Source organism: Coregonus lavaretus, assembly GCF_964263955.1.
Source record: "Coregonus lavaretus genome assembly, chromosome: 18".
Classification (NCBI taxonomy): domain Eukaryota; kingdom Metazoa; phylum Chordata; class Actinopteri; order Salmoniformes; family Salmonidae; genus Coregonus; species Coregonus lavaretus.
Window position 1 is genome coordinate 13,198,324 of NC_140005.1, and position 144,179 is coordinate 13,342,502.

The 144,179-nt window shown below is 43.2% G+C and overlaps 2 protein-coding genes across 2 annotated transcripts; both read left to right on the forward strand.

Annotated features, from left to right (window-relative positions):
• Window positions 1–34,695: 34,695 nt before the first annotated feature.
• On the forward strand, window positions 34,696–72,274 carry LOC311145420 (GTPase IMAP family member 8-like). Its single transcript, XM_084181656.1, has 4 exons — window positions 34,696–34,734; window positions 35,512–35,613; window positions 38,331–39,035; window positions 70,580–72,274. Exons 2-4 carry the CDS (start codon window positions 35,583–35,585, stop codon window positions 71,365–71,367), a joined length of 1,524 nt encoding a protein of 507 aa, XP_084037782.1. The 5' UTR covers window positions 34,696–34,734; window positions 35,512–35,582; the 3' UTR covers window positions 71,368–72,274.
• On the forward strand, window positions 71,592–96,937 carry LOC311145318 (uncharacterized protein; the record flags this gene model as incomplete). The annotated part of the gene is made up of 11 exons (XM_084181552.1): window positions 71,592–71,595; window positions 73,252–73,950; window positions 74,648–74,740; window positions 74,839–74,971; window positions 75,289–75,364; window positions 86,126–86,190; window positions 86,283–86,497; window positions 86,589–86,836; window positions 87,162–87,287; window positions 88,181–88,328; window positions 96,343–96,937. 11 exons carry the CDS (start codon window positions 71,592–71,594, stop codon window positions 96,657–96,659), a joined length of 2,124 nt encoding a protein of 707 aa, XP_084037678.1. The 3' UTR covers window positions 96,660–96,937.
• Between the last annotated feature and the right edge of the window lie 47,242 nt (window positions 96,938–144,179).

The following is a 144,179-nucleotide window of genomic DNA, read 5'->3' on the forward strand; positions in this document are numbered from 1 at the left end:
CTGTGATGCAGCCCGACAGTATGCTCTCGATGGTGCTCCTGTAGAACACTGTGAGGGCCCTCGTGGACAGGCCAAATTTCTTCAGCATCCTGAGGCGTGTAGCAGTGGTCAAGAGTAGAATTTCCGCGAGTTAGACAGTCAATATGTTGGTAATAATTCGGGAGCACGGTCCTCAAATTACTTTTGTTAAAATACCCCGCAACAATGAATGCTGCCTCCGTGAATGGGGTCTCCAGTTTGTTCAGGATCCAATTATTTTTGGTGTCGGCTTGGGGCGGGATGTACACAGCCATGGCGATAATCCCTGAGAACTCTCTCGGAATATAAAAAGGGCGACATTTGATGTCCCCCGTCGCGCCATATGTTGTTGGTCATAAAGCAGAGCCCACCACCTTTACTCTTGCCATAGAGAGCCCACATCCTATCCACTCGAAAAACTTTAAAACCAACTGGTTGTATATAATCCGTCTGGATCTCGGAGGAGAGCCAAATCTCAGAAAAACAGAGTATGTTGCAGGATCTTATGTCCCTCTGGAAGGAGATCCTCGCTCTGAGTTCACCAAGTTTGTTCAGAAACGATTGAACATTGGCGAGTAGTATGTTCAGTAATGGAGGACGGGTCGCCCGGCGTCTTCATCTCACTAAGACCCCGCCACATCTGCCTCGCCGTCGGCGGCTTTGCACATGGAAGGAAGGAGTGATGTTGATGCTTGACTTCCTGTCCACATATCCCATCTGTGTGTGTGTAAATCTCACTGCAGCTGCCCAACCCATACCAGCTGGGCTCAGGCACTGCTCCAGAGAGTGAGAGAAAGAGAGAGAGCTGTGTCTCAGCAGCCCAATGTCTGACAGCTAACCGCTGCCACCTCTCGCTCCCTGGCCGCAAGCCACAGTATGGCGCTTCGGCTGCACCCTGCCACACCCCTTCTCGCTTCTCTTCTCCTCCCACTTACAGGAATTGAGGAAAGCAAAGGGAAAGGATCCCTCGTAAATCACGATAGAGGCTTGTTCTAGCTAACCAAGCTGATTATTGAAATAGAAGGGGCTAAATTATAATGTAAGATCATACTGTAATGTAGCTTTGCTATGTGTGAATGCTTCCTCAGTGTAGTGCCCTTCAAACACCCAGATGAATCATAGCGCCCTGGGTGTTAGCATTCCCAATTAGCATGCTAACAGTGCCTCTGCTCAAATAAAATAAAATAAAATAAAACAAAATTGTATTGGCCACATGTGCCAAATACAACAGGTGCAGACATTACAGTGAAATGCTTACTTACAGCCCTTAACCAACAGTGCATTTATTTTTAATAAAAAAGTAAAATAAAACAACAACAAAAAAGTGTTGAGAAAAAAAGAGCAGAAGTAAAATAAAATAACAGCAGGGAGGCTATATATACAGGGGTGTACCGGTGCAGAGTCAATGTGCGGGGGCACCGGCTAGTTGAGGTAGTTGAAGTAATATGTACATGTGGGTAGAGTTAAAGTGACTATGCATAAATAATTAACAGAGTAGCAGCAGCGTAAAAAGATGGGGTGGGGGGGCAGTGCAAATAGTCCGGGTAGCCATGATTAGCTGTTCAGGAGTCTTATGGCTTGGGGGTAGAAGCTGTTGAGAAGTATTTTGGACCTAGACTTGGCACTCCGGTGCTGCTTGCCGTGCGGTAGCAGAGAGAACAGTCTATGACTAGGGTGGCTGGAGTCTTTGACAATTTTGAGGGCCTTCTTCTGACACCGCCTGGTATAGAGGTCCTGGATGGCAGGAAGCTTGGCCCCAGTGATGTACTGGGCCGTACGCACTACCCTCTGTAGTGCCTTGCGGTCGGAGGCCAAGCAGTTGCCATACCAGGCGGTGATGCAACCAGTCAGGATGCTCTCGATGGTGCAGCTGTATAATTTTTTGAGGAAGTGAGGACCCATGCCGAATCTTTTCAGTCTCCTGAGGGGGAATAGGCTTTGTCGTGCCCTCTTCACGACTGTCTTGGTGTGTTTGGACCATGATAGTTCGTTGGTGATGTGGACACCAAGGAACTTGAAGCTCTCAACCTGTTCCACTACAGCCCCGTCGATGAGAATGGGGGCGTGCTCAGTCCTCTTTGCTCTGTTTGTGGTTGTAAGTGCGATGAATCCAGATTTCTCCTGTGATCCGACCTGTGAAGATGTAAATAGATAAATATTCTCCTCCTTTCAAAATATGAAAGGCTGTGGAAGAGGGGGATGTTTGAAGAGAGTTAGCCCAGTCCGATCAGCAGCACATTAGCATTGAGCATGAGGCTAGCTGCAATAGGGGGGATGAAAAGAGTGCAATATCCATGAGTGTGTGTGCGTGTGCATGCGTGTGTGTGCACTTAGGTTGGTGTGTGTGTTTGTGTGTGTGTGTGTGTGTCAGTGTGTGTGTGTGTGGCCCCTCCAGAAAGGTTTGAAACTCACTATAAAACCATCCTCCTCTCAACAGTCCCTGTCTGTTCTCTGAGAAATTAAACTACAAATAAAAGCCACACTGAAATGCCCCGGCCGAACTAGAGGCCTCATTTCAAACAGTATGTATTTTACTGTATGAGGAATGGATGGTCAGTTACAGCTTGAAGAAGAAGAAGAGGCCTTACAGGATGACATTTGCATGACAATATGGGGTCAAACCAAGGCTAGTACATAAAGTTTCAGTTTCAAGTTTTAATGTCACATGCACAAGTACAGTGAAATGTCTTTCTTGCAAGCTCTAACCCCAACAATGCAGTGATCAACATCAATGTAATACTAAAAATAATAAGTTAGAACAAAAACACAATAGATATAAAAATAAGAAATAAGAACACGATAAAGTACAGTGGGGAAAAAAAGTATTTAGTCAGCCACCAATTGTGAGAGTTCTCCCACTTAAAAAGATGAGAGAGGCCTGTAATTTTCATCATAGGTACACGTCAACTATGACAGACAAAATTAGGAAAAGAAATCCAGAAAATCACATTGTAGGATTTTTAATGAATTTATTTGCAAATTATGGTGGAAAATAAGTATTTGGTCAATAACAAAAGTTTCTCAATACTTTGTTATATACCCTTTGTTGGCAATGACACAGGTCAAACGTTTTCTGTAAGCCTTAACAAGGTTTTCACACACTGTTGCTGGTATTTTGGCCCATTCCTCCATGCAGATCTCCTCTAGAGCAGTGATGTTTTGGGGCTGTCGCTGGGCAACACGGACTTTCAACTCCCTCCAAAGATTTTCTATGGGGTTGAGATCTGGAGACTGGCTAGGCCACTCCAGGACCTTGAAATGCTTCTTACGAAGCCACTCCTTCGTTGCCCGGGCAGTGTGTTTGGGATCATTGTCATGCTGAAAGACCCAGCCACGTTTCATCTTCAATGCCCTTGCTGATGGAAGGAGGTTTTCACTCAAAATCTCACGATACATGGCCCCATTCATTCTTTCCTTTACACGGATCAGTCGTCCTGGTCCCTTTGCAGAAAAACAGCCCCAAAGCATGATGTTTCCACCCCCATGCTTCACAGTAGGTATGGTGTTCTTTGGATGCAACTCAGCATTCTTTGTCCTCCAAACACGACGAGTTGAGTTTTTACCAAAAATTTATATTTTGGTTTCATCTGACCATATGACATTCTCCCAATCCTCTATTTGATCATCCAAATGCACTCTAGCAAACTTCAGACCTGGGCCTGGACATGTACTGGCTTAAGCAGGGGGACACGTCTGGCACTGCAGGATTTGAGTCCCTGGCGGCGTAGTGTGTTACTGATGGTAGGCTTTGTTACTTTGGTCCCAGCTCTCTGCAGGTCATTCACTAGGTCCCCCCGTGTGGTTCTGGGATTTTTGCTCACCGTTCTTGTATTCATTTTGACCCCACGGGGTGAGATCTTGCGTGGAGCCCCAGATCGAGGGAGATTATCAGTGGTCTTGTATGTCTTCCATTTCCTAATAATTGCTCCCACAGTTGATTTCTTCAAACCAAGCTGCTTACCTATTGCAGATTCAGTCTTCCCAGCTTGGTGCAGGTCTACAATTTTGTTTCTGGTGTCCTTTGACAGCTCTTTGGTCTTGGCCATAGTGGAGTTTGGAGTGTGACTGTTTGAGGTTGTGGACAGGTGTCTTTTATACTGATAACAAGTTCAAACAGGTGCCATTAATACAGGTAACGAGTGGAGGACAGAGGAGCCTCTTAAAGAAGAAGTTACAGGTCTGTGAGAGCCAGAAATCTTGCTTGTTTGTAGGTGACCAAATACTTATTTTCCACCATAATTTGAAAATAAATTCATTAAAAATCATACACTGTGATTTTCTGGATTTTTTTCCCTCAATTTGTCTGTCATAGTTGACGTGTACCTATGATGAAAATTACAAGCCTCTCTCATCTTTTTAAGTGGGAGAACTTGCACAATTGGTGGCTGACTAAATACTTTTTTTCCCCACTGTAAGTAAGCAGACTATATACATGGTCAGTTCCAGTACCATATTTACAATGTGTAGGGACACTGGATCGATAGAGGTAGATATGTACAAGGGTAAGGTGACTAGGATCCGGATATATGATAAACAGAGTAGCAGCAGCGAATATGATGATTGTACAGTTGAAGTCAGAAGTTTACATACACCTTAGTGTCAGTGTAGCTGTAGGTGGGTGTGGTGGTGGAATCAGGCGCAGGACGCAGAACGTTAGTCCAAAAGACTTTAGTAGATGCACAAAACACAGGCACGAATAAATGCCCTGAGGCGAGAACTCCGCACGTAGGCGAAAACAAACGGGCGCACTAACAGGTGCGACAAAACACTCCAAACACTATGGAGAATAGCTCAACCGAGCAAACAGTAGAATTACTAGCCAACCGCACGACAGTAAAACAATCACACACAACACTTGACAAACACAACGAGAACTTATAGGACACTAATGACACTAAACGATAACAGGTGTAACAACAATCAGACAAAAGCAAACGAACATAGAAACATGCAATGGTGGCAGCTAGTATTCCGGAGACGACGAACGCCGAAGCCTGCCCGAGCAAGGAAGAGAGGCAGCCTCGGCCGAAACCGTGACAGTACCCCCCCCTTGACGCGCGGCTCCAGACGTGCGCCGACTCCGGCCTCGGGGACGACCAGGAGGACGCGGAGCAGGGTGCGTCGGGTGCCCACGATGGAATTCCGTCAGGAGAGATGGGTCCAAAATGTCTCTCCTCGGCACCCAGCACCGTTCCTCCGGGCCGTACCCCTCCCACTCAACAGGTAGTTGTAATTTGTAACACACCTCGTTCAATCTTCTCAGGACTTTAAATGGCCCTACAAACCGCCGACCCAGTTTCCGACAGGGCAGGCGGAGGGGCAGGTTTCTGGTAGAGAGCCAGACTCGATCACCAGGTGCGTACACCGGTCCCTCACTGCGGTGGAGATCGGCGCTCGCCTTTTGACGACGGAGGGCCCGCTGCAGGTGGACGTGTGCAGCGTTCCATGTCTCCTCCGAGCGCCGACCTACTCATCCACCGCAGGAGCCTCGATCTGGCTCTGCTGCCAAGGTGCCAGAACCAGCTGGTAACCTAACACACATTGGAAAGGGGTTAGGTTAGTGGAGGAATGGCGTAGGGAATTCTGGGCCATTTCGGCCCAGGGAACGTACCTTGCCCACTCCTCCGGCCGGTCCTGGCAGTATGTTCTAAGAAACCTACCCACATCCTGGTTCACACGTTCCACCTGCCCATTACTCTCCGGGTGGTAACCCGAGGTGAGGCTCACCGAGACCCCCAACCGCTCCATAAAAGCTCTCCAGACTCTGGAGGTAAATTGGGGACCTCGATCAGACACAATATCCTCGGGTACCCCGTAGTGCCGGAACACATGGGTGAATAGTGCTTCGGCGGTTTGCAGGGCAGTAGGAAGGCCCGGCATAGGAAGCAAACGACAGGCCTTAGAAAACCGGTCCACAAAGACCAGTATAGTGGTATTCCCCTGTGAAGGAGGAAGGTCAGTGAGGAAATCCACCGAGAGGTGAGACCATGGTCGTTGTGGAACGGGCAGGGGTAGTAACTTACCCCTAGGCAGATGTCTAGGCGCCTTACACTGGGCGCACACCGAGCAGGAGGAAACATAAACCCTCACATCCCTAGCCAACGTGGGCCACCAGTACTTGGCACTAAGACAGTGCACTGTCCGGCCGATACCAGGGTGTCCAGAGGAGGGTGACGTGTGAGCCCAATAGATCAATCGATCCCGAACCTCGAGCGGAACGTACTTCCGACCCTCCGGGCATTGAGGTGGACTAGGGTCGGTGCGTAACGCCCGCTCGAGTTCAGCATCGACCTCCCACACTACCGGTGCCACAAGACAAGACTCCGGCAGTATGGGAGTGGGCTCCACGGACCTCTCCTCCGTGTCATACCGCCGAGACAGTGCGTCTGCCTTACCGTTCTGTGACCCAGGGATGTACGTGATCTTAAATGTGAACCGGGTCAAAAACATATTCCACCTCGCCTGGCGAGGGTTCAGTCTCCTCGCTGCCCGGATGTACTCCAGGTTACGGTGGTCCGTCAAAATGAGGAAAGGGTGTTGAGCCCCCTCAAGCCAGTGCCTCCACACCTTTAGGGCCTGTACCACGGCTAACAGCTCCCTGTCCCCTACGTCATAATTTCGCTCCGCCGGACTGAGCTTCTCGGAATAAAAAGCACAGGGGCGGAGTTTAGGTGGCGCGCCGGACCGTTGCGAAAGCACGGCTCCTATACCGGCCTCTGACGCGTCCACCTCTACCTGAAATGGTAAAGAGGGATCCGGATGCGCCAGCACCGGGGTCGAGGTAAACAGGTCCTTCAGCCTCCCAAACGCCCTGTCCGCCTCGGCTGACCACTGCAGACGCACCGGACCCCCCTTCAAAAGAGACGTTATGGGAGCTGCCACCTGTCCAAAACCCCGGATAAACCTCCGGTAGTAATTCGCAAACCCCAAAAACTGCTGCACCTCCTTCACAGTGGTTGGCGTTTGCCAATTACGCACGGCTGACACCCGGTCTACCTCCATCTTCACCCTTGACGCAGACAACTGATAACCCAAAAAGGAGACCGACTCCTGGAAAAACAGACACTTCTCTGCCTTGACATACAGGTCGTGCTCCAACAGCCTCCGCAACACTCGGCGCACCAGGGCCACATGCTCGACTCGGGTAGGCGAGTACACGAGAATGTCATCTATGTACACGACCACCCCCTGCCCCTGCATGTCCCTGAAGATCTCATCCACGAATGATTGGAAAACTGAAGGAGCGTTCATCAACCCGTATGGCATGACAAGATACTCGTAATGGCCCGAGGTGGTACTAAAGGCTGTCTTCCATTCATCGCCCTCCCTAATGCGCACCAAGTTGTACGCGCTCCTGAGATCTAATTTAGTGAAGAAACGCGCCCCGTGCAATGACTCCGTCATGGTCGCAATCAGCGGGAGTGGATAACTGTACTTCACCGTGATCTGATTGAGACCACGGTAATCAATGCACGGGCGTAACCCTCCATCCTTTTTCTTCACAAAAAAGAAACTCGAGGACGCAGGGGAAGTGGAGGGCCGTATGTATCCTTGTCTCAGAGATTCGTCTATGTAAGTCTCCATAGCTCTCTTCTCCTCCTGAGACAGAGGATACACATGGCTCCATGGGAGCGCAGCTCCTGCCTGGAGGTCTATCGCACAATCTCCCTGCCTATGGGGAGGCAACTGCGTCGCCCTCGACTTACTGAACACAATAGCCAAATCCCCATACTCAGGGGGAACGTGCAATGCGGGCACCTGGTTTGGACTCTCCACCGAGGTAGCCCCTACGGAAACGCCTAAACATCGACCCACACACTGGGCAGACCACTCCATCAGAGCCCTCTCCTGCCACGAAATAGACGGGTTATGGGTACTCAACCAGGGCATGCCCAGCACCACCGGATACGCAGGCGAGTCGATCAGAAATAGCTGGATCATCTCCTGATGACCTCCCTGCGTACACATCCTAAGTGGCGCCGTGACCTCCCTGATCAAGCCCGCACCCAACGGACGGCTATCTAGGGCATGAACGGGGAAAGGGACTTCGACAGGGAGAAGGGGAATCCCTAAGGCTAAACAAAATCTCTTATCAACAAAATTCCCAGCCGCGCCTGAATCTACCAGCGCCTTATGCTGGGAATGAGGTGCGACCTGTGGAAAACGCACAGGTATACAGAAGTGTGCAACAGAGAGCTCTGGGTGAGTGGGGCGCCTACTCACCTGGAAGGGCTCCCCAGTGCGGGGCCTGTCGTCTTCTCCCCGAGGAGGCCATCCCCAGCACCTAGCCGCGGTGTGTCCTCCCCGACCACAGTTGGTGCAGGAGATGGACCCCCTCGTACTCCGACCCCTCCTCTCTCTAGCGCCAGCGCCCCCGAGCTCCATGGGGCACGGCTCGGAGGCGCTGGAGGGTGAAATGGACGGACCCCCCTCGGGACGTCCGCGGGTAGCTAGCAGGGTATCCAGCCTAATGGACATGTCGACTAACTGGTCGAACGAAAGGCTGGTGTCCCGACAGGCCAGCTCCCTACGGACGTCCTCACGTAGACTACAGCGGTAGTGATCAATGAGGGCCCGCTCATTCCACCCTGCATCCGCCGCTAGAGTCCGGAATTCCAACGCGAACTCCTGGGCACTCCTCCTCCCCTGCCGGAGGCAGAACAGACGCTCCCCCGCCGCTTTCCCCTCCGGGGGATGGTCAAACACCGCCCTGAAGCGGCGGGAGAACTCGGCGTACGTGATGGTAGTAGCGTCTATTCTCCTCCACTCAGCGTTGGCCCACTCTAACGCTTTGCCGGAAAGGCAGGAGATCAGGGCGGACACGCTCTCGTGTCCCGAGGGCGCCGGGTGCATGGTGGCCAGGTAAAGCTCCACCTGGAGAAGGAAGCCCTGACACCCGGCAGCGGTCCCATCGTAGGCCCTCGGGAGCGAGAGTCGAACTCCTCTGGGTTCCGGAGCGGGAAGGGGCTGACTCGCCGATGGTGAGGGCAGGGAAGATGGCGTTGGGGGTGTCCCTCGGGTCTCCCAGCGTTGGAGGGTGGTGATCACCTCCTGCAGGGCGGACCCCATCCGCAGGATCTGGTCATTCTGCTCCCGGACTCTGTCCTCCAACGTCTCCTGTGCGGCTGCGGCTCCTGCTGATTCCATTCGAGCAGGTGTGTGATTCTGTCAGTGTAGCTGTAGGTGGGTGTGGTGGTGGAATCAGGCGCAGGACGCAGAACGTTAGTCCAAAAGACTTTAGTAGATGCACAAAACACAGGCACGAATAAATGCCCTGAGGCGAGAACTCCGCACGTAGGCGAAAACAAACGGGCGCACTAACAGGTGCGACAAAACACTCCAAACACTATGGAGAATAGCTCAACCGAGCAAACAGTAGAATTACTAGCCAACCGCACGACAGTAAAACAATCACACACAACACTTGACAAACACAACGAGAACTTATAGGACACTAATGACACTAAACGATAACAGGTGTAACAACAATCAGACAAAAGCAAACGAACATAGAAACATGCAACGGTGGCAGCTAGTATTCCGGAGACGACGAACGCCGAAGCCTGCCCGAGCAAGGAAGAGAGGCAGCCTCGGCCGAAACCGTGACACTTAGCCAAATACATTTAAACTCAGTTTTTCACAATTCCTGACATTTAATCCTAGTAAAAATTCCCTGATTTAGGTCAGTTAGGATCACCACTTTTATTTTAAGAATGTGAAATGTCAGAATAATAGTAGAGAGAATGATTTATTTCAGGTTTTATTTCTTTCATCACATTCCCAGTGGGTCAGAAGTTTACATACAATCAATTACTATTTGGTAGCATTGCCTTTAAATTGTTTAACTTGGGTCAAATGTTTCGGGTAGCCTTCCCACAATAAGTTGGGTGAATTTTGGCCCATTCCTCCTGACAGAGCTTGTGTAACTGAGGCAGTTTTGAAGGCCTCCTTGCTCGCAAACGCTTTTTCAATTCTGCCCACACATTGTCTATAGGATTGAGGTCAGGGCTTTGTGATGGCCACCAATACATTGACTTTGTTGTCATTAAGCCATTTTGCCACAACTTTGGAAGTATGCTTGGGGTCATTGTCCATTTGCAAGACCCATTTGCGACCAAGCTTTAACTTCCTGACTGATGTCTTGAGATGTTGCTTCAATATATCAGCATAATTTTCCTTCCTCATGATGCCATCTGTTTTGTGAAGTGCACCAGTCCCTCCTGCAGCAAAGCATCCCCACAGCATGATGCTGCCACCCCCGTGCTTCATGGTTGGGATGGTGTTCTTCGGCTTGCAAGCATCCCCCTTTTTCCTCCAAACATAATGATGGTCATTATGGCCAAACATTTCTATTTTTGTTTCATCAGACCAGAGGACATTTCTCCAAATAGTACGATCTTTGTCCCCATGTGCAGTTGCAAACCGTAGTCTGGCATTTTTATGGCAGTTTTGGAGCAGTGGCTTCTTCCTTGCTGAGCGGCCTTTCAGGTTATGTCGATAAAGGACTCGTTTTACTGTGGATATAGATACTTTTCTACCTGTTTCCACCAGCATCTTCACAAGGTCCTTTGCTGTTGTTCTGGGATTGATTTGCACTTTTCGCACCAAAGTATGTTCATCTCTAGGAGACAGAACGCGTCTCCTTCCTGAGCGGTATGACGGCTGCTTGGTCCCATGGTGTATATACTTGTGTACTATTGTTTGTACAGATGAACGTGGTACCTTCAGGCGTTTGGAATCTTGGCAGATTTCTTTTGATTTTTCCATGATGTCAAGCAAAGAGGCACTGAGTTTGAAGGTAGACCTTGAAATACATCCACAGGTACACCTCCAATTGACACAAATGATGTCAATTAGCCTATCAGAAGCTTCTAAAGCCATGACATCATTTTCTGGAATTTTCCAAGCTGTTTAAAGGCACAGTCAACTTAGTGTATGTAAACTTCTGACCCACTGGAATTGTGATACAGTGAATTATATGTGAAATAATCTGTCTGTAAACAATTGTTGGAAAGATTACTTGTGTCATGCACAAAGTAGATGTCCTAACCGACTTCCCAAAACTATAGTTTGTTAACAAGACATTTGTGGAGTGGTTGAAAAATGAGTTTTAATGACTCCAACCTAAGTGTATGTAAACTTCCGACTTCAACTGTATGTGAGTGGGTGTGCATGTGTAGAGTTAGCATAAATGTATGTGCATATTATGTGTGTGTAAGCAAAGGATGGAGTGAGTGTTTGTGTGTGTGTTGGGGTGTCAGTGTGAATAATGTGTAGGGCCCTGTGAGTGTACAGAGAGAATAAAATACAAGGGTCCACTCAGATTTTTAGCAGTCTTATGGCATGGGGATAGGATCTGTTCAGGAGCCTGTTCGTATCAGACTTGATGCACTGGTACTGCTTGCAGTGCGGAAGCAGAGAGAACAGTCTATGGCTTGGGTGGTTGGAGTCTTTAAAAATGTTCCGGCCCTTCCTTTCACACTGCATGATATAGATGTCCTGGATGGCAGTGATGTACTGAGCTGTCCGCACCACTCTCTGTAGCTCCATGCGATCGAGGGCGGTGCTATTGCCATACCAAGCAATGCACTGACATCTGATATTTCAAATTAGCTCTTGAACACAGTAGTGTATTAGAAATAGTCTGTATGTTAAATGCTGTTAAATGCACTGTTATGAAATGAAATAAAATTAGATGAAAGCAGATATAAGATAAAACTACAGGTTGGATTCGAACCAGCGACATTGTGTCCTTAAATGGCCTTTAGGGCTTTCAAAAGACAGACACTCCTACACAAACACGCACAGATGCACACAGGCTATAGTTGTCTGTTCTCAACTCTATCAAATATATTTTTTAAACTTTGGCGTGGCTTGTGAGACAGTGGGCCATGGGCCGCCGATTTCACCTTAATGAAAGTGAGAGATTGATGGTATGACCATTTAAACCAATAGGATAGCTGCTCACATTGATGCTTCACAGGTGCAAAGTTAGCTTTGTTTTTATGCCTCTTAGAAGTCATGTGTGAGGATGTCCATCACAGAGCACAATCAACGTTGACACATTCAGAGGGGAGCCAGGAGTAAAGCTTAACCGTAACATGAAAGTACTGTGTGTGTGTTTGACATCTTACAATATTTTTCCTTTTACATTTCCTCTATCTTATATAGAGACATGATTGAGATAATAAGGAATACTGGCACAATCTGGCAATACCAATACTGGGCTCTGTACTATACAACCTTTTACTGCAGTGGGCTAAATCAGGGTCACACAGAGGGACTCTTGGTGGTCTTAAACTAGCGTAGATTGAAGCACTGGTGCGTCAATCTAAATTACATAACAAAGAAAATCCCCATAAAAATCTGTCAGTTTAAACTAGAGAAATTATTTATTTTGCATTGGATGCATCTCAATCCACCGCATCCGCCAGTGTCGCACTTCCGCATCAACGGTGAAAGGTGGCTAGAGCGGTGTTTGTCAGACCATGAGGCATCCAGAAAATCTGTCTTCTCACGAAAACGTCTCTAGTGTCCGAACAGTTTGACCTACAAACACGTGTCACGGGACTCGTCTGAAGGTAACCCGTACCAGTTTTAAAAAAGGAATGGAAGTATAAAGGTAGTTTTGTGCCTACCCCCAAAAAGGGGTTAAATATGTGTAAAAAATACATATATACTGTATATATTTCCAGAGTTTTTTTTATATCTCCTAGATAAAGGACAAACACTTCCAAACCTTGTTTCTTATGATTTCTTTTTTTACTGTCCTTTTTGCCATTCATGAATGTGTAATTATATGCGTTTCTATGGGCTTTAGTAGTAAAGGCCAAAATCAATACATGTTTTTATATACAGTACCAGTCAAAAGTTTGGACACACCTACTCATTCAAGGGTTTTTCTTTATTTTTACTATTTTCTACATTGTAGAATAATAGTGAAGACATCAAAACAATGAAATAACACATATGGAATCATGTTGTAAGCAAAAAAGTGTTAAACAAATCCAAATATATTTTAGATTTGAGATTCTTCAAAGTAGCCACCCTTTACCTTGATGACATCTTTGCACACTCTTGGCATTCTCTCAACCAGCTTCATGAGGTAGTCACCTGGAATGCATTTCAATTAACAGCTGTGCCTTGTTAAAAGTTAATTTGTGGAATTTCTTTCCTTCTTAATGCGTTTGAGCCAATCAGTTGTGTTGTGACAAGGTGGGGGGGGGGGGGGGGTATACAGAAGATAGCAAAGATATAAGCAAAGACAAACGACAGTCATTACTTTAAGACATGAAGGTCAGTCAATCCGGAACATTTCAAGAACTTTGAAAGTTTCTTCAAGTGCAGTCGCAAAAACCATTAAGCGCTATGATGAAACTGACTCTAATGACGACCGCCACAGGAAAGGAAGACCCAGAGTTACCTCTGCTGCAGAGGATAAGTTCATTAGAGTTACCAGCCTCAGAAATTGCATCCCAAATAGATGCTTCACAGGGTTCAAGTAACAGACACATCTCAACATCAACTGTTCAGAGGAGACTGCGTGAATCAGGCCTTCATGGTCGAATTGCCGCAAAGAAACCACTACTAAAGGACACCAATAAGAAGAAGAGACTTGCTTGGGCCAAGAAACATGAGCAATGGACATTAGACCGGTGGAAATCTGTCCTTTGGTCTGATGAGTCCAAATTTGAGATTTTTGGTTCCAACCGCTGTGTCTTTGTGAGACGCAGAGTAGGTGAACGGATGATCTCCGCATGTGTGGTTCCCACCGTGACACATGGAGGAGGAAGTGTGATGGTGTGGGGGTGCTTTGCTGGTGACACTGTCAGTGATTTATTTAGAATTCAAGGCACACTTAACCAGCATGGCTACCACAGCATTCTGCAGCGATATGCCATCCCATCTGGTTTGCGCTTAGTGGGACTATAATTTGTTTTTCAACAGGACAGTGACCCAACACACCTCCAGGCTGTGTAAGGGCTATTTGACCAAGAAGGAGAGTGATGGAGTGCTGCATCAGATGACCTGGTCTCCACAATCCCCCGACCTCAATCATTGTTCTTCCTCTGTTAACCATGGTTACCTACAAGGAAACACGTGCCGTCATTATTGCTTTGCACAAAAAGGGCTTCACAGGCAAGGATATTGCTGCTAGTAAGATTGCACCTAAATCAACCATTTATCGGATCATCAAGAACTTCAAGGAGGGATGTTCAATTGTTGTGAAGAAGGCTTCAAGGCGCCCAAGAAAGTCCAGCAAGCGCCAGGACCGTCTCCTAAAGTTGATTCAACTGCGGGATCAGGGCACCACCAGTGTAGAGCTTGCTCAGGAATGGCAGCAGGCAGGTGTGAGTGCATCTGCACGCACAGTGAGGCGAAGACTTTTGGAGGATGGCCTGGTGTCAAGAAGGGCAGCGAGGAAGCCGCTTCTCTCCAGGAAAAACATCAGGGACAGACTGATATTCTGAAAAAGGTACAGGGATTGGACTGCTGAGGACAGGGGTAAAGTCATTTTCTCTGATGAATCCCCTTTCCGATTGTTTGGGGCATCCGGAAAACACCTTGTCCGGAGAAGACAAGGTGAGCGCTACCATCAGTTCTGTGTCATGCCAACAGTAAAGCATCCTGAGACCATTCATGTGTGGGGTTGCTTCTCAGCCAAGGGAGTGGGCTCACTCACAATTTTGCCTAAGAACACAGCCATGAATAAAGAATGGTACCAACACATCCTCCGAGAGCAACTTCTCCCAACCATCCAAGAACAGTTTGGTGACGAACAATGCCATAAGGCAAAAGTGATAACTAAGTGGCTCGGGGAACAAAACATCGACATTGTGGGTCCATTGCCAGGAAACTCCCCAGACCTTAATCCCATTGAGAACTTGTGGTCGATCCTCAAGCATTAATTATGCAAGAATCGGCTGCCATCAGTCAGGATGTGGCCCAGAAGTTAATTGACAGCATGCCAGGGCGGTGTCACGGTTTCGGCCGAGGCTGCTCCTCCTCCTGGTTCGGGCAGGCTTCGGCGGTCGTCGTCCCCGGAGTACTAGCTGCCACCGATCTATGTTTCATGTTCGTTTGGTTTTGTCTTGATGTTGTACACCTGTGTCTTGTTAGTCCTCGTTAGTGTCCTATTTAGTTCTCGTTGGTTTTGTTTGTCTTTGTGTGTGATTGCTCTTCTGTTTTCGTGTTGGAGCTACGTACTTCCCTCCAGTGTTTTGGAGAGGTTTTTTGCACATGTTAGTGCGCCGTTTATTTGACGCCTGTGTGCGCCGTGATTTCGCCTTCGGGCTTATTGTGCTTATTTCTCTACGTGAATATTGCACTAAAGTATTTTGGACTGAGCCTCTGCGTCCTGCGCTTGATTCATGCACCACACCCACCTTCAGCACCCCTGACAGAATCACACACCAGAATGGAATCAGCAGGATCTGCAGTTACGCCTGAGTCGCTCGAGGAGCATGTCCGTGGGCAAGATGACCAGATACGACAACTGGGGACCGCTCTATAGGACGTCATCAACACCTTGCACCGATGGGAGGCCAGCGGGGTACCCACACCTCCACCTACCCTGCCAACCCCATCGGCCGGTCCACCAGTCCCAGGTCCGGAACCCAGGAGGATTCGGCTCTCGCTCCCGAGGGCGTATGACGGAACAGCTGCCGGGTGTCAGGGGTTCCTCCTGCAGGTGGAGCTCTACCTGGCCACTGTACACCCGGTGCCCTCGGGACACGAGAGCGTTTCCGCCCTCATCTCCTGTCTCACGGGCAAGGCGTTGGAGTGGGCTAACGCTGAGTGGAGGAAGATGGACGCCAATACCATCTCCTACGCCGAGTTCTCCCGTCGCTTCAAGGCCGTGTTCAACCATCCACCTGAGGGCAAAGCGGCGGGGGAGCGTCTAGTCCACCTGAGACAGGGGAGGAGGAGCGCACAGGCGTTTGCTCTAGAGTTCCGGACTCTAGCGGCGGACGCAGGGTGGAATGAACGGGCCCTCATCGACCATTTTCGATGTAGCCTACGGGAGGACGTTCAACGTGAGTTGGCCTGCAGGGATACCCATCTTACCTTCGACCAGTTGGTCGATATGTCCATCCGTCTGGACACCCTGCTGGCCACCCGTGGACGTCCCGAGGGGGGTCCGTCCATTCCGCCCTCCGGCACCTCCGAGCCGAGCCCTATGGAGCTCGGGGGTGCCGGCGCTAGAGAAAGGAGGAGGAGGAGGAGCCCGAGGGGGCCTGTCTCCTGCACCAAGTGCGGTCGTGGAGGGCACACTGCGGCCAGGTGCTGGGGAGGGTTCTCCGGGGGAGAAGACAACAGGCCACGCACTGGGGGGACCTCCCAGGTGAGTAGACGTCCCACTTACCCAGAGCTTTCTGTTGCGCACTTTTGCATACCTGTTTGTTTTCCACAGGTTGCACCTCATTCCCAGCATAAGGCGCTAGTAGATTCAGGCGCAGCTGGGAATTTTGTTGATCGGAAGTTTTGTTTAGATTTAGGGATCCCTCTCCTACCTGTTGACAAACCTTTTCCCGTTCATGCCTTAGATAGCCGCCCGTTGGGGTCGGGGTTGATTAGGGAGATCACAGCGCCACTTAGGATGTGTGCGCAGGGGGGTCATGAAGAGACTATACAGCTGTATCTGATCGACTCTCCTGCGTACCCAGTGGTGCTGGGAATTCCCTGGTTAAGCACCCATAACCCTGCTATTTCGTGGCAACATTCGGCCCTCCACTTCTCCCGCCTCCTCAAGCTTCTTTTTTGTGAAGAAGAAAGATGGAGGGTTGCGCCCGTGCATTGATTACCGTGGTCTCAATCAGATTACTGTGAAGTACAGTTATCCACTCCCTCTGATTGCGACCATGACGGAGTCATTGCATGGAGCGCGGTTTTTCACAAAATTGGATCTCAGGAGCGCGTATAACTTGGTGCGCATTAGGGAGGGCGATGAATGGAAGACAGCGTTTAGTACCACGTCAGGTCATTTCGAGTATCTTGTCATGCCATATGGGTTGATGAATGCTCCATCAGTCTTCCAATCCTTCGTAGATGACATTTTCCGGGATATGCAGGGACAAGGGGTGGTCGTGTACATTGATGATATTCTGGTGTACTCGTCTACCCATTTTTACATTTACATTTTAGTCATTTAGCAGACGCTCTTAACCAGAGCGACTTACAGGAGCAATTAGGGTTAAGTGCCTTGCTCAAGGGCACATTAACGTCATTTAGCAGACGCTCTTAGCCAGAGCGACTCACAAATTGGTGCGTTCACCCTATAGCCAGTGGGATAACCACTTTACAATTTGGGGGGGGGGGGGGGGGGTTAGAAGGAATACTTTATCCTATCCCAGGTATTCCTTAAAGAGGTGGGGTTTCAAATGTCTCCGGAAGGTGGTGAGTGACTCCGCTGTCCTGGCGTCGTGAGGGAGCTTGTTCCACCATTGGGGTGCCAGAGCAGCGAACAGTTTTGACTGGGCTGAGCGGGAGCTATGCTTCCGCAGAGGAAGGGGAGCCAGCAGGCCAGAGGTGGATGAACGCAATGTCCTCGTTTGGGTGTAGGGACTGATCAGAGCCTGAAGGTACAGAGGTGCCGTTCCCCTCACTGCTCCATAGGCAAGCACCATGGTCTTGTAGCGGATGCGAGCTTCAACTGGAAGCCAGTGGAGTGTGCGGAGGAGGGGGGTGACGTGAGAGAACTTGGGAAGGTTGAACACCAGACGGGCTGCGGCATTCTGGATGAGTTGTAGGGGTTTAATGGCACAGGCAGGGAGCCCAGCCAACAGCGAGTTGCAGTAGTCCAGACGGGAGATGACAAGTGCCTGGACCAGGACCTGCGCCGCTTCCTGTGTAAGGCAGGGTCGCACTCTCCGAATGTTGTAGAGCATGAACCTGCAGGAGCGGGTCACCGCCTTGATGTTGGCGGAGAACGACAGGGTGTTGTCCAGGGTCACGCCTAGGCTCTTCGCACTCTGGGAGGAGGACACAGCGGAGTTGTCAACCGTGATGGCGAGATCATGGAACGGGCAGTCCTTCCCCGGGAGGAAGAGCAGCTCCGTCTTGCCAGGGTTCAGCTTGAGGTGGTGATCCGTCGTCCATACTGATATGTCTGCCAGACATGCAGAGATGCGATTCGCCACCTGGTTATCAGAAGGGGGAAAGGAGAAGATTAGTTGTGTATCGTCAGCGTAGCAATGATAGGAAAGGCCATGTGAGGATATGACAGAGCCAAGTGACTTGGTGTATAGGGAGAAAAGGAGAGGGCCCAGAACCGATCCCTGGGGGACACCAGTGGTGAGAGCACGTGGTGCGGAGACAGCTTCCCGCCACGCCACTTGGTAGGAGCGACCGGTCAGGTAGGACGCAATCCAGGAGTGAGCCGCGCCGGAGATGCCCATCTCGGAGAGGGTGGAGAGGAGGATCTGATGGTTCACAGTATCAAAGGCAGCAGACAGGTCTAGAAGGACAAGAGCAGAGGAGAGAGAGTTAGCTTTAGCAGTGCGGAGAGTCTCCGTGACACAGAGAAGAGCAGTCTCAGTTGAATGACCAGTCCTGAAACCTGATTGGTTTGGATCAAGAAGGTCATTCTGAGAGAGATAGCAAGAGAGTTGGCTAAAGACGGCACGCTCAATAGTTTTGGAAAGAAAAGAAAGAAGGGATACTGGTCTGTAGTTGTTGACATCAGTGGGGTCGAGTGTTGGTTTTTTGAGAAGGGGAGTAACTCTCGCTCTCTTGAAGACGGAAGGGACATGGCCAGCGGTCAAGGATGAGTTGATCAGCGAGGTGAGGTAGGGGAGAAGGTCACCGGAGATGGTCTGGAGAAGGGAGGAGGGGATGGGGTCAAGCGGGCAGGTTGTTGGGCGGCCTGCAGTCACAAGTCGCAGGATTTTATCTGGAGAGAGAGGGGAGAAAGAAGTCAAAGCATAGGGTAGGGCAGTGTGAGCAGGACCAGCAGTGTCATTAGACTTAACAAACGAGGATCGGATGTCGTCAACCTTCTTTTCAAAGTGGTTGACGAAGTCATCCACAGAGAGGGGGGGGGATTCAGGAGGGAGGAAAATGTGGCAAAGAGCTTCCTAGGGTTAGAGGCAGATGCTTGGAATTTAGAGTGGTAGAAGGTGGCCTTAGCAGCAGAAACAGATGAAGAAAATGTAGAGAGGAGGGAGTGAAAAGATGCCAGGTCGGCAGGGAGTTTAGTTTTCTTCCATTTCCGCTCCGCTGCCCGGAGCTCTGTTCTGTGAGCTCGCAATGAGTCATCAAGCCACGGAGCTGGAGGGGAGGACCGAGCCGGCCGGGAGGATAGGGGACACAGAGAGTCAAAGGATGCAGAAAGGGAGGAGAGGAGGGTTGAGGAGGCAGAATCAGGAGATTGGAGGGAGAAGGATTGAGCAGAGGGAAGAGATGATAGGATGGAAGAGGAGAGAGTAGTGGGAGAGAGAGAGCGAAGGTTGCGGCGGCGCATTACCATCTGTGTAGGGGCAGAGTGAGTAGTGTGGGAGGAGAGTGAGAGAGAAAAGGAAACAAAGTAGTGGTCGGAGACATGGAGGGGAGTTGCAGTGAGATTAGTAGAGGAGCAGCATCTAGTGAAGATGAGGTCAAGCGTATTGCCTGCCTTGTGAGTAGGGGGGGACGGTGAGAGGGTGAGGTCAAAAGAGGAGAGGAGTGGAAAGAAGGAGGCAGAGAGAAATGAGTCAAATGTGGACATAGGGAGGTTGAAATCCCCCAAAACTGTGAGGGGTGAGCCATCCTCAGGGAAGGAACTTATCAAGGCGTCAAGCTCATTGATGAACTCTCCAAGGGAACCTGGAGGGCGATAGATGACAAGGATATTAAGCTTAAATGGGCTAGTGACTGTGACAGCATGGAATTCAAATGAGGAGATAGACAGATGGGTTAGGGGAAAAATTGAGAATGTCCACTTGGGAGAGATGAGGATTCCTGTACCACCACCCCTCTGACCAGATGCTCTCGGGGTATGCGAGAACACATGGTCAGACGAGGAGAGAGCAGTAGGAGTAGCGGTGTTTTCAGTGGTGATCCATGTTTCCGTCAGCGCCAGGAAGTCGAGGGACTGGAGGTTGGCATAGGCTGGGATGAAGTCAGCTTTGTTGGCAGCAGAACGGCAGTTCCAGAGGCTGCCTGCGACCTGGAACTCCACGTGGGTGGTGCGTGCAGGGACCACCAGGTTGGAGAGGCAGCAGCCACGCGGTGTGGTGCGTTTGTGTAGCCTGTGCAGAGAGGAGAGAACAGGGATAGGCAGAGGCATAGTTGACAGGCTGTAGCAAATGGCTACAAAAATGCAGAGGAGATCGGAATGAAATGGACTAAGCATCTGGGAGCGGAGAGAGCAGGGCCTCCCTCACCAAAAACTTCTACCTCAGAAACTAAAATTGTTTCACTGAACCACCCGAACAAAAAACTCTCCCAACTTCCGCCTTTGGAAATCAGAATTGTTGTGAACCACAGCGGTTCAATGTTTAAAGGAATAGACTCAACCCACTTTGTTCAGCTAGCCAACTATGACACCATAGCCAACTAGCAGACTAGCATCCAATAACAATAACACACCGTTTAGCACCAACACTTGGTCACAACAAACCACCAATAATGTGATAACACACTAAACAGATCATTCGTGTCTGTGTCAAGTTCCTTTCATGACGCAGCAATGATTAGACGTTGGCTAGCTAGGACAAGTATATTGTGGTTAGCTACTACAGTACAGCCAGCTGGTCATGTTGGGTAGCTAGCAATGGCCACTGTGTTGACTCTGTTTGAAGAACGGCTAGCTAGCTAGCTTCGTGCTACAGCCAGCACGGCCGAGGACACTGCCAAGACACAGTAACTACCCACAACAACCCACGAAGCCTAGCTATGACGCCGTAGCCAACCTGCAAGCTAGCATCCATTAACACACAACTTAGCATCAACACCTGGCCACAACAAACTGCCAAGAGTGTGTCAGCACACCAAACAGACAATTCAAGTCCGTGTCGAGTTCCCTTCACAACGCAGCAAAAAATAAAATAAAAAATTAAACGTTGGAACCAGCTCTCCAGCGTTGCTAATCGTTACCAGTAGCTACCCGCTAGCTAGCTAGCCTCGTGCCTCGATACTAACCTACAACTACCCAAGGAAACCTACAATAACAACAACACCAACCTACAATAAATACAATACCTAACTACAGCTAACTACCTACCTACGATCTAATACATGGTTAAGCAAAAGTTAAACGTTGGCTAGGACTACATTACCATTGGAACCAGCTCTCCAGCGTTGCTAATCGTTACCTGTAGCTACCCGCTAGCTAGCTAGCCTCGTGCCTCGATACCAACCCACAATTACCCACGGAAACCTACAATAACAACAATACTAACCTACAGTAAATACAATACCTAACTACAGCTAACTACCTACCTACGATCTAATACATGGTTAAGCAAAAGTTAAACGTTGGCTAGGACTACATTACCATTGGAACCAGCTCTCCAGCGTTGCTAATCGTTACCAGTAGCTACCCGCTAGCTAGCTAGCCTCGTGCCTCGATACTAACCCACAATACCTATAGTAAATACAATACCTAACTACAGCTAACTACCTACCTACGATCTAATACATGGTTAAGCAAAAGTTAAACGTTGGCTAGGACTACATTACCATTGGAACCAGCTCTCCAGCGTTGCTAATCGTTACCAGTAGCTACCCGCTAGCTAGCTAGCCTCGTGCCTCGATACTAACCCACAATTACCCACGGAAACCTACAATAACAACAATACTAACCTACAATAAATACAATACTTAACTACAGCTAACTACCTACCTACGATCTAACACATGGTTAAGCTTTACTCAACACTACATGTAGCTTACCTCCTGCTTACCTCCAGCCAGAGAAAAACACCAGCCGAGCCGAGCATGTAACCCTGGTGCGTCGTGTATTGAGGAGGCTGTTGGAGCACGACCTATATGTCAAGGCAGAGAAATGTCTGTTTTTCCAGGAGTCGGTCTCCTTTTTGGGTTATCGGTTGTCCGCGTCAGGGGTGAGAATGGAGGTGGATCGTGTGTCCGCTGTGCGTAATTGGCAAACCCCAACCACTGTAAAAGAGGTGCAGCAGTTCTTGGGCTTTGCGAATTACTACCGGAGGTTTATCCGGGGTTTTGGACAGGTGGCAGCTCCCATCACGTCCCTTCTGAAAGGGGGTCCGGTGCGCCTGCAGTGGTCAGCTGAGGCGGACAGGGCCTTTGGGAGACTGAAGGACCTGTTTACGTCGGCTCCGGTGCTGGCGCATCCGGATCCCGCATTACCCTTTCAGGTCGAGGTGGACGCGTCTGAGGCAGGTATAGGGGCCGTTCTCTCTCAACGGTCCGGCACGCCACCTAAACTCCGCCCCTGTGCTTTTTACTCTAAAAAGCTCAGCCCGGCGGAGCGTAACTATGACGTTGGGGACAGGGAGCTGTTAGCTGTAGTTCAAGCCCTTAAGGTGTGGAGGCATTGGCTTGAGGGGGCTCAACACCCTTTCCTCATTTTGACTGACCATCGGAACCTGGAGTACATCCGGGCAGCGAGGAGACTGAACCCTCGCCAGGCTCGATGGAGTATGTTTCTCACCAGGTTCGTATATAAAATCACGTACATCCCTGGGTCCCAGAATGGTAAGGCAGATGCGCTGTCCCGGCGGTATGACACGGAGGAGAGGTCCGTTGAGCCTACTCCCATACTACCGGAGTCTTGCCTTGTGGCACCGGTGGTGTGGGAGGTCGATGCCGAAATCGAGCGAGCGTTGCGTACCGACCCCAGCCCTCCACAGTGTCCTGAGGGTCGGAAGTACGTTCCGCTCGAGATTCGGGATCGACTCATTTACTGGGCTCACACGTCACCCTCCTCTGGACATCCGGGTATTGGCCGGACAGTGCATTGCCTTAGCACTAAATACTGGTGGCCTACTTTGGCTAGGGATGTGAGGGTTTATGTCTCCTCCTGCTCGGTGTGCGCCCAGTGTAAGGCGCCCCGCCATCTGCCCAGGGGTAAGTTACAACCCCTGCCCGTTCCACAACGACCATGGTCCCACCTCTCGGTGGATTTTCTGACAGACCTTCCCCTCTCTCAGGGGAATACCACCATCCTGGTCATTGTGGACCGGTTCTCTAAGGCCTGTCGTCTTCTCCCTATGTCGGGTCTTCCTACTGCCCTACAGACCGCTGAGGCCCTATTTACCCACGTCTTCCGGCATTACGGGGTGCCCGAGGATATAGTGTCTGATCGAGGCCCCCAGTTTACCTCCCGTGTTTGGAGAGCGTTCATGGAGCGTTTGGGGGTCTCGGTTAGCCTTACCTCAGGGTACCACCCGGAGAGTAACGGGCAGGTAGAACGTGTCAACCAGGATGTGGGTAGGTTTCTGAGGTCGTATTGCCAGGACCGGCCTGAGGAGTGGGCACGGTACATTCCCTGGGCCGAGATGGCCCAGAACTCTCTCCGCCACTCCTCTACCAACCTAACCCCCTTCCAATGTGTATTAGGTTACCAGCCGGTTCTGGCACCGTGGCAGCAGAGCCAGATCGAGGCCCCTGCGGTGGATGATTGGATGAGGCGCTCGGAAGAGACGTGGAACGCTGCCCACGTCCACCTGCAGCGGGCCGTCCTTCGTCACAAGGCGAGCGCCGATCTCCACCGCAGTGAGGGGCCGGTGTACGCACCCGGAGATCGAGTCTGGCTCTCTACCAGACACCTACCCCTCCGCCTGCCCTGCCGGAAGCTGGGTCGGCGGTTTGTGGGGCCCTTTAAAGTCCTGAGAAGATTGAACGAGGTGTGTTATAGGTTACATCTACCTGTTGAGTATAAGAATATTAACCCCTCGTTCCATGTGTCTCTTCTCAGGCCGGTGGTAGCTGGTCCACTCCAGGACAATGAGATAGGAGAGACTCCTCCGCCCCCACTGGACATCGAGGGGGCTCCGGCGTACACCGTTCGGTCCATCTTGGACTCCAGACGCCGGATGGGGGGTCTCCAGTATCTCGTGGAGTGGGAGGGGTACGGCCCGGAGGAGCGGTGCTGGGTGCCGCGGAGGGACATCCTAGACCCATCTCTCCTGTCGGAGTTCCACCGGGACCATCCCGCGCGCCCTGCTCCGCGTCCTCCTGGTCGTCCCCGAGGCCGGGGTCGGCGCACGGCTGGAGCCGCGCGTCAAGGGGGGGGTACTGTCACGGTTTCGGCCGAGGCTGCTCCTCCTCCTGGTTCGGGCAGGCTTCGGCGGTCGTCGTCCCCGGAGTACTAGCTGCCACCGATCTATGTTTCATGTTCGTTTGGTTTTGTCTTGATGTTGTACACCTGTGTCTTGTTAGTCCTCGTTAGTGTCCTATTTAGTTCTCGTTGGTTGTGTTTGTCTTTGTGTGTGATTGCTCTTCTGTTTTCGTGTTGGAGCTACGTACTTCCCTCCAGTGTTTTGGAGAGGTTTTTCGCACATGTTAGTGCGCCGTTTATTTGACGCCTGTGTGCGCCGTGATTTCGCCTTCGGGCTTATTGTGCTTATTTCTCTACGTGAATATTGCACTAAAGTCTTTTGGACTGAGCCTCTGCGTCCTGCGCTTGATTCATGCACCACACCCACCTTCAGCACCCCTGACAGGCGGATTGCAGAGGTCTTGAAAAAGAAGGGTCAACACTGCAAATATTGACTCTTTGCATAAACTTAATGTAATTGTCAATAAAAGCCTTTGACACTTATGGAATGCTTGTAATTATACTTCAGTATACCATAGTAATCTGACAAAAATATCTAAAAATACTGAAGCATCAAACTTTGAAGACCATTACTTGTCATTCTCAAAACTTTTGACCACGACTGTACATCTGTCATACCCTATCATAACCCATCTATCATGTCGATCTCATGGGTTGTAAGTCTGTGCATCTGAAGGTCTGTCTATGAGAGTGGTTACATTTCCTGACAATGTTGTTCCAAGCCAAGTGGCAGGGCTGCCGTAGGACTGAAACACACTAGTGATTGTAGCTTTAATATTTGTGGAAATTATCCAAAATTGGTGGACAATGAAAGCATGACATAAACAGTGACGTGTATTCATGGATGCCAAGGGAAGCCAGGCTTCCCCAAATAAAATAAAATAATGTATCTTTCGTCTCTCTCTCTCTGTGTTTTCACAATCTTCCGTCAAGGCCCGGAAAATATTTGAAGGCCCGGAAGTAAAGTTTACCTTAAATGGCTAACAACATTTTGTACTGACAGACTAGTGTCCTCTGAAGCAAAGAAATTGAGGAGTTCTTCTCAGTAAAAATACAATATTCTCCTGAATTCGAGAATGTATTACTTAGATATAAAGAATGCTGATGTTCCTTGTAATTTTAGCAATTACAATGCCCAACAACCTTGACAATTCTAAACCTCCTCAAAGGATTAAAAGCACAAAGCACTAACAACACAGTCAGTCAGTCCATCAGCCAGTCCATCATTCCATCCTTTCTCTGTTGTTATCAGAGGAGGTGGTAGTATGTTTATAGGAGTGGCAGCCATGTAATGTGTATCTAATGTGTTTATGGTGAAATTGCCAATGTTATCCTGTATGTAGTATGGATGAGTGCAACACCTTTATTTATTACTTGCATTACCTGCATTGTCTTCCAACAGGTGACGTCATTCTAACGTTGGGCTGGTTAAAATAAAAAGCAGGTGCTCCAGATGTACCATATTGATTACTTTCAATACGTTTGAATTTATTGGCTAGATTTCTTTGAATGAGCTGGATGAATCATCACAGCTGAGGTTTCATGGGTGAGTTTTCATGTGTGAGGTTTCATGGGTTAGGTTTCTAGTAGAGTATTGCAACACAGCGACTAATTTTAGACATTCACAATCAATCTAAGAGGTGCGTTGGTATCTGGTGGAGGATAACGGATGGATGGATGGGTGAAAGGAGGCATGTGATATCACTGTTGTGATGTGTTCACTTGTCTTGTCCTGTGTGTCATTGTCCTCTTGTCCCACTGGAGTAACGCAGTTTCTCTGGACCACCGCAAGGTAGCAGACTGTATTGCCACCCTTATTTGCTTTATCTTTAACCAAAGCCTAAAGGAGTGTGTGTGTCCACATGCATGGAAGGAAGCTAAAGTAATTCCACTGCCTAAAAAAAGCAAATCACCCATTGCTGGCTCTAACAGCCGCCCAATCAGTTTGCTGCCTGCTCTTAGTAAACTGATGGAGAGAATTGTGTTTGACCAAATGCAATGCTATTTTTCAGAGACCAAGTTAACTACTGACTTTCAGCATGCATATAGAGAAGGGCACTCAACTTGTACTGCACTGACTCAGATGACAGAGGATTTGGTTAAATAAATGGATAATGAGATGATAGTTGGAGCTGTATTGCTAGATTTCAGTGCAGCCTTTGATGTTATTGATCATAACATGTTATTGAAGAAACTCACTTGCTATGGCTTTACATCACCTGCCATCACATGGTTGGAGAGTTATTTATCCAGTAGAACCCAGAAAGTGTTCTTCAATGGAATCTTCTCTAACATCAGATATGGACAATGCGGTGTCCCTCAGGGCAATTGCCTTAGGCTGTGCCTCTTCTCTATTTTTACAAATGTTTTGCCACTGGTCTGACACAAAGCTAGAAAGAAATATGTTTTATTTTTTATGTGGATTATTCCACACTACATGTCAGCACCCAAAGCCAGTGAGCTCACTGAAATTCTAAATAAGGAGTTACAGTCAGTATCAGAATGGCTGATTAATAATAAACTGGTCTTAAATACATCTAAAACTAAAAGCATTGTAACCCTAACCTCAACTGGAGTTGTGTATAAAAGTTGTGACCATTGAGCAAGTCGAGGAAGCTAAACTCTTAGGTATAACATTGCATATTCAATTATCACGGTCAAGTCATATTGACAAAGTTGTTGTGAAGATGAGGAGGGGTACTGTCACGCTCTGACCTATAGAACTCTAGTTAGTTTGGTCAGGGTGTGAATATCATGTGTGTGTTTTCTATGGGGACATTCTATGTTTCTATTTCTATGTTCGGCCGGGTGTGATTCCCAATCAGAGGCAGCTGTCGCTCGTTGTCTCTGATTAGGGATCATACTTAGGCAGCCAGTTTTCCTGCTTGTGTTGTGGGATCTTGTTTGTGTCCGGTGAGTTTGGCTTGTTAGTGTATAGCCTTCCGACGTCACGTTTCGTTGCCTTTTGTATGTTTATTCAGTTTAATAAACATGTATGCATTTCACGCTGCGCCTTGGTCTGACCCGTCTCTCAACACCGTGACAATCATTGTATCAGTGTTTTGTAACTTTGTTTTTTGTGGACCCCAGGAAGAGTAGCTGCTGCTTCTGCAAAAGCTAATGGGGATCCAAATAAATACAAATATAGAACAAGGTCGGAGTTTGCCCCCTCCACCCTTCCTAAAATAAAAAATACAAATCGAATGTGTCAGCCAGATAGCCACTCACAAAGTATAGACTACCAATCGTTGTCCATGGTGCTGAAATTGCAACATGTCTTTGCGGCTGCGTATTAAATCGATAATAGGCTTTCTGGAGTGCCAGGGCATGTACTGTAGCCTACATTTTATCATGTTAAGCCTGACATTTCACTAAGCTTTACGGTGTTGTAATGCTGACTTTTAGACTGCGGCTGGCAGCAATTTAATTCCTTGTTCAGTAATTATCAAACAATGCAGATTGTAAAATAAATGTTCAATGCAACAGCATACTAATCAGCTACCAAAACATAAATAATTACACATCAAATAGCCTAACAATTCTCCTGAAGTATTCCTTGTGACTGTATCTGTCTCTTTTTTTTTAGTGTTGCTGTGGACACTGGATAATCTGACACACACCTGTTTAACCTCGCTGTGATACTGTAGGCCTACTTATGTTACTTTTCTGAGTCAATTCAGGTAGCATTCAATGTCCTGCTTTTGTGTTAAGCATGGCAGCCAGCATTGTAAATAAAGAGATGTGCAGAAAGATAATCAGCCTCTGGATCCTTTCGATTTAATGTATATTTCATGTCAGCAAGGCCTATCTTTTCAAAGAAATACCATTTAATTAAATTGTTTTGTTTTCACTTATTGTTACCTGCTAAATAACCAACAACCATGGATAACCATGAGGAGAATAAGGTGAGGAAACGGTGCATGTCAGCCAGGCCCATCTTTTTAAAGAAACACAATTTTTGTCAATGCTTTATCCCGTTATTCCAGGATTGAGTTAGCTCACCACACCGGCAATTAAGGAGAATGAGGGCAGTGGCGGTTCTAGACACATTTTACTAGGGGGGCCAAGGAGGGGCCAGTGTTTAATCAGGGGGGCACACATAAAAAAACTGGCAACACATGATATTCAAAGATTATAAACTTTATTTTACTTTAAAATCATATGACATTTATTATAACACGTATTTTGTACAAGAGTGCAGATGCAAGAGAGATAGTGCCATAAAAATGAAAAAAAAAAAAAAAAAAAAAAAAAAAATCAAAAGTACAGGGTACAAATACAGGGTTCATATTCAATGTGAACAAAACTCCAGGATACAACAAAGGGTACAACAATGTGCCATTTCCTATTTATGGAAGCCCCACTACTGTGGACAGTTGATTCCACATTTTGTTTTAAGAAAGAAAACTTTCTGAGTGATTTATAAACAAAACACACTACCCTGTATCCATTTAGGTAAAATAAACCAAATCAGAAAAGAAATTCAATTCAAAGAGGCTTTACTAGCATGACCATATTGACATACAGTATTGCTAAAGCACATAAACAGGGAAACGTGTTACACATTAACATCCAGTAGTCCAATAGGATGCAGACAATAAACATTAAGTTAACATTCGTTTAAAAGCAACAATCATGTCAACACAATGTAGCAATATGAACAACACTGATGGATATCAGCAACAACATGAAAACAAGAATATTACAGGTGTCTGTGTGTGTGTGTGTGTGTGTGTCTGTGTCTTTGTGTACTTCACTGTCAGTTGATGAGCAGGTGTACAAAAAAAGGCTTCACAACATATATGGGCAAGTCCATTTAGGACAGCACATTTCCACCATAGTTCACATTAGGAAAAAATGACAGCATGAATGCTCACTAAACAAACATATACTACATATACCTTTTTATACACATTTTTTTTCAGTAATTTTTTAAGAGTGAAAGGGAAGTAAGCAATCGCTCATCATAGGATCATACATATTTCAGTTACAATATTAGTTACAATATTAGTGTTAGTTAGATCATCATGTCAAAGCTGGACCTGCAAAGTCTGAACGACACAAGTGTGCAATGATTGGAGTGATTTTGTTTCTTTTTTTTCTTGCTTTGCTTGTTTTCAAAAGGAAAAATCATAGTTGGTAAAAAATAAAATAAACTTTCGTTGAAAGGTATCACACTGTATAATTTACAAATATCTAAAGAGGTTTAGTGGATGCCATAAAACATCTGTGGAGCTTGAAGATTTGTAGTACATAGATGTTTGGCAGAGATAATTCAAAAGAATAAAATCATAAACTCTATCTAACTTTTTTGTTTGCTGGGGCAAAAAATGACTTTATGTCCCTTCCTCGTTTCATGATAACTATTAGAAGAAGAAAAAACGTATGGGTATGCATTACATTTTGTTACCTAACCATCCCTCCCTACTTAACACTGGCAGATAACCTGTTGATTACTTTACTAAAAATGTATTTGTTATCGCGATGCAACAGCCAAGACGGATGAAGTTACGTGGTTAACATCACAACATTGTGTAGACCTAGCAAGGATAGCCTACTAACATTTGGATATTTGCTTCTGCTTCGATGAGTTTGCTTAGATATGATTACATTTCTAAACAAATCGAGACCAGACATTTAAAAACTTGATTTGATTTATGTGTGAGGAACAAAAGGAACATGTAGGCTATGTGCAAGAACAACAAGTCACTTATGATATTAAATCGTTTTGCTTACCTTCGACCTTCGGGTGCGCCACTCTAATTTACCCGTGTAGAACGTTGCCGTGTAGAGCGTTGCATTAGTTCCGCTTTTGGCGCTCGCGTGTAAAATAGTTATAAATTCATAATTTTTTATTTGGTCAGCACGGGGGGGCCACAGGGGTGGCCAGGGACATTTCCAGGGAGGCACGGGCCTCCCCCGGCCTCCGTGTAAAACCGCCACTGAATGAGGGGCTCAATTAAAGATGTTGCAGAACTGCTTAGTCTATTTGAAGCACCACTCCCTTCTGCCCAGTTCCCCTGATATTGCTACGGCAATCAAACTGTTTTTAATAATCCCTGTAACGGTCGGTTCTGCTGAGAGATCGTTTTCTAAACTAAAACTAATAAAGAACTATAGGAAGCATTAGGCTCTCGGTCTGATATAATCCACTCATTGCACTGGCGCCGTCGTAGCCTTGACAACGTCACTTTTATTGTAAATAAGAATAGAATATGTTCAGGGCCTAAAATTAACAGCCGCCCCCTGCCAAATGCGGGTAGATTTCGGCATTGGCAGGTAAGATGTCTATTTCACTAGGGTAAGATGTCTATTTCACTAGCCACGTTGCGGGTGGTCAGGGCTACACAGGGCAAGCATTTCATTCGCGTTTGTGAATAAAAATGGTCAAGTATGAACACATTTATAGTAATTTAAATGCTGCTGTAGCTGTTTCAAAGTATTTCTGCCGTTTTGTTTCATAGCTGGTAAATAATCTCACAATGTCAAAGAACTACGAATCCGATATAGCCTATCCCACTTCGCGCTGCAACACTGCCTTGCTGGGGGCTGTGTGCATGTGAAGATCTGAGTGAAAGATTCATTTTAAGAAGCGCTGTGCACAGGCATAAAAGTTGTTCCAATTTACTTGAAACTAAAGTCTACTTTAGTGAGAGTTTGTCCTTGTGTTTTTTTTTTGCTATTACACATTGTTTTGTTCACAAGCTAGGTTGTTTTTCAATGTTTGAGTTTCAACTGATAGGGAAGTGCAGACAACGCTGCTACTAGTCAGACCACGGTTGCCAGGTCTAGCATACATTTCTAGCCCAATGACAAGTCAAAACCCGCGCACAAGGCCTGAAAACTAGCCCAAAATGTGTTTTACGCAGGAAGAGAGGAGTTGCCACATATAGCCAATAAACGCTCTTTCCATAACGTTATTGAGCGAATTAAAAAGGAATCTCGACTTAATTTCTAACGACCTAAGAAGCAAAATTCGGTTTTCCATCAAAATTATTATTATTGCGAGCTAATGTGACTAATAAAGGAATTTGAATATGTCGCAAGAGAAAACGTAATTCTCCCTTATTAAACTTCAAAAAACGAATAATAATATGCCATTTAGCAAACGCTTTTATCCAAAGCGATTTACAGTCATGTGTGCATACATTTTTACGTATGGGTGGTCCCGGGGATCGAACCCCACTACCCTGGCGTTACAAGCGCCTTGCTATACCAATTGAGCTACAGAGGACCACATGTTAGGCTCTTTCTGGCAATTGTGCCATTATTATGTGCCAGATGTTAAGACTACAACCCGTTATAGATGGCCTATTTGGGAGTTTGACTTGTCATTTCAATAGGTATTGGCTAGGCCTACTGACTCAAACCTGGGTTTATGATTGTAAATCAACTTTGCCATGGTTTGGTTAGCTAGATCCAGGTAGCCTATAGCCCCTGATAGGCCTACATCTCATTTCAGATAGCCTACACAGTAGCCTAGGCAAAATGTAAAATGAAGGATTTAGCAGCTTGCTTAGTTATTTCAAATTGACAGACTAATTTATTCAACATGAATAGTGAGGCGATTTCGTGGTAAGAAGTGCTTGTGTTGCCCAATAGCCTGCTGGAATAGGCTACTGAGTATGGGGTCGTAATCATTTTTTAAAACCTGTAGCCTAATCTGACTGACTGTTACCTTCAATCTAATGCATTCTAACAACAGCTGATCTGCAATTGCGATAGAACTGTGACCATGATCACAACTGATAACTTCCAATTTCATTAACTAAACATGCCCATTAATAATTGCATAATAACACAAGGCTACAACAACAATAAATTGAAGTTATAGGCTATTTATTAAATCCGTTTGCCAACTCCAGCTAGGCAACACAAGTGACAAATTGATTTGCAATGACTCCAGTGATATCTTCATTTCAACATATTTATTGTATACAATTGTGGAAATTCGCAAGAGAAGAGTTCCATAACTTTCATTTCAAATTTCCACTCGTGCAGCGCTGGACCAAAGAACTGAGCATGCGTAAAACCATTCGCTTGATATGGTTTTCCATAAGCAAAGTCGACATTAGAATGCAGTTTAAACCACCTCCGAGTGAATTTATCTAATGGGCTCTAGAGCGCCTAAAGTCGTTTTCCTGCGCTTTGTCACCGTTATTTCTTGATGCGCATCAGTTCTAGCGCGTTAATATGTTTTATGGAAAAAGGGTTGGAAATAGGTGTCTCCATAATTACAATCTAAATTGCCTAACTACAAGTGACTCAGCTGGCTGCTGCAGCGCTCAGTCTCAACACATACACACGCCTCCGGACCTCCCCCTCCCCACAACTCAATCTGTCACTCACTCACTCAGAAACAGGCTGCCTCACTGCCTGATAGTCAGCAGCAGGTCACAGTGAAATATATATTTTTAAGAAATTGCCATGGCAGCCGCTGTGTAATTTAGAAATAGCCCAAAATCCCGCAACCCGCGACCAATACATTTTCACCCACGACATCGTTTTCAGAGTAACCCAATATTCCGTAAATTGCTAACATGGCAACCCTGAGTCAGACTCAATCTCACAGGCACAAACATGACTCGAGTCACGTTACCACGGTAACCTCTCGCCCTTAAAGGTGCAGGTGAAAATGTTTGTCTGTGATATTTTGGTTAAAAGACTCAGGTCACAAAAAATGAAATGAAATTAAACAATATACCACATTACTTCTTACTAGTAATAAATGTATTGTTCAAGAAATATTACAGAGCATGTTCATCCATTTTTTGTGTTTTATTGGTGTAATTTTAGCTGGGAAAAAGTATTTTGCCTGGTACAAATCTGAGTGGCTGGTAGATTTTAGGCCCGGTATATGTTTCTAAAAACTTCTACATGAATGTGGATGCTACCACAATTATGGATAATCCTGAATGAATTGTGAATAATGATGAGTGAGAAAGTTATAGACGCACAAATATCATACACCCCAAAAAACCTGAGAGGTTAGCATGTCTTGGGGGTATGATATTTGTGCATCTGTAACTTTCTCACTCATGGGGGGCATGTGGTTGTCATGAATCCCGCTTCCTGAGTCTGTTTCTGCCTGTGTTGCCTGTTTTCTGTCCTGGAGTCTGTTTCCTGAGGTTCCTGAACGCACCCTGTCTGGTTGCCGAGTGACGAAGCTAGGCGGGAGATCTCTCTATTACCCGCACCTGCATCTCATCAGCTATCTGCACACCTGGTCCTGATCATCACCTCTCCACTTCATAAGCTCTGACCTGACATCCATTCCCTGCCGGATCGTTAGCCATGAACAGTATGTTGTGTCAGTGTATCAGCCTCAAAGTTACTAGAGTTAGTTTTGTTGTTTTGTACTTTTTGCTTGCTGTGTATTTACCTTCGTTTACTCTGTCTACAGTCATTCTCCCGGAACATTCACCCCACCCCTGCCTGGTCGTCTGTGACATCATTGGATCTGCCTATTCACTCCCACCAACTCACCTCCGCTGCCTGCTCCGTCTCCTGGATTATTCTGCTTCCACATTTGAATCTGTAAATAAATACTCACCTTCGTTCTACTCACCTTGTCCTGGTCTGCTTCTGGGTTCTGCTTTAGAGAATCGTGACAGTGGGCATGTTTTCAATACATACTCTTTTTGTCGTACAGTATTCCATAAGGCATCCAGACCTTATGAAAGTTGCAAAGTATACCTTTAATTTAGTAATAAATCAAATCTAGTGATACATAACTTAACATGTCTGCCACCCATTGTGACATTGTGGGAGGATAACCAACCTTCCAATTAATGGCAAAGCATTTCTTAGCTGCTATAAATGCTAGGTTACACAGTTTCTTCTGATAACAGTCTCCAGTATCAGCATTTCCAAGCAAACAAAAACAGGGAGAAGGGAGAATCTGTAGACATGTTGAGATAAAATAACATACTTTTTTCCAGAATTCAGCCAGCCTTCACAAGAGCATAACATATTGAAATATGCCCCCTTTTGTGTTTTACACCTCCAGCAGAGGAACTACCTTTCTGAATGCATGATATTCAGTTTCACTAGCATATAGTACGTTCTATGGATGGTCTTCAACTGAAGTAATTTATGTCTGAGATTATATGAACATGACTGGGCATTCAAACATATCGGTATCCATTCATCATCAGTATATATATATATTTCCTGATCTTTCTTATATCTCCTAGATATAGGACAGACACTTCAAAACCTTATTCCTTACAATTCATTTTTTGACTATTTTTTGCCCCCTATGTCTTAGACTCTAGAGAACTAATACTCACAATCATATCTAAAATAATTTCTACAACAACAACACTGATTCTAATTAAAGCAGTCTGAAGTCAGGTCTTCCTGTAGGGGAGTAGATCTTCTTTGGATGGGAGGGGCCACAGTTGAAAATGCTGCTCCACAACTATTTTACTTTCACTTACTAGTTTTGTCATTGTAGAATGTCTGTGGAGAAGGTATGTAAACTATTCTTTATCTTTAGACTTTTTATTTAATATTTGTTGGGAATCAGTAGGACAATTATGTTTATCATAAACAATCAAATATGTTTTAAACAATTAATTGTAGGCATTAGTCCCCTAGTCCCATATGTGACAACTATAATATGTTCACTATACGTAGAGTGGTATCTCTCCCATAGTTAATATCTTCTGGCTATGAAAATATTTCCATCCACTTTAAATTACTAATTCTCCTGTTAAGTGTTTGATTAAGAATGATGAGAGGGGAAATTAAGACAAGACAACTTATGTTTATCAAAGTAAGACTATGAAAATAGCTCATTAGGGTACAGGAAGTTGGACTCCAGATGATAGCTGCTTCTCATTTGCTCATCTGCAGAAACTACTTGACCCTCTGTGTGTAAGTTCAGCTATGTATTTTCTTTTTGTTGGTTGTTTTGCTCAATAGTTTCTGTGAACTAACAGAATAACCTTATTAGGTCTGCTGGCTATGTTAGGCTCCTCGAGTCTTGTTAAGTTCCAGTCTGTAAAACAGCCAGGTGGCGCCATTTACCCTTCAGGTAGACTCTCCATACAGCACCCTGCCTTGTGTCATATTCAGGCTATGCCTTCTTCTCTGTCATGTGCTGACAGGTGACAGGTCAAATCTGTAGGCTATCTTCCTGTATGATAAACCACTGTGTCCTCATGATGATGTACTGGACACCCATGTTAGCAAAATTGTGTTTTTAACATGAAAAAGGAAATGATTTTCTATCCGATCTACTTCAGCTGCAGGAGTGAATTACAGTTCCAGGCTGGAGTGAGGAAGAAGGAGAGAAAGAGAGTCTGAGGATGCCACAATGGCTGCCAGTGGATTAAACACACCGTCGGGTAATATCTACAAATTAAACATATATCATTTTTTTTTATTTGTACTCATCATAGTTTTTTTCATCTGTACTCATCAAAATTATCTGTGCTCAGCTATATGATGAAAGTAAAATTCAGATTATGAGCTTGGGATCACTGGGTCTAGAGACATACGGATGCCGACTATGCCCAATCTTACTGCAGATGATTCCAGAGGACATACAGTAGCTCTTGACTATAGTCATCAGAGGGGAGTAGATGATGAATGGAAAGTGTCTGAGATAGTCAGTTTCCTACAAAGGGAGGTTCAGAGCAGGGAGAGAGTAGGGCTGTTACGGTGACCTTATTACCGCCACACTGGCGGTCACGAGTCATGATGGCAGTCAAATTACACGTGATCGTTTAGTCACGGTAAATAGGCATCTCTGACGCTGCTGATGGTCATTAGTGGCCTACCAAACTTGCTAACTGCCTGGTACTCAGCACTCTATTGTCCCTCTAATCACTCTGACATCAATGCAAATCGAATTGAAAATCTAATCAAACGCTTCATGAGAGCTCATGAGCATCAATACAGGACTAAGATTGAATCATACTACACCGGCTCTGACGCTCGTCGGATGTGGCAGGGCTTGCAAACCATTACAGACTACAAAGGGAAGCACAGCCGTGAGCTGCCCAATGACACGAGCCCACCAGACAAGCTAAATTACTTCTATGCTCGCTTCGAGGCAAGCAACACTGAAGCATGCATGAGAGCATCAGCTGTTACAGATGACTGTTTGATCACACTCTCTGTAGCCGATGTGAGTAAGACCTTTAAACAGGTCAACATTCACAAGGCCGCAGGGCCAGACAGATTACCAGGACATGTACTCCGAGCATGCGCTGACCAACTGGCAAGTGTCTTCACTGACATTTTCAACATGTCCCTGACTGAGTCTGTAATACCAACATGTTTCAAGCAGACCACCATAGTCCCTGTGCCCAAGAACACTAAGGTAACCTGCCTAAATAACTACTGACCCATAGCACTCACGATTGTAGCCTTGAAGTGCTTTGAAAGGCTGGTCTTGGCTCACATCAACACCATTATCCCAGAAACCTTAAACCCACTCAATTTGCATACTGCCCCAACAGATCCACAGATGATGCAATCTCTATTGCACTCCACACTGCCCTTTCCCTCCTGGACAAAAGCAACACCTATGTGAGAATACTATTCATTGACTACAGCTCAGCGTTCAACACCATAATGCCCCCAAAGCTCATCACTAAGATAAGGACCCAGGGACTAAATACCTCTCTCTGCAACTGGATCCTGGACTTCCTGAAGGGCCGCTCCTAGGTGGTTAAGGGTAGGTAACAACACATCTGCCACGCTGATCCTCAACATGGGGGCCCCTCTGGGGTGTGTGCTCAGTCCCCTCCTGTACTCCCTGTTCACCAATGACTGCATGGCCAGGCACGACTCCAACACCATCATTAAGTTTGCAGACAACACAACAGTGGTAGGCATGATCACCGACAACGATGAGACAGCCTATAGGGAGGGGGTCAGAGACCTGGCCGTGTGATGCCAGGATAACAACCTCTCCCTCTACGTGATCAAGACAAAGGAGATGATTGTGGACTACAGGAAAAAGGGGACCGAGCACGCCCCCATTCTCTAATCGACAGGGCTGTAGTGAAGCAGGTTGAGAGCTTCAAGTTCCTTGGTGTCCACATCACCAACAAACTATCATGGTCCAAACACACCAAGACAGTCGTGAAGAGGGCACGACAAAGCCTATTCCCCCTCAGGAGACTGAAAAGATTTGGCATGGGTCCTCAGATCCTCAAAAAGTTATACAGCTGCACCATCGAGAGCATCCTGACTGGTTGCATCACTGCTTGGTATGGCAACTGCTCGGCCTCCGACCACAAGGCACTACAGAGGGTGGTGCGTACGGCCCAGTACATCACTGGGGCCAAGCTTCCTGCCATCCAGGACCTCTATACCAGGCGGTGTCAGAGGAAGGCCCTAAAAATTGTCAAAGACTCCAGCCACCCTAGTCATAGACTGTTCTCTCTGCTACCACACGGCAAGTGGTACGGGAGCGCCAAGTCTAGGTCCAAAATGCTTCTTAACAGCTTCTACCCCCAAGCCATAAGACTCCTGAACAGCTAATGAAATGGCTACCCATTTTTACATTTTAGTCATTTAGCAGACGGTCTTATCCAGAGCGACTTACATGAGCAATTAGGGTTAAGTGCCTTGCTCAAGGGCACATCGACAGATTTTTCACCTAGTCGGCTCGGGGATTAGAACCAGCGACCTTTCGGTTACTGGCACAACACTCTCAACCACTAAGCTACCTGCCGCTACCCGGACTATTTGCATTGTCCCCACCCCCATCCCCTCTTTTACGCTGCTGCTACTCTCTGTTTATTATCTATGCATACTCACTTTAACTCTACCTACATGTACATATTACCTCGACTAACCTGTGCCCCCGCACATTGACTCTGTACCGGTACCCCCTGTATATAGCCTCGCTACTGTTATTTTACTGCTGCTCTTTAATTATTTGTTATGTTTATTTTTTAGTTATCTATTTTTTACTTAACACTTATTTGTCTTAAAACGGCATTGTTGGTTAAGGGCTTGTAAGTAAGCACTTCACTGTAAGGTCTACACCTGTTGTAATCGGCGCATGTGACAAATACAATTTCATTTGATTTGATTTTAATGCCAGGTGACTACCTCCATCTCTCAGAGCTGAGGATTGTGCTGCTGGGATACAGAGTAGCTGGGAAGAGTTCATCCGGAAACACCATCCTGGGCAGAAAGGAGTTTGACCTGAGGAGAACTGCTCAGTGTGTGAAGAGACAGGGAGAAGTAGCAGGGAGGCAGGTAACTGTGGTCGACACTCCAGGCTGGTGGGCTAATGACCCTGTAGAGGTGACTCCTGAGCTGGTTAAACAGGAGATTGTGGTCAGTGTGTCTCTGTGTCCCCCAGGACCCCACACTCTCCTCCTGGTCATAGATGTGGATGACACATTCACTGAGGAATACAGAAGAGCAGTAGAGGAACACTTGACCCTTCTCAGTGAGACAGTCTGGAGTCACACTATCGTGCTGTTCACCCATGGGGACTTTTTAGGAGACACAACCATTGAGCAGCACATTGAGAGACAAGGGAAGGCCCTCCAGTGGCTTGTTGAAAAATGTGGAAACAGGTATCATGTCCTCAACAATAAAAACAGGGGTGTTGGCACTCAGGTCACAGAGCTGCTGAATAACATAGAGGAGACGGTGGAAGGAAACAGAGGAGGACATTATGAGATAAAGAGAGAGATACTAGAGAAGATAGTAAAAAAAAGGAAAGCAGAGGAAGAGAGAGCAAAACAGAGACTGTTGAAGGTGCAGGAACAGAGAAAGACCCTCAGATCACTAACAGGTGAGTTTATTTCATTATTGTTATTTTTTTGTTTCTGTTCAGGGTCTTTGGATTATTCAACTGATGGCATCTGGTATACACCTGGTACAGTGACCTAAGTTATAATACAGTATGGGTTTACTAAAGCTACAGTCTGCGATTGCTATCTTATTGCAGTTTTACTTAGTCAAAACTGTTCCCAGAGCAGATCTGCTCTAAGGGCAAAATTAATTTGACTGGTTTTTGAAAGGTTTGGAGCTGAAGCACAAAGCTATAGCTACTTCAGAATAGCTCCTATATTTTACAGTGTATTCGGAAAGTATTCAGACCCCTTGACTTTTTCCACATTTTGTTATGTTACAGCCTTATTCTAAAATGGATTATACACAATACCCCATAATGACAAAGCAAAAACAGTAAAAAAATAAAATAAAATGGAAATATCACATTTACATAAGTATTCAGACCCTTTACTTAGTACTTTGTTGAAGCCCCATTGGCAGCGATTACAGCCTTGAGTCTTCTTGGGTATGACGCTACAAGCTTGGCACACCTGTATTTGGGGAGTTTCTCCTATTCTCTGCAGATTCTCTCTAGCTCTGTCAAGTTGGATGGAGAGCACCGCTGCACAGCTATTTTCAGGTTTCTCCAGAGATGTTAGATCGGGTTCAATTCCGGGCTCTGGCTGGGCCACTCAAGGACATTCAGAGACTTGTCCCGAAGCCACTCCTGTATTGTATTGGCTATGTGCTTAGGGTCGTTGTCCTGTTGGAAGGTGAACCTTCGCCCCAGTCTAAGGTCCTGAGCGCTCTGGAGATGGTTTTCATCAAGGATCTCTCTGTATTTTGTTCCGTTCATCTTTCCTTCAATCCTGACTAGTCTGCTAGTCCCTGACGCTGAAAAACATCCCCACAGCATGATGCTGCCACCACCATGCTTCACCGTAGGGAGGGTGCCAGATTTCCTCCAGACGTGACACTTGGCATTCAGGCCAAAGAGTTCAATCAATTTCATCAGACTAAAGAATCTTGTTTCTCATGGTCTGAGAGTCCTTTAGGTGCCTTTTGGCAAACTCCAAGCAGGCTGTCATGTGCCTTTTACTGAGGAGTGGCTTCCATCTGGCCACTCTACCATAAAGGTCTGATTGATGGAGTGCTGCAGAGATGGTTGTCCTTCTAGAAGGTTCTCCCATCTCCACAGAGGAACTCTGGAGCTCTGTCATAGTGACCATCAGGTTCTTGATCACCTCCCTGACCAAAGCCCTTCTCCCCCGATTGCTCAGTTTGGCCAAACTTCTTCAATTTAAGAATGATGGAGGCCACTATGTTCTTGGGGACCTTCAATGCTGGAGACATCTTTTGGTACCCTTCCTCAGATCTGTGCCTCGACACAATCCTGTCTCTAAGCTCTACGGACAACTCCTTCGACCTGATGATCATTGGAAATAGGATGCACCTGAGCTCAATTTCAAGTCTCATAGCAAAGGGTCTGAAAATGTAAATAAGGTATTTCTGTTTTTTATTTTCTATAAATGTACAAAAAATTCTAAAAACCTGTTTTTGCTTTGTCATTATGGGGTATTCTGTGTAGATTGCTGAGGAAAATGCTCTATTTAATCCATTTTAGAATAAGGCTATAAAAGAACAAAATGTGGAAAAAGTCAAGGGAATACTTTCTGAATGCACTGTATCCCTCCCACCAAACAATGTTACAACATAAGCTTTCATAAGATAGTTACAAATCTACAACGTCAAAGACACATTTTGATTGGTACAATGTAAGGTGATTATGTTGTCATGACAACGTTATGTATTTAAGGTTGCCTATTTGTAATTTGCATTCCAGGTGCCTTGCTCAAGGGCAGAAATGCAGATTTTTCATTTTTGCACTATCAAAATGAGTCCAGCAAGCCTACCTGTTGCCTTCTGTACACTCCTGGTCCACTCTCTGCAGCATCAACCATATCAAATCCCATTTAGCCTACCCTATGTGTGCAGGTTATGGTACTGTAGCTCTTCAATAATAGAACACTTTGTAGAGTTAGATCGTACATTCCACACTGTTCTCCCGCTTCCTGTTTATCCAACTACTCACCCATAATTCCCTGCTCTCGTAAAGATGCACAACACATTTAAGTATGATCACACATGGATTCTATCCAACCCATAGAGATAGTAAGAGGATGCAACATTGTATGTGTCCCATTATGGCAACTGTGAGAGCACGGGCAGGGCCATTGAGGCCATCTCCATTTTGAAATAGTCAATTCTTTCCTATACCACTTCTATGAAAGGTTGCATACTGTCACCTAGTGTGTGTTGTTTGAACAGATATAAAGCCAAGGCTGGCGATTTACTGCCACCTGTAGTTATGGAATGTTTGGTTGATCCCTCCTGATGACCTTGATGGAATTATGGGATCCTTCCTTAACCCATAGGAAGTCCCATCCAGTTGACTACTTTAAAATTGTGAAAGTCCTCAATTGCGCTGCCCATGCTAAAACAGGTTTTGGGCACTAGAGTCCTCTATCTCTATGATTAACTGTTGCCCCTTATCCAGATATAATTAAGCGCTGCTTAATAAAGCTGACCAGTCAATGAGTGTTCTCTCCTAGCAGATTGCATATCAACACTTACAACATACAAGAAAAAGCCCAATATGAAAGGTCTTATGGCAGACACGATAGAGCTGAGTGATGTTTATCATGCAAGCCACATCTTTATGCACCTTGGCCATTGAGCAAGTAGACTAATGTCGACGGCAAATTTGTAAGCCTAATTGATTTATTCCAAGGTATTTGGTATTTATTTTATTTTATTAGGATCCCCATTAGCTGTTGCAAAAGCCGCAGCTACTCTTCCTGGGGTCCACACAAAACATGAAACATGACATAATACAGAACATTAATAGACAAGAACAGCTCAAGGACAGAAATACATCAATTTAAAAAAAAAAGGCAAACGTGGCCTACATATCAATACATACACACAAACTATCTATGTCAAATAGGGGAGAGGCGTTAAGCCGTGAGGTGTTGCCTTATCTGTTTTTTGAAACCAGGTTTGCTGTTCATTTGAGCAATATGAGATGGAACAGAGTTCCATACAATAATGGCTCTATATAATATTGTACTCTTTCTTGAACTATGAAAAGACCCCTGTTGGCATGTCTGGTGGGGTAAGTGTGTATGTCAGAGCTGTGTGTAAGTTGACTATGCAAACAATTTGAGATTTTCAACACATTACTGTTTCTTATAAAAATAAGAAGTGATTGTCACGATCGTCGTAAGAACCGGACCAAGGCGCAGCGTGATATGCGTACATCTTTTAATGAGTACTTAATACATGAACAACAAAACAACAAAACGATACGTGAAGTCTACAGGTTCACCAACACAAACCTATACAGAACAAGATCCCACCATTAACTAGTGCCAACAGGCTGCCTAAGTATGGTTCCCAATCAGAGACAACGAGAATCAGCTGCCTCTGATTGGGAACCACCCTGGCCAACATAGAAAACACGAACTAGAACAAAAACATAGAAACTACAATATAGACACTACACACCCTGGCTCAACATTAAAGAGTCCCCAGAGCCAGGGCGTGACAGTACCCCCCCCCAAAGGCGCGGACTGCGACCGCGCCAACCAAACTCAAGAGGGTAGGGGCCGGGTGGGCATTCCGCCTCGGAGTCGGATCCGGCTCCGGGCGCGACCACCACTCTCTCGCCACCCCCCCGTAGCGTCCCTGGTCTGGTCCCGCTGGCCGGAGCTGGACTGGACACCGGTGGAGCAGGAACGGGCCGGACCGGGCTGACGACGCGCACCACTGGCTTGGTGCGGGGAGCAGGAACAGGCCGGACCGGGCTGACGACGCACACCACTGGCTTGGTGCGGGGAGCAGGAACAGGCCGGACCGGGCTGGCGACGCGCACCACTGGCTTGGTGCGGGAAGCAGGAACGGGCCGGACCGGGCTGGTGACGCGCACCACAGGCTTGGTGCGGGGAGCAGGAACAGGCCGGACCGGGCTGACGACGTGCACCACTGGCTTGGTGCGGGGAGCAGGAACAGGCCGGACCGGGCTGGCGACGCGCACCACAGGCTTGGTGCGGGGAGCAGGAACAGGCCGGACCGGGCTGGCGACGCGCACCACAGGCTTGGTGCGGGGAGCAGGAACAGGCCGGACCGGGCTGGTGACGCGCACCACAGCCTTGGTGCGAGGGACAGGAACAGGCCGGACTGTACTGGGAACACACACCACTGGCCTTGTGCGGGGATCAGGAACGGGCCGGACCGGACTGGTAACACACCCCAGAACCTCTCGCCGTGCCTCTACACTCTCCTTCCCCCTCATGACCAATGGCCCCCGTAACCTGGTGGCCTCCTCTCCCACAAACTCGCCCTGTAGCTGTCTCCAGCAGCCCCGTCGTCCATGCCGTGTGCCCCCCCAAAATGTTTTATTGGGGTTGCCTCTCGCCTGTCCGACGACGGCACGGTTGGCGCCGAACCTCCTCTCTCGCCAGGGCCTTAACTTTTGCCCATGGCCCTCTGCCCGCGAACATGTCCTCCCAAGACCACCATTCGTCCACCTGGGACATCGCCAACTTCTCCAGTTCCTTACCCGGCGTTTGCTCCTGAACACGCTGCTTGGTCCTTCTTTGGTGGGATCTTCTGTCATGATCGTCGTAAGAACCGGACCAAGGCGCAGCGTGATATGCGTACATCTTTTAATGAGTACTTAATACATGAACAACAAAACAACAAAACGATACGTGAAGTCTACAGGTTCACCAACACAAACCTATACAGAACAAGATCCCACCATTAACTAGTGCCAACAGGCTGCCTAAGTATGGTTCCCAATCAGAGACAACGAGAATCAGCTGCCTCTGATTGGGAACCACCCTGGCCAACATAGAAAACACGAACTAGAACAAAAACATAGAAACTACAACATAGACACTACACACCCTGGCTCAACATTAAAGAGTCCCCGGAGCCAGGGTGTGACAGTGATGCAGTCAGTCTCTCCTCAAAGCTTAGCCAAGAGAGACTGGCATGCATAGTATTTATATCAGCCCTCTGATTACAATGAAGAGCAAGATGTGCTGCTCTGTTCTGGGCCAGCTGCAGCTTAACTAGGTATTTCCTTGCAGCACTCGACCACACGACTGGACAATAATCAAAATAAGACAAAACTAGAGCCTGCAGGACTTGCTTTTTGGAGTGTGGTGTCAAAAAAGCAGAGCAACTCTTTATTACAGACAGACCTCTCCCCATCTTTACAACCATTGAATCTATATGTTTTGACCATGGCAGTTTACAATCTAAAGTAACACCAAGTAATTTAGTCTCTTCAACTTGTTCAACAGCCACCCCATTCATTACCAGATTCAGCTGAGGTCTAGAACTTAGGGAATGATTTGTACAATGCTCTTAGATTTAGAGATTTTTAGGACCAGTTTATTACTGGCCACCCATTCCAAAACAGACTGCAACTCTTTGTTAAGGGTTTCAATGACTTCATTAGCTGTGTTTACTAATGTGTATATAGTTGAATCATCAGCATACAAGGACACAAATGTTTAATGCCAGTGGCAGGTCATTGGTAAAAATAGAAAAGAGTAAAGGGCCTAGAGAGCTGCCCTGCGGTACACCACACTTTACATGTTTGACATTAGAGAAACTTCCATTAAAGAAATCCCTTTGAGTTCTATTAGATAGATAGCTCTGAATCCACAATATGGCTGAGGTTGAAAAGCCATAACAAATATGTTTTCTCAACAACAGGTTATGGTCAAGAATATGAAAGGCTGCAATGAAATCTAACAGTACAGATCCCACAATCTTCTTATAATAAATGTATTTCAACCAATCATCAGTCATTTGTGTCAGTGCATGCTCTATAAGCATGCTGAAAGTCTGTTGTTAATTTGTTTACAGAGAAATACCATTGTATTTGGTCAAACACCATTTTTTCCATCAGTTTGCTAAGAGCTGGCAACAAGCTGATAGGTCTGCTGTTAGAACCAGTAAAGGCCGCTTTACTTTGGCTTCCCTCCAGGCCTGAGGACAAAGACTTTCCTCTAGGCTCAGATTAAAGATATGACAGATAGGAGTGTCTATAGAGTCAGCTACCATCCTCAGTAGCTTTCCATCTAAGTTGTCAATGCCAGGAGGTTTGTCATTAATAATGTTAACAATAATGTTTTCACCTCTCCCACACTAACTTTACAAAATTCAAACTTGCAATGCTTTTCTTTCATTAGCTCACTGTTCGTTGTTCCTGCCTAAGTTTGCCCGCTTTGCCAATGAAGTAATCATGAAAATAATTGGCAACATGAAATGGTTTTGTGATGAATAAGCCATCTGATTCAATGAAAGATGGAGTTGAATTGATCTTTCTGCCCATAATTTCATTTAAAGTACTCCAAAGTTTTTTCCACCATTCTTTATATCATTGATCTTGGCTTCATAATACAGTTTCTTCTTCTTTTTGTTGAGTTTAGTCATATCATTTCTCAATTTGCATGAAGTCAGCCAGTCAGATGTGCAGCCAGACTTATTAGCCACTCCTTTTGCCCCATCTCGTTCAACCTCATCAATCCATGGAGCTTTAACAGTTCTAACAGTCAGTTTCTTAACAGGTGCATGTTTATCAAGGGCCATTTTCAAAACCTATGTATAATTATTGGAGCAAAGGGCGACCTTGGGATACAACTCAGTCAGGGGTACCTCTGTTACAGGAAGAGATTTATGTCAATGCATTTGGAATATTTAGGAAGTCTGAAAAAATGTAGTTTAGATCCAAGCATCAACCACTTATTGAGGGCCATTTTCAAGACAAGACATGTTACATTATATAAACAAACGTTACCTTGTGGTCTCTCATATAGTCATTGGGCTCTCCCTCATCCCTCTGAAATTAAAAACACAACTGTTTAATAGTCCTGTATTACATGCTTCCATAGTTAATTAATGAATTAATCCACTAGTCAGTAAGTGTGAATAGCAGTGTTGCCAATGCACTCACTCTGTGGATGATGTCTTGGGCAGTGTGAGAGATGAGCGCTCCTCATTTAATGTGATGGAGCTGTCCCTACGACCAGCCTGGTTACAAATGATTAGGGCTGGACCTGTCCAAGTTGGGGGAGCAGGGGGAGGAAGGGGGGTTAGCTGGGGATTAGAGGAGGAAGAGGGGGTACTGAATAAACTCAGGGTTTCGCAAGTTATATAGGCTGACCTCAACTGAATCCCTAATCTGAGATATTGCAGTTATTAAATCAAATCAAATGATTTGCTTGCTCAATGTATTAGCTCGGTTCGGAAGGAAACATGGTGGCAGGTTTAGTGATACTGACTAAATAATAAACAGATCCTCTAAAGAACCACACACACACACACACACACACACACATTCACAGAAAGGTTATCCTCCACATACTCTGCCAGGCACCTATCTTCATCAATCAGGTTTGTGCACAGTTCACTAAAAACCTATTGACTTACAAGACAGAATACTGCATTGAAAATCAGAGATAGCTAGCTACATACTCCTTCCCTTTGTTCCCTCCTCCATCCTTCCATCAACCCAACCTACAATTGAAGTCGGACGTTTACATACACTTAGGTTGGAGTCATTAAAACTCGTTTTTCAACCACTCCACAAATTTCTTGTTAACAAACTATAGTTTTGGCAAGTCGGTTAGGACATCTACTTTGTGCATGACACAAGTAATCTTTCCAACAATTGTTTACAGACAGATTATTTAACTTATAATTCACTATATCACAATTCCAGTGGGTCAGAAGTTTACATACTCTAAGTTACAGCTTGGAAAATTCCAGAAAATGATGTCATGGCTTTAGAAGCTTCTGATAGGCTAATTAACATCATTTGAGTCAATTGGAGGTGTACCTGTGGATGTATTTCAAGGCCTACCTTCAAACTCTGTGCCTCTTTGATTGACATCATGGGAAAATCAAAAGAAATCAGCCAAGACCTCAGAAAAAACATTGTAGACCTCCACAAGTCTGGTTCATCCTTGGGAGCAATTTCCAAACGCCTGAAGGTACCACGTTCATCTGTACAAACAATAGTATGCAAGTATAAACACCATGGGACCACGCTGCCGTCATACCGCTCAGGAAGGAGACGTGTTCTGTCTCCTAGAGATGAACGTACTTTGGTGCGAAAAGTGCAAATCAATCCCAGAACAACAGCAAAGGACCTTGTGAAGATGCTGGAGGAAACAGGTACAAAAGTATCTATATCCACAGTAAAACGAGTCCAATATCGACATAACCTGAAAGGTCGCTCAGCAAGGAAGAAGCCACTGCTCCAAAACCGCCATAAAAAAGCCAGACTACGGTTTGCAACTGCACATGGGGACAAAGATCGTACTTTTTGGAGAAATGTCCTCTGGTCTGATGAAACAAAAATAGAACTGTTTGCCCATAATGACCATCGTTATGTTTGGAGGAAAAAGGGGGCTGCTTGCAAGCCGAAGGACACCATCCCAACCATGAAGCACGGTATGAAAAATGTATGCACTCACTAACTGTAAGTCGCTCTGGATAAGAGCGTCTGCTAAATGACTAAAATGTAAAAAATGGGTGGCAGCATCATGCTGTGGGGGTGCTTTGCTGCAGGAGGGACTGGTGCACTTCACAAAATAGATGGCATCATGAGGAAGGAAAATTATGTGGATATATTGAAGCAACATCTCAAGACATCAGTCAGGAAGTTAAAGCTTGGTCGCAAATGGGTCTTCCAAATTGACAAACATACTTCCAAAGTTGTGGCAAAATGGCTTAAGGACAACAAAGTCAAGGTATTGGAGTGGCCATCACAAAGCCCTGACCTCAATCCTATAGAAAATCTGTGGGAAGAACTGAAAAAGTGTGTGCGAGCAAGGAGGCCTACAAACCTGACTCAGTTACACCAGCTCTGTCAGGAGGAATGGGCCAAAATTCACCCAACTTATTGTGGGAAGCTTGTGGAAAGCTACCTGAAACGTTTGACCCAAGTTTAACAATTTAAAGGCAATGCTACCAAATACTAATTGAGTGTAGGTAAACTTCTGACCCACTGGGAATGTGATGAAATAAATAAAAGCTGAAATAAATAATTCTCTATAAAAAAAGTTATACAGCTGCACCATCGAGAGCATCCTGACTGGTTGCATCACTGCCTGGTATGGCAACTGCTCAGCCTCCGACCGCAAGGCACTACAGAGGGTAGTGCGTACGGCCCAGTACATCACTGGGGCCAAGCTTCCTGCCATCCAGGACCTCTATACCAGGTGGTGTCAGAGGAAGGCCCTCAAAATTGTCAAAGACTCCAGCCACCCTAGTCATAGACTGTTCTCTCTGCTACCGCACGGCAAGCAGTACCGGAGTACCAAGTCTAGGTCCAAAAGGCTTCTCAGCAGCTTCTACCCCCAAGCCATAAGACTCCTGAACAGCTAATCATGGCTACCCGGACAATTTGCACAGCCCCTGCCCCACCCCCACCCTGTCCCCCTTTATTACTCTGCTGCTACTCTGTTTATTATTTATGCATAGTCAGTTTAACTCTACCCACATGTACATATTACTTCAATTACCTCGACTAGCCGGTGCCCCCGCACATTGACTCTGCACCGGTACCCCCCTGTATATAGCCTCCCTACTGTTATTTTATTTTACTGCTGCTCTTTAGTTATTTGCTTTTATTTATTTTGCTTAACACTTTTTTAATTTGTTTTACTTTGCATTGTTGGTTAAAGGCTTGTAAGTAAGCATTTCACTGTAATGTCTACACCTGTTGTATTCGGCGCAAGTGGCAAATAAAATTCGATATGATTTGATTTATTCTTACATTTCACATTCTTAAAATAAAGTGGCAATCCTAACTGACCATAGACAGGGAATCTTTACTAGGATTAAATGTCAGGAATTGTGAAAAACTGAGTTTAAATGTATTTGGCTAAGGTGTATGTAAACTTCCGACTTCAACTGTACATGATTCTTGCAAAAAATTAAATAATTGAAAAAGGCAGTTGAGAATTAGACTACCTACTGTAACAATATATATTTCTCACAAATGCATAAAAACTATTTTCCTCAATGACATACTTCATAATATGACATAGCTCTCAGGTACAGTACCTTGCAAAAGTATTCATCCCCCTTGGCGTTTTTCCTATTTTGTTGCATTACAACCTGTAATTTAAATAGATTTTTATTTGGATTTCATGTAATGGACATACATAAAATGGTCCAAATTGGTGAAGTGAAATGAAAAAAATAACTTGTTTCAAAAAATTCTAAAAAATTAAGCATATATATATATTTTTTTTCACCTTTATTTAACCAGGTAAGCCAGTTGAGAACAAGTTCTCATTTACAACTGCGACCTGGCCAAGATAAAGCAAAGCAGTGCGATAAAAACAACAACACAGAGTTACATATGGGGTAAAAAAACATAAAGTCAAAAAATAAAATATAGAACAGAAAATATATATACAGTGTGTGCAAATGTAGCAAGTTATGGAGGTAAGGCAATAAATAGGCTATAGCGCAAAAATAAATACAATTAGTATTAACACTGGAATGCTAGATGTGCAAGAGATTATGTGCAAATAGAGATACTGGGGTGCAAAAGAGCAAAATAAATAACAATATAGGGATGAGGTAGTTGGGTGGGCTAATTTCAGATGGGCTGTGTACAGGTGCAGTGATCGGTAAGGTGCTCTGACAACTGATGCTTAAAGTTAGTGAGGGAGATAAGAGTCTCCAGCTTCAGAGATTTTTGCAATTCGTTCCAGTCATTGGCAGCAGAGAACTGGAAGGAATGGCGGCCAAAGGAGGTGTTGGTGTCACGATCGTCTTCTTGTGAGATATTGGACCAAGGCGCAGCGTGTGCAAAATACATCTCTTTATTTTGGAAGAGAGAAAAACACGAAACCGAACACTATCCAAAACTAGCAAAACAACAAACGACCGTGAAGCTAAATAACGTAAGTGCACAGACAAGCAACAAACGTTCAACATAGACAATTACCCACAAACACATGATGCCCATGGCTGCCTTAAATATGGCTCCCAATTAGAGACAATAAACCACAGCTGTCTCCAATTGAGAACCAATCTAGGCAGCCATCAACATACAAACACCTAGACAAGCCATTACCCCATTAAACCTACCAACCCCTAGACAAACCAAAACACATACTTCACCATGTCACACCCTGACCTAACTAAAATATTAATGAAAACAAAGATAACTAAGGCCAGGGTGTGACATAACCCCCCCCTTAAGGTGCGAACTCCGGGCGCACCAGCATAAAGTCTAGGGGAGGGTCTGGGTGGGCGTCTGTCCACGGTGGCGGCTCTGGCACTGGTCGTGGTCCCCACCCCACCATAGTCACTACCCGCTTTCGTAGCCTCCTCCAAATGACCACCCTCCAACTTAACCCCACTGGATTAAGGGGCAGCACCGGACTAAGAGGCAGCACCGGACTAAGGGGCAGCACCGGACCAAGGGGCAGCACCGGACTAAGGGGCAGCACCAGGATAAGGAGCAGCACCAGGATAAGGGGCAGCACCAGGATAAGGGGCAGCACCGGGATAAGGGGCAGCACCGGGCTAAGGGGCAGCACCGGACTAAGGGGCAGCACCGGACTGAATGGCGGATCCTGGCTGGCTGGCTCTGGCGGATCCTGGCTGGCTGGCGGATCCTGGCTGGACGGCTCTGGCGGATCCCGGCTGGACGGCTCTGGCGGATCCTGGCTGGACGGCTCTGGCGGATCCTGGCTGGACGGCTCTGGCGGATCCTGGCTGGACGGCTCTGGCGGATCCTGGCTGGACGGCTCCTGGCTGGCTGACGGATCTGGCTGCTCATGGCTGGCTGACGGATCTGGCTGCTCATGGCTGGCTGAAGGATCTGGCTGCTCATGGCTGGCTGACGGATCTGGCTGCTCATGGCTGGCTGACGGATCTGGCTGCTCATGGCTGGCGGAAGGCTCTGGCTGATCCTGTCTGGCGGAAGGCTCTGGCTGATCCTGTCTGGCGGAAGGCTCTGGCTGATCCTGTCTGGCGGAAGGCTCTAGCGGCTCCTGTCTGGCGGAAAGCTTTAGCGGCTCCGGTCTGGCGGACGGCTCTGAAGGCTCATGGCAGACGGGCGGCTTAGCAGGCTCAGTACAGACGGGCAGTTCATGCAGCGTTTGGCAGACGGACAGTTCAGACGGCGTTGGGCAGACGGGCAGTTCAGGCGCCGTTGGGCAGACGGCAGACTCTGGCCGGCCGAGACGCACTATAGGCCTGGTGCGTGGTGCCGGAACTGGAGGTACCGGGCTGAGGACACGCATCTCAGGGCTAGTGCGGGGAGAAGGAACAGGGCATGCTGGACCCTGGGGACGCACATAAGGACTAGTGCGTGGTGCCGGAACTGGTGGTCCCGGGCTGAGGACACGCATCTCAGGGCTAGTGCGGGGAGAAGGAACCGGGCATGCTGGACCCTGGGGACGCACATAAGGCCTAGTGCGTGGTGCCGGAACTGGTGGTCCCGGGCTGAGGACACGCATCTCAGGGCTAGTGCGGGGAGCAGCAACAGGACGCACAGGACTCTGGGGACACACAGGAGGCTTGGTGCGTGGTGTAGGCACTGGTGGTACTGGGCTGGAGCGGGGAGGTGGCGCCGGAAATACCGGACCGTGCAGGCTTACTGGCTCCCTTGAGCACTGAGCCTGCCCAACCTTACCTGGTTGTATGCTCCCCGTCGCCCGACCAGTACGGGAAGGTGGAATAACCCGCACCGGGCTATGTAGGCGAACCGGGGACACCATGCGTAAGGCTGGTGCCATGTAAGCCGGCCCGAGGAGACGCACTGGTGGCCAGATGCGTTGGGCCGGCTTCATGACATCCGGCTCAACGCTCAATCTAGCCCGGCCGATACGTGGAGCTGGAATGTACCGAACCGGGCTATGCACGCGTACAGGAGACACCATGCGCTCTACTGCATAACACGGTGTCTGCCCGTACTCTCGCTCTCCACGGTAAGTACAGGGAGTAGGCGCAGGTCTCCTACCTGACTTCGCCACACTCCCTTTAAGGCCCCCCCCAAGAAATTTTTGGATAGTGCTCACGGGCTTCCAGCCTTGCCTCCGTGCTGCCTCCTCATATCGCCTCCTCTCGGCTTTAGCTGCCTCCAGCTCTTCACGAGGGAGGCGAACTTCTCCCGGTTGTGCCCAAGGACCCTTTCCATCCAGTATCTCCTCCCATGTCCATGAATCCTGTGTAGGTGGGTCCTGTTGCCGCTTGACACGCCGCTTGGTCCTAGATTGGTGGGTAATTCTGTCACGATCGTCTTCTTGTGAGATATTGGACCAAGGCGCAGCGTGTGCAAAATACATCTCTTTATTTTGGAAGAGAGAAAAACACGAAACCGAACACTATCCAAAACTAACAAAACAACAAACGACCGTGAAGCTAAATAACGTAAGTGCACAGACAAGCAACAAACGTTCAACATAGACAATTACCCACAAACACATGATGCCCATGGCTGCCTTAAATATGGCTCCCAATTAGAGACAATAAACCACAGCTGTCTCCAATTGAGAACCAATCTAGGCAGCCATCAACATACAAACACCTAGACAAGACATTACCCCATTAAACCTACCAACCCCTAGACAAACCAAAACACATACTTCACCATGTCACACCCTGACCTAACTAAAATATTAATGAAAACAAAGATAACTAAGGCCAGGGTGTGACAGTTGGCTTTGGGGATGACCAGTGAGATATACCTGCTGGAACGCAGACTACGGGTGGGTGCTGCTATGGTGACCAATGACCTAAGATAAGGCGGGGATTTGCCTAGCAGTGATTTATAGATGGCCTGGAGCCAGTGGGTTTGACGACGAACATGTAGTGAGGACCAGCCAACAAGAGCGTACAGGTCACAGTGGTGGGTAGTGTATGGGGCTTTGGAGACAAAACGGATGGCACTGTGATAGACTACATCCAATTTGCTGAGTAGAGTGTTGGAGGCTATTTTGTAAATGACATCGCCGAAGTCAAGGATCGGTAGGATAGTCAGTTTTACGAGGGCATGTTTGGCAGCATGAGTGAAGGAGGCTTTGTTGCGAAATAGGAAGCCGATTCTAAATTTTACTTTGGATTGGAGGTTCTTAATGTGAGTCTGGAAGGAGAGTTTACAGTCTAACCAGACACCTAGGTATTTGTAGTTGTCCACATACTCTAGGTCAGACCCGTCGAGAGTAGTGATTCTAGTCGGGTGGGCGGGTGCCAGCAGCGTTCGATTGAAGAGCATGCATTTAGTTTTACTAGTTTTTAAGAGCAGTTGGAGGCTACTGAAGGAGTGTTGTATGGCATTGAAGCTCGTTTGGAGGTTTGTTAACACAGTGTCCAATGAAGGGCCAGATGTATACAAAATGGTGTCGTCTGCGTAGAGGTGGATCTGAGAGTCACCAGCAGCAAGAGCGACATCATTGATATACACGGAGAAAAGAGTCGGCCCAAGAATTGAACCCTGTGGCACCCCCATAGAGACTGCCATAGGTCCAGACAACAGGCCCTCCGATTTGACACATTGAACTCTATCTGGGAAGTAGTTGGTGAACCAGGCGAGGCAGTCATTTGAGAAACCAAGGCTATTTAGTCTGCCAATAAGAATGCGGTGGTTGACAGAGTCGAAAGCCTTGGCCAGGTTGATGAAGACGGCTGCACAGTACTGTCTATTATCGATCGTGGTTATAATATCGTTTAGGACCTTGAACGTGGCTGAAGTGCACCTATGAACAGCTCGGAAACCGGATTGCATAGCGGAGAAGGTACGGTGGAATTCGAAATGGTCAGTGATCTGTTTGTTAACTTGGCTTTCAAATACTTTCGAAAGGCAGGGCAGGATGGATATAGGTCTGTAACAGTTTGGATCTAGAGTGTCACCCCCTTTGAAGAGGGGGATGACCGCGGCAGCTTTCCAATCTCTGGGGATCTCAGACGTTACGAAAGAGAGGTTGAACAGGCTAGTAATAGGGGTTGCGACAATTTCGGCGGCTAGTTTTAGAAAGAAAGGGTCCAGATTGTCTAGCCCAGCTGATTTGTAGGGGTCCAGATTTTGCAGCTACTGTATGTGTATGTATTCACCCCTTTTGCTATGAAGCCCCTAAATAAGATCTGGTGCAACCAATTACATTCAGAAGTCACATAATTAGTTAAATAACGGAGCACCATTAAATCCATTATTAAAAAATGGAACGAATGGCACCACAACAAACCTGCCAAGAGAGGGCCGCCCACCAAATCTCACGAACCAGGCAAGGAGGGCATTAATCAGAGAGGCAACAAAGAGACCAAAGATAACCCTGAAGGAGCTGCAAAGCTCCACAGCGGAGATCGGAGTATCTGTCCATAGGACCTCTTTAAGCCGTACACTCCACAGAGCTGGGCTTTACGGAAGAGTGGCCAGAAAAAAGCCATTGCTTAAAGAAAGAAATAAGCAAACACGTTTGGTGTTTGCCAAAAGGCATGTGGGAGACTCCCCAAACATATGTAAGAAGGTACTCTGGTCAGATGAGACTAAAATTGAGCTTTTTGGACATCAAGGAAACCGCTTTGTCTGGTGCATACCCAACACCTCTCATCACCCCAAGAACACCATCCCCACAGTGAAGCATGGTGGTGGCAGCATCATGCTGTGGGGATGTTTTTCATTGGCAGGACTGGGAAACTGGTCAGAATTGAAGGAATGATGGATGGCGCTAAATACAGGGAAATTCTTGAGGGAAACCCGTTTCAGTCTTCCAGAGATTTGAGACTGGGACGGAGGTTCACCTTCCAGCAGGACAATAACCCTAAGCATACTGCTAAAGCAACACTCGAGTGGTTTAAGGGGAAACATTTAAATGTCTTGGAATGGTCTAGTCAAAGCCCAAACCCCAATCCAATTGAGAATCTGTGGTATGACTTAAAGACTGCTGTACACCAGCAGAACCCATCCAACTTGAAGGAGCTGGAGCAGTTTTGCATCTTCAAAGTGGTAGGCATGTTGTGTAAATCAAATGATACAAACCCCCCAAAAATCAATTTTAATTCTAGGTTGTAAGGCAACAAAATAGGAAAAATGCCAAGGGGGGTAAATACTTTCGCAAGCCACTGTATTCATGTAATTAGTGATGACATGACTAAAATATGATGGTGTACAAGGCCACAAAAACTACAGACTACCAGTGGGGAACAGTGAGGGCCTTCAGAGAAGGCCTAAGGATTTATAAAAATACATATACAGTATATTTTAATGAAATTTCATTTTAATTTCTCTTTCAACTGTAATGATCTTCTGATTCCATCTCTTCAGTTTGTTGGAAAGAGAAAGGTTAATACTGTTTGGTTCTGAACAAACAGAGTAAAAACTCAAACGGACGACTAGAAAAAGCACAAACCAAGTTTATTCACCCACTGGGTCATACAGCTGCAAAGATAAAGACATGTTTACACAAGCACATATATTTATACACTCCTACTAGGTGGAGTCAACTCCTTGCACATCTAGACAGCCAATACATCTCTGTTGCTAAGTCAGGAACTTAATTGGTTCCTCTCACTGGTGTAGTCATGGCCCTGCCTGATGTTAGAACCTTCGTGGGCGTGGAAGTATATGTGTGTGTAATACTGTTCCTTCTGACTTCATCTGACCTGACTTAGGGCCGAATTCCTCACTCCTCCCTAATCCATGACTGTCCTACCTTATCAGTGACTGAAACCAGACTGTTGCCCTTTGCCTCCCTCCTTAGGATCCATGAGAATTAACAATAACATGTTTGACAGAATGTAAACCCCCTGCACTCCCCACTCAGTAACTTTCCATACACCAAGTTTTTATCCACCCTCCATTGACCCCAACATATACATTCCTTATACATGTAAAGTAATCAATAAGTTCTGGTATGGTAACATGAATAAGTATATTTCAGGCTAGAATCCAACAATACTGAAAATAAACAAATATTCAGAAGCTGGACAGAAGGCCTCTGTCATAGATCTCGCCAGTTTGTAGTCCTAAAACCCGGAAATTACCATTACCACCATTTCTATGGTGAAAATGACTGGGAAAATAATAGATTTTTGGATGAACGCCAAAAGAAAGGTCTGAGGTTAACACGGACTGAGGAGATCTTATACGTTTTGTTCTATGAGATAATATCAGTCAATCATGACCTTTATAAATTATGAAGCCTTTATGTGCTTTTTAAAATTACATAAATGCTTCAAAATTCACTAAATGTGACGTTAGCTGATGAAGATTATCTCATCAAACAAAACGTATAAGATCTCCTAAGCCTGTGTTTACCACAGACCTTATTTTCAGCATTTATCGAAAAACCCTACAAAAACTCCATTAATTTGGCCATAGGCTATGCCCAACGAACCATGGCGGAGTTAGTGCCTACAAAAAGACGCCATTACTATTGCTCTCTATTCAACCGTATTAGAGCAGAATTTTGGAGTGACAGTGGAATGAACCAATCACATTTTGACTTGCAATGGGTGGGACCATTAAAAACAGTGATGTGTCTAGACAGCTGTTACCAACTTCAAGGTGGTTGTTTTGCTAATTTGTTAGCATCACCCTTTTCAAGATTAACTTTTAAACTTAGTTTACAAATTATCATAATCTGGTGAGTGGCACTGTTTTTTGTTGCAGCTCGCTTGATGTTAGCTATCTCTTTGAAAATAATGACTGTGAAACATTGTTGCATTTAAACTAGATCACTGGTTAGTGTGATGAACGTGATAAAATAGATTTGCAGTGGGAAGTAATAGCTGGTTTGTTAATTTCATTTTGGAAATGAAATGGTTGTGCTTTTCTATTGTTATGATTTCATGGGGCCTACTGGAGTGAATGGGCTGTGTTGGTGAAACCATAAGGAGAGGAAGTACAAAACCATCGACGCTAGACAGAGAGGAATATGCTTAAGCAAAAGGCAGTTTATTAAACACAGAGATAGCTGGTACTGCTCAAGCTACATGCATGGGCCCAATGCATGGACCCAATCAATTGCCTCTTATGGAGACAGTTGAGAAGGATCAAAAACAGAGTTTACAGCATTACTTTATACAATGCAACATAAAGAAAGGGGTCCTTCTTCTAGTCCCTTGATTGGTTCCCGAGGCGTAGGAGGCGGGTCTGCTCTGTCCAGAGCAGAAGCCCCATTGGTGCACGGCAGAGTCCTCTGCCCTTGGCACCCGACCAGTAGAAAGAAGTGCAGTTTGTGTGTGTGTGCGTCCACAGAGCAAAGAACTCGTGAGGCATGAGAATGAGTGTGCGTCCACATTGAGATGTGTGTGTGAATGTGTGTATGTTCTCAAGGGAAAACTCGTGGGGAGCAATCAGTGATTGTGGCCTGTGGCGTGGGTGTTGTCCTTGACAAGATATGGTCCTCTGTCCATTGTTCTTGCATAGGAACAGCATTGATTGAAAACAAACGCCTAACACAAAATGGGTCATGCACAAGATTTTAGTCAGACCAATCTATAACAAATATATTTACTACGACAGCTGCTTATTCTTTAACATGATTCGATGCTGTATGTGACTGCTGTCGCCTGTGTATCAGCTGTGTCTATGTGTTTGACCAAAACTGGCTCTCCTTCAGTGCCATGGAGTGCACAGGTAGTACGGTTGCTGTCCTTTCTGCACCACAAGCCTGTCACCTTTGATGTGACACTGTTGTTGGTGATAGTGGTGTTAGGCTACCATAGGTTGTGTAAACAGTGTGCTTTTTGTTTTGCTGGCCGCATTATTTTATGCTATGTGTCACATGTTGTATCCATGCCGGTTCTGTCTCTGTGTGTGTGGCAGCCTGGAGCACAGCCAGGCCTGTTTGTTTAATTCATAATGTAATCAAAAACTATTGCTCCTCCTTCACTAGAACTAGAATGGTCTGACTATAAAAGGTATGTTGGGCGCATTAAGTGATGCTATCCTTTCTGTTATTTTCTAAATGTTTTAGTTTGATACAATGTATTGGAAGATTTCTGGTCCCTCTGAAGGCCTAGTCACGGTTCGCCACTGCATACTACATACTGTAGGCTACAACAGTACATTAAATTCTCCCTTTATATAGGCTAACAGTAAAAATAATTATAGAAGAGGCATGTGCATATTCTATGTAACAAAAACCTATTGCCAGCTAATAATAAAAGCTAAAAATAGCTTGGGCGAAATAGCAGGCTAGCTAGCTAGCTAGCACCTAGTGTTAAGTTAGTTTGCAGTTAGCATTCGACAGTTAACTAACAAATCTCCTAAAATATAACAGATTAAAATACATATAAATGTTGTGTCTCATGTGTACACATGAAAATACTAATAATGTGAGCCTTCGTTCGTGAAAACAAAACCATTAGGAGCTAGCTAAAAACATTCATAGTTCAAATAAAAAGGTCCCCCTGCTCAAGAAAGCACATATACAGGGCAGTCTGAAGTTTGCCAATGAACATCTGAATGATTCAGAGCAGAACTGGGTGAAAGTGTTGTGGTCAGATGAGACCAAAATGGAGCTCTTTGGCATCAACTCAACTCGCCGTGTTTGGAGGAGGAATGCTGCCTATGACCCCAAGAACACCATCCCCACCGTCAAACATGGAGGTGGAAACATTATGCTTTGGGGGTGTTTTTCTGCTAAGGGGACAGGACAACTTCACCGCATCAAAGGGACGATGGACAGGGCCATGTACCGTCAAATCTTGGGTGAGAACCTCCTTACCTCAGCCAGGGCATTGAAAATGGGTTGTGGATGGGTATTCCAGCATGACAATGACCCAAAACACACGGCCAAGGCAACAAAGGAGTGGCTCAAGAAGAAGGACATTAAGGTCCTGGAGTGGCCTAGCCAGTCTCCAGACCTTAATCCCATAGAAAATCTGTGGAGGGAGCTGAAGGTTCGAGTTGCCAAACGTCAGCCTCGAAACCTTAATGACTTGGAGAAGATCTGCAAAGAGGAGTGGGACAAAATCCCTCCTGAGATGTGTGCAAACCTGGTGGCCAACTACAAGAAACGTCTGACCTCTGTGATTGCCATTTTTGACATGCGTTTTTCTGGAATTTTTTGTTGTTATTCTGTCTCTCACTGTTCAAATAAACCTACCATTAAAATTATAGACTGATCATTTCTTTGTCAGTGGGCAAACGTACAAAATCAGCAGGGGATCAAATACTTTTCCCCCTCACTGTAGTCCTTAGCACAGGTACTTCCTGTTTTGAGTTTCTGCCTATAGGAAGGGAGAAGCAAAATGGAGTCGTGGTCAGATTTGCCGAAAGAAGGGCGGGGGAGGGCCTTATAACCATCCCGGAAGTTTGAGTAGCAATGGTCGAGGATTTTAGCAGCGCGAGTACAACAGTTGATATGTTGATAGAACTTCGGCAGCCTAGTCCTCAAATTTGCTTTGTTAAAATCCACAGCTACAATAAATGCAGCCTCAGGATATTTTACATTTTAGTCATTTAGCAGACGCTCTTATCCAGAGCAACTTACAGTTAGTGAGTGCATCAATGTTTTATATTTTTTAAATAAAAAAATTTAATACTGGCCCCCCGTGGGAATCGAACCCACAACCCTGGTGTTGCAAACGCCATGCTCTACCAACTGAGCTACACAGGACCATATGTGGTTTCTAGGTTGCATAAGGTCCAGTGAAGTTCTTTGAGGGCCGTCGTGGTATCGGCTTGAGGTGGGATATACACGGCCGTGACTATAACCGAAGAAAATTATCTTGGGAGACCCTGCTGTAAATCAAGCAGACAACAACAGATGATCAACATCAATTCGCTAGGGATATTAGATCCAACATGGATTCAGGCACAACTGTCTTCACCGGCGTAACGAATGAGACACCAAAATATTCTGGATTTTCCTCACAAACACCTTTTTTTCCAGGACTTGGACTGTTGTTGCATTGCATGCGCTATAACAACAGCTGTTCGTCACCTGACTGTCATTTGGAAAATATCACGGCGTAACTAATCAGCTGGACACCAAACGAGTATCTAACAATTATTATGCATAATTATTGAAGAACCACATTAATGACAGTATCGATTTAGGTTTTATGTATCAAGGTAAGGTGATTATTTCGGTTAGAAGCATTTGATTTTGCAATTGCATACATTTAGGATTGGTGAAAACTTGTTTCACCCCATAACATAATGAGACACAAAATGTTAGGTAGTTACACTGCATTTCTGAGATCTCTATACAAAAAACTGTCTGAAGGCTATATCCAGGATTCTTACAGGTTTCAAGTTCAATGTCTAATTTAACTGATTTAATGCTTAATATATGATATAACAACAACTTACACTGCTATAAATGCAAGGACCGAACATTTGTGTTTTATGTCATATGATTTTGGACAAATCCGTCAAGACACCAACCATGATAAAGGGTTAAACATAGGTTTTAAATCAACTTGTGAATTTTATTGAACCCACTATGGTCCCCCCTTATATCTTAATGTAATGACGTGAAAAAAATTGGCCGACTATTATCAATGACAGCTGTAACAAGTTGTCCAGTTTGTAGGAAATCCTCACTGGTACCCTAGTTTATAGAAAGACCCATACATCGTCCAACGAAATGCTTAGTTGCAGGTTCCTTCTCGACAATACAACAACACTAAGAAATATTAAAAAATAAGAATACGACCATAAAGTAAATGGCAGTAGAATAGAATAAACATTTTAGCATAAGTTATAATACAGGAAGGCACAATTTATAGTCTAATATTTACACGTGTATTGAGGAAGGGGGGATGGGGCCAAGTGTATAAACAGAGCAGTATAATAAGGGTCTGGTAGCAGCAGTTGTGATGTGTTCTAAGGGGTGGCGAATCAGAGCAGGTGGTCAGTCCAGTTCATGTGTTCAGCAGTCTGATAGCTTGTCTCTGAGCCTGTTGGCATCAGACCTCATGCTCCGATACGTAACATGCTGACCAAACCGCCTGCGTTGCATGTGCGAGCGTTGCAAAATAAATGTACACATAAGTTATATTTAATCATTTCATCCAAACTGCTCGTAGGCGTCAACAGGCGTCTGTGTAGCTAGGTGCTAAAATAGAACTTGGTTCTACTTAAGATGCTTGAGGCGCTGCTAGTCCCGCCTCTCCCATCTACACATTTTGTTTTTAAGAGCATACTATTGCAAGATGAACAAGGTCCACACTCCAGTCAAGTTGGTGGCGTAATGTACCTTTTAAAGTTGGTTGCCAACACCATATAAAACCCACAGAAGAAGAAGAAGAAGCATGAACAAGGAGAGATTAAGCTAAAAACTAACTAAATGTCCCCTTTTATCTGTGGATTAATTGTCGGAGTAGAGAACACATGGTTTGTGTGACTCAAAATAGGTCAAAATCCTACAAAGATCCAGCAAAAAAAAGGACCATATCCATTTCAAGTAAAATAACAAATTAGCTAGCAACAGCAAGCTAGCTAAATGTCCATGAATGTTTCATGTGTGTTTCGACCTGTCCCCAAATTAATATAGTTTAACCAAACAGTTGGTTTTGGTATTTTAACCTGCGTGTCATGAATGCATCTGGTGGGGATAGACAAAATCAACATGGCGCGCGCAGAGCCGGTTTGGTCAGCATGTAAGGGAGAGAACAGCTTGTGGCTGGAGTGTGTGGGGTCCTTGATGATGCTGCATGCCTTCCTCAGGCACTATTTTGAGTATATGTCCTGGATGGGTGGAAGCACGGTCCCAGTGATGTACTGGGTAGTCTTCACGACCAGCTGGAGGGCCTTGTGGTCGTGGACAGAGAAATTCTGTAACAGACTGTGACGCAACCGGTCAGGACGCTCTCCATGGTGCAACGCAGTGGAGGCTCCTCAGAGGAGGAAGGGGAGGACCATCCTCCTCAGTGAATTTAATAAAAATGTAAATAGTGAAACATAAAAAAAGGTATCCTTTTTAGATAAAACTATACTAAATATATTCACGTCACCAAATTATTGATTAAAACACATTGTTTTGCAATGAAGGTCTACAGTAGCCTCAACAGCACTCTGTAGGGTAGCACCATGGTGTAGCCGGAGGACAGCTAGTTTCCGTCCTCCTCTGGGTACATTGACTTCACTACAAAATCTAGGAGGCTCATGGTTCTCACCCACTTTCATAGACTTGCACAGTAAATATGACTACTTCCGGAGGATGTCCTCCAACCTATCAGTGCTCTTGCAGCATGAACTGACATGTTGTTCACCCAATCAAAGGACCAGAGAATGAATCTAGTACTGAAAGCATAAGCTACAGCTAGCTAGCACTGCAGTGCATAACATGTGGTGAGTAGTTTACTCAAAAAGAGAGAAAGACAATAGTTGAACAGTTTTGAACAAATTAATTTCTTCAAAAATGAAGGAGAAGCAAGAAAGAGAGAGTGAGAGAGAGCTAGCTATATTTTGTTGTATTTTTAACTTTCACTTACTTAGCTAGCGAATGCAGCTAGCTAGTTTAGCCTACTCATACACCCGGCTCGAACAGAGAGGGATGCTATGTTAGCTAGCTGAGTATGGCTATCCAACACTGGAACTCTTCCAAGTCAAGGTAAGCTTTTGGTTATATTAATTCATTGCCACCGGGGCCCGCCGGTGTAACTGCTAAACTGCTTGCTGACTGTATACTGTACTGCATGATTGTAGCTGGTTTACTAATGTGTTAGTTCTAGTAGCTATTTTGACTATGATGTTAGCTAATATGGTGACAATGATGTAGGCTGTGTGTAGCGGTTAGCGGTTATGATATGAAGGTTGGCTTGGAAAGTTTTTTTTTGCCTGATCACAGACAGCTGATGTGTTGTGCACTGAAGTACAGAAGCGACGGGAAAAGGTGAGAGGAGGAGAGCACGTAGATGCGAAGGAATTATACAACGAGCAAAGTGATCATGCTGTTTGTTTGTGGCTGCTATGAACGTGAACTGTATCTGTTGAAAAACTTTTTTTTTAATGAAGCAAACGGAACGAAATGGGGATAAACATACCTTAATTTGTCCAACAGAAACTCTTCTTTGCAACTGTTGGACTAATGATTACACCCTAGATCAGCTAGATGCAGGCAAGAGTGTGCAAGGCGGTATTAAATGTGTCACTGTCTGTCGTCTTGATTACTCCAATTTGTCTCGACCTGTGCACCTATGTTGTAAACTTTCATTCATAGGCTAGGTTGTAGCAACCTCATGATGGGTATAGGGACATTTTGAGTATCATGTAGTAGCATAAACCTATCGATGTTACATTGAGCTGGGTGAATGGAATATGAATGACAGTCATCCAATATGCTGTAATAGAAATAAGGCCATCTCAAACAAATGTATAATTGCCCTCATCTTAAACGGCACCAACCTGCACTGGTGCAGCTGTAGTATTTGGAGAGGACCCAGGGTGGCATGCTACATTTTTCAGCTGCCTTAGGAAGTAGAGACGCTGTTGTGCCCTAATTCATATCTCAAATAGAGTGTGAGCCGTACAGCAATTGGAATACCAAATGATTTCACAAACAGCAATGCAAATGTGCATGCAGCCTTGAAAAACCCATATCAGTCATACTGTGACATTCTCTGTGGGTATAATCGGGACCAATATGTAACGTTTTGAAATCACGTTGCTGCGACGTGTTGAGGAGGAAAGGAAGATGACCAAATGCGGTGGTTATGATATTACCTTCAGATTACGTTGTGTCATGACATTACCAATAATTACCCATCCATTATGTTGGGGTTAGTCATGGTTACGTAACGTGTTTGCTGGGCTCCCATCAGGCTTGTCCAATTAGGCCCCTCACTCACACCACTCCCAGACAGTCCTAGCAAAATTCTTGCTTGAGAAAATGCTCTTTGCTAAGAAGCTATTTTTGTTTCTTTTTTTACCCTTTTAATTGAAAACAATCACAGTAAGGTACTTCATTGTTACCCAGAAAGGATTTGATATTGAGATAAAAACAGCTGCATTGTACCTTTTAAATATTTTGACCTGAAAACTACAACAAAAACAGTAAATAAATGGAATTGAAATTGTTCTGTTTCAAATCATTGTGGGAAATTAGTGTTGAATCTAGAGGCATTCAGCCATGGCATTCTAAACATTCTTGTTTATGCTAGCTAACAATAGCATAACTGGCTAACTACTTCTATGCAAATGAAGTGTTTGCTGTTTTCTACAGAAACGCCTGGGAAAGTGTTTATGGTGGAACGTTTTCCTTCGAATTTGTTGCTCAAAGGTGCGTACATAGTGGATGCACAACAGAGAGTGACAGCTCTACCACTGTAGCTGCTAGCTTCAGAGGAGAGCACAGAGCATGTTATGTGTTGCGCTCAAAAGGGTCTGTGAGGAAACACAGACTTTTGGTTGAAAAGTGTAGATGCGTTTAAAAAAATGAACAATGTGAAAATTTCCCAAGTTAACTGTACTGTAGATACCACATTAACTTTGACAGCCTAAAACCGGTGGCGACACGCATCTCTGCGTCCCTTGCAGACATCTCAGTTTGGATGTCAGCCCACCACATCAAGCTCAACCTCGACAAGACGGAGCTGCTCTTATTCCTGGGTAAGGCTTGCCTGCTCCAAGACCTCTCCATCACGGTTGACAACTCTACGGTGTCCCCCTTCCAGAGTGCAAAGAACCTCGGCGTGAACCTGGAAAACACCCTGTTGATTTGCTGATAGCTACTTATTGAGGAAAACATTTGCTTATGACTGTGATAGGCGGTTGCATCTCTTAGCTACCTTAAGATTAATGCATTTCCGGTGTCATGAAGATGGCGGCGTAATGATTGCCAGTGTCTCTCCTACTTTTTCCATATCATGCTTTTAAAACTCACCTCACTGTGATTGATACATTTGAAGAAAGAAATTCAACAACAAGTTGAAACTGAGTGGAAAACATGGTCCTTGGTGGATGTTGTTTCAAAGCCTAACACAACAAAATGGACAGCGCTTTCTAAGGTGATGATTAATTCAAAACACCCATATGCATATTAAGGTTATGCATAGACCTATATTTGAACCCAAGCCCCCCCCCCCAAAAAAAAAAACTTGAATTAAAATAATAATTATACAATACAAAGCCTACCGCATATTACACACAGCAGAATTTTTAAAAACTGATTTAAGATGTCTTTGGTACATACAGTTGAAGTCGGAAGTTTACATACGTACACCTTAACCAAATACATTTAAACTCAGTTTTTCACAATTCCTGACATTTAATCCTAGTAAAAATTCCCTGTCTTAGGTCAGTTAGGATACCCACTTTATTTTAAGAATGTGAAATGTCAGAATAATAGTAGAGAGAATGATTTATTTCAGGTTTTATTTCTTTCATCACATTCCCAGTGGGTCAGAAGTTTACATACACTCAATTAGTATTTGGTAGCATTGCCTTTAAATTGTTTAACTTGGTTCAAACGTTTCGGGTAGCCTTCCACAAGCTTCCCACAATAAGTTGGGTGAATTTTGGCCCATTCCTCCTGACAGAGCTGGTGTAACTGAGTCAGGTTTGTAGGTCTCCTTGCTCGCGCACGCTTTTTCAGTTCTGCCCACACATTTTCTATAGGATTGAGGTCAGGGCTTTGTGATGGCCACTCCAATACCTTGACTTTGTTGTCCTTAAGCCATTTTGCCACAACTTTGGAAGTATGCTTGGGGTCATTGTCCATTTGGAAGACCCATTTGCGACCAAGCTTTAACTTCCTGACTGATGTCTTGAGATGTTGCTTCAATATATCCACATCATTTTTATTCCTCATAATGCCATCTATTTTGGGAAGTGCACCAGTCCCTCCTGCAGCAAAGCACCCCCACAGCATGATGCTGCCACCCCCGTCCTTCACGGTTGGGATGGTGTTCTTCGGCTTGCAAGCAACCCCCTTTTTCCTCCAAACATAACAATGGTCATTATGGCCAAACATTTCTATTTTTGTTTCATCAGACCAGAGGACATTTCTCCAAAAAGTACTATCTTTGTCCCCATGTGCAGTTGCAAACCGTAGTCTGGCTTTTTTATGGCGGTTTTGGAGCAGTGGCTTCTTCCTTGCTGAGCGGCCTTTCAGGTTATGTCGATATAGGACTAGTTTTACTGTGGATATACAGTGGGGAGAACAAGCATTTGATACACTGCCGATTTTGCAGGTTTTCCTACTTACAAAGCATGTAGAGGTCTGTAATTTTTATCCTAGGTACACTTCAACTGTGAGAGACGGAATCTAAAACAAAAATCCAGAAAATCACATTGTATGATTTTTAAGTAATTAATTTGCATTTTATTGCATGACATAAGTATTTGATACATCAGAAAAGCAGAACTTAATATTTGGTACAGAAACCTTTGTTTGCAATTACAGAGATCATATGTTTCCTGTAGGTCTTGACCAGGTTTGCACACACTACAGCAGGGATTTTGGCCCACTCCTCCATACAGACCTTCTCCAGATCCTTCAGGTTTCGGGGCTGTCGCTGGGCAATACGGACTTTCAGCTCCCTCCAAAGATTTTCTATTGGGTTCAGGTCTGGAGACTGGCTAGGCCACTCCAGGACCTTGAGATGCTTCTTACGGAGCCACTCCTTAGTTGCCCTGGCTGTGTGTTTCGGGTCATTGTCATGCTGGAAGACCCAGCCACAAACCATCTTCAATGCTCTTACTGAGGGTAGGAGGTTGTTGGCCAAGATCTCGCGATACATGGCCCCATCCATCCTCCCCTCAATACGGTGCAGTCGTCCTGTCCCCTTTGCAGAAAAGCATCCCCAAAGAATGATGTTTCCACCTCCATGCTTCACGGTTGGAATGGTGTTCTTGGGGTTGCACTCATCCTTCTTCTTCCTCCAAACACGGCGAGTGGAGTTTAGACCAAAAAGCTCTATTTTTGTCTCATCAGACCACATGACCTTCTCCCATTCCTCCTCTGGATCATCCAGATGGTCATTGGCAAACTTCAGACGGGCCTGGAAATGCGCTGGCTTGAGCAGGGGGACCTTGCGTGCGCTGCAGGATTTTAATCCATGACGGCGTAGTGTGTTACTAATGGTTTTCTTTGAGACTGTGGTCCCAGCTCTCTTCAGGTCATTGACCAGGTCCTGCCGTGTAGTTCTGGGCTGATCCCTCACCTTCCTCATGATCGTTGATGCCCCACGAGGTGAGATCTTGCATGGAGCCCCAGACCGAGGGTGATTGACCGTCATCTTGAACGTCTTCCATTTTCTAATAATTGCGCCAACAGTTGTTGCCTTCTCACCAAGCTGCTTGCCTATTGTCCTGTAGCCCATCCCAGCCTTGTGCAGGTCTACAATTTTATCCCTGATGTCCTTACACAGCTCTCTGGTCTTGGCCATTGTGGAGAGGTTGGAGTCTGTTTGATTGAGTGTGTGGACAGGTGTCTTTTATATGGGTAACGAGTTCAAACAGGTGCAGTTAATACAGGTAATGAGTGGAGAACAGGAGGGCTTCTTAAATAAAACCTAACAGGTCTGTGAGAGCCGGAATTCTTACTGGTTGGTAGGTGATCAAATACTTATGTCATGCAATAAAATGCAAATTAATTACTTAAAAATCATACAATGTGATTTTCTGGATTTTTGTTTTAGATTCCGTCTCTCACAGTTGAAGTGTACGTAGGATAAATATTACAGACCTCTACATGCTTTGTAAGTAGGAAAACCTGCAAAATCGGCAGTGTATCAAATACTTGTTCTCCCCACTGTAGATACTTTTGTACCTGTTTCCTCCAGCATCTTTACAAGGTCCTTTGCTGTTGTTCTGGGATTGATTTGCACTTTTCGCACCAAAGTACGTTCATCTCTATGAGACAGAACGCGTCTCCTTCCTGAGCGGTATGACGGCTGCGTGGTCCCATGGTGTTTATCCTTGCATACTATTGTTTGTACAGATGAACCAGACAAGGATGAACCAAACTTGTGGAGGTCTACAATGTTTTTTCTGAGGTCTTAGCTGATTTCTTTTGATTTTCCCATGATGTCAAGCAAAGAGGCACTGAGTTTGAAGGTAGGTCTTGAAATACAACCACAGGTACACCTCCAAATGACTCAAATTATGTTAATTAGCCTATCAGAAGCTTCTAAAGCCATGACATCATTTTCTGGAATTTTCCAAGCTGTTTAAAGGCACAGTCAACTTAGTGTATGTAAACTTCTGACCCACTGGAATTGTGATACAGTGAATTATAAGTGAAATAATCTGTCAGTAAACAATTGTTGGAAAAATGACTTGTGTCATGCACAAAGTAGATGTCCTAACCAACTTGCCAAAACTATAGTTTGTTAACAAGAAATTTGTGGAGTGGTTGAAAAACGAGTTTTAATGACTCCAACCTAAGTGTATGTAAACTTTCGACTTCAACAGTAATTGGTCTAGCCTATACTCCAAAATTAAACAAATTCTAGTTATCACCTTTGAATGTGGACTGTATTATTATGCATACTGGATGGACTGGTTACCTTATGCAATGCTCCAAACTTTCTATTCATGAGTCTAGGAGAGAATTATAGGCCTAGTCGATGCTGTTGGTTCATTCATTGTGCAGGGCGGCTTACAGAGTTAGCCTACAATTATAGTGCATTTTTTAAATATTTTCATAATTAATAGGCTGACACATTACCTTTAGCTACAGAATATCTCACCACTGTGCGTTTCGATCTCCTCCTCTCTCTGCTTCATTCCTTTCTCCAGCGCCCAGAGGGGCTGTCAACAGTTTAATGAAATATGGCTTCATTGTGAAAACATGTTACTATCGATGTTCCTGAACAGATTTCACCTGGTTTCCCAAATGAAGCACTGGGTAGCTGCAGGAACAGGTTTTGAGAGCCCATGGCATACAGAATTAGGGCGGAATATCACCTGTGGTGCAGCAAGAGGCTGCATGCTCCTCAAACAGTGGTTGAGGCATGGAGTGAAATAATAATAGCCTACCCGGTGGCTGGAATGCGGCCACAATTTGCTATTTGAGTGCATACAGATGACATGTCTTATTTCCCCTTCCCCTGTTCCTGCCCATTTGATAATGGGCCATTCTAAATCAAAACTAATTTTACATATTAGTAAAGATGATTAAATTGAGAATAGTCTGATGGGTGAAAATATGATCACTTGATGAGAGAACAGCGTGTGCATCTTGGGCCTGAGGCAAGCTTTTTTTTTGCGACTTTCTAAAATCATCAATAGCCTATAGTTGCAGCATGCAGCCCATATATGTTTTGATTTCTAAGCCATTCTAAGGTTTGTATCATTCACAACTAAAGTTGCCATATAACTCTAAATCTAGCATTTAGTACCTGTTTCAAATGATATTTTTTACGCTTAACATTGCCACTTCATATGCGGACTTGCTCCAGAATGGGAAAATATCCTTTCTATTTTATTCAGCTAAGTTAAATTATATTCTTCTTATTATAAAATCATATAATATAAAATAATGGCATGGAACTTTTTAGCATATTTTGTCTGCTAAATGAACAAGCCTACAACCTATGGCATGGTGCATAGCCAAATAACATACAGTTGGGAATCTGTTCTTCTGAAATACATTTTCTTCATATCATAATGTTTCTTTAAACCTGCCTAAAATAAATAATGGATTTATTGTGATGGTGTATATTTCAATTGATTTATTCAACTTTTTTAAATGTAGATGTTCCAAAGGCGCGCATCAGCTGCTTGTATGTGTGGAGGCCTGGAGATGCTAAACATGTTTTATATTAATTGATGGTCAATTACCATGAGACCGGCAGTCTTTTGCATGACAATAACTAGCTGACAAAATGTCATGACCGTCAGAGCCCTAGCATGTGCCTCGTTGTGCCTCGTTGTAATTAGAGCCCTAGCATGTGCCTCGTTGTAATTAATTGTGGCCTAGGTATAAATGCTTGTCTGTTTCATTAATTCAGTGGATCCCCTTACAAGCCTACAGGCTGGCAGGCTTTGGGAGGATGAGAGCAGGGGCTGTGGCATAATCCCAATTCTACTGGAACTGAATCGTAGCTGTTCTCCTTCTCCCTTGGCACGCCTTCCTCTGTATTATTTGATTGGTATGTCTTTGTTGGCCAGAGATGATCAGAATGTGAATATTATGTGATACCTTGATGTGATTATGAGTACTTGTCCTAATGACAAAACTGAGTTGATGTAACCATGTTGTGCTTGTTGTCAGCAGTGATTGTCCGGAGCGCTAGGAGCTGAAGATGCTGTCTTCGAATGTACCTGAAATGTCTTATAGAAAATAAAATGTATTTTGGTATCTGATATCTGGCTGATCATTCCCATGCTCCACTCCTTGATGTAACCTGTGCATTGTTAGTTTAGTCCCTAGGACCTCGCCTATGAAAAGGTTGCGTAGTATCGGCTACAGGAATAGTTATTTCTGGTTAAATCCCCCACGTTACAATGGCAGATTAGGAATATTACAATGGACACACTTTATACAGAGGGAAAATGTACCTCTTTCATTGTGAACTTGGGAAAATAATCGCTCCCTCTCTCTCTGCCAGGTGACTCCCTCCATCTCGCAGAGTTAAGGATTGTGCTGCTGGGGTACAGAGGAGGATCTGGGAAGAGTTCAGCAGGAAACACCATACTAGGCAGAGAGGAGTTTGACCTGAAAACAACTGCTCAGTGTGTGAAGAGACAGGGAGAAGTAGCAGGGAGGCAGGTCACTGTGGTCGACACTCCTGGCTGGTGGAAGAATCTCCCTGTAGAGTACACTCCTGAGCTGGTTAAACAGGAGATTTTGCTCAGTGTGTCTCTGTGTACCCCAGGACCCCACACTTTCCTCCTGGTCATATCGGTGGGGTTTTTATACACTGAGGAAGACAGAAGAGCAGTAGAGGAACACTTGACCCTTCTCAGTGAGACAGTCTGGAGTCACACTATAGTGCTGTTCACCCGTGGGGACTTTCTGGGAGACACAACCATTGAGCAGCACATTGAGAGTGAAGGGAAGGCCCTTCAGTGGCTTGTTGAGAAATGTGGAAACAGGTATCATGTCTTCAACAATGAGAACAGGGGTGATGTCACTCAGGTCACAGAGCTGCTGGAGAAGATAGAGGAGATGGTGGCAGGAAACAGAGGAGGACATTATGAGATAAAGAGAGAGCTACTAGAGAAGATAGAGGTTTGGAAGAGAAAAAAGGAAGACAAAGCTAAACAGCTGTGCATGAAGGTGAAGAAACAGAGAGAGATCCACAGAACATTTATAGGTGAGTTTTCTGTTCATGATTTATTTTTCAAACTGCTTGGCAGGAATAAAAGCACCAGACAATTGTCATTGACAGTGTAATTTTTCATTCTCATCAGGACACCTATTTTCCTAATTATAGACTTTTTCCAAATTTGTGGGCTTAAAATTAAAATGGATTTAATTGTAATTTTGTCAACAATCTACACTAAATACTCTGTCAAAGTGGAATAATGTTTTTTTAGTGTTTTTTTTCCTTCTCAGAATGAAAAATAAAACACAAATATACTTTGATTAGATGAATATTGACCCCCCCCCCCCAAGACATGGGTAAGTCTAAGTGCTTTGCTCACCTGGATTGTGCAATATTTGCCCAGTATTATTTTATAAATTAGTCAAGCTCTGTGACGTTTGTTATTGATCATTGCTAGACAGCCATTTTCTTACCATAGGTTTTCAATCAAATTTAAGTCAAAACTGTAACTAGGCAACTCAGGAACATTCAATGTCGTCTTAGTAAGCAACTCCAGTGTATATTTGGCCTTGTGTTTTAGGGTTATTGTTCTCCCGGAAGGTGAATTAGTCTCCCAGTGTCTGTTGGAAAGCAGACTGAACCAGGTTTTCCTCTAGGATTTTGCCTGTGCTTAGCTACATTCAGTTTTCTTTTTATCCTGAAAAACTCCCCAGTCCTTGCCGATGACAAGCATACCCATAACATGATGCAGCCACCACCATGCTTGAAAATATGGAGAGTGGTACCCAGTGATGTGTTGTGTTGGATTTGCCCCAAACATAAAAATGTGTATTCAGGACAAAATGTTAATTCCTTTGCCAATTGTTTTGCAGTGTCTTGTTGCAAACAGGATGCATGTTTTGGAATATGTTTTATTCTGTACAGGCTTCCTTCTATTCACTCCATTATTTATCTTAATATTTTGGAGTAACTACAATGTTGTTGATTCATCCTCAGTTTTCTCCTATCACAGCCATTAAACTCTGTAACTGTTTTAAAATCATCATTGGCCTTATGGTGACATTTCTGAGCGGTTTCCTTCCTCTCTGGCAACTGAGTTAGGAAAGATGCCTATATATTTGTATTGACTGGGTGTATTGATACACCATCCAAAGCCTAATTAATAATTTCATGCTCAAATGGATATTCAGTGTCTGCTCTTTTTTTATATATATTTTTTTTTATCTACCAACCAGTGCCCTTTTTTGTGAGGCATTGGAAAACCTCCCTGGTCTTTAAGTCTGTGCTTGAATTCAGTACTCAACTTAAGAACCTTACAGATAATTGTATATGTGGGGTACAGAGATGGGGTAGTCATTAAAAAATCATGTCAACCACTATTATTGCACACAGTTAGTCCATGCAACTTATTATGTGACTTGTTAAGCACGTTCTTTACTCCTGATGGCTTGCCATAAAAAAGGGTTTGAATAATTTTTGACTGAAGACATTTCACCTTATAATTTTGAATGAATTAGTAGAAATTGCTAAAAACAAATTCCACTTTGACAGTATGGGGTATTATGTGTAGATCAGTGACAATACACTAAATTGCTCAATTGGTAGAGCATGGCGCTTGTAATGCCAGGGTAGTGGGTTCGATCCCCGGGACCACCCATACATAAAAATGTATGCGCACATGACTGTAAGTCGCTTTGGATAAAAGCGTCTGCTAAATGGCATATTATTATTATCTCCATTTAATCAATTTTATATTCAGGCTGTAACACAACAAAATGTGGAAAAAGTCAAGGTATGTGAATACTTTCTGAAGGCACTGAACATGCATCATCCGCTGACATTATTTTTAAGTACATGCAAGTAACCCAATTTTTGAAACATCTCTGCATATTAACTGTGTTAAAATGGATCGCAATGTGTTTTGAAAATTGCATCCTCCAATGTGGTCTACGTTATCATAATGCTCCCTAATCACACGTTCTGATCAATATAAGCTGTGTTCTCTCTGACAGGGGACTCACTCTATCTCTCAGAGCTGAGGATTGTGCTGCTGGGATCCAGAGATGCTGGGAAGAGTTCAGCAGGAAACACCATCTTGGGCAGAGAGGAGTTTGACCTGAGGACAGCGCCTCAGTGTCTGAAGAGACAGGGAGAAGTAGCAGGGAGGCAGGTCACTGTGGTCGACACTCCAGGGTGGTGGAAGAATCTCCCTGTAGAGTACACTCCTGAGCTGGTTAAACAGGAGATTGTGTTCAGTGTGTCTCTGTGTCCCCCAGGACCCCACACTCTCTTCCTGGTCATTCGGGTGGATGTTTCGTTCAAAGAAGAAGAGACAAATGCTGCAGAGGACCACCTGGAGCTTCTCAGTGAGAGAGTCTGGAGTCACACTATAGTGCTGTTCACACATGGGGACTGTCTGGGAGACACAACCATTGAGCAGCATATTCAGAGAGAAGGGAAGGCCCTCCAGTGGCTTGTTGAGAAATGTGGGAACAGATTTCATGTCCTCAACAATAACAACAGGGGTGATGTCACTCAGGTCACAGTGCTTCTGGAGAAGATAGATGAGTTGGTGGCAGCCAACAGTGGAGATGTGTTTTACCCTGAAAGAGATGGTGACGAAGGAATTAACTGGATACCTGAGGAGATGTGGGAGAAACCATCTTTGCCATTAAAAGGAGCTCACAGCATGTACCCTCTTCCTCTGAGTAGTAAGTATGGTACTCTGACTAACTTTGAAGAGGTGAGGATAAAATTGTAGTTATCTATAGCCAACAGAGAAGCACACATCTTGGCAATATTTGATTATGATTCAATTCACCTCTCTCTTTCATCAAAATACCTTGGTATATCTTGGTATACTGTATGGACCCCAAAGTGACAACAGTTATAATACAATGACTCAACTCAATCTATGCCACATTGTACCAACTAAACCTTGGCTGTGATTCAATCTGAGGCGCGTTGTAAAGCGCTGTCAACAATGGGCTTTTTAAAGGCAACATTGCCACGTTCGCATAGATTGCATTCACGGTCAACATACAGTACCTTTAAATGTCAAACGTGCTACAACATACCCTCAATTTAAAAAGGTTTGTTTACCGACTTAGAGGTACACATATGTTTACGAAAGGAACATGTTTTTAAAAAAAGGGAAGATTCCAGTCACACATCATATTACAAAATAACATTTAAGCAAAATTAAACAAAATGCACTTTCCTTCTGTTATTAACATTATTAATGAAACTGAACCAAACACCACCATAGTGTAGATATCAGTATTACTTATTTCTTCAGAGTCTAAGACGTTGGGGGAGTGGATTTTTATGTGGATTTTTTTGTTATGTAACTTAGCAATCGACTCTAGGAGGTTATCTATATGATGTAAGCATTGTTTTGTTCTACAGTGAGTGGAGACAGCAGACCTGAGACTGGATATGATGGTTCAGATCAGATGTCTGGGGTTGGATCTGTGGCTGAATCTCTGCAGAGGCTAGAGGGTAGGATGTTACGATTCTTCCCTCAGAAAAAGTTATGGATTTTACAGTACTTAAACCTATTCTAAGTATTAGTGTTCTGTTGTTGTGATGTTGTCCAGTACCTGGAGATGACATATCTGATACCCAATCTCTAAGAAGCTCTGCGTACGGCTCCCACACATTAGGACCAGTATGTGAACACCACTCTGGATCAAAGATATCTAGAGCAACATCCAGCTTGGATTGCATGAGGTAGGCACTGTTGTCTGAGGTTCCACTTCTCCATAACAAAACATTTTCAATAATAATCAGATTTACTGAGGAAGTAACAAGCTGTACATATTCACACATTACTGCACATACACACTAGTACCATGTCAATGTATATTAACAGAAATGCTGAAAAATGTACTGAAGATGCAAGAGTGGGGAGGTTTACATCAAGGCTAGCGCCAGCGGAAACCTTCAGCGCTTTGTTAATCTCTATCAGTTTTCTATTGTAGCATACAACAATGGATACACTCATTCTCCATCTCACTGCCCTAACTAACCCTGTTCTTTGAATCCAGACAGAAGACTCCAAACACCAGTGGCACATTAAAACCTGAATCTGAACCCAGCTCTACATCTACACCAGAGGAACATGTAAGTAGAGCATATCATCATTGCCTCAGTGTTTCAGTTCAACTCTATTAAAGATTCTCAATATTCACAGTTTGAATATTGTAGGACAGTCAGTATTTTAAAGTACTTAAATGCTTTCACTCTTCAAATGTTGGTGTAATGTTGAGTTCGCATCCCTCAGTTGTGTAGAATAGATCCAGCTATATGCCTCAATAATTAATCATACAAAAATAGCCACCATCTTAATTCAACATTTGAGATGCTACCCGTCTTTTTCTTTCATATGGTATTTAGGCATGTAGATGGAGCTACTTGTGTTGACATTAAACCACATTTCAGATCATGAAATATCGGACAAATATTTTGTAGTGAACTATCATTTTAAAGGGGTAATCTGCAGATGCTACATAAGTGTTTTAACATACAGTGAGGGAAAAAAGCATTTTATCCCCTGCTGATTTTTACGTTTGCCCACTGACAAAGACATGATCAGTCTATAATTTTAATGGTATTTTTATTTGAACAGTGAGAGACAGAATAGCAACAACAAAAATCAAAAACAAAAATGTTATAAATTGATTTGCATTTTAATTAGGGAAATAAGTATTTGACCCCTCTGCAAAACATGATTTAGTACTTGGTGGCAAAACCCTTGTTGGCAATCACAGAGGTCAGACGTTACTTGTAGTTGGCCACCAGGTTTGCACACATCTCAGGAGGGATTTTGTCCCACTCCTCTTTGCAGATCTTCTCCAAGTCATTAAGGTTTCGAGGCTGACGTTTGGCAACTCGAACCTTCAGCTCCAGATTTTCTATGGGATTAAGGTCTGGAGACTGGCTAGGCCACTCCAGGACCTTAATGTGCTTCTTCTTGAGCCACTCCTTTGTTGCCTTGGCCGTGTGTTTTGGGTCATTGTCATGCTGGAATACCCATCCACGACGCATTTTCAATGCCCTGGCTGAGGGAAGGAGGTTCTCACCCAAGATTTGACGTTACATGGCCCCGTCCATCGTCCCTTTGATGCGGTGAAGTTGTCCTGTCCCCTTAGCAGAAAAACACACCCAAAGCATAATGTTTCCACCTCCATGTTTGACGGTGGGGATAATAATAAATAATAATAATATGCCATTTAGCAGACGCTTTTATCCAAAGCGACTTACAGTCATGCGTGCATACATTTTTGTGTATTGGTGGTCCCGGGGATCGAACCCACTACCTTGGCGTTTCAAGCGCCGTGCTCTACCAGCTGAGCTACAGAGGACCACATGGTGTTCTTGGGGTCATACATTTACATTTACATTTTAGTCATTTAGCAGACGCTCTTATCCAGAGCGACTTACAGGAGCAATTAGGGTTAAGTGCCTTGCTCAAGGGCACATTAACGTCATTTAGCAGACGCTCTTAGCCAGAGCGACTCACAAATTGGTGCGTTCACCCTATAGCCAGTGGGATAACCACTTTACAATTTGGGGGGGGGGGGGGGTTAGAAGGATTACTTTATCCTATCCCAGGTATTCATAGGCAGCATTCCTCCTCCTCCAAACACAGTGAGTTGAGTTGATGCCATAGAGCTCGATTTTGGTCTCATCTGACCACAACACTTTCACCCAGTTCTCCTCTGAATCATTCAGATGTTCATTGGCAAACTTCAGACTGGCCTGTATATGTGCTTTCTTGAGCAGGGGGACCTTGAGGGCACTGCAGGATTTCAGTCCTTCACGGTGTAGTGTGTTACCAATTGTTTTCTTGGTGACTATGGTCCCAGCTGCCTTGAGATCATTGACAAGATCCTTCCGTGTAGTTCTGGGCTGATTCCTCACCATTCTCATGATCATTGCAACTCCACGAGGTGAGATCTTGCATGGAGCCCCAGGCCGAGGGAGATTGACAGTTATTTTGTGTTTCTTCCATTTGCGAATAATCGCACCAACTGTTGTCACCTTCTCACCAAGCTGCTTGGCGATGGTCTTGTAGCCCATTCCAGCCTTGTGTAGGTCTACAATCTTGTCCCTGACATCCTTGGAGAGCTCTTTGGTCTTGGCCATGGTGGAGAGTTTGGAATCTGATTGATTGATTGCTTCTGTGAACAGGTGTCTTTTATACAGGTAACAAGCTGAGATTAGGAGCACTCCCTTTAAGAGTGTGCTCCTAATCTCAGCTCGTTACCTGTATAAAAGACACCTGGGAGCCAGAAATCTTTCTGATTGAGAGGGGGTCAAATACTTATTTCCCTCATTAAAATGCAAATCAATTTATAACATTTTTGAAATGCGTTTTTCTGGATTTCTTTGTTGTTATTCTGTCTCTCACTGTTCAAATAAACCTACCATTAAATTATAGACTGATCATTTCTTTGTCAGTGGGCAAACATACAAAATCAGCAGGGGATCAAATACCTTTTTCCCTCACTGTATAAATAAATGATATGTACCCATTGATTCTTGACGGATATAACTTATAACTGCCTCATGAGCTTAGTTCAACTGTCGTATTCCATCAGAACCAAAAATATAAGCTTGTTTTACTCCAATGTTTATAAACAAAGTAAATGTAAACAAACACTGTATAGCCTCAAAGCATGGTTGAAACTATAATTTTCAGTCCTTGCATCCATAGCTACAGTCTGTTCGAAAAGGCCCCTTGACTTTTTCCACATTTTATTACGTTACAGCCTTATTCTAAAATGGATTAAATAAAACATTTTCCTCATCAATCTACACACAATACCCCATAATGACAAAGCGAAAACAGGTTTTTAGAAATGTTTCCAAATGTATTAAAAATAAAAAACAGATAGAATATTTACATAAGTATTCAGACCCTTTGCTATGAGACTCGAAATTGAGCTCAAGTGCATCCAGTTTTCATTGATCATTTATTTATTTATAAACTTTTATTTAACCAGGGATAAAACACATTGAGACCTACAGTTGAAGTCGGAAGTTTACATACACTTAGGTTGGAGTCTTTAAAACCTGTTTTTCAACACAAATTTCTTGTTAACAAACTATAGTTTTGGCAAGTCGTTTAGGACATCTACTTTATGCATGACACAAGTAATTTTTCCAACAATGGTTTACAGACAGATTATTTCACAAGAAATCAGCCAAGACCTCAGAAAAAAAATTGTAGACCTCCACAAGTCTGGTTCATCCTTGGGAGCAATTTCCAAACGCCTGAAGGTACCACGTTCATCTGTACAAACAATAGTACACAAGAATAAACACCATGGGACCACGTAGCCAAATTGAGATGGTTTGGGATGAGTTGGACCGCAGAGTAAAGGAAAAGCAGCCAACAAGTGCTCAGCATATGTGGGAACTCCTTCAAGACTGTTGGAAAACCATTCCAGGTGAAGCTGGTTGAGAGAATGCCAAGAGTGTGCAAAGCTGTCATCAAGGCAAAGGGTTGCTATTTGAAGAATCTGATTTGTTCAACACTTTTTTGGTTACTACATGATTCCATATGTGTTATTTCATAGTTTTGATGTCTTCACTATTATTCTACAATGTAGAAAATTTAAAAAATAAAGAAAACCCCTTGAATGAGTAGGTGTTCTAAAATGTTTGACCGGTAGTGTACGTGTTTTTAGCGAGGTCCAACCAACTTTATGATAAAGGATGCAGTGGTGAGTGTCAAAACTGTCAGATGCCATAAAACGAAGTGTGCTATGATAAATTGTGTCCAAGGGCTTCAAAACACTGGTAGCTGCATTCATGTACAGTTGAAGTCGGAAGTTTACATACACTTAGGTTGGAGTCATTAAAACCCGTTTTTCAACCACTCCACAAATTTCTTGTTAACAAACTATAGTTTTGGCAAGTCGGATAGGACATCTACTTTGTGCATGACACAAGACATTTTTCCAACAATTGTTTACAGACAGATTATTTCAATTATAATTCACTGTATCACAATTCCAGTGGGTCAGAAGTTTACATACACTAAATTGACATTGCCTTTAAACAGCTTGGAAAATTCCAGAAAATGATGTCATGGCTTTAGAAGCTTCTGATAGGCTAATTGATGTCATTTGAGTCATTTGGAGGTGTACCTGTGGATGTATTTCAAGGCCTACCTTCAAACTCAGTGCCTCTTTGCTTGACATCATGGGAATATCAAAAGAAATCAGCCAAGACCTCAGAAAAAAAATTGTAGACCTCCACATTTCTGGTTCATCCTTAAGAGCAATTTACAAATGCTTGAAGGTACCATGTTCATCTGTGCAAACAATAGTACGCAAGTATAAACACCATGGGACCACGCAGCCGTCATACCGCTCAGGAAGGAGACGTGTTCTGTCTCCTAGAGATGAACGTACTTTGGTGCGAAAAGTGCAAATCAATCGCAGTTGTAAATGAGAACTTGTTCTCAACTGGCTTACCTGGTTAAATAAAGTTTATTTTTATTTTTTAGAAAACTGTATATAATATCACCATAATCTATAACAGGAATAAATGTAGACTGAATTTTCTGTTTTCTACTATTTAATGAAAGGCAAGCCCTATTCCTATTGAAGAAGGCCAACTTAATTCTTAATGTATTGACTAACTCGTCAACATGCATTTTAAAATATAGCTTATTGTCAATCCAGATGCCCAGATATTTTTAGACGGGGACACGATCAATGTGGGCACCATCTAATGTACTTATGCACAAATCATCAGTTACATTATTACATGATTTGGAAAATAACATGTACTTGGTTTTACCAGCATTTACTACCAACTTCAGGTCAACCAAGGCTTTCTGCAAGGTAGTAAAAGCAGATTGAAGAGTCAACAGAGCCTGAGCTGCCGTAAGGGTAGTAGCGTATACAACAGTGTCATCTGCGTACAGATGAAAGTTACAGTTTTGTACAAATAGACCAATGTGTTAATATAAATAGTGAAAAGAACTGGACCAAGAATCGAACCCTGTGGGACACCTTTTGTTTTCTAGAAATCCTGATTTAACGCCATCAGTAAGTACACACTGTGTTCTGTCTTTTAAATAATTCTCAAACCAGCTACATGCAGCCCGATCTAAGCCAATCGTAGAGAGTTTCTGAATAAGTAAGGTGTGATCCTTGGACAGGTCAATGGAGAGGGCAGCACAGTGTTTCTTTTGTATCTAAACAATTTATGACATCATTTAAAACCATAGAAGTAGCAGAGATGGTACTATGACCTGGTCTGAACCCTGACTGTTTTACATTCAGAAAAGATGTAGCAGTTAAAAGGGATCTAAGCCGAGTGTTAATCAATGATTCCAGGATTTTTGCTAGGTAAGAGAGTTTGGAAATGGGACGATAATTATTTAGATCACTTGGGTCGCCATCTTTATGTAGAGGAAGCACATGGGCCGCCTTCCAAACTCTAGGGATAGTACTCAATATAATTGTGAAGTAAAAAATGTGTTAATACATCAATCATAAGTAGTTGTTCCAATACATCAGAAGTAGACCGTTGCTCCAGAGAGTACAAGGATTCACTGGGGGTTGTCTGATCCTCTATCAAGTCGACTAACGCCTGGGAGAGGGACGAGCAGTTTACTGACTGATCCGGGTCTATTAAACCAAGATTTCTTTCAAACAAAAAACCGGCGGACATAAAATGTTGATTAAAAGCATGACCTATCTAATCTTTTTCAATAATGATGGCCCAGGCATGATTTCTTGTTCTAAAGGTATCTGCAAGTTCTGTAGAAAATGTTATAATTTTTTTTGTTTATAGCATTTAAAAGGAGAGCCAGTGATAACAAAATAGATGAGAAATGCTCAAGAGCTAATTCAGGGTCAGGTATACACTTGATGGAGGAAAGTTCAGAAAAGTACAAGTCATGCATAAACGCTTGGGGTGAAAAGTAAAAAAATATATTATTCCTAATAATACGGGGATCAGAATTATGCTGCCTAGTATCTCTAATACATAGGACATTGACCACAAAGGTCACTTGCAAACACACCAAAAAACATGTACTTATGGGGGTTATTTATTTTTCACATTTAACCGAGTGGGTTTTGTGATTAACTGGGTTAGATTAAGATCAAGACAAATGCTCTTAAAGTTATCTGAGATACAGTGAGGGAAAAAAGTATTTGATCCCCTGCTGATTGTATACCTTTGCCCACTGACAAAGATGCCAGGTGTCTTTTATACAGGTAACGAGCTGAGATTAGGAGCACACTCTTAAAGGGAGTGCTCCTAATATCAGCTTGTTACCTGTATAAAAGACACCTGAGAGCCAAAAATCTTTCTGTCCACAGAAGCAATCGATCAGATTCCAAACTCTCCACCATGGCCAAGACCAAAGAGCTCTCCAAGGATGTCAGGGACAAGATTGTAGACCTACACAAGGCTGGAATGGGCTACAAGACCATCGCCAAGCAGCTTGGTGAGAAGGTGACAACAGTTGGTGCGATTATTCGCAAATGGAAGAAACACAAAAGAACTGTCAATCTCCCTCGGCCTGGGGCTCCATGCAAGATCTCACCTCGTGGAGTTGCAATGATCATGAGAACGGTGAGGAATCAGCCCAGAACTACACGGGAGGATCTTGTCAAATATCTCAAGGCAGCTGGGACCATAGTCACCAAGAAAACAATTGGTAACACATTACGCCGTGAAGGACTGAAATCCTGCAGCGCCCGCAAGGTCCCACTGCTCAAGAAAGCACATATACAGGGCCATCTGAAGTTTGCCAATGAACATCTGAATGATTCAGAGGAGAACTGGGTGAAAGTGTTGTGGTCAGATGAGACCAAAATCAAGCTCTTTGGCATCAACTCAACTCGCGGTGTTTGGAGGAGGAGGAATGCTGCCTATGACTCCAAGAACACCATCCCCACCGTCAAACATGGAGGTGGAAACATTATGCTTTGGGGGTGTTTTTCTGCTAAGGGGACAGGACAACTTCACCGCATCAAAGGGACGATGGACGGCGGCGCCATGTACCGTCAAATCTTGGGTGAGAACCTCCTTCCCTAAGCCAGGGCATTGAAAATGGGTTGTGGATGGGAATTCCAGCATGACAATGACCAAAAACACACTGCCAAGGCAACAAAGGAGTGGCTCAAGAAGAGGCACATTTAAGGTCCTTGAGTGGCATAGCCAGTCTCCAGAACTTAATCCCATAGAAAATCTGTGGAGGGAGCTGAATGTTCGAGTTACCAAACATCAGGCTCGAAACCTTAATGACTTGGAGAAATCTGCAAAGAGGAGTGGAACAAAATCCCTCCTGAGATGTGTGCAAACCTGGTGGCCAACTACAAGAAACGTCTGACCTCTGTGATTGCCAACAAGGGTTTTGCCACCAAGTACTAAGTAATGTTTCGCAGAGGGGTCAAATACTTATTTCCCTCATTAAAATGCAAATCAATTTATAACATTTTTGACATGCGTTTTTCTGGATTTTTTTGTTGTTATTCTGTCTCACTGTTCAAATAAACCTACCATTAAAATTATAGACTGATCTTGTCTTTGTCAGTGGTCAAATGTACAAAATCAGCAGGGGATCAAATACTTTTTTCCCTCACTGGAGGTGTCAGCCAGTCCAGGTTAAATTCACCTAAGACCACCAGTTCAGATGATAGAAAAGGGTTTAAATGCTCAGCTATGATACTAGTCGCATCAACTAAAGTAGCAGGAGGCCTATACACTCCAGCAACAAATACATGCACGTTTTGGCTCATGGTCACATCTAAAACCAGGATTTCACATTTCTGGGGTATAGTGATATTAAGCATTTAGTCAAGTCTAGATGCTACAAAAGTGGATTTCACATACATCGCCACCCCTCCACCTTTTCTCTGCCTATCACATCTAAAAATGTTGTAATTAGCAATGTCAATGTCCTTATCCATGATCCAATCATTTAACCAAGTCGCTGATAAAACAAGAATGTCTGTGTTCGTGCCATCTTTGACATCATACTTCGCACATTTCAATGTAACAAACCCAGCCCTTTTTGAAACATAAAAACAGCAGGGGTGTCCATATTTACCCTAACCAGGTCATTATAAACTTCATCATTAAGTAAGTCAAGAGATTTCATAGGAATAGAAATTAGGTTATCAAAGCTTGCCCCGATGGGCCTGCGTCTGCATCTGTTTGGTGGCTGTTTAAATCCTATTGAAATTAAGACAGAGATAATGTAGATTTTTCTTTGACTTGACTAGAGTATTTAACATCAGAAACAGTTTGATGTGTGATGATGGTTGGGATAACCTGGGTAGAATGCGGGTTATATCCCAGTCAGTCTCTCAGAGAAGCCTTAAAATGGCCTTGCAATGTATAAGCCCCGAGATAGTTTGGGTGAATTCCATCTTCTTTGTAGAATATTTTCTCTTTCCAAAAAGTGTCAAAGTTATCAATAAAGATAACATTGACAGAGTTACAATAACTCTTTAGCCAGACCTGAAGTGATAGCAACCTACTGAATCTACCGTAACCACGTCCCATCGTGGGTATGGGACCCGATATAATGGGACGCTTGTTTAGGTATTTCAGTTTTGCAATTACTTCCATGAAGTCACTTTTAAGCAGTTCAGAGCTGGCTAACTTAGTGTCATTAAATCCCACATGTACTATAACAGTACCTGTCTGTGGATTTTGGCTTATGGCTTCAGGAAGTAGCGTAGTGATATTCTTTACTTTTGCACCCGGATAGCATAGGGTTCTAATCCCAGTCAAGGAGATGTTCCTTACCATTGAGCTTCCAATGATGAGCGCTGGTGGTCGTCAGTGTAGAAGCTACAGCATCTGCATACCCTGTGTCCGTACACCCTGAGGAAGACAGCAGGGACAGTAAACTCTCAAATCATTTTGAGCCAAAATCACAACCCTGCGAGTACAACACGGAAAGCTGGGGTGCGGGTCTCTTCCTCCTCCTGGATCCAATCACACTCCATTCATGTCCGCCAGGGGTAGCGCTGATAGCATCCGAATTTTGGCTAGGTTCAGAAGGCCGTAAGGTGGGGAAATGCTCAAGATCCATAAAAGTTCCATTACAGTCGTCTCTTTGAAAAGAGGCATCAACAAATGCGGTTAAACGTGAGGCATTCTTATTCAAAATTAGACTCTCATCCAGATGTTTAATTTCCTCAAGTAAAGTAATGATCCTCTTCTTGGCAGTATTTAGTTTGTGGCATTTGACACAGGTGAAGTTTTCAGAAAGGTCCTTCACTGGGATGACCGTGAACATGTCACATAAAATGCATTTAATGGCCTTATGGACGGCGATAGAGTCAAAGGATGTTTCACTAATTTGTGTAGAAGCAGGAGAACACCCTTTGCTCAATTCAGCCATTTTGCTTGCTAGCCAATAGGCTACTAAAAGACTACTAAAACAACCTTGAAATGTTTCAACAACTTCATTGGAGTCCAACTGTGGTAAATTCAATTGATTGGACATGATTTGGAAAGGCACACACCTGTCTATATAAGGTCCCACAGTTGACAGTGCATTTCAGAGCAAGAACCATGCATTGAGGTCAAACAAATTGTCCGTAGAGCTCCGAGACAGGATTGTGTGGAGGCACAGATCTGGGGAAGGGTACCAAAAGTTTGGAACCACCAAGACTCTTCCTAGAGCTGGCCACCCAGCCAAACTGAGCAATCAGAGGAGAAGGGCCTTGGTCAGGGAGGTGACCAAGAACCCGATGGTAACTCTGACAGAGCTCCAGAGTTCCTCTGTGGAGATGGGAGAACCTTCCAGAGGACAACCATCTCTGCAGAACTCCACCAATCAGGCCTGTATGGTAGAGTGGCCAGACGGAAGCCACTCCTCAGTAAAAGGCACATGATAGCCCGCTTGGAGTTTGCCAAAAGGCACCTAAAGGACTCTCAGACCATGAGAAACAAGATTCTTTGGTCTGAAGAAACCAAGATTGAACTCTTTGGCCTGAATACCAAGTGTCACGTCTGGAGGAAACCTGGGAACATCCCTACAGTGAAGCATGGTGGTGGCAGCATCATGCTGTGGGGATGTTTTTCAGCGGCAGGGACTGGGAGACTAGTCAGGATCGAGGGAAAGATGAACGGAGCAAAGTACAGCGAGAGCCTTGATGAAAACCTGCTCCAGAGCGCTCAGGACCTCAGATTGGGGCGACGGTTCACCTTCCAACAGGACAATGACCCTATGCACACAGCCAAGACAACGCAGAATGTGTGTCGTGGAAATTCTATGCAGGGACACTCGAAGTCAATCTTAAATAAATCATTGTTTATTAACAGCAAGCTGGAGAGGTCACAGTCGAACTTAGATGCATAATGTACCGGTCTGAAGTGAGCTCTGTCGGGGCGGTCCCGTTAGATTTCTTATGTACTGCTTATACAGACAAGTTACATAGGCATGGTTCATAGGGTTGGTTCCGGCATGTGTCTGGCACCGTCGCCTATCTTAACTTATAGAACATATTCTGGGTGTTCTGCCAGATGGTCCTAAGGAGGGGGTCATAATGCCCCCCCCCTCATATCTTTACCAAGCACAGGCAGGAACCAAGGATTATTTATGACACGAAAGACAATAAATGTTTTAATTTAATCAATTTTAGAATATGACTGTAACGTAACAAATGTGGAAAAAGTCAATGGGTCTGAATACTTTCCGAATGCACTGTATGTCTATGAATTAAAGAGTGGTTACATTTCTTTAGACTCTCAGCTTTTTACCGAAACAGTGGTGTGGAAAGAGATTTGTTATTATTTCAACTGCAGATTGGCCCTTTAAGAGGACTGCAGTGCAGATCGAAGGTGGTCTTTCTATAGGACTGCTGATTTGGTGTTCTTTCTGCGTTTCAGACCCTTACTGTTGTGACAAAATTAACACCTGAAACATCCACGGAATTTACAGAAACGTCATGCAGGTAACAATGTATTGCTGAAAACATTGTAACATTTGATTCAGAGGATTTGTTATAATTATTGTAACTGTGATAATTGTCCTGTGGCCCCCCAGGCTCCAGTGCTCCCATGCAGGTCTGTTCCAGTGCAGTTTGACAGGGCTGGTGTTTCTGATGGAGGGGGAGGGGGAGGTGCTGTACAGAACTGTCCAATGGGACGAGAGTCTCCTGCACTCCACAGGCCAGACTCCTGCAGGACCCCTGTTCAGTATTGAGTGTCCTCAGGGGTCTGTCTGTCAGCTACACCTCCCACACTGTGAGATTCTCTCTGGTGAGTTACACACCACTCACAACTATCATCAAGATGATCATTACAACAGCCAAATGACACAGTGGATGAGTAAGATATTTCTGTTTTGCAGGAGAGGGTCTTGATTCCCTGTCTGTGGCCCATGTTACTGGTGACAGTGTGGAGGTTTTACCACCACTGAGGGTGACTGACACGCACGTAGTGGTGAACATCACAGACCTCTCCTTATGGGGCCTCGTCAGAATGTTTCTACCCTTCCTCTCGATCAAGGGACAGGTGTTGCCTTTCCTCCAATCATTCGGTCATCCTCAGTCAGTTCTGAATGTGATCGTCCTGCCATCGAATGTGCCCCTCAATGAGGTACAGACCAAATCCATGCACTAACCTAAACATGTCTTGTCATGTATTTTAGAACTGTGATGCTTACCTAAAAAAGTCTGCAAAAAAATTATGAAATCATGAAAAAATAAAAATTGGGGGGATTCTTTTATACGTGGCAGGAAATGGTTTAGCATGTTCTTGCGTTCACCTTGTGTAACTTTGTTCAACTTCAAATTCTAAAAAGCTTAGATATTTGTTTTTTATTCTCAAAACATGGAACAAGACAAAACATTTAGGTAGTGTTCATTTTCCCTCCTTTAGGTCTTTGTGTCCTCATTGATAATCATCTGTTATTCTTTGGCAGGTGAAGCAGCAACAGACAGGGAACACTTACATACCGGTCTGTTCGGACTGCACTCTAAGTCGAGGGGAAAACTACAGTCTCTCCTGTGATCTGAAGAAGATACAGGACATCTACCCTAAAGCTAAGGTAGACTCTGACTGATGTTGTTTACTGATGATGTCACATACTGATGATCACGTCACATAGTGATGATGACGTCACATAGTGCCAGATGTACACTCAGGGCCGGCTCCCCGCCCCACCTAGTGGGCAAAACATTTTAGTGTCCCTCCTCGTGACAGCGGAGAGAAATTTACGTTTTAAAATTAATTCCCTGTAATTTCACACATTTTGCAATGGTGCGGAGATACATTTTATTTCATGCAATTCTACTAATTTTCCCATGGGGCAGAGAGAATAATGTTTTAGTTTTACAGCTAATTTCCTGCAATTTTACACATTTTGCCATGACTAATGCCATGTTAATGATATCTGAGTGAGAGTGACTAACAAAATCAATGGGGGCCTCCTAGAGGTCAGGGCCCCTGGGCATGTGCCCCGGTCGGTATTCGGCCATGATTACTACAAGTTTCGATAGCTGGATAGACTAATTTACCAATCAAAAAATTGTACATTCCATGATAATAATTACCTCACTTTGCTGAGGTGTCACTGATCCTGTAAGTTGTATAGACGGCTTGTTCTAAACAACTCTGTAAGTGGTAAGTGCTCCACTCCTAAGATCGGAAACACACCAGAGCAACGGATGGCCGAGTGCCTTTGATTAGAAAATCAGATGCCATTTTCAGTTTATTTCCAGAAGATTCTACATGTTGAATCGACGCAAACAGCCACCATTCATCGACACCCAGCAGGTGGTTGTTTTAACACAGCAGTGACACCAAGCGATAGGACAGCCACACACTGCTTTTAGCTGTTCATCGTTGTGGTGTGTCTGAGTTACAAGGAAAAGGTTTGATAACAGCACAAGTACAAATTGCAATCTAATTTAATTTAACTACTGTCACTTTGTGTTTCAGCGTGTTCAGATTTACTGGGGCTATGGTCCAAACTACCACCCCACCTTTCAGGTGTTCCTGAACCCAGACACGGAACATGTAGAGCTGAGGCTTCTAGAGAGAGGGGTTGATGGAGATGAGGTGTGGGCAGGACGTGTCCTTCTGCCAGGTAAAACTATACAATGATTCTGTAAATTAAAACATTAAAATACCTGAGCCACAATGTCCACAGTACTGCTGGTTTGTCTTTTCTCACTGGTTGTCTACAATTGAGATTTCTCTAACATCATGTTCAGTAGGCACAACAGGACAAAACATATTTGGAAACTTGAACTTGTCCAATAAGGAACACTCATTTTTTGTTTTCCGTTAAAAAAACATATTTTGCAAACATATACTCAACTGAACATGGTCAAGGTGTCCAATATCTAAATTAGTTCTAAGATGAAAGATGAAATCCAGCTGTGTTTCGGACCTCAAGGCCTGTATATGAGAAGGTTTTCTTTAAACCCATCCAACCACCATTCCCACTGTCGTATATGATGAATGGTGGCAATTATCGCTGTCAACAAAGAGTTCGCCATACTGCATCGTGTTAGAGGCTTTTATTAAAATCACGAATTTACAGCATAGATACAGACTCGCGATGTCCGGAGAACGGCTCCCAGATTGATATGGCCGTTCTGCCGTCTAATCGTTTACCCCCTATTTATAAACAATGCAAAGGGAGGGTCTACTCCCTTCTTCTGGCCAATCACCAGTCTCCCCTCGGGCGTCACCCTCCAAGCGGCACATTTCAAATAACATCATAAAACATCCCCCCTTTGGCCTGAACAACCAACATTCCATTTCGTCCTGAAAAACATTTAACAAAGGCATAATCTTCAGATACGATATTCCCCCCTTTCGAGACGAAATAAACGTCTCGAAAACAAACAGAATAAGATTATGACTATTAACCATTTATCTCATTGAATATTCTTAACCTTAAACCCAAAAACATTCTCCTCTAGAGTGTGAATACATTACTATGACCTATGAACAAATCTCTATGGAGTGTGAATACATTACTATGACATATGAACAACTGTTTATGAAGTATGAACACATTACTATGAATTATGAATAAATCTCTATGGAGTGTGAGAGCGAAAAACTGTCCAGCAGCCATCCATCCATATCAATCAAGACAGTAAAATTCTCTCACGGTCCCTCTGCCCCCGGCAACCACCGTCGGTACTCCAGATAACCTCATAACTCATGTAAACGCATTCATAACTATGATGTAATTAAATACCCATGTAAACAAAATCCTATCCATAAATATCCATTGTACAACTGGTCAACCCATCGAATCGTACAATGAATCTCTCCCTTCCTAGACCTTCTGTCCCTAACCCCATCGAAATAAACAAAAACATCTAAGATCCTCATCTGCATTCAATAACATCAAACATCATTCTACTAAAATCAATACCTAAGAATATGACACAATTATGTATTACACATGTCTATATTTCATTGCAGACACTGGAATGTAGTCCACTACACTTCATCTCCCTGTAATGTCCTCTTCCAATGGACTTGTTGATGATGGAATCAGCCACACCCTCCTTGTTTCATCTCCTCCAGTCATATTGTCTTTGTTTGAGTATTCCAATCTCCACATGTTCTCCCAAATGCTTCTGGAATGACAAGAAAATAAACGACCAAACAGTATCCTTTGCAAAACAACCACTTTCAAATTAAACCTCCATTTCACCTAAGAATTTAAAAAATGATACATAAATGATGCATGAATCACATTATCCATTCCCCCCTTTGATTCATAAATCATACTAAAAATCATACTAATATTGAAAAACCAATTCGAAAAATCATAAAATAATCCAAAATGATATTTATCCCTCAGTTCCACTTGTCCATCTTTATCCAGATCAGGAACAGTCCACACCGGCATCTGAGTGTTGTCTCCAGGCACCACTTCTCCAACCTATCTCAATCTCATAACTTTCTCAAAAGTCAGTACAAACATCACACAGTGTTATCAAAGCTTAAACTAGAATCTGACCCATCACTGCCCCTACTGGGTCTAATTGATCTTGCAACCAAATCCTTTCAAATGCATCCCTTATAATGCATCTATAACCCCAGTGATCTTATCTGAACTATCTGGACTCAAAGTATAACTAATATTTATATTATCTTCCCAAATGTTACACCATACCATGAATGAAGTCCCCCCTTCTCCCTTAGACTTATTCTTCAATGATAGGCTTGAAGACTATGACATGTCGCCATGTGTCTGCTAAATGACTAAAATGTAAATGTAATGTCACCCTTTTAACCCTAGAGTTAGCTGTGTCCAATGCTATCCCTCTTATAATGGTAAAACCTCATATGGAAGCTTCAACGTTGACCTGTAACAACATCCTATCCCCCATAGGGTAAGAATATACTCTATCATCACAAACCCACCAAATATCTCTAAAATTCCCATATCACATTGTCAGTCAAAAGCTAATCTTTTAACCATCAAAGTCCTGCTCTTCTTACTACCTGATATATAAAAAGTAACCTATTATTTGTCATTACTACCCTTAAGGTCATACTTATCCCAGTTATCATCTAACATCCCAATCTGATCTTCCCATAAACACACCCTTTACCTCATATGTTTTATTAGAACAAAAACAACTTTTATCCCTCAATATTTCACCTGAATACTTCAGAGTTTGCAATTACCTGATTTTACTTTCCCTCTAACCAATGCTCATAGGGTAATCCCTTCACCCAAGAACACTTAAACCCTACTGGTCTGACAACTACATTATTTTATCTGTCAATGACTGTTGCCGATACCACAGTCATGACAAAGCATAACACTTACCCACACCTGCCAGAGGCCGCGCGACCGTCTAACACGTCTTGGGCTGGCATCCCCAACAGACATCAACCCTCAAGATTCCTCACTGACCTTACAGAATGAGTTAATCTATCTCTAATTTTCACAACAGAGGAACGAGCAGCACTGATCAGATGCCCCCCCCCCTCTGTCATCAAAATCAAAAGACCCCATACTGCAGCTTCCATGATGAATCTCTATTCTCCATTTCAGATTAATCTATATTGTTTCTATTAATATCTGCTCTCCTATTTTAATCCTATTCGTACCATAACCTCCTGAGTCCCTCTTGCTACCTCTTTAATTTCAGAACAGTTGTTGTCAGTATCATACTCCTATATTTGCTATTGCCATAGTATCATTAATCCCTTCCAAAGTTACCCTTAAAGTAGTTGATTTAGCTGCTGTATCAACCCTAATTACTTCTAGTGCAAAATTTCCCATTATCCTCTGTGTATTATCTACTGTTGGAGTGACTACTGTCCATTCAGTTCTACTCCTCCTGAACTCCCTCAATGACTGTGAAAACTTCTACAGACTTCAAATCTTCCATTATAAGCGTTACTTTATGAATTACATTGCCCTTTAACCAATAATTCCTAACCGAAATAAATTCTAATGCTTGCCCTAAATAAGTACACATATATTCTCCCTAACCTTTCTCTGTAATATTACGCAACATAAGTGAACAGTCACTCCTAACCCTCTTCTAAACTATACCTCCTTTTACTCCTGGTCCTGATAACAATACTTATTCTCCATAATTATCTCTCCACATGAGAGAAACATCCCCATCCTAAACCCTAATAAGTGTTTTTCCCCCTAAAATTGGTGCTGTATTGGTTCCCTTATAATCAAATGCGATATATTTATGACTTTAATACCTATCAATGTTGAAAGAGTTAAATTGCTTCTCCCTGTTGTTCTAATAGACTGAAGTGTTAATGTCCTTATTTACTCCTAGTTTTCCCCCAAGACTTTGAACTCCTTCCTTGTACTTCCATCCATCCCCACTAGTGTCCCGTTTCCCCCTTTCAGTTCTACCTCTAAACTTTAAACCTCCTGATTATAACAAAATACACCTATAATGACCTTGATCTCCCTACTGGACAGTGTCATTCACCATTGTTCTCTCTCTTACTACTAGCTTTGAAACTTAGCTTACTGTCTCAGAGTCCCTTCAACCTAGCCTACCCCTAACTTATTTTAATCTAATCTTTTCTCTCATAACATTTAGTCTCTCTTGCTGCCTCTGACTTATTGACAAAATCTCTTACCACCAAATTTTAGAATATGTGATTGGGAAAGTTCCCCACCTGCTTCTGACTCATTACACACAGACTTGGCAAAACCGACTAAACACCTTTTAGCCTAGCCTGAAATCCCTTAGTGTAAGAATGTAACCCAAAATAACAGTCACCCGTATTAAGTTTTTTCCCAGACAGATTGTCTAACAGGCAATCTAATACATTATCATCCTTCCTATGATATTTATCTTTTAAGCAAATGATTCCCCAAAAACCCTACTTTTTAAAATATGCTACCAGACAGTCAGTCGTCTAGTGTACATCTTTATTGTACGCTTCAATTCTCTTCCCAACACTACAATAACAGTATCTTCTAATATTAGTACTTTAAGAGTAAGTACTACCTCAAATCCCTATCCTAATTAGTTATCAATTAGTGAGATGTTTAACCTCTTTAGGCTGAACACAGATAAGTTTTCCCCTATTCACTATCACTTCTAATGGCCGGTGGTTTCAACTGTTAGCTATTTTCTCTTCTTCTCTAATCGAGGCTCTCAGCAATGCACCCCTTCCGGATATTCTCGGCACTCTAGAATATTTAGTGTTCACCTGAAGCACCGGTGATCTTCACTTGCTCGTTGATCTTCCTCTGTTTCTTCTTCTCCAATTCTGTGTCTGTCCAGAAACTGACAGTCGATATGGAACATCTGGTCCCCCCTTGGTTGGTACAATTGCCTTTGATATTGTTCAGTTAAAGCTGTAACAGTGATTGTTGATTTGATTCACTCTGATTCTTCATAACCCACACTTATTTTCTTCTTCTCCACCACCAGTTATAAGTTGTATTTGATAGAGTTTTCTTCGTCCGGTTCTTCTCGTTGTGGACCTATCAGTATTCTTCAAAAGGTTATCTTCTAAGTTCTGTCCTTGAAATATCATCTTCTTACCAGTGGCCTTTCCTTTGGCCTCACTGTATTATTCTTCTCACTTTCTTCATCAGAACTCGAATCTCTTGTCCCCTTCTTCGTTCAACTTTAATCAGAGATTAAATCTCCAGTATCCTTCTTTCCTCTCTTGCCACTTCCTTCTGATCACAGAGTCACCTCCACCCATGACCTCTCATCATCATCATCCTCTTCTCCTTAAGTTCCCAGACATCCCGATTTTCCTTCCTTCTTCTGGATTCATCTTCATCGTTGTTTCTGCTCATATTCGTCTTCATCTCTGATGCCATAATCACCCTGCTGGATGATGTCTTTCTGGTGAATCCATATGTGAGAAAGGTGTACTAACTTCTGCCATTAGTCTCTCCTAACACTACTCTAACCCTACTTTGATTAAAATATGACTATTTTAATCAATTTTCCCCTATATCAAGCCCTTTATATTCCTTTATTGTGAACTATCCTATTTTAGACTTATATAAGTTATATAGACTTCCCCCCTAAAATTCTTAATATAACCTAAACAAATCCATTAACCATCCTGAATAATTAACCCCAATTCCTATTCCTATGTCACCAATATCCATTAGTGTTGGCTATCTTACCACAACCCATCAAATGCAAATAAATGCCAGTTAGTCATCTTCAGACTAAAATACCCCTAAACAAAGCCTTTAACCCCTTGCTCTATAACCCCTAATTATCATAAATTTAAAGAATAATGTCAGTACCTGATTTCCAATCGAACTGTAATCCAGCCCAGTGATGCACATAGCCTCCAAAATGTAACTTTTATTGAAATAGAATTTGCCAAGCCCCTTGTAAAATCGTCATAACATCACATATCCTGTTAGGGAAAGATTTTGTAACCATAATCAGTACCAAAACCTTTTTGACTTGATCCTCTGCCACGTGACGTGATCACTTCCTGTATCTCCTCGCTCCCCCTCTCTCTCCTGTCTCTCATGACAAGGGATAAAGACACAAGAACAGCTTTTAGTAGTTCATGCCATCACTGAGTATTTCCAACCACTCCATATTCATTCGTTCTACATTATTCACTCTAAGACTAAACTCAGAATCAAATAGATCGCTCAAAAACCTTTTTTATTTTAATCCGTTATTTAATTATTTAATTCAATCTATTATAATCCATTATCCTATATTTAATGTATAAATTCAATAGGCTACAAAACAAGTTTCATCTTTAACCAATCGCAGTTTAAACTAGTATCATCGTGTTAAAATCTCTTCATGCGTATTTGTTCCGTCGTCTGTGTTCCTCTCCCTGCAGTTTAACCAATGTGTTGTTTTGCAGAATCCCACGCATGCGCAAATATCATTTTAAAATTAAACGCATCCCCATACATTTACTAACGCCACCATTTTGTTTCGTCGACCGCATGTCGTAGATTTAGTGCCGTAAACCAAAACGTGTCCTAATCTCGTGTCATAAACTCCCCCTTTCTGTAGTGTAGTGTCGCAAAATTAAACGCATGCGCACAACCATTCAAAAATCCCTTTTCACCGTGAAAGGAAGATTCTCTACCTTCTCTCCCCAAACAGAAAGAATAACAGCCAGCTGTAATTCCCATTTCCCCCTTATAGTCAAACAACATTTAACAGCGCTCACAAAACATACAACCTGACTTACAGACAGTGACAAATTTAAGAGACTTTAATCCATCGCAATGGAATCTCTAAGGATATCCGTTAGCATGTAGCACGCAACACAATTAGCCTTTAGCTTAGCCTAAGGTACACCGTGACACAAAACACAATTAGCACTAGCATCCACCTCAGCCACCATGATGTAGCATGATTCACACTTTAGCCTTACAAAAATTAGCCTGAGCAACGATGTACCACGTGGCCTGAAACAATCCAGCCTTAGCTTCAGCCTCTAGCCAACTGCGGCCTACTAGCTATACAAATGAACACCCCGCACCGTGGCCCAATCATTGTTCATGATTATCAATAATACCTCCTTCTAACTTTGTGTTGCCGTAAGTTCTGGATAATCATAGAGAGGTTACCCCAAGCATTATAGTTCGTCAACCATACGATGAGTATATAACATACATATAATCCGTCCAGCTTAATAATTCCCTGAATTAACCATACACCACATAACGCGTTGCAAGGATTTTATGGCCCATTCCTATGAATCGCCTCGATTTCGAGGGCTTTTCCAGATCCCCCGGTGCCCTAATTATGCAGACGTCTTTCAACCTTTATTCTCTACTAACCCATTGTCACCCGTTACCAATGAATTATACACGTTCAATACTTAAATCCTACCGTTTCATGCTCTAAAACCTCCCAATTATCTGCCGTTTCCCCTGGGATAAATTTTAGCCGACTCTAGTTGACCAGCAACAACGCCACCTGAGGCCAGGTTATAATGGAACATCTCTTCAATGTACACAAGTCATATCCAATCTAACAAACTCCGAAGCGGTAAGAACACTCACCCTTTTTTTCCCCTCAGAGAGAGTTAGGCCGGCGGTTGACTGAAACAAGGAAGAGACGCAAAACCCAGCCCCACGTTGGGCGCCATTATGTCGTATATGATGAATGGTGGCAATTATCGCTGTCAACAAAGAGTTCGCCATACTGCATCGTGTTAGAGGCTTTTATTAAAATCACGAATTTACAGCATAGATACAGACTCGCGATGTCCGGAGAACGGCTCCCAGATTGATATGGCCGTTCTGCCGTCTAATCGTTTACCCCCTATTTATAAACAATGCAAAGGGAGGGTCTACTCCCTTCTTCTGGCCAATCACCAGTCTCCCCTCGGGCGTCACCCTCCAAGCGGCACATTTCAAATAACATCATAAAACATCCCCCCTTTGGCCTGAACAACCAACATTCCATTTCGTCCTGAAAAACATTTAACAAAGGCATAATCTTCAGATACGATACCACCTTACTGTGGACTCATCTGTAATGTGGATGGATTAGTGATGTTAGAAGGGACACAGACGGGATCAGCTCCTGCTGCACCGTTCTCGTAAACACTGGTGTTGCACAGCATACATAACTGTATACACAAGTGAATGTCTTTGTTTTCCCGACTCCCAGGTGCTGTGTTAGTGGGAGGGGATCAGGCTGAGAACAGTCAGAGTGATTCGGCAGAGAAGCAACTGCATTCTGTACGAAAGGACTTTGTGGATCGTGTGTCAAAGTCAGTTGTTGACGATCTGCTGGATGGACTTCTGCAACAAAAAGTTATTAATAAGCATGAAATGGAGACAGTAAAGGTGATTCCTGAGAGGGCAGAGAAGGCCCGGGAAGTCATTGACATGGTGCTGAGGAAAGGAGCCGTTTCATGTTTAATAATGAAAACCCTTCTGGTTGAACTGGACCCCTTCTTATGCACAACGCTAGGCTTCAGCTAACACATTGTTAGAGTATGATGCATTGATGAGCATGTCCATTGACGTCTACATTCAATAATACAATTGGTATGTTGTTTGCATATTGAGCTTAATCTATATTGCTTATTTTGGAATTAGCGTGTTAGGCTGATCACTTCTATCATTCAACATAACCTCAATATATGATGTATTGAGCACTCTTCAATAAGCCTGACATGTTTGATTTCAGGTTAGAGTTTGAAAAGTGTATATAGTGTCAAGTTGAATCATTATAAAACCACCCATGATTTGCACTTTTCTATTCTTGTATTGTCTATATTTGTTTTTGTCTTTTCTGTGCTTGATGACATATTTTAATATACAGTCGTGGTCAAAAGTTTTGAGAATGACACAAGTATTGGTCTTCACAAAGTTCGCTGCTTCAGTGTTATGAGATATTTTTGTCAGATGTTACTATGGTATACTGAAGTATAATTACAAGCATTCCATAAGTGTCAAAGGCTTTTATTGACAATTACATTAAGTTTATGCAAATAGTCAATATTTGCAGTGTTGACCCTTCTTTTTCAAGACCTCTGCAATCCGCCCTGGCATGCTGTCAATTAACTTCTGGGTCACATCCTGACTGATGGCAGCCCATTCTTGCATAATCAATGCTTGGAGTTTGTCAGAATTTGTGGGTTTTTGTTTGTCCACCTGCCTCTTGAGGATCGACCACAAGTTCTCAATGGGATTAAGGTCTGGGGAGTTTGCTGGCCATGGACCCAAAATGTCGATGTTTTGTTCCCCGAGCCACATAGTTATCACGTTTGCCTTATGGCAAGGTGCTCCATCATTCTGGAAAAGGAATTGGTCATCACCAAACTGTTCTTGGATGGTTGGGAGAAATTGCTCTCGGAGGATGTGTTGGTACCATTCTTTATTCATGGCTGTGTTCTTAGGCAAAATTGTGAGTGAGCCCACTCCCTTGGCTGAGAAGCAACCCCACACATGAATGGTCTCAGGATGCTTTACTGTTGGCATGACACAGAACTGATGGTAGCGCTCACCTTGTCTTCTCCGGACAAGGTGTTTTCCGGATGCCCCAAACAATCGGAAAGGGGATTCAGCAGAGAAAATGACTTTACCCCAGTCCTCAGCAGTCCTATCCCTGTACCTTTTGCAGAATATCAGTCTGTCCGTGATGTTTTTCCTGGAGATAAGTGGCTTCTTTGCTGCCCTTCTTGACACCAGGCCATCCTCCAAAAGTCTTCACCTCACTGTGCGTGCAGATGCACTCACATCTGCCTGCTGCCATTCCTGAGCAAGCTCTGCACTGGTGGTGCCCCGATCCCGCAGCTGAATCAACTTTAGGAGACAGTCCTGGCGCTTGCTGGACTTTCTTGGGCGCCCTGACGCCTTCTTCACAACAATTGAACCTCTCCTTGAAGTTCTTGATGATCCGATAAATGGTTGATTTAGGTGCAATCTTACTAGCAGCAATATCCTTGCCTGTGAAGCCCTTTTTGTGCAAAGCAATGATGACGGCACGTGTTTCCTTGCAGGTAACCATGGTTAACAGAGGAAGAACAATGATTTCAAGCACCACCCTCCTTTTAAAGCTTCCAGTCTGTTATTCTAACTCAATCAGCAAGACAGAGTGATCTCCAGCCTTGTCCTCGTCAACACTCTCACCTGTGTTAACGAGAGAATCACTGACATGATGGCAGCTGGTCCTTTTGTGGCAGGGCCGAAATGCAGTGGAAATGTTTTTTGGGGATTAAGTTCATTTTCATGGCAAAGAGGGACTTTGCAATTAATTGCAATTCATCTGATCACTCTTCATGACATTCTGGAGTATATGCAAATTGCCAGCATCAAAACTGAGGCAGCAGACTTTGTGGAAATTAGTATTTGTGTCATTTTCAAAACTTTTGACCACGACTGTAGAGCCGCAAACCACATTTCCCCATGGGGATAATACATTATCTTATTTTATTGTACTGGACAGTTAACTTCTCATTCCACTACAACATGTAACGTAAACTAGTGCCAATACCGTGTAGTCACATATTCTATGACATGATAATCACCTCAATGATAATTATTTGATGTGAATGATCTTTTAATAATAATAGCTATCATTTTGACTGTACATAGCAATTGAGTAAAATACGAATGACTATTTTGGGGGGGGGGGGGGTTATTGAATTTGTATCAATAAATATATTTATAATTATTAGATTGTAATTGATTGATTATCTCTGTATTCATTTTACATTTTTAGTCTTTTAGCAGACACTCTTATCCAGAGCGACTTACAGTTAGTGAGTGCATACATTATTATTTTTTCATACTGGCCCCCCGTGGGAATCGAACCCACAACCCTGGCGTTGCAAACGCCATGCTCTACCAATTGAGCTACATCCCTGCCGGCCATTCCCTCCCCTACCCTGGGCCAATTGTGCGCCGCCCCATGGGTCTCCCATTCGCGGCCGGCTACGACAGAGCCTGGATTCAAACCAGGATCTCTAGTGGCACAGCTAGCACTGCGATGCAGTGCCTTAGACCACTGTGCCAGAATACAGTCATGTAACCAGAATTTCCTTTCTTTTCATAACTGAAATAAAGAAGATGTTAAACCTAGCAATCATTGATCAGAATTGTCAGGGTTGATCTCTATAGTGAAACACCTATTTCATTTCTGGTAGTCTAACACAATCAACATGTAATGGAGTGTAAACACAAACACTGTTTTACACACCAATTACACTACATTAGTGTTCATGGGACTCCAATATAATCACAACTTGTTGATGATAAGACAGGTAGCATTGTAGCTCCTCACTTCACTTTAACAAGGCACAGAGTAGGGTTGTCTCTCTCATTGATGCTTCTCATCCATAGTCCTTCAATGGCAATTTAGCCAATCACTTCAGAATAGACTTATCTAAAACTGACAATACTCTGATAATAAGCAATGCAAGGAAACTCAGGTTGTTCTACTGTGTTTCTACAGACAGTGACATATAACATATCATATTCTCACTGTGTGCACTGTGCAGAGTCATTGTTTTGGCTACCATTATGATCACTGAATAGCCTACTAGTCCGGTAACGTCAGTCAGATGTGTGTTATTTCTGAGAATAGCTTTTTTTAAATTAGATATTATTGCGCAGACTATAGAAAATGTATGTCCTCTGCTTTGGTGTCTATCATCTTAAACTCTGTGTAACGGCAAAATGAGAGAAATCTACTAATTTATGAACTTTTGAATTAAGGTATAATTTGTGTATCTAATGTGTATATGGTGCAATTGCCAATGTTATCCTGTATGTAGTATGGATGAGTTCAACACCTAAAATGCAAGACGTCCTGTATTACCTGAATGAGTACTAACACTGGGGTATTTCTCTCTTTTTCTATTGATCATATTGATGACCACTACAAACCTGATCACATCACTGTGAAGGAGAGAAGGTTCTCACTGTCCCTATGTACCATATTGATTTCAATAAGTTTGAATTTATTGGCTAGATGTCTTTAATTGGCTGGTTAAAACATCCATTGCCATTCCCCTGGTCATGGGTAAGGTTTCTAGGATAAAATAAAGGTATTTCAGAATATTGAGACATAGAGACTAACGCGAGCTGTTGGACTCACCGTCGACCTAAGAGGTGTGTTGGTATTTGGAGGAGCTGTAATGGATGGATGGAAGCATGGATGGATGGATGGATGGATGGATGGATGGGTGGATAGGTGGGTGGATGGATGGATGGATGGGTGGATAGGTGGGTGGATGGATGGATGGATGGGTGAGTGAAAGGAGGCATGTGATGTTACTGTTGCGTTGTGTTCACTTGTCTTGTCCTGTGTGTCTTTGGTTCCTCTTGTCCCCTTACTGTATTGTCACACGATTTGTTCCAAGTATGTTGAAGTACTACTGTATATTCTGGTTACATGACTGTATTCTTTCTGTGAAAGATCCATATGAACAAAGAGCTTGTTGCCTTACATCTTGGCTGTCTGTCCTCTTTAATTTGTTTCTGAGATGTACAGAATATATTATTCTATCACTGTGTCATGTTGTATAGATACACAATCTGGTTTTAAAATAACTATGTTGAAAATAAGAATATCAATAAATGCTAAGATGATTGTTTATGGATGTGCATGTGTCTCATCTCTCCCTGTAGTGAACATGTCATGATGTGAAACCAGAGAAAGAGAGAGCATGTGTAGTGTTTCCTGAGTTTTAGAGTTTTTCCTGACCACATGACTAAAAAGTAACAGGACCATGACTCCACTCTGCAGAGCAGAACTAATGCCCATACTGCCCATGTATACCATGGTAACAGAACTAACACCCATACCGCCCATGTATACCATGGTATTGCTCACCTTCTCATATAAAGCCCATAAAGGTAATCAGCTCACTGACAGATCTAATACTCACAGTGATCATATCTAACGCATTTTTCTTACAACAACACTGATTCAATTAATTAAACCACTAAAGCTCAGTCAGATATTTAGGCTACTAGTCTCTCTAGACAGACAGGTTGCCTCCCACAATGTACCAATGTTCCTGCTTTGCCTACTGCTTCTGGAATTTCGAGACTAGGGGATAATCTCTATTGCATACTCCTTGTGTCCTCTCTCCTCCTTAAAACCCATTGGAGGAAAAGGTCAGAGGGGAGGGACCTCTGGCTTTCTCATCCAATGTGTTTTGAGAAAAAGGCGAGGAGAGAGGACGCGAGGAGTATGCAATTGAGATTCTCCCAATATATTTACCTGTATAGGTTGGATGGGAGGTGCTACAGAGTTGTTCACCTTCCCTTACTCTTTTACTTATCTAGAACGTCTGTGCGTGAGAGAAGGTATGTAAACTATTCTTTATCTTTAGAGTTGTTTCATATTTTTTGGGAATCAGTACGAGATTATTTACAGACAATAATGTTTATCATAAAAAAATCGAATATATTTTAGACAATGAATTGAAGGCATTAGTCCTTAGTCCCATATGTGACAACTATAATATTTTTACTCTGTGTAGGACAGTCTCTCCCATAGTTCATATTTCCTTGCTATGAAAATGTTTCCATCGACTTTAAATTACTAATTCTCCTGTTAAGTGTTTGATTTTTGATGAGAATAGAAATTAAGAATATAGCTGCGAGCAGCAATGAACAGGGTTCACAAGATGACAGAAAGGACAGAAGATCAGTTGGATAACAAAGCAAGCACTATCATGTAGGATCTATCTTCCTTTATGGGCAATCATGAGTCTAAATATAACATCTGGAGTGAGTCTGACTTATAGTTCATGAGAAGATGATTGCAGATTGATTGAGCATTAGCGTTACATATGAAAAGAATGAGTTGTTAATCATTTCCTTGTTTTTTGAGATAGCAATACTAAATTCAGTGTGGTTCATCTTAGCGACGTCCATGATAGTGATGACAAGTTTCAAGTTGATAGGCCACTGTGGAGTGGATTTACAGTGGTTTAATGGACACGTAAGATCAGATTTTTGATTTGTCAATAACTCCGACATCTTTTGACCAATCCCTTAGCTTTTTTTCCTGCTAGGTTTAGTACCATGGGCCTACTTTTCCAAATTGGTGTTATTTAGACTTATGGCTCATGATAAGTTTTTCAAAGGTTTTTCAAAATATCCAAGATTTGGACTCGAAACGATAGCTGCTCCTCATTTGTTAATCTGCTTGACCATCTGTGTAAATGAAGCTATGTTAACTTTTGATTTTGTTGGTTAGTTTTGCTAAATTTCTGGGAACTAAACTAATAACCTTATTAGACCCACTGATTATATTGGGCCCCTTAAGTCTTGTTCCATTAAGTTCCAGTCTGTAAGACAGCCAGGTGGCACCATTTCCACGTCAGCTATAGACTCCATACAGCACCCTGCCTTGTGTCATATACAGGCTATGCCTTCTTCTCTGTCATGTACTGACAGGTGACAGGTCAAATCTGTAGGCTCTCTTCCTGTATGATAAACCACTGTGTCCTCATGATGATGTCCTGGACTCCCATGTTATCAGAAAGGTGTTTTTGACACGAAAAAATAAATTAGTTTCTACCCAATATGTCATATACAGTAGGGGGCAGGATTGAATGACCGTTCCAGGCTGGAGGGAGGACGAAGAAGAGACGGAGCACGCAACAAAATGGCTGCCAGTGGATTAAACACACAGTCAAGTAATATCTACAAATTAAATCTAAATCATTTTTACTCTGTACTCAATATAATCCTAAATATAAAACTGTTTTAATCCATCTACTGCATGTGTGAAAGAATGATGACGTATATTAAAAACCAAATACTAATTTAATAATCATTTTATCAAAACAAACAGATTTATAATGCACTTGCTAGAGTGAGACAGAAACGTCTCAGATAAAGTTGTCAGGCAGCCGAGGAATGTAAGATGTAGCCGAACTACGCCACCTAGGTGTATTATGAGCCCTAGGAACTCAGAATGATACAATACTAAGACAACAAGTTCTTTTGTTGGGAGGGAGAGCAGTGTAGCAGATGTCTAGAAGTAGGCAGAGACTGGAGTAGAATGAACACATTTTTATGTTTGGTCCTTAAACAATGTGTCCACAGAAAAGTCTTCAGCCAAAAAGTGCTAAAATTATCTTGATTCCCAGTGTTCATTTTCGGAGGTTGTTTTCATTTCAGCGCATCTAATTTGTAAACATTTCAACTGATTACTTTTTTCAATCCCACAGAAAATGAACACCCATTAAAATAAAGTTCCCCTTCTTCTCTTTCGTTTGATATAAGTGTCGAGAAGATACTGTAATGACCCAGCTGGGTCATAAAGTAAAAGAGAGACGGGCACCAGGTGTACAGGCAGAACACAGGTTTATTCCTGAATGGGCTATTGTTCAGGCCACAGCCCACGCCGCTAAACCTCGAACATACACAAATATAACATGTCAAATCAAGGGTCCCGAACAGAAGAGAGAGAGATGAGACCGTAACCCCTATTTAAGCATTCCAAAACCCCACGGGATTACCCATCATACCCCCCCAACCTTTCCATCTGTCCTGGCATATTTAACCCCTGCTAGCACCCATGAGAACGATAACACACCCATGAACACAGAACACAATACAGGGTCGTTACATAGCCCCCCCCTTTCTAAACCCTAGCCCCTAGGGTTACAAAACAAAATCCTTAAAACGACCCGGAGGTCGCATCAGTCTCTTGTGCCTCCCCTTGACTCTCACTGGTGGACCCCCAGAACACTCATCTGCCCCAATGTCATTTCCAGCGCCCTCCGAAGAGGCAGCCCCCGTCCCAGGCTCAGCTTGCACTAGAGTCTCCTCGCCAGACTGTCCCCGTGTGCTCACATCAGAGTCCTCACTTCCATTCCCTACCGTTTTCCTCCCTCTGTAGGGCGCCAATCGGTCCCAGTGGACCACCACCTTCCTGCTCCGTGGGGGAACCTCCACCCGGTACGTCACCTCCCCCACTCTCTCTATCACCAGGCACGGCCCCACCCAGGCACTGTCCAGCTTTGGGCACCGCCCCTTCTTGCGCGTGGGGTTGTGAAGCCACACACGTTCTCCCGCTCCAAAGTGCCTCCCCCTAGCGCGTGAGTCATAGTGGCGCTTTTGGCGCATCCCTGCGTTCTCGAGTTGCTCTCTTGCGAAGGTGTGAGCCGCTTCTAACCGGTTCTGCAGACGACGAACATAGTTCGGGCCAGGCAAAACCCCGTCGTCGTTATCAGGAGGGTGGCCAAACGTCAGTTCGGCTGGGGTGCGCAACTCACGACCTAACATTAGTAGCGCTGGGGAGCACGCAGTCGATTCTTGAACAGCCGACCTACATGCCATAAGAATAAACGGTAAGTGGGTGTCCCAATCTCTCTGGTGTTTTGAGGTAACGATAGCCAGCTGTTGTGCTAATGTTCTGTTAAATCTTTCCACCAGCCCATCACTCTGGGGGTGAAGCGGAGTAGTGCGCGTCTTCTCCGCGCCTAACCGTCTACACAACTCTGAGAACACCCGTGACTCAAAGTTTCTCCCCTGGTCGCTGTGTATAGACTGTGGCACCCCAAACCGACTGATTATTCCCCCTACCAATGCATCAGCTACTGTTTCTGCCTCCTGGTCTGGGAGAGCGTAAGCCTCTGGCCACTTGGTGAAGTAGTCCATATCAGTTAGAATCCACCTGTTACCGCTGTCTGTGGTTGGAAACGGTCCAACTATGTCTACCCCCAGTCTCTCCATGGGCTCCCCTACTGGGAATTGTTGTAGGAGGGCGTGTGACTGACCTGGAGGTCCTTTCTTAGCAGCACACTCATCGCACTGCCTGCAAAAGTCCTCCACATCCCTCCTGTGCCTGGCCCAATAGAAGCCTTTACGTACGCGCTTTAACGTTTTGGAGACCCCAAAATGCCCTGCGCCTACTCCCCCGTGAAGCTGCTGTAACACGCTCCCTTGCAGCCTTTTGGGAACCACTACCTGCCACGTCATTTCTCCAGTAGCTGGCTTTTTCCACCCCCTCTGGAGCACTCCCTCAGCCACTCTAAGGACTGAGAATTTAGCCCAGAGTCCTTTGGTGACTGGTGATAGAGGGGCTACTTCCCCCCATGGCGGTCGTCTTCTCTCTTCCACCCACCCCAGCACAGGACGCAGCTCTGCCTCCTCCTCCTGGCGACGCCTCCACTCCCCGACGTCCACAGCCTCAAGCTCCCGGCACTCTGTCACCCTCAGCTGACTCACCGTGGCGGTGACTCCCTCCTCCATGCACAGTTCCCTCTCTCGCTCCACCCGTTTGGCGCAGTACCCACAGCCGTCCTCAGCACACAGGCGGCGGGACAAGGCGTCTGCATTGCTGTGGCGAAGGCCGGCCCTGTGCTCCACCTGGAAGTCGTAGGGTTGCAGCTCCTCCAACCAGCGGGCGATCTGACCCTCTGGCTCCTTGAAGGAGAGAAGCCACTGCAGGGCGGAGTGATCCGTCCGCACCACAAACGGCAGGCCCCCCAGGTAGTACTTGAAATGGCGTACTGCTGCCACGACAGCCAAAAGCTCCCTCCTTGTCACGCAGTAGCGTTTTTCAGCCTTATCAAAAGTTCTGCTGTAATAAGCTACTACGTGCTCCCCGTCAGAACCACGCTGAGCCAGCACGGCCCCCAAGCCCTCATTGCTTGCGTCGGTGTCCAGGATAAACGGACGGTTCGGGTCTGGTGAGGACAGGACAGGGGCCTCCACCAGGGCACGTTTGAGGGCCTCAAACGCCCACTGGTGCTCTTCGGTCCACTGAAAAACAGTGTCCTTCTTGAGAAGGTGGTTCAAAGGAGCTGCTATCCCCGCAAACCCTTTCACAAACCTACGATAGTAGGATGCCAGACCCAGGAAGCTCTTAACCTCTTTTTTCCCCCTTGGAATTGGCCACCCCCTCACAGCCTCCACTTTGTCTGGCATCGTGCTGATACCCTCACCACCCAGCTGATGACCCAGGAACGCCAACTCCCTTTGCATGAAATGGCACTTTTCCGGGTGTAATTTTAGCCCCGCCCCCGAGATCCTCTCCAGCACTCGCCTAAGTGCCCCCAGTGCCCCCTCAAACGACGTGCCGTGTACCAATATGTCGTCTAGGTACACGACACACTCGTCTCTCGGAACCCCCGCCAGCACTCTGTCCATGAGCCTCTCAAAGGTGGCAGGAGCATTACAAAGCCCGAAGCACAGCACCTTGAACTGCCAATGGCCCCTATCCGTGGAGAAGGGCGAGAGGGGCACCTGCCAGTAGCCACTGCGCAGATCAAGGGAAGAGAACCACGAGGACCCTCTGACGTGGTCTAGCGACTCATCGATCCTCGGTATGGGGTAAGAGTCTTTAGTGGTGACAGAATTTAGGCCCCTGTAGTCCGCACAAAACCTAAGTTTACCCCCTTTCTTAGGCACCATGACGACCGGCGCGGACCATGGGCTATCTGATGGCTCAATGAAATCAGCCCGCAACATGTCAGCAATAGCTGTGGCTGCTGCTTCCCTCTTGGCAAGGGGAATGCGACGGGGCCGAATTTTAATGGGTTGGTTGTCCCCAGTGTCGATGTCGTGCTGAACCAGGTGCGTTTGCCCTACCTCATCTTCCCCCCAAGCGAAGCTATCTGTAAAGTCAAACAGCAGCTGCTTTAACTGTCTCTGTTGTCTCTCGTCCAGACCTTGACAGTTTTTCAGCCACACAGCCTCAACGGCGTCGATAACTTCCTCCTTCCCCCCGTCGGGCTGATGGGGTGAAGGAGCCAGTGTGTTTTGGGCTACTGGGATGCCTGTGCTTGCACCATTATGGGGAGTGAAGGTCGTTGCCGCCGGAGACAGCTGCTGGGATGGCACAACGACCAAGGGAGCAGCCGGGACGACCAGTGGAGTTTCGGCAAGCTTGGAGGAAGACGGAGGGACAGCCCTGCCCCCTGCTGGCCCTCCCGAAGGCGACATTCCCACTGTGGGCCCCCCCGACAGCCTCAAAGTGCCCGAAGCTAAGTCCAACTGAGCCCCACAGTTTTTCAAAAAGTCCATTCCCAGTATACAGGGGTCCTGTACCGCTGCTACCCACACCGGACACCCCACAGTTCTCCCCCCCACAGTCACAGACAACCGACACTTCCCTAACATGGGGGCTAGCTCCCCCGTGACAGTCCGTAGCTGGACAAGGGTCGGCTCCACCCGCACCCCAACAGGTAGTATGTCTGGTCTCACCAGGGTTACTGTAGAGCCCGTGTCGACCAGGGCCAAACATTCCACCCCCTCTACCTTGACGATGACATTGCAGAAGTCCCCAATGGTGGTACGTCCCACCACAACTACCGGACTAGGAAACACGGTGGCAGCTACACCCTGGGGAAGCAGGTCCCCACCCTCTTGCCTGCGCTGCTGGGTACCTCTTCTGCTTACTGTGGGTTCGGGGGCGGAGGGGTGGGCCCGCGCTGCCCCCTGCGCGAGAACCCGCTGTCGTTTCCCTGTTGACTGGAGAATCTGCCACACTCCCGCTGAATGTGGCCAGGCTGGCCACAACCCCAGCAGACAATGGAAGTTGAGCTGACACTGCGATGTTGTCTGGAGCCCCTCTCAATGACAAGCGAAGCGGTCTTGACTAACCCGCCCAACTCGTCGACCCACTCTGGTTTGGTGACCCCCGGCACCCCGGCCGCCGCTGCTCTCACCTCTGGTTGACTGGCAACCTCCACTCTCACTCCCTCACCCCAGATCAGCTCCCTCTTCCTGGCTATCTCCACTGCAGCCCGCAGAGATGCTGGGTCCGACATCTGAACATGCTTACCCAGTTCGGTGGGGGAGAGCGCTCTAATAAAACTGTCCCGTGCCAGCTCGTCTTGCACCCCAATCGGCATAGTTGCATAAGCCCGCCTGGTCAGGCTCAGAATATCACTTGCCAACGCCTTTAATGATTCCCCCTGAAGTCTCTTTTTGTTATTCAGTTCAATCCGCAGCATGTTGGGCTGTGCATCGCTGCCGAAACGGCCCCCCAATGCCTCCACTAGCGCACCGTAGTCGCCCCTCTCGTCCGGGGCTAGCGTTAGCAGGCATTCCGACGCCTCCTCTGCCAGGCTCAGGGCAAGCTGTAACCCTTTCGTCTCGTCAGACCACCTCCCGGCTCTAGCCAACAACTCGAATTGAGTGAAAAAAACTTCCCATTTACCTTGTCCATTGAACTTTAGAAGTTTAGCCGCTACCGTGGCTAATGGCAATAGGGCGCTGCCATCTCTGTTTACATAAGGAGGCCCAGCCATTTCCGCACGCGGTGACGTCGATATCTCCGTCGCCGTGACGTCTGTTCTGGTTGAGCGGTTTGAAGGAAAACCCGCCCGTTCTGCCATCTTGCTGACTGACAATTTAACTTCCGCCATGTGGCTCTCCAGCTCTTCTACAGCCGTCATCGCCTGACCCTCCCGACCGGGTACACCCGAGCCCACAACGGACACTTTGTCCGACTCTTCCTTAACTTTCCGCCTCGCCCCGATCATCATGACCGTAGATGCGAGTCACGCTAAAGCTAACCACGGCCTATACTGAAACAGCTAACTCGCCTAATCTCGATCTATCCCGTCGTTCGAAAGCACTTCTGACACCAATGTAATGACCCAGCTGGGTCATAAAGTAAAAGAGAGACGGGCACCAGGTGTACAGGCAGAACACAGGTTTATTCCTGAATGGGCTATTGTTCAGGCCACAGCCCACGCCGCTAAACCTCGAACATACACAAATATAACATGTCAAATCAAGGGTCCCGAACAGAAGAGAGAGAGATGAGACCGTAACCCCTATTTAAGCATTCCAAAACCCCGCGGGATTACCCATCATACCCCCCCAACCTTTCCATCTGTCCTGGCATATTTAACCCCTGCTAGCACCCATGAGAACGATAACACACCCATGAACACAGAACACAATACAGGGTCGTTACAATACGTTAAATCCCCAACGAAGCTTTAGTGTTCTTATAGATGCAAAGGAAACACAATGTCTTCCATTGAGCCCATTTCAGCCATAACCGGGGTGTGTTTGACAGGTAATTACTAACATTTCCGCGGTCGTAACGTTAACGGAAAAAAACGACAGGCACAAGCAAGAGAATGAAAGAGTCGCAGGAGTAAACTGAAAGCAATCAATCCAGCGAGATTTAAGTGACAAGTAGATTTTGCACCACTCATACACAAGAAATAGATGGCTGCAAAAGACAGCTCCTCAGGTGGGTGGAGTATGCCAATTCCTAAATTAAGGCACCATACAACGGTCATTATAACAAGACAGTATAATTTCAAATTCTGAGCACAACCAATATTTTCCCAATTATAAATGGAATTGGAATACAACAGATTTAATTTACATCACATTATTGGCATCTATCAAATGTTGATGATGAACTATTTAATACATTTTTGTCCACTGCAATTTAGAGGCCCAGAGTGTTTAGTCAATTACAGTACATTTTTGTGTAATCAAAATATGACCTACAATGTCATCTACATTGTTATCATATGTTCCCAATTCACACAATCATGTGTTCTAGAGGATGTTCATCTCCCAGCTCAATAAGCTGTGTTCTCTCTCTCTCTCTCTCTCTCTCTCTCTCTCTCTCTCTCTCTCTCTCTCTCTCTCTCTCTCTCTCTCTCTCTCTCTCTCTCTCTCTCTCTCTCTCTCTCTCTTTCTATGCCAGGTGACACCCTCCATCTCTCAGAGTTGTGGATTGTGCTGCTCGGGTGGAGAGGAGCTGGGAAGAGTTCGGCAGGAAACACCATCCTGGGCAGAAAGGAGTTTGACCTGAGGAGAACTGCTCAGTGTGTGAAGAGACAGGGAGAAGTAGCAGGGAGGCAGGTAACTGTGGTCGACACTCCAGGGTGGTGGGTTAATGCCCCTGTACAGTGGACTCCTGAGCTGGTTAAACAGGAGATTGTGTTCAGTGTGTCTCTGTGTCCCCCAGGACCCCACACTCTCCTCCTGGTCATAGAGGTGGATGACACATTCACTGAGGAAGACAGAAGAGCAGTAGAGGAACACTTGACCCTTCTCAGTGAGACAGTCTGGAGTCACACCATCGTGCTGTTCACCCATGGGGACTTTTTAGGAGACACAACCATTGAGCAGCATATTGAGAGTGAAGGGAAGGCCTTCCAGTGGCTTGTTGAGAAATGTGGGAAACAGATTTCATGTCCTCAACAATAACAACAGGGGTGATGTCACTCAGGTCACAGAGCTTCTGGAGAAGATAGATGAGTTGGTGGCAGCCAACAGTGGAGATGTGTTTTACCCTGAAAGAGATGGTGATGAAGGAATGAATTGGATACCTGAGATGTGGGAGAAACCATATCTAGTTAAGGGAGATCACATCCGTGACCCTCCTGTTCCATGCAGTAAGTATGGTACTCTGACTAACCTTGTCTAAAGTAAAACAAACATAAATATTTATCCAAGTTGTGATCTGTTGTTGTGTTGTACTACAGTGGGTGCATACGTCAGAGGATCCAGGTTGTGATCTGTTGTTGTGTTGTACTACAGTGGGTGCATACGTCAGAGGATCCAGGTTGTGATCTGTTGTTGTGTTGTACTACAGTGGGTGCATACGTCAGAGGATCCAGGTTGTGATCTGTTGTTGTGTTGTACTACAGTGGGTGCATACGTCAGTGGATCCAGGTTGTGATCTGTAGTTGTGTTGTACTACAGTGGGTGCATACGTCAGAGGATCCAGGTTGTGATCTGTAGTTGTGTTGTACTACAGTGGGTGCATACGTCAGAGGATCCAGGTTGTGATCTGTAGTTGTGTTGTACTACAGTGGGTGCATACGTCAGAGGATCCAGGTTGTGATCTGTTGTTGTGTTGTACTACAGTGGGTGCATACGTCAGAGGATCCAGGTTGTGATCTGTAGTTGTGTTGTACTACAGTGGGTGCATACGTCAGAGGATCCAGGTTGTGATCTGTAGTTGTGTTGTACTACAGTGGGTGCATACGTCAGAGGATCCAGGTTGTGATCTGTAGTTGTGTTGTACTACAGTGGGTGCATACGTCAGAGGATCCAGGTTGTGATCTGTAGTTGTGTTGTACTACAGTGGGTGCATACGTCAGAGGATCCAGGTTGTGATCTGTAGTTGTGTTGTACTACAGTGGGTGCATACGTCAGAGGATCCAGGTTGTGATCTGTAGTTGTGTTGTACTACAGTGGGTGCATACGTCAGAGGATCCAGGTTGTGATCTGTTGTTGTGTTGTACTACAGTGGGTGCATACGTGAGAGGACCTGAGACTGGATATGATTCTTGGGTTGGATCTGGGGCTGAATCTCTGCTGAGGCTAAAGGGTAAGATGTTGCAATTCATCTCTGTGGATAGAGACAATTTATGTGTTGCTCCACATTTTGTACAGAGCTCAACTTATCTTTTCTATGAAATACTCATCAAAAAGAAAATGCCACGTTTTTTTTAGTTTTCCGAATCGACGTAAACAGCCCTAAAGTTCAATTGTGCCACAGTATTGGGACACAATGCTGTACTCCCCTGCCACAGCCCGTTTTATTCATCCGCACATGATATTAACCACAAATGTCATGTTAGTACAGTGTTGTGATGTTCGTAGGAAGTTCGGGACATAGGAATATTGGGTGCACAATTCAATAAATATTCTATGAATGCTCAGTTCAATGCTGTCTATGTGCTATGTTACCTCGATCAATTTAAATATGAAAACATGCTTTATATTTCTGTGGTGAATCTTTTTTTAAATTAAAAGGTCTTTATTAGAACTCTTTCAACTCTCTTGTGATGGTAGGGGACAGTATTTGTATTTGTAAATTCTGCTTGCTGTTCTTAGCACTGAACAAATACTGTACTTTGGATTTGTGATTATTATTGTTGTAAGTGTGATTATTGTCCTGTGGCCCCCAGGCTCCAGTGCTCCCATGCAGGTCTGTTCCAGTGCAGTTTGGCAGGGCTGGTGTTTCTGATGGAGGGGGAGGTGCTGTACAGAACTGTCCAATGGGACGAGAGTCTCCTGCACTCCACAGGCCAGACTCCTGCAGGACCCCTATTCAGTATTGAGTGTCCTCAGGGGTCTGTCACCTACACCTCCCACACTGTGAGATTCTCTCTGGTGAGTTACACACCACTCACAACTATCATCAAGATGATCATTACAACAGCCAAATGACACAGTGGATGAGTAAGATATTTCTGTTTTGCAGGAGAGGGTCTTGATTCCCTGTCTGTGGCCCATGTTACTGGTGACAGTGTGGAGGTTTTACCACCACTGAGGGTGACTGACACGCACGTAGTGGTGAACATCACAGACCTCTCCTTTTGGGGCCTCGTCAGAATGTTTATACCCTTCCTCTCGATCAAGGGACAGGTGTTGCCTTTCCTCCAATCATTCGGTCACCCTCAGTCAGTTCTGAATGTGATCGTCCTGCCATCGAATGTGCCCCTCAATGAGGTACAGACCAAATCCATGCACTAACCTAAACATGTCTTGTCATTTATTTTAGAACTGTTGTGCTTACCTAGAAAAGTCGTCAAAAATAACAAAATAATAAACGTTTTTATTTATTTATTTACTATAATTTTTTGTACGTGGCCTTCCTTTAGGCAGGAAAAGTCCTCACTTCTTATTGCGTCCCACCTTGTGTAACTTCATTCAACTTCGTTTTAATAATATACTTTTATTCACAATTTATTTAACATTCAGGTATTGTACATTTGTCCCCTTTTAGGTCTTTGTGTCCTCGTTGGTAATCATCTCTTATTCTGTTGTAGGTGGAAGAGAAACAGAGAGCAAGCACTTACATACCGGTCTGTTCGGACTGCACTCTCACTCGAGGAGAAACATACAATCTGTCCTGTGATCTGAGGAAGATACAGGACATCTACCCTAAAGCTAAGGTAGACTCTGACTGATGTTGTTTACTGATGATGTCACATATTGATGATGATGTCACATAGTGCCAGATGTACACTGATACTAAACATTGTACATTCCATGATAATAATAACCTCACTTTGCTGAGGTGCCACTTAACCTGTAAGTTGAATAGAAACACACCAGAGCAACGGATGGCCGAGTGCCTTTGACTAGAATATCAACCTCCATTTTCAGTTAATTATCAGACTATTCTACTTGTTGAATCGACGTAAACAGCCACCATTCATCGACACCCAGCAGGTGGTTGTTTTAACACAGCAGCGACACCAAGCGATAGGACAGCCACACACTGCTTTTAGCTGTTCATCGTTGTGGTGTGTCTGAGTTACAAGGAAAAGGTTTATTAACAGCACAAATACAAAACCCTTCTGGTTGAACTGGACCCCGTCTTTTGTACAACGATTGGCTTCCACTGAAACATGTTGGAGTATGATTGATGAGCATGGCCAATGATGTCTGTATTCAATGATACAATTGGTCTGTAGGTTGCATATTGAGCAAAATCTATTGCCAATAGACCTTATTAACACTGCGGTCATTATTAATTTACCAACGTTAATTTTACAACGTTAAAATGTTCTAACGGGGTAAGATGTGAAGTGCTCTGTTGAAACCAATGCAAAAACCTTTGTAAAGCGTGACCTGTAGATTTAAAAAAATCTTCACACCTACGCACTAAAGTTATATTATTTGATTTGGGATACTGAGAAGAACAATGCTATCACATTGTCATTGTCATGTGTGCTGATATTAACTGACACAACAATGTATTATATACCTGCACTAGCTGTCTATGTTAGAACATTAAGCTGTGAATAAGGTCTATACCGTAGTCACATCATATTCTGTTTGACATGATAATCACCTCAATGATTAGTTATGATGCGATTGATGTTTCATCAATAATAGCTAATCATTTTGATTGTGTAAAGTAATTTGGTAAAATAAAAATGACTTTATTTTTGGTAACATGATATGGTGGGTTATTTCAATTTGTATCAAAGATATTTTCAATGATTAAATTGTCATTGATTGATCATCTCTTAATTCATTTCAGTTATTTTTTTGTTTCAAAACTAAAATAAAGAAGATAAGATAAAACATTTCCTGATGAGAAGCTTATGAAAATGGCTGAAGAGAACATGTACATGTACAGGATTAATGTATGTAGGCTTACTGTATATCAACCCAAACCAAACACCACCTTCTGTTCTTGCTGCATATCCTCATACACAGATTACACAACTCTACCCTCTGGTGTCCATTGTATGTTACTACTCCTATGTTTGGCTTGTTCCTTTCAATCTGTAGTATGTATACATTGGTCTATAGACTACTCAACTGCAGTTTCCATGTTATCTCATCTGGTCATTTAATTAATCAATTAATCAAGTTTTTTAAGGGGTCAAGCACTATTATGTGGAATGCCCCTATTGGTATGGTCGTCCTAGTTTGGGGACCACCGATTTAGAATTGGCACTTGGAACTGGCTTAATCTACACAAGTTAACCATCTTTATGAGGGACCAGTCAGCAACATCCCAGGGACCAATACCAGTCCATGTACCGGGGGTTGAAGAACACTGAATAAAGAAAGCACTTCACTTCGCATTGGTGGCAGTTGGACTAACCTCTAACTTTGTGAAGTGCAGTGATTTCTATCTGCTCCAACCAGGGATGGAACGTAGCCTAGCTGTCTGTCAGGGTTAAACTACTGCAGGTATTACAGGTGCAGCTCTGTTAATAACAGACTCTAACCCAAGGATAGAGACACTCCTTAATAACCTTTAACAGACTCTAACCCAAGGATAGAGACACTCCTTAATAACCTTTAACAGACTCTAACCCAAGGATAGAGACACTCCTTAATAACCTTTAACAGACTCTAACCCAAGGATAGAGACACTCCTTAATAACCTTTAACAGACTCTAACCCAAGGATAGAGACACTCCTTAATAACCTTTAACAGACTCTAACCCAAGGATAGAGACACTCCTTAATAACCTTTAACAGACTCTAACCCAAGGATAGAGACACTCCTTAATAACCTTTAACAGACTCGAACCCAAGGATAGAGACACTCCTTAATAACCTTTAACAGACTCTAACCCAAGGATAGAGACACTCCTTAATAACCGTTAACAGACTCTAACCCAAGGATAGAGACACTCCTTAATAACCGTTAACAGACTCTAACCCAAGGATAGAGACACTCCTTAATAACCTTTAACAGACTCTAACCCAAGGATAGAGACACTCCTTAATAACCTTTAACAGACTCTAACCCAAGGATAGAGACACTCCTTAATAACCTTTAACAGACTCTAACCCAAGGATAGAGACACTCCTTAATAACCTTTAACAGACTCTAACCCAAGGATAGAGACACTCCTTAATAACCTTTAACAGACTCTAACCCAAGGATAGAGACACTCCTTAATAACCGTTAACAGACTCTAACCCAAGGATAGAGACACTCCTTAATAACCTTTAACAGACTCTAACCCAAGGATAGAGACACTCCTTAATAACCTTTAACAGACTCTAACCCAAGGATAGAGACACTCCTTAATAACCTTTAACAGACTCTAACCCAAGGATAGAGACACTCCTTAATAACCGTTAACAGACTCTAACCCAAGGATAGAGACACTCCTTAATAACCTTTAACAGACTCTAACCCAAGGATAGAGACACTCCTTAATAACCTTTAACAGACTCTAACCCAAGGATAGAGACACTCCTTAATAACATTTAACAGACTCTAACCCAAGGATAGAGACACTCCTTAATAACCTTTAACAGACTCTAACCCAAGGATAGAGACACTCCTTAATAACCTTTAACAGACTCTAACCCAAGGATAGAGACACTCCTTAATAACCTTTAACAGACTCTAACCCAAGGATAGAGACACTCCTTAATAACCGTTAACAGACTCTAACCCAAGGATAGAGACACTCCTTAATAACCTTTAACAGACTCTAACCCAAGGATAGAGACACTCCTTAATAACCTTTAACAGACTCTAACCCAAGGATAGAGACACTCCTTAATAACCTTTAACAGACTCTAACCCAAGGATAGAGACACTCCTTAATAACCTTTAACAGACTCTAACCCAAGGATAGAGACACTCCTTAATAACCTTTAACAGACTCTAACCCAAGGATAGAGACACTCCTTAATAACCTTTAACAGACTCTAACCCAAGGATAGAGACACTCCTTAATAACCTTTAACAGACTCTAACCCAAGGATAGAGACACTCCTTAATAACCGTTAACAGACTCTAACCCAAGGATAGAGACACTCCTTAATAACCTTTAACAGACTCTAACCCAAGGATAGAGACACTCCTTAATAACCTTTAACAGACTCTAACCCAAGGATAGAGACACTCCTTAATAACCTTTAACAGACTCTAACCCAAGGATAGAGACACTCCTTAATAACCGTTAACAGACTCTAACCCAAGGATAGAGACACTCCTTAATAACCTTTAACAGACTCTAACCCAAGGATAGAGACACTCCTTAATAACCTTTAACAGACTCTAACCCAAGGATAGAGACACTCCTTAATAACATTTAACAGACTCTAACCCAAGGATAGAGACACTCCTTAATAACCTTTAACAGACTCTAACCCAAGGATAGAGACACTCCTTAATAACCTTTAACAGACTCTAACCCAAGGATAGAGACACTCCTTAATAACCTTTAACAGACTCTAACCCAAGGATAGAGACACTCCTTAATAACCGTTAACAGACTCTAACCCAAGGATAGAGACACTCCTTAATAACCTTTAACAGACTCTAACCCAAGGATAGAGACACTCCTTAATAACCTTTAACAGACTCTAACCCAAGGATAGAGACACTCCTTAATAACCTTTAACAGACTCTAACCCAAGGATAGAGACACTCCTTAATAACCTTTAACAGACTCTAACCCAAGGATAGAGACACTCCTTAATAACCTTTAACAGACTCTAACCCAAGGATAGAGACACTCCTTAATAACCTTTAACAGACTCTAACCCAAGGATAGAGACACTCCTTAATAACCTTTAACAGACTCGAACCCAAGGATAGAGACACTCCTTAATAACCTTTAACAGACTCTAACCCAAGGATAGAGACACTCCTTAATAACCGTTAACAGACTCTAACCCAAGGATAGAGACACTCCTTAATAACCTTTAACAGACTCTAACCCAAGGATAGAGACACTCCTTAATAACCTTTAACAGACTCTAACCCAAGGATAGAGACACTCCTTAATAACCTTTAACAGACTCTAACCCAAGGATAGAGACACTCCTTAATAACCTTTAACAGACTCTAACCCAAGGATAGAGACACTCCTTAATAACCTTTAACAGACTCTAACCCAAGGATAGAGACACTCCTTAATAACCTTTAACAGACTCTAACCCAAGGATAGAGACACTCCTTAATAACCGTTAACAGACTCTAACCCAAGGATAGAGACACTCCTTAATAACCTTTAACAGACTCTAACCCAAGGATAGAGACACTCCTTAATAACCTTTAACAGACTCTAACCCAAGGATAGAGACACTCCTTAATAACCTTTAACAGACTCTAACCCAAGGATAGAGACACTCCTTAATAACCGTTAACAGACTCTAACCCAAGGATAGAGACACTCCTTAATAACCTTTAACAGACTCTAACCCAAGGATAGAGACACTCCTTAATAACCTTTAACAGACTCTAACCCAAGGATAGAGACACTCCTTAATAACATTTAACAGACTCTAACCCAAGGATAGAGACACTCCTTAATAACCTTTAACAGACTCTAACCCAAGGATAGAGACACTCCTTAATAACCTTTAACAGACTCTAACCCAAGGATAGAGACACTCCTTAATAACCGTTAACAGACTCTAACCCAAGGATAGAGACACTCCTTAATAACCTTTAACAGACTCTAACCCAAGGATAGAGACACTCCTTAATAACCTTTAACAGACTCTAACCCAAGGATAGAGACACTCCTTAATAACCTTTAACAGACTCTAACCCAAGGATAGAGACACTCCTTAATAACCGTTAACAGACTCTAACCCAAGGATAGAGACACTCCTTAATAACCTTTAACAGACTCTAACCCAAGGATAGAGACACTCCTTAATAACCTTTAACAGACTCTAACCCAAGGATAGAGACACTCCTTAATAACATTTAACAGACTCTAACCCAAGGATAGAGACACTCCTTAATAACCTTTAACAGACTCTAACCCAAGGATAGAGACACTCCTTAATAACCTTTAACAGACTCTAACCCAAGGATAGAGACACTCCTTAATAACCTTTAACAGACTCTAACCCAAGGATAGAGACACTCCTTAATAACCGTTAACAGACTCTAACCCAAGGATAGAGACACTCCTTAATAACCTTTAACAGACTCTAACCCAAGGATAGAGACACTCCTTAATAACCTTTAACAGACTCTAACCCAAGGATAGAGACACTCCTTAATAACCTTTAACAGACTCTAACCCAAGGATAGAGACACTCCTTAATAACCTTTAACAGACTCTAACCCAAGGATAGAGACACTCCTTAATAACCTTTAACAGACTCTAACCCAAGGATAGAGACACTCCTTAATAACCTTTAACAGACTCTAACCCAAGGATAGAGACACTCCTTAATAACCTTTAACAGACTCTAACCCAAGGATAGAGACACTCCTTAATAACCTTTAACAGACTCTAACCCAAGGATAGAGACACTCCTTAATAACCGTTAACAGACTCTAACCCAAGGATAGAGACACTCCTTAATAACCTTTAACAGACTCTAACCCAAGGATAGAGACACTCCTTAATAACCTTTAACAGACTCTAACCCAAGGATAGAGACACTCCTTAATAACCTTTAACAGACTCTAACCCAAGGATAGAGACACTCCTTAATAACCTTTAACAGACTCTAACCCAAGGATAGAGACACTCCTTAATAACCTTTAACAGACTCTAACCCAAGGATAGAGACACTCCTTAATAACCTTTAACAGACTCTAACCCAAGGATAGAGACACTCCTTAATAACCGTTAACAGACTCTAACCCAAGGATAGAGACACTCCTTAATAACCTTTAACAGACTCTAACCCAAGGATAGAGACACTCCTTAATAACCTTTAACAGACTCTAACCCAAGGATAGAGACACTCCTTAATAACCTTTAACAGACTCTAACCCAAGGATAGAGACACTCCTTAATAACCGTTAACAGACTCTAACCCAAGGATAGAGACACTCCTTAATAACCTTTAACAGACTCTAACCCAAGGATAGAGACACTCCTTAATAACCTTTAACAGACTCTAACCCAAGGATAGAGACACTCCTTAATAACATTTAACAGACTCTAACCCAAGGATAGAGACACTCCTTAATAACCTTTAACAGACTCTAACCCAAGGATAGAGACACTCCTTAATAACCTTTAACAGACTCTAACCCAAGGATAGAGACACTCCTTAATAACCTTTAACAGACTCTAACCCAAGGATAGAGACACTCCTTAATAACCGTTAACAGACTCTAACCCAAGGATAGAGACACTCCTTAATAACCGTTAACAGACTCTAACCCAAGGATAGAGACACTCCTTAATAACCTTTAACAGACTCTAACCCAAGGATAGAGACACTCCTTAATAACCTTTAACAGACTCTAACCCAAGGATAGAGACACTCCTTAATAACCTTTAACAGACTCTAACCCAAGGATAGAGACACTCCTTAATAACCGTTAACAGACTCTAACCCAAGGATAGAGACACTCCTTAATAACCTTTAACAGACTCTAACCCAAGGATAGAGACACTCCTTAATAACCTTTAACAGACTCTAACCCAAGGATAGAGACACTCCTTAATAACCTTTAACAGACTCTAACCCAAGGATAGAGACACTCCTTAATAACCTTTAACAGACTCTAACCCAAGGATAGAGACACTCCTTAATAACATTTAACAGACTCTAACCCAAGGATAGAGACACTCCTTAATAACCTTTAACAGACTCTAACCCAAGGATAGAGACACTCCTTAATAACCTTTAACAGACTCTAACCCAAGGATAGAGACACTCCTTAATAACCTTTAACAGACTCTAACCCAAGGATAGAGACACTCCTTAATAACCGTTAACAGACTCTAACCCAAGGATAGAGACACTCCTTAATAACCGTTAACAGACTCTAACCCAAGGATAGAGACACTCCTTAATAACCTTTAACAGACTCTAACCCAAGGATAGAGACACTCCTTAATAACCTTTAACAGACTCTAACCCAAGGATAGAGACACTCCTTAATAACCTTTAACAGACTCTAACCCAAGGATAGAGACACTCCTTAATAACCTTTAACAGACTCTAACCCAAGGATAGAGACACTCCTTAATAACCTTTAACAGACTCTAACCCAAGGATAGAGACACTCCTTAATAACCTTTAACAGACTCTAACCCAAGGATAGAGACACTCCTTAATAACCTTTAACAGACTCTAACCCAAGGATAGAGACACTCCTTAATAACCTTTAACAGACTCTAACCCAAGGATAGAGACACTCCTTAATAACCTTTAACAGACTCTAACCCAAGGATAGAGACACTCCTTAATAACCTTTAACAGACTCTAACCCAAGGATAGAGACACTCCTTAATAACCTTTAACAGACTCTAACCCAAGGATAGAGACACTCCTTAATAACCTTTAACAGACTCTAACCCAAGGATAGAGACACTCCTTAATAACCCTTAACAGACTCTAACCCAATGATAGAGACACTCCTTAATAACCTTTAACAGACTCTAACCCAAGGATAGAGACACTCCTTAATAACCTTTAACAGACTCTAACCCAAGGATAGAGACACTCCTTAATAACCTTTAACAGACTCTAACCCAAGGATAGAGATACTCCTTAATAACCTTTAACAGACTCTAACCCAAGGATAGAGACACTCCTTAATAACCTTTAACAGACTCTAACCCAAGGATAGAGACACTCCTTAATAACCTTTAACAGACTCTAACCCAAGGATAGAGACACTCCTTAATAACCTTTAACAGACTCTAACCCAAGGATAGAGACACTCCTTAATAACCTTTAACAGACTCTAACCCAAGGATAGAGACACTCCTTAATAACCTTTAACAGACTCTAACCCAAGGATAGAGACACTCCTTAATAACCTTTAACAGACTCTAACCCAAGGATAGAGACACTCCTTAATAACCTTTAACAGACTCTAACCCAAGGATAGAGACACTCCTTAATAACCTTTAACATACTCTAACCCAAGGATAGAGACACTCCTTAATAACCTTTAACAGACTCTAACCCAAGGATAGAGACACTCCTTAATAACCTTTAACAGACTCTAACCCAAGGATAGAGACACTCCTTAATAACCTTTAACAGACTCTAACCCAAGGATAGAGACACTCCTTAATAACCTTTAACAGACTCTAACCCAAGGATAGAGACACTCCTTAATAACCTTTAACAGACTCTAACCCAAGGATAGAGACACTCCTTAATAACCTTTAACAGACTCTAACCCAAGGATATAGACACTCCTTAATAACCTTTAACAGACTCTAACCCAAGGATAGAGACACTCCTTAATAACCTTTAACAGACTCTAACCCAAGGATAGAGACACTCCTTAATAACCTTTAACAGACTCTAACCCAAGGATAGAGACACTCCTTAATAACCGTTAACAGACTCTAACCCAAGGATAGAGACACTCCTTAATAACCTTTTACTGCAGCGGGCTAAATCAGGGTCACACAGAGTGTTTCTTGGTAGTCTTAAACAAATCTACTTTGAAACAAAAGTATACACCCCACACACATGGTTATGGGCTTAGAAAAAGAAGACACCTGTACCATGTCAGATATAGAGTTGAAATGTATTCCATTTTGAGTTTGCATCCCAATATTGCACTTTATATACATCACAGAAGACTGAAATATAGAAACACCAGATTTTCGGTGTTTAAAAAAAACTATATGTTTATTAATTATTAAAAATATTGATAACATTCCACCCATGAGGCCACTAGAGGGCGATTTGTTCATTTGACTGCAGGAAAGGGTTTTAAAGACGGTACTTTGATTTATAAGAATGCCATAGTTAATGAGAACATCATTACAGCATTCTAACAACGACAGGTTTGTTGAGTTCATTACTTAAGTGTTTACACACACACAGACACACACACACACACACACACAATCCACTGTAACCATCTGTAACAAACCCTTATGTCTGCATCAGCTCTGCAGGGTTAGATGCTTGGCTCAGGTTCAAGTCATACTCCTGTTTTTCTCTGTCTGTTGTCTTGCTCTGAGTGAATGCGTTGTCCTAACATTTCTATCCAAACCTTTTTTCACTTCAGATTATCACAACATGGCGGTGGCATTAGACCCAATCCCTTATAAAGGTCCTATGTAGCAGAGGGATTTCAGGCCAGTTTGACAGGAGTTAATTAGATGACGCTGCAGGAACAGTCAAAAGTATTACTAAAGGAGAGGAGAAAAAATTAAGCGAAAAGTCACACAAGTTGTTTGTTTTGTCTAAATAAAATCAATATGAAAGGTCAAAGGTCATCCTTCTGGTTCATTATTAGGACCTGGGTTTTTTCCTTGTTCCATGGACTCTAGTCTAGTTCCTAGTTTTTCCTAGAATGGGAATAATGATGATACAATATGGACAAGGCTTTTGTCTCATCTTGGGAATTCCTCCTAGTAATTCTGCCTCATCCTAGAATTCCCAGGGATTGTGGACAAAATTCCCAAACGGACATAATGCTGTTGATAGTTATGTACAGGATAACACCTGACTTCACTGAAACATTTTGTCTGTTGAGAAACAAGTGACACCTCGTCTGCACTCGGTCTAAACCACACTATTATGTTAGGGGATGAGTGTTTAGGGCCTCTATAAAAGCCCTTAATGAGGACGTGATTTAGCTCTCTGCCCTTTTGACAGTTGCTTTCTTCACTGTGTTACACCCACATGGGAGGCAAAAGACGGAGACAAAAGGATAAATAACTTTTGGAGAGCCGTTGTGGTTCCTTTCTCTCTAGGTGAAGATGACAGTAATCAACCTGCTGAGTTTGGCTGTGGTACAACAGAAAGCTTGTTCCTACCTGCCCAGAGAGCCTATGCTGACTGGATCCAGTGTGTTCTCTCTCTCCTGTATCCCGCCCCTCACCCTTTCATTCACCTCAGCCCAGACTCTGTGGTGTTGACTGACTGACCGACGTGTGATTCCCATTGAGACTTGTAGTCCCTCAATGAAAGTGGATATAAAGCAGAGGTAAAGTCTGTAAAGTTGCTTTGGAAGCAGGAAAGATGTTGATTGTAGACATATTAGACTTCATTAATTGGTTAAATGTTGTTCAAACATCTTACGTTTTAGCTGTAAACTAAACAAGCTTCAATGGTTCTTAAAATGGTTTCTGAGAAAACAGTCATGAAGTGAATCTGCATGGGACTCTCTCAAAGCAAAAGAGAAATGTTGAAACACCTCCATGAACACTTAGAGATTGGAATACCAGACCAATCACAAACTAAAGCAAGATAATGACTTCCAACTTCCTCTAAGATAATTTCAGGTTTCATAACAAATCCATGCACAGCACACACACACACACACATACATTTGATAAATCTCTGCGAAACAAAACTTGATTGGTGTGAAAAAGAGGCCAAACCGGGCGAGACAGGGTGAGCGTGTTTGGTGGCCTCCCATGCTTCCCTTACACAAACCTTCAAAAACACAAACCTTCCCTAACACAAAACTTCCTTGACACAAACCTTACCTAACACAAATGTTCCCTAACACAAACGTTCCCTAACACAAACGTTCCCTAACACAAACGTTCCCTAACACGAACCTTCCCTAACACATACCTTACCTAACACAAACCTTCCCTAACACAAACCTTCCCTAACACATACCTTACCTAACACAAACATTCCCTAACACAAACATTCCCTAACATATACCTTACCTAACACAAACCTTCCCCAACACATACCTTACCTAACACAAACCTTCCCTAACACAAACCTTCCCTAACACATACCTTCACTAACACAAACATTCCCTAACACAAACCTTACTAACATAAACATTCCCTAAAACAAACCTTCCCTAAAACATACTTTACCCAACACAAACATTCCCTAACACAAACATTCCCTAACACATACCTTACCTAACACAAACCTTCCCTAACTCTAACCTTCCCTAAACACATAAACTCCCTAACACATACCTTCACTAACATAAACTTTCCCTAACACATACATTCTCTAACCCAAACCTTCCCTAACACAAACCTTCCCTAACACAAACATTCCCAAACACAAACCTTAACTAACACAAACATTCCCTAACACAAACATTCCCTAACACAAACATTCCCAAAAACAAATCTTCCCTAAAACAAACCTTCCCTAGCACAAAGCTTCCCTAACACAAACCTTCCCTAACACATACCTTACCTAACACAAACCTTCGCTAACGCAAACTTTCCCTAACATATACTTTCCCTAACACAAACATTCCCTAACACAAACCTTACCTAACACAAACATTCCCTAACACAAACATTCACTAACACATACCTTACCTAACACAAACCTTCCTTTACACATACCTTACCTAACACAAACCTTCCCTAACACAAACATTCCGTAACACATACCTTCACTAACAGAAACATTCCCTTACACATACCTTACCTAACACAAACCTTCCCTAACACAAACCTTCCGTAACACATACCTTCACTAACACAAACATTCCCTAACACAAACCTTACTAACAAAAGCATTCCATAAAACAAACTTTCCCTAAAACATACTTTACCTAACAAAAACATTCCCTAACACAAACATTCCCTAACACATACCTCCCTAACAATACCTTCCCTAACACAAACCTTCCCTAACATATACCTTCCCTAACACATACATTCTCTAACACAAACCTTCCCTAAAACAAAACCTACCCTAACACAAACATTCCCTAACACAAACTTTCCCGAACACAAATCTTCCCTAACACAAACCTTCCCTAGCACAAACCTACCCTAACACAAACATTCCCTAACACATACCTACCAAACACAAACCTTCCCTAACAATACCTTCCCTAACACAAACCTTCCCTAACACAAACCTTCCCGAACATAAACCTTCCCTAACACATACATTCTCTAACAAAAACCTTCCCTAACACAAACCTTCCCTAACACAAACATTACCTGACACAAACCTTCCCTAACACATACATTACCTAACACATACATTACCTAAAACAAACATTACCTAACACATACATTACCTAACACAAACATTACCTAACACAAACCTTCCCTAACAGAAAACGTCCATAACACATACCTTACCTAACACATACATTACCTGACACAAACATTTCCTCGCACATCCCTTCCCTAACACAAACATTCACTAACACAAACCTTCCCTAACATATACCTTCTCTAACACAAACCTTCCCTAACACAAACATTACCTGACACAAACATTCCCTAACACATACATTACATAACACAAACATAACCTAACACATATATTACCTAACACAAACATTACCTAACACAAAATTTCACTAACACAAACCTTCCCTAACACAACCTTCCCTAACACAAACATTCACTAACACATACCTTACCTAACACAAACCTTCCTTTACACATACCTTACCTAACACAAAACTTCCCTAACACAAACCTTCCGTAACACATACCTTCACTAACACTAACATTCCCTTACACATACCTTACCTAACACAAACCTTCCCTAACACAAACCTTCCGTAACACATACCTTCACTAACACAAACATTCCCTAACACAAACCTTACTAACAAAAGCATTCCCTAAAACAAACCTTCCCTAAAACATAATTTACCTAACACAAACATTCCCTAACACAAACATTCCCTAACACATACCTCCCTAACAATACCTTCCCTAACACAAACCTTCCCTAACATAAACTTTCCCTAACACATACATTCTCTAACCCAAATCTTCCCTAACACAAACCTTCCCTAACACAAACATTCCCAAACACAAACCTTAACTAACACAAACATTCCCTAACACAAACATTCCCTAACACAAACATTCCCAAAAACAAAATCTTCCCTAAAACAAACCTTCCCTAGCACAAAGCTTCCCTAACACAAACCTTCCCTAACACATACCTTACCTAACACAAACCTTCGCTAACGCAAACTTTCCCTAACATACAGTGGGGAAAAAAAGTATTTAGTCAGCCACCAATTGTGCAAGTTCTCCCACTTAAAAAGATGAGAGAGTCCTGTAATTTTCATCATAGGTACACATCAACTATGACAGACAAAATGAGGAAAAAAAATCCAGAAAATCACATTGTAGGATTTTTAATGAATTTATTTGCAAATGATGGTGGAAAATAAGTATTTGGTCAATAACAAAAGTTTCTCAATACTTTGTTATATACCCTTTGTTGGCAATGACACAGGTCAAACGTTTTCTGTAAGTCTTCACAAGGTTTTCACACACTGTTGCTGGTATTTTGGCCCATTCCTCCATGCAGATCTCCTCTAGAGCAGTGATGTTTTGGGGCTGTCGCTGGGCAACACGGACTTTCAATTCCCTCCAAAGATTTTCTATGGGGTTGAGATCTGGAGACTGGCTAGGCCACTCCAGGACCTTGAAATGCTTCTTACGAAGCCACTCCTTCGTTGCCCGGGCGGTGTGTTTGGGATCATTGTCATGCTGAAAGACCCAGCCACGTTTCATCTTCAATGCCCTTGCTGATGGAAGGAGGTTTTCACTCAAAATGTCACGATACATGGCCCCATTCATTCTTTCCTTTACACGGATCAGTCGTCCTGGTCCCTTTGCAGAAAAACAGCCCCAAAGCATGATGTTTCCACCCCCATGCTTCACAGTAGGTATGGTGTTCTTTGGATGCAACTCAACATTCTTTGTCCTCCAAACACGACGAGTTGAGTTTTTACCAAAAAGTTCTATTTTGGTTTCATCTGACCATATGACATTCTCCCAATCCTCTTCTGGATCATCCAAATGCACTCTAGCAAACTTCAGACGGGCCTGGACATGTACTGGCTTAAGCAGGGGGACACGTCTGGCACTGCAGGATTTGAGCCCCTGGCGGCGTAGTGTTTTACTGATGGTAGGCTTTGTTACTTTGGTCCCAGCTCTCTGCAGGTCATTCACTAGGTCCCCCCGTGTGGTTCTGGGATTTTTGCTCACCGTTCTTGTGATCATTTTGACCCCACGGGGTGAGATCTTGCGTGGAGCCCCAGATCGAGGGAGATTATCAGTGGTCTTGTATGTCTTCCATTTCCTAATAATTGCTCCCACAGTTGATTTCTTCAAACCAAGCTGCTTACCTATTGCAGATTCAGTCTTCCCAGCCTGGTGCAGGTCTACAATTTTGTTTCTGGTGTCCTTTGACAGCTCTTTGGTCTTGGCCATAGTGGAGTTTGGAGTGTGACTGTTTGAGGTTGTGGACAGGTGTCTTTTATACTGATAACAAGTTCAAACAGGTGCCATTAATACAGGTAACGAGTGGAGGACTGAGGAGCCTCTTAAAGAAGAAGTTACAGGTCTGTGAGAGCCAGAAATCTTGCTTGTTTGTAGGTGACCAAATACTTATTTTCCACCATAATTTGCAAATAAATTCATTAAAAATCCTACAATGTTATTTTCTGGATTTTTTTTCCTCAATTTGTCTGTCATAGTTGACGTGTACCTATGATGAAAATTACAGGCCTCTCTCATCTTTTTAAGTGGGAGAACTTGCACAATTGGTGGCTGACTAAATACTTTTTTTCCCCACTGTATACTTTCCCTAACACAAACATTCCCTAACACAAACCTTACTAACACAAACATTCCCAAAACAAACCTTCCCTAACACATACCTTACCTAACACAAACATTCCCTAACACAAACATTCACTAACACATACCTTACCTAACACAAACCTTCCTTTACACATACCTTACCTAACACAAACCTTCCCTAACACAAACATTCCATAACACATACCTTCACTAACAGAAACATTCCCTTACACATACCTTACCTAACACAAACCTTCCCTAACACAAACCTTCTGTAACACATACGTTCACTAACACAAACATTCCCTAACACAACCCTTACTAACAAAAGCATTCCCTAAAACAAACCTTCCCTAAAACATACTTTACCTAACACAAACATTCCCTAACACAAACATTCCCTAACACATACCTCCCTAACAATACCTTCCCTAACACAAACCTTCCCTAACATAAACCTTCCCTAACACATACATTCTCTAACACAAACCTTCCCTAAAACAAAACCTTCCCTAACACAAACATTCCCTAACACAAACATTCCCGAACACAAATCTTCCCTAACACAAACCTTCCCTAGCACAAACCTTCCCTAACACAAACATTCCCTAACACATACCTACCAAACACAAACCTTCCCTAACAATACCTTCCCTAACACAAACCTTCCCTAACACAAACCTTCCCTAACATAAACCTTCCCTAACACATACATTCTCTAACAAAAACCTTCCCTAACACAAACCTTCCCTAACACAAACCTTACCTAAAACATACATTACCTGAAACAAACCTTCCCTAACACAAACATTACCTGACACAAACCTTCCCTAACACATACATTACCTAACACATACATTACCTAAAACAAACATTACCTAACACATACATTACCTAACACAAACATTACCTAACACAAACCTTCCCTAACAGAAAACGTCCATAACACATACCTTACCTAACACAAACATTACCTGACACAAACCTTCCCTAACACATACATTACCTAACACATACATTACCTAAAACAAAAATTACCTAACACATACATTACCTGACACAAACATTCCCTAACACAAACCTTCCCTAAAACATACATTACCTAACACAAACATTACCTAACACATACATTACATAACACAAACATAACCTAACACATATATTACCTAACACAAACATTACCTAACACAAAATTTCACTAACACAAACCTTCCCTAATACAACCTTCCCTAACACAAACATTCACTAACACATACCTTACCTAACACAAACCTTCCTTTACACAAACCTTACCTAACACAAAACTTCCCTAACACAAACCTTCCGTAACACATACCTTCACTAACACTAACATTCCCTTACACATACCTTACCTAACACAAACCTTCCCTAACACAAACCTTCCGTAACACATACCTTCACTAACACAAACATTCCCTAACACAAACCTTACTAACAAAAGCATTCCCTAAAACAAACCTTCCCTAAAACATACTTTACCTAACACAAACATTCCCTAACACAAACATTCCCTAACACATACCTCCCTAACAATACCTTCCCTAACACAAACCTTCCCTAACATAAACCTTCCCTAACACATACATTCTCTAACACAAACCTTCCCTAAAACAAAACCTTCCCTAACACAAACATTCCCGAACACAAATCTTCCCTAACACAAACCTTCCCTAGCACAAACCTTCCCTAACACAAACATTCCCTAACACATACCTACCAAACACAAACCTTCCCTAACAATACCTTCCCTAACACAAACCTTCCCTAACATAAACCTTCCCTAACACATACATTCTCTAACAAAAACCTTCCCTAACACAAACCTTCCCTAACACAAACATTACCTAAAACATACATTACCTGAAACAAACCTTCCCTAACACAAACATTACCTGACACAAACCTTCCCTAACACATACATTACCTAACACATACATTACCTAAAACAAACATTACCTAACACATACATTACCTAACACAAACATTACCTAACACAAACCTTCCCTAACAGAAAACGTCCATAACACATATCTTACCTAACACATACATTACCTGACACAAACATTTCCTCGCACATCCCTTCCCTAACACAAACATTCACTAACACAAACCTTCCCTAACATATACCTTCTCTAACACAAACATTACCTAACACATACATTACCTGACACAAACATTCCCTAACACAAACCTTCCCTAAAACATACATTACCTAACACAAACATTACCTAACACATACATTACATAACACAAACATAACCTAACACATATATTACCTAACACAAACATTACCTAACACAACATTTCACTAACACAAACCTTCCCTAACACAAACATTCACTAACACATACCTTACCTAACACAAACCTTCCTTTACACATACCTTACCTAACACAAAACTTCCCTAACACAAACCTTCCGTAACACATACCTTCACTAACACAAACATTCCCTAACACAAACCTTACTAACAAAAGCATTCCCTAAAACAAACCTTCCCTAAAACATACTTTACCTAACACAAACATTCCCTAACACAAACATTCCCTAACACATACCTCCCTAACAATACCTTCCCTAACAAAAACCTTCCCTAACATAAACCTTCCCTAACACATACATTCTCTAACACAAACCTTCCCTAAAACAAAACCTTCCCTAACACAAACATTCCCTAACACAAAAATTCCCGAACACAAATCTTCCCTAACACAAACCTTCCCTAGCACAAACCTTCCCTAACACAAACATTCCCTAACACATACCTACCAAACACAAACCTTCCCTAACAATACCTTCCCTAACACAAACCTTCCCTAACATAAACCTTCCCTAACACATACATTCTCTAACAAAAACCTTCCCTAACACAAACCTTCCCTAACACAAACATTACCTAAAACATACATTACCTGAAACAAACCTTCCCTAACACAAACATTACCTGACACAAACCTTCCCTAACACATACATTACCTAACACATACATTACCTAAAACAAACATTACCTAACACATACATTACCTAACACAAACATTACCTAACACAAACCTTCCCTAACAGAAAACGTCCATAACACATATCTTACCTAACACACACATTACCTGACACAAACATTTCCTCGCACATCCCTTCCCTAACACAAACATTCACTAACACAAACCTTCCCTAACATATACCTTCTCTAACACAAACATTACCTAACACATACATTACCTGACACAAACATTCCCTAACACAAACCTTCCCTAAAACATACATTACCTAACACAAACATTACCTAACACATACATTACATAACACAAACATAACCTAACACATATATTACCTAACACAAACATTACCTAACACAACATTTCACTAACACAAACCTTCCCTAACACAAACATTCACTAACACATACCTTACCTAACACAAACCTTCCTTTACACATACCTTACCTAACACAAAACTTCCCTAACACAAACCTTCCGTAACACATACCTTCACTAACACAAACATTCCCTAACACAAACCTTACTAACAAAAGCATTCCCTAAAACAAACCTTCCCTAAAACATACTTTACCTAACACAAACATTCCCTAACACAAACATTCCCTAACACATACCTCCCTAACAATACCTTCCCTAACAAAAACCTTCCCTAACATAAACCTTCCCTAACACATACATTCTCTAACACAAACCTTCCCTAAAACAAAACCTTCCCTAACACAAACATTCCCTAACACAAAAATTCCCGAACACAAATCTTCCCTAACACAAACCTTCCCTAGCACAAACCTTCCCTAACACAAACATTCCCTAACACATACCTACCAAACACAAACCTTCCCTAACAATACCTTCCCTAACACAAACCTTCCCTAACATAAACCTTCCCTAACACATACATTCTCTAACAAAAACCTTCCCTAACACAAACCTTCCCTAACACAAACATTACCTAAAACATACATTACCTGAAACAAACCTTCCCTAACACAAACATTACCTGACACAAACCTTCCCTAACACATACATTACCTAACACATACATTACCTAAAACAAACATTACCTAACACATACATTACCTAACACAAACATTACCTAACACAAACCTTCCCTAACAGAAAACGTCCATAACACATATCTTACCTAACACACACATTACCTGACACAAACATTTCCTCGCACATCCCTTCCCTAACACAAACATTCACTAACACAAACCTTCCCTAACATATACCTTCTCTAACACAAACATTACCTAACACATACATTACCTGACACAAACATTCCCTAACACAAACCTTCCCTAAAACATACATTACCTAACACAAACATTACCTAACACATACATTACATAACACAAACATAACCTAACACATATATTACCTAACACAAACATTACCTAACACAACATTTCACTAACACAAACCTTCCCTAACACAAACATTCACTAACACATACCTTACCTAACACAAACCTTCCTTTACACATACCTTACCTAACACAAAACTTCCCTAACACAAACCTTCCGTAACACATACCTTCACTAACACAAACATTCCCTAACACAAACCTTACTAACAAAAGCATTCCCTAAAACAAACCTTCCCTAAAACATACTTTACCTAACACAAACATTCCCTAACACAAACATTCCCTAACACATACCTCCCTAACAATACCTTCCCTAACAAAAACCTTCCCTAACATAAACCTTCCCTAACACATACATTCTCTAACACAAACCTTCCCTAAAACAAAACCTTCCCTAACACAAACATTCCCTAACACAAAAATTCCCGAACACAAATCTTCCCTAACACAAACCTTCCCTAGCACAAACCTTCCCTAACACAAACATTCCCTAACACATACCTACCAAAAACAAACCTTCCCTAACAATACCTTCCCTAACACAAACCTTCCCTAACATAAACCTTCCCTAACACATACATTCTCTAACAAAAACCTTCCCTAACACAAACCTTCCCTAACACAAACATTACCTAAAACATACATTACCTGAAACAAACCTTCCCTAACACAAACATTACCTGACACAAACCTTCCCTAACACATACATTACCTAACACATACATTACCTAAAACAAACATTACCTAACACATACATTACCTAACACGAACATTACCTAACACAAACCTTCCCTAACAGAAAACGTCCATAACACATATCTTACCTAACACACACATTACCTGACACAAACATTTCCTCGCACATCCCTTCCCTAACACAAACATTCACTAACACAAACCTTCCCTAACATATACCTTCTCTAACACAAACATTACCTAACACATACATTACCTGACACAAACATTCCCTAACACAAACCTTCCCTAAAACATACATTACCTAACACAAACATTACCTAACACATACATTACATAACACAAACATAACCTAACACATATATTACCTAACACAAACATTACCTAACACAACATTTCACTAACACAAACCTTCCCTAACACAAACATTCACTAACACATACCTTACCTAACACAAACCTTCCTTTACACATACCTTACCTAACACAAAACTTCCCTAACACAAACCTTCCGTAACACATACCTTCACTAACACAAACATTCCCTAACACAAACCTTACTAACAAAAGCATTCCCTAAAACAAACCTTCCCTAAAACATACTTTACCTAACACAAACATTCCCTAACACAAACATTCCCTAACACATACCTCCCTAACAATACCTTCCCTAACAAAAACCTTCCCTAACATAAACCTTCCCTAACACATACATTCTCTAACACAAACCTTCCCTAAAACAAAACCTTCCCTAACACAAACATTCCCTAACACAAATATTCCCGAACACAAATCTTCCCTAACACAAACCTTCCCTAGCACAAACCTTCCCTAACACAAACATTCCCTAACACATACCTACCAAACACAAACCTTCCCTAACAATACCTTCCCTAACACAAACCTTCCCTAACATAAACCTTCCCTAACACATACATTCTCTAACAAAAACCTTCCCTAACACAAACCTTCCCTAACACAAACATTACCTAAAACATACATTACCTGAAACAAACCTTCCCTAACACAAACATTACCTGACACAAACCTTCCCTAACACATACATTACCTAACACATACATTACCTAAAACAAACATTACCTAACACATACATTACCTAACACAAACATTACCTAACACAAACCTTCCCTAACAGAAAACGTCCATAACACATATCTTACCTAACACACACATTACCTGACACAAACATTTCCTCGCACATCCCTTCCCTAACACAAACATTCACTAACACAAACCTTCCCTAACATATACCTTCTCTAACACAAACATTACCTAACACATACATTACCTGACACAAACATTCCCTAACACAAACCTTCCCTAAAACATACATTACCTAACACAAACATTACCTAACACATACATTACATAACACAAACATAACCTAACACATATATTACCTAACACAAACATTACCTAACACAACATTTCACTAACACAAACCTTCCCTAACACAAACATTCACTAACACATACCTTACCTAACACAAACCTTCCTTTACACATACCTTACCTAACACAAACCTTCCCTAACACAAACCTTCCGTAACACATACCTTCACTAACACAAACATTCCCTAACACAAACCTTACTAACAAAAGCATTCCCTAAAACAAACCTTCCCTAAAACATAATTTACCTAACACAAACATTCCCTAACACAAACATTCCCTAACACATACCTCCCTAACAATACCTTCCCTAACACAAACCTTCCCTAACATGAACTTTCCCTAACACATACATTCTCTAACCCAAATCTTCCCTAACACAAACCTTCCCTAACACAAACATTCCCAAACACAAACCTTAACTAACACAAACATTCCCTAACACAAACATTCCCTAACACAAACATTCCCTAACACATACCTCCCTAACAATACCTTCCCTAACACAAACCTTCCCTAACATAAACCTTCCCTAACACATACATTCTCTAACACAAACCTTCCCTAAAACAAAACCTTCCCTAACACAAACATTCCCTAACACAAACATTCCCGAACACAAATCTTCCCTAACACAAACCTTCCCTAGCACAAACCTTCCCTAACACAAACATTCCCTAACACATACCTACCAAACACAAACCTTCCCTAACAATACCTTCCCTAACACAAACCTTCCCTAATACAAACCTTCCCTAACATAAACCTTCCCTAACACATACATTCTCTAACAAAAACCTTCCCTAACACAAACCTTCCCTAACACAAACATTACCTAAAACATACATTACCTGACACAAACCTTCCCTAACACATACATTACCTAACACATACATTACCTAAAACAAACATTACCTAACACATACATTACCTAACACAAACATTACCTAACACAAACCTTCCCTAACAGAAAACGTCCATAACACATACCTTACCTAACACAAACATTACCTGACACAAACCTTCCCTAACACATACATTACCTAACACATACATTACCTAAAACAAACATTACCTAACACATACATTACCTGACACAAACATTCCCTAACACAAACCTTCCCTAAAACATACATTACCTAACACAAACATTACCTAACACATACATTACATAACACAAACATAACCTAACACATATATTACCTAACACAAACATTACCTAACACAAAATTTCACTAACACAAACCTTCCCTAATACAACCTTCCCTAACACAAACATTCACTAACACATACCTTACCTAACACAAACCTTCCTTTACACAAACCTTACCTAACACAAAACTTCCCTAACACAAACCTTCCGTAACACATACCTTCACTAACACTAACATTCCCTTACACATACCTTACCTAACACAAACCTTCCCTAACACAAACCTTCCGTAACACATACCTTCACTAACACAAACATTCCCTAACACAAACCTTACTAACAAAAGCATTCCCTAAAACAAACCTTCCCTAAAACATAATTTACCTAACACAAACATTCCCTAACACAAACATTCCCTAACACATACCTCCCTAACAATACCTTCCCTAACACAAACCTTCCCTAACATAAACTTTCCCTAACACATACATTCTCTAACCCAAATCTTCCCTAACACAAACCTTCCCTAACACAAACATTCCCAAACACAAACCTTAACTAACACAAACATTCCCTAACACAAACATTCCCTAACACAAACATTCCCAAAAACAAAATCTTCCCTAAAACAAACCTTCCCTAGCACAAAGCTTCCCTAACACAAACCTTCCCTAACACATACCTTACCTAACACAAACCTTCGCTAACGCAAACTTTCCCTAACATACAGTGGGGAAAAAAAGTATTTAGTCAGCCACCAATTGTGCAAGTTCTCCCACTTAAAAAGATGAGAGAGTCCTGTAATTTTCATCATAGGTACACATCAACTATGACAGACAAAATGAGGAAAAAAAATCCAGAAAATCACATTGTAGGATTTTTAATGAATTTATTTGCAAATGATGGTGGAAAATAAGTATTTGGTCAATAACAAAAGTTTCTCAATACTTTGTTATATACCCTTTGTTGGCAATGACACAGGTCAAACGTTTTCTGTAAGTCTTCACAAGGTTTTCACACACTGTTGCTGGTATTTTGGCCCATTCCTCCATGCAGATCTCCTCTAGAGCAGTGATGTTTTGGGGCTGTCGCTGGGCAACACGGACTTTCAATTCCCTCCAAAGATTTTCTATGGGGTTGAGATCTGGAGACTGGCTAGGCCACTCCAGGACCTTGAAATGCTTCTTACGAAGCCACTCCTTCGTTGCCCGGGCGGTGTGTTTGGGATCATTGTCATGCTGAAAGACCCAGCCACGTTTCATCTTCAATGCCCTTGCTGATGGAAGGAGGTTTTCACTCAAAATGTCACGATACATGGCCCCATTCATTCTTTCCTTTACACGGATCAGTCGTCCTGGTCCCTTTGCAGAAAAACAGCCCCAAAGCATGATGTTTCCACCCCCATGCTTCACAGTAGGTATGGTGTTCTTTGGATGCAACTCAACATTCTTTGTCCTCCAAACACGACGAGTTGAGTTTTTACCAAAAAGTTCTATTTTGGTTTCATCTGACCATATGACATTCTCCCAATCCTCTTCTGGATCATCCAAATGCACTCTAGCAAACTTCAGACGGGCCTGGACATGTACTGGCTTAAGCAGGGGGACACGTCTGGCACTGCAGGATTTGAGCCCCTGGCGGCGTAGTGTTTTACTGATGGTAGGCTTTGTTACTTTGGTCCCAGCTCTCTGCAGGTCATTCACTAGGTCCCCCCGTGTGGTTCTGGGATTTTTGCTCACCGTTCTTGTGATCATTTTGACCCCACGGGGTGAGATCTTGCGTGGAGCCCCAGATCGAGGGAGATTATCAGTGGTCTTGTATGTCTTCCATTTCCTAATAATTGCTCCCACAGTTGATTTCTTCAAACCAAGCTGCTTACCTATTGCAGATTCAGTCTTCCCAGCCTGGTGCAGGTCTACAATTTTGTTTCTGGTGTCCTTTGACAGCTCTTTGGTCTTGGCCATAGTGGAGTTTGGAGTGTGACTGTTTGAGGTTGTGGACAGGTGTCTTTTATACTGATAACAAGTTCAAACAGGTGCCATTAATACAGGTAACGAGTGGAGGACTGAGGAGCCTCTTAAAGAAGAAGTTACAGGTCTGTGAGAGCCAGAAATCTTGCTTGTTTGTAGGTGACCAAATACTTATTTTCCACCATAATTTGCAAATAAATTCATTAAAAATCCTACAATGTTATTTTCTGGATTTTTTTTCCTCAATTTGTCTGTCATAGTTGACGTGTACCTATGATGAAAATTACAGGCCTCTCTCATCTTTTTAAGTGGGAGAACTTGCACAATTGGTGGCTGACTAAATACTTTTTTTCCCCACTGTATACTTTCCCTAACACAAACATTCCCTAACACAAACCTTACTAACACAAACATTCCCAAAACAAACCTTCCCTAACACATACCTTACCTAACACAAACATTCCCTAACACAAACATTCACTAACACATACCTTACCTAACACAAACCTTCCTTTACACATACCTTACCTAACACAAACCTTCCCTAACACAAACATTCCGTAACACATACCTTCACTAACAGAAACATTCCCTTACACATACCTTACCTAACACAAACCTTCCCTAACACAAACCTTCTGTAACACATACGTTCACTAACACAAACATTCCCTAACACAACCCTTACTAACAAAAGCATTCCCTAAAACAAACCTTCCCTAAAACATACTTTACCTAACACAAACATTCCCTAACACAAACATTCCCTAACACATACCTCCCTAACAATACCTTCCCTAACACAAACCTTCCCTAACATAAACCTTCCCTAACACATACATTCTCTAACACAAACCTTCCCTAAAACAAAACCTTCCCTAACACAAACATTCCCTAACACAAACATTCCCGAACACAAATCTTCCCTAACACAAACCTTCCCTAGCACAAACCTTCCCTAACACAAACATTCCCTAACACATACCTACCAAACACAAACCTTCCCTAACAATACCTTCCCTAACACAAACCTTCCCTAACACAAACCTTCCCTAACATAAACCTTCCCTAACACATACATTCTCTAACAAAAACCTTCCCTAACACAAACCTTCCCTAACACAAACCTTACCTAAAACATACATTACCTGAAACAAACCTTCCCTAACACAAACATTACCTGACACAAACCTTCCCTAACACATACATTACCTAACACATACATTACCTAAAACAAACATTACCTAACACATACATTACCTAACACAAACATTACCTAACACAAACCTTCCCTAACAGAAAACGTCCATAACACATACCTTACCTAACACAAACATTACCTGACACAAACCTTCCCTAACACATACATTACCTAACACATACATTACCTAAAACAAAAATTACCTAACACATACATTACCTGACACAAACATTCCCTAACACAAACCTTCCCTAAAACATACATTACCTAACACAAACATTACCTAACACATACATTACATAACACAAACATAACCTAACACATATATTACCTAACACAAACATTACCTAACACAAAATTTCACTAACACAAACCTTCCCTAATACAACCTTCCCTAACACAAACATTCACTAACACATACCTTACCTAACACAAACCTTCCTTTACACAAACCTTACCTAACACAAAACTTCCCTAACACAAACCTTCCGTAACACATACCTTCACTAACACTAACATTCCCTTACACATACCTTACCTAACACAAACCTTCCCTAACACAAACCTTCCGTAACACATACCTTCACTAACACAAACATTCCCTAACACAAACCTTACTAACAAAAGCATTCCCTAAAACAAACCTTCCCTAAAACATACTTTACCTAACACAAACATTCCCTAACACAAACATTCCCTAACACATACATCCCTAACAATACCTTCCCTAACACAAACCTTCCCTAACATAAACCTTCCCTAACACATACATTCTCTAACACAAACCTTCCCTAAAACAAAACCTTCCCTAACACAAACATTCCCTAACACAAACATTCCCGAACACAAATCTTCCCTAACACAAACCTTCCCTAGCACAAACCTTCCCTAACACAAACATTCCCTAACACATACCTACCAAAAACAAACCTTCCCTAACAATACCTTCCCTAACACAAACCTTCCCTAACATAAACCTTCCCTAACACATACATTCTCTAACAAAAACCTTCCCTAACACAAACCTTCCCTAACACAAACATTACCTAAAACATACATTACCTGAAACAAACCTTCCCTAACACAAACATTACCTGACACAAACCTTCCCTAACACATACATTACCTAACACATACATTACCTAAAACAAACATTACCTAACACATACATTACCTAACACAAACATTACCTAACACAAACCTTCCCTAACAGAAAACGTCCATAACACATATCTTACCTAACACATACATTACCTGACACAAACATTTCCTCGCACATCCCTTCCCTAACACAAACATTCACTAACACAAACCTTCCCTAACATATACCTTCTCTAACACAAACATTACCTAACACATACATTACCTGACACAAACATTCCCTAACACAAACCTTCCCTAAAACATACATTACCTAACACAAACATTACCTAACACATACATTACATAACACAAACATAACCTAACACATATATTACCTAACACAAACATTACCTAACACAACATTTCACTAACACAAACCTTCCCTAACACAAACATTCACTAACACATACCTTACCTAACACAAACCTTCCTTTACACATACCTTACCTAACACAAAACTTCCCTAACACAAACCTTCCGTAACACATACCTTCACTAACACAAACATTCCCTAACACAAACCTTACTAACAAAAGCATTCCCTAAAACAAACCTTCCCTAAAACATACTTTACCTAACACAAACATTCCCTAACACAAACATTCCCTAACACATACCTCCCTAACAATACCTTCCCTAACAAAAACCTTCCCTAACATAAACCTTCCCTAACACATACATTCTCTAACACAAACCTTCCCTAAAACAAAACCTTCCCTAACACAAACATTCCCTAACACAAAAATTCCCGAACACAAATCTTCCCTAACACAAACCTTCCCTAGCACAAACCTTCCCTAACACAAACATTCCCTAACACATACCTACCAAACACAAACCTTCCCTAACAATACCTTCCCTAACACAAACCTTCCCTAACATAAACCTTCCCTAACACATACATTCTCTAACAAAAACCTTCCCTAACACAAACCTTCCCTAACACAAACATTACCTAAAACATACATTACCTGAAACAAACCTTCCCTAACACAAACATTACCTGACACAAACCTTCCCTAACACATACATTACCTAACACATACATTACCTAAAACAAACATTACCTAACACATACATTACCTAACACAAACATTACCTAACACAAACCTTCCCTAACAGAAAACGTCTATAACACATATCTTACCTAACACACACATTACCTGACACAAACATTTCCTCGCACATCCCTTCCCTAACACAAACATTCACTAACACAAACCTTCCCTAACATATACCTTCTCTAACACAAACATTACCTAACACATACATTACCTGACACAAACATTCCCTAACACAAACCTTCCCTAAAACATACATTACCTAACACAAACATTACCTAACACATACATTACATAACACAAACATAACCTAACACATATATTACCTAACACAAACATTACCTAACACAACATTTCACTAACACAAACCTTCCCTAACACAAACATTCACTAACACATACCTTACCTAACACAAACCTTCCTTTACACATACCTTACCTAACACAAAACTTCCCTAACACAAACCTTCCGTAACACATACCTTCACTAACACAAACATTCCCTAACACAAACCTTACTAACAAAAGCATTCCCTAAAACAAACCTTCCCTAAAACATACTTTACCTAACACAAACATTCCCTAACACAAACATTCCCTAACACATACCTCCCTAACAATACCTTCCCTAACAAAAACCTTCCCTAACATAAACCTTCCCTAACACATACATTCTCTAACACAAACCTTCCCTAAAACAAAACCTTCCCTAACACAAACATTCCCTAACACAAAAATTCCCGAACACAAATCTTCCCTAACACAAACCTTCCGTAGCACAAACCTTCCCTAACACAAACATTCCCTAACACATACCTACCAAACACAAACCTTCCCTAACAATACCTTCCCTAACACAAACCTTCCCTAACATAAACCTTCCCTAACACATACATTCTCTAACAAAAACCTTCCCTAACACAAACCTTCCCTAACACAAACATTACCTAAAACATACATTACCTGAAACAAACCTTCCCTAACACAAACATTACCTGACACAAACCTTCCCTAACACATACATTACCTAACACATACATTACCTAAAACAAACATTACCTAACACATACATTACCTAACACAGACATTACCTAACACAAACCTTCCCTAACAGAAAACGTCCATAACACATATCTTACCTAACACATACATTACCTGACACAAACATTTCCTCGCACATCCCTTCCCTAACACAAACCTTCCCTAACATATACCTTCTCTAACACAAACATTACCTAACACATACATTACCTGACACAAACATTCCCTAACACAAACCTTCCCTAAAACATACATTACCTAACACAAACATTACCTAACACATACATTACATAACACAAACATAACCTAACACATATATTACCTAACACAAACATTACCTAACACAACATTTCACTAACACAAACCTTCCCTAACACAAACATTCACTAACACATACCTTACCTAACACAAACCTTCCTTTACACATACCTTACCTAACACAAAACTTCCCTAACACAAACCTTCCGTAACACATACCTTCACTAACACTAACATTCCCTTACACATACCTTACCTAACACAAACCTTCCCTAACACAAACCTTCCGTAACACATACCTTCACTAACACAAACATTCCCTAACACAAACCTTACTAACAAAAGCATTCCCTAAAACAAACCTTCCCTAAAACATAATTTACCTAACACAAACATTCCCTAACACAAACATTCCCTAACACATACCTCCCTAACAATACCTTCCCTAACACAAACCTTCCCTAACATGAACTTTCCCTAACACATACATTCACTAACCCAAATCTTCCCTAACACAAACCTTCCCTAACACAAACATTCCCAAACACAAACCTTAACTAACACAAACATTCCCTAACACAAACATTCCCTAACACAAACATTCCCTAACACATACCTCCCTAACAATACCTTCCCTAACACAAACCTTCCCTAACATAAACATTCCCTAACACATACATTCTCTAACACAAACCTTCCCTAAAACAAAACCTTCCCTAACACAAACATTCCCTAACACAAACATTCCCGAACACAAATCTTCCCTAACACAAACCTTCCCTAGCACAAACCTTCCCTAACACAAACATTCCCTAACACATACCTACCAAACACAAACCTTCCCTAACAATACCTTCCCTAACACAAACCTTCCCTAATACAAACCTTCCCTAACATAAACCTTCCCTAACACATACATTCTCTAACAAAAACCTTCCCTAACACAAACCTTCCCTAACACAAACATTACCTAAAACATACATTACCTGAAACAAACCTTCCCTAACACAAACATTACCTGACACAAACCTTCCCTAACACATACATTACCTAACACATACATTACCTAAAACAAACATTACCTAACACATACATTACCTAACACAAACATTACCTAACACAAACCTTCCCTAACAGAAAACGTCCATAACACATACCTTACCTAACACAAACATTACCTGACACAAACCTTCCCTAACACATACATTACCTAACACATACATTACCTAAAACAAACATTACCTAACACATACATTACCTGACACAAACATTCCCTAACACAAACCTTCCCTAAAACATACATTACCTAACACAAACATTACCTAACACATACATTACATAACACAAACATAACCTAACACATATATTACCTAACACAAACATTACCTAACACAAAATTTCACTAACACAAACCTTCCCTAATACAACCTTCCCTAACACAAACATTCACTAACACATACCTTACCTAACACAAACCTTCCTTTACACAAACCTTACCTAACACAAAACTTCCCTAACACAAACCTTCCGTAACACATACCTTCACTAACACTAACATTCCCTTACACATACCTTACCTAACACAAACCTTCCCTAACACAAACCTTCCGTAACACATACCTTCACTAACACAAACATTCCCTAACACAAACCTTACTAACAAAAGCATTCCCTAAAACAAACCTTCCCTAAAACATACTTTACCTAACACAAACATTCCCTAACACAAACATTCCCTAACACATACCTCCCTAACAATACCTTCCCTAACACAAACCTTCCCTAACATAAACCTTCCCTAACA

Bases quoted from the DNA above. Each gene is read 5' to 3' on its own strand.
- LOC311145420 (XM_084181656.1), top strand. From the start codon at position 35,583: ATGGCTGCCAGTGGATTAAACACACCGTCGG. The intron at 35,614-38,330 runs GTAATATCTACA...TTTTAATGCCAG, and splicing joins TGGATTAAACACACCGTCGG to GTGACTACCTCCATCTCTCA. The intron at 39,036-70,579 runs GTGAGTTTATTT...TCTCTCTGCCAG, and splicing joins GACCCTCAGATCACTAACAG to GTGACTCCCTCCATCTCGCA.